This window comes from Dromaius novaehollandiae, chromosome 23 (assembly GCF_036370855.1).
Source record: "Dromaius novaehollandiae isolate bDroNov1 chromosome 23, bDroNov1.hap1, whole genome shotgun sequence".
In the NCBI taxonomy this organism is placed as follows: domain Eukaryota; kingdom Metazoa; phylum Chordata; class Aves; order Casuariiformes; family Dromaiidae; genus Dromaius; species Dromaius novaehollandiae.
In genome coordinates this window covers 4,088,587-4,230,471 of record NC_088120.1, presented here as the reverse complement: position 1 = coordinate 4,230,471, position 141,885 = coordinate 4,088,587, and the positions used below count along the sequence as shown (strand labels likewise).

The window sequence follows — 141,885 nt, the reverse complement described above, 5'->3', positions numbered from 1 at the left end:
CCACCCCAGCACTGCTGCGATGCCTTCTCCCCCTGCTCAGACCGTATGGCTGTCCAGGCCGTTTGCAGCGACCAGCACTTACAGCCCAAGTTCCTGCTGCAGCAAAGGGCAGGGTCGTGCACCCTCTCCGGGCAGGACAGCTTGCAATGTCCATGTATCATGCCCTGCTAACACAGAGGGCAATCAAGCTCTGAGACTGACCGGGAGCTGTGCCAAGCCCCATCCCCAAGGGCCAGACATGTTCACTGGACCCTGCTTCCCTGCTTTGCGAACCTGCTTTGGCTTCTCTCTCCAGGAGACCTGTAGCGTGGTGCAACCTACCTCTTCTGCCCCCCACCACAGTGCCCAAGCACAGGTTTCCTTCCTGAACTTACAGTGGATGTGGCCGTACTTTGTCCCGTAGTGACTCTCTGCAGGCATGCATGGCCCCAGCCTCTCCCACCCATGGGATTCCCCAGCTCCTGCAAACTTCCAAAGATTAACTAGCTCTTGCTCCAACCTTGGCTAAGATCCTCTGCAGCCTCCCAGGACCAGAAATCACACCCTGGACCAGAGAAAACCTCCTGACAATGGTTTAATCACATCTGAAACATTTTTGCAGGAAGTTTGGGTTTGGGGAAATTGCTGCTCAACTTTTGTCCTGGTGTAACTTGGTGTTCCTGAGTCGTCTCAAAAAGCCTCTTGTTCTTTCATCACTTCTCTCCTCACTCTGGAGAATAATATTTTCACTCACACACTGAAATTAGATCCTGATGTTTCTGCCAGCAAGACTTTTCAATAACTTGCTTATATTTCTGGATGTAATTGCCTGGCAGACTTTCGACCCCTGTGCATTTGGGGGCGAGGGTGTGAGTGAAGAGAGACCCATTAATCTGTTACAGTAACCCCGCAGACCTGAGACTGTTACGGTCGTGTTGTCAGAGCCCGGATGAATGAAGGGCGGAGGAGGAAGGGGCTCTCTCAGCATGCAGTCAGAGAGAGAGCGTGGAGACAGGGCTATACTCCCCATCTGGCACCCTGAGGATGGACAAGCTCTGAAGGAGCCAAGACCCCTGAGCTTAGAGACACACAGCTCCCTAAAACATGTCAGTAGGTTGGTGCAGTGCCCAGACCCTCTGCAGAAGCTCGCTGTGAGATCATTGTGGGTGTCCGTGCTCCCAGCCTGGAGGGCTCTGGCAGTGGAAGATGGGTGCTGGCAAGCTGGGACGTCAGTGTCCCTGACTTGGTGGCAGCCTGTGAGACAGGCAGCAGAGGAAGAGCCCAGGAGCCTGAGCTCTGACAAACAGACTCACCAAGGTGCCAGAGAAAGGACTTAGGCTGTGGGGTTCCCAGGATACATTGCCTTCCTGCTCTATGGAAGCTCGCCAGGCAGGGACCTGGAAGGCCTGATGGTCCCAGCTGCTGAGCATCCTTCCAGATTACTGCAGAGTTGGACCAAGGCGCCCTGGGGAGCGGGCCAGCCCGGGGAGGCTGACAGCCTGCCAAACAGGCAGCTGAGGAGCAGACAATTCCTGAGAGCCTGGTAGTCCATCTGGTGAGCTGCGGAGCAGTTTGGCAGTCCTTGCTCTGCAGCAACCCATGTGGCAAACTGCTGAGGACTCAGTGAGCCTGGAAGCCATGGGTGCCCATCTGCCAGCCTGGCAAGTTCTGGGCAGCGAAGGAGCCCAGGTTCCCCCGTGCCTGTGGGATGAAGCTGGGAGGCAGGCAGAGCATCCCGCAGGTCTCTGCCAGGAGTTTCAGCAAACTTGGCAGGGGCTGGTGAGCACCAAACACTGCCTGAGCCACTCTCATATTTCAGGAAATCAATCTAGAGAGGAACCTCTTTTGCTTCAATATATGGGGAAAGAACAGGGGGAGAAGGTAAGGCAAGCATTTCCTCTGAAGGAAAAGCATTTGGTGAATTTTGCCTCTTTCTGTTTCTTAACTGCCCATCAGCAAATCAAAGTTCTGCAGGCTGTAATTGCAAATTTATCCTTGAACCGCATCTCCAGAGAAGTATTGACTGGATTGCAGCCCTGCAACCTTCCGGCCGACGCATCTTGCGGGCTCATGGCCATACGCCATCTCCTGAGGCCCAACTTCCTAAACACACTGGTCTCCAACACCCCTCTCCAAGACTAAGCTCTGCACAGCTCCTGCTGCACCCACAGCTGGGGTTGCACCTTCCTCGCACCTTCCCGGCCTGCTCATCGCCCATGTTGCCTGCTTGGCCTGGGCACTCAAGACCATAGCTGCCCACAAATTTTCATTTCAAAACTTTGTCACCCATCCAAACTGTGAACTGAAATACCAGGGCTTAGTTCTGGAGTCACTGGGTATATCTACTCCCTGCACGTGCTCAGCCCATCAGCACAGAACACAAAACACCCTAACACCCAGAGATGCATCTCCACGGTAGGGGCTATTTCTGTGCCAAACTCCAGCATCTCCCTGCGGGCTCTTCCAGCTGTAAGAGCTGATTTTTTTAAAGCACAAGAACTTGTTTATAAACAATGGGGAAATAATATCTCTTCCCTCATATACTCCGAAGTATCATGGTAATTTTGCTTCGGTTTTTCCAAAACAGCTCATCTTCTGGCACAAACAGCATGTGGGAATCTCAGCTGAATGTTTCAGACAATTACAAACATCTGAAAAAATGGATGTAAGTGGTCTCTGGCATTAGTTTCAGCAGTTTCTTGAACTACTGATGGTTTACTAACATGCATCAGTATGGTAACAGTTATAGTCCAGATCCTGCAGACTTTCTGCACACAATTAAGCTGGAGTGAGCTCCCTGCGAATGGAAGTGCTCAGGGCTAGCACGGTACAATATTACCCCTGAGTAAGTCCTTACAGACAAGGCTAGAGCCCAACCCAGCATGTCCAAGACATGCTGCTGTTCTCACTTCTGACCTAGCAAAACTCCCCACAGCGTGAAGCTTTTAGAGACACCTAACATCTGCACATGCAGCTGTGCCAGCGACAGGCCGAGTCACACCTGGAGCCAGGAGTTAGCTTCCTAATCTAGTTTCAAACCAGGTCCGGTTCTGCTACTCTTAGTCAGAGAAAGCTTTTAGTGATTTCAAATGATGTTTGCAGAACCGGAGCTGATAACTTCTGGCTCAAGCACTTCCCATTAACATACGATCCAGCTGCCCTGCACAGTCTGCATCTCCAGCCAAGTCACAAAACCACAGTCTAGCAAGCAGTCAGAGCATCACAGGGCACGAAGCAGCAGATGTGTGTCCTGGCCAGATGCTGGGGAAGAGTCAGGCCCTGCTAATCTGAGTTCCCCTGCAGCATCTGTCAGAGATGTCTTTTGCCTGCCCTGTCCCCTCTGCTCAAGACACTGCTCTCCACCGGGCAGTGTGACTGGGAGGTGAAGCCTCACCAGGGCTTGGGGCTGGGGAGAAGAAGGATGAAGATATGCCGCAGTGGCATGGAAGATGCTGCTCTGTCTGGTGTGTGATAAAAGACAAAGCTGGCATGGCGGCTAGTCTTTCTTTTGCTTGGTTTTGAAAGAACAGACATTGCAAGCTATTTTTTTATCAGCTCTTGGAAACTGTTTCTTTCTATCTCCAACAGCCTGAATTCCTGCCCATGTTTCTTGTGGTTTCAGCTGGCTGTAAAAATGCCTGTAGTGGGGAGAAGAAAGACTGTTCGCTCTTCTCGCATGAACCACACTTTCCAACAACAGTTGCTAATAATTTATGCCATGATCAAGTGTGTGTAACTTGGAGATATTTCACCTTGCAAGTGCTCTGCCATATGGAGAGGAGGCTCTCATTCCCAGCCTGATGGCAGGAGCGCTCACGTCTCTTCTTACTACGAGCAAGAGCCTCCTTGAAAGGGGTTGGCAGGATTTATTCCAGACTGTCACTGCAGAGAAGCTCTCTCAGACCGTGGTCCAAAACAGGCTAACACATCCAGTAATCTGAAAAGCCCTTGTGTAAACACCCAGGAGGGACAGCCTCTCCACGAAGGGGCAGTAGGCTGATGCTTACTAATATTATGGGCTGTTTTTCTTTTCTAAGAAACCTGTAGGTTTTCCCCCCAGGAGGTTACTGCTCCCATCTCTTGCTAGAGCACACTGTGGTAAAGAGAGCTCAGCCGGGGCTCACATAGCTCCAGCTTCAGCCACCTCCCACAGCAGGAGCAGCTCCCATCCGCTCGGACACAGGGACCTGCTGTACCGAAACCAGGTAGCACCGTGGAGCTGCCCTGCCGGCCCTGGCGGAAAACTCCCTGCAGCCTGGCAGGTGCTGGAGACAGGGTGGCTGGCCGTATCGAGTCCTCCTGCGTGTCCCTTCGTGACCGGCAATTGCTGTCCTCCCTGGGACCACTCCTGCAACAAGGCCAAGGAGAAACGCTCTGGCACAGAGATTTTCACTGGGACCGCCCCAGCTGGTGTCCTCTGTCTCCTGCTCCAGACCTGCCAGTCCCTTTAGAGGGGCAGAAGCACATCAAAGAGGAACACACTGTGGTCCCAGCACTAAGACACGGGTAGAGCTGTGGTGACACCCTGACACAGCCCAGCCCCAGAGCCCTTTTCCAACTGTCACATGGGGGATTACAATAAATGAACCAACCATTCTTAAAGTAACACTGTCCATGCCATATTTTGGGCTATTCTAGGTTTAGAACAAGCAACTCTAAGCTTTTCTCAAGTTGAACAGTAGCAACTTCAGGCTTTGCAATTGGCTTTTACGTAGAGGAGCATCACTGGTGTCCAGTCTGGATGTTCCCAACAGGCCCTTCTGCAATAAAATGCATAATGCAAGAAGAAAATGACAGGACTGTGCAGAGCCTGAAGTGGACCTGGAGATGCTGGTCACTGGATGTAAATCATGGTACCTGTAGCAGAGAACAACCCAAATCCTTGTGCTGCTTCAGTTTCCCTCTCTTGGGCACTGCAAAAATAGCAGCACCAAAGACTTAAATAAACCACTTGCTCTCCTAAAGAGAATCTCCATCCTCACCTCAGAATAAGCTTTCCAACTCCTTTTCTATTTTCTTTTCCCTTGGTGGGTTTTTAATAAGATTTGGTCCTAGGCTCTTCACTCAAAACCAGCCTTAGCTGAATCCACCGCTTATGGCCAGCTCAGATCTTTTTCTATGCCACTGCACCCGGTGGCGGGTGAAATCAATGGTCTTTGGCAGTGAAAGAAAGGAGAGGAGGTAGCTGGGAGCCGTTTGGGCCAGGGACTGGTTTCTCAGGATCTTGAACTCTGTCGATGGCAGCATTGTACCTGTCCAGCTTCAGAGCATCATGGTCCCAAGGCCTGCAGAGAACCCTCCGCTTGCTGACAGCACAGTAACCGCATATCTGGTTATCACTGCATGATTCAGTACGTCTAGAAAGGAAGAGAGTACAGGCAACAAGGAGCTGAAGAGGCTAATATGAAGTAGACCCATTGGCTAAAGGAAAATGCAGTTGTTAAGGGAAGTTAACAAGCACATAAAAAGGCTGGAATGTACCTTGAAAAATACAGGGAAATAGCATTTTTCTTTTTTTTTTCAAGATTGGAAGAAAGAGTCTGCTGAAAAGCTGCCGTAAGCGTCAGTGAGTTTGACTCTCCTTTAACTGAAAGAGCCTGTGTAGCTCATCAAAACACAGTGATAACGCTGAAGCTTGCACTGAGCACAAGAGAACTTTGATCAAACACAGAACACAGTTTATACAACACGAGGCTCTGCCGAGGCACATACTGTACAAAAGCAACTCAAAGTTTCAGAGGGACTTAAGAAATCTGCAGCTGATGTCACTACTGTCATGAGCTCACTGTAAATCCGGCTGGGTCTAATTAATAATGGAGAGCTGGAGCCTCACAAAAACGCACTAAAGCAATGATTCAGAGCAGCTAGGAAGTCTTTCCATTACCTAACCAACGTGGTTGGCCCAGAAAGCAAAGGAACAGCCTGGGCCCAGAAGAGGCAAGAAGAAAGGCAGAGGATGGGGTCCCTCACTGCCTTGTCAGCAGCACCCACATCTCTGTCCTGCTCCCCCCGGGAAAGGGGCTGTGCCACCAGCTTTGTATCAAAGCGGGAACTTGGGCACTGAAACCTTTACAGGAAGGAAAGAAATGAATTCACTGTGGCTCATTTTTAAAACTCGTGGCCCTGCAGAGTCAGGATTGAACCAAGTTTTAGCACTTTGGACTGGGTTAGTCCCAGCTCAGCGTGTTAGCACCCTCTCTGCTGGAGATGGGGTTGGTAGTGATGCTCATGAGACTGGTAGTGATGCTCACAGGACTTTTGCTGCTTTTAAAAGAGCTTTGAAACTGCCATTCTCTGTGCTTAAGCTGAAAAACGCACTTGAATAGAGCGATGCTTTAACTTCTTGTTCCAGCCCCAAGAAGCAAAGACCTTTCTCTTCTTCTCCCAAAGAATCACCTTTCTGCTGTCCTGGGAGCCAGGTAAGCTTGTGAAGGAGCAGCCTCAGCTTCTACCTTATGAACTCGCCCGGTGCAGGGGAGCAGGACAGATCTACGAGGAGCATAAGCCTCCCATGACCCAAATGTGGCAGCATGGGCAGAGCTATCTGGTTTCACAAGGGAGGCTTGTGGCCGACCACAGCACCCGGACACCTCTCCTCCACTCTGGACGTCCATGCACAGGCCCAGCTGGTCCCACCGTTGGGACGCGCCTCCCTAAGGAGAGCCGGTCCCCCGGGGCACGGCCTCGTGGCCTCTCCCGGCATGAGACCCGGGTGCCTCCCACTGAGAGACCCCGCACCCAGCGCACTCCCCGCTGCACAGCCCAGCCCATGGCTTATCCCGCACACTGGGATAAAGCGGGTCAAGAGGTCTGTGTGCAAGGACCCTGCTGTTGTAGGTACGCATGCAGGGGAGATCTGCAACGTGGAAGAACTGATGCCGAAAGGGGATTTGTGTTACCTCCTTTCCCTCCAAAAACGGTTTCCCCAGTCATCTCGAGTGGACTCACGCAGGCGGTGATACCCCACGCCAGCAGACACAGGGGAGCTGCCAGAGAACCAGACTGCACAACTCGCGGTGCAACTTCCACTCCGCGCTTGCTAGAACTGGATTTGCTTAAAGCGTTTACAACTGACAGGCCTCAGGGATGAGGATGGGGGGTTTAACAAGGGCCCATTCTCAACTCAAAGCCGGTCTCTCGCGGGACCCTCTCCTTTCCCACGCCATTCAGACTAGCTCCTGACCTGCCTTGTGCTAAGTTGCAGAAGACAATGTAACCGCGCGTCTCAGAAGCCGGCTCTGCACAAAGACGTTGTGTCAGGTCTGGACAGAGATGTAAAGCTTTCAAGATGTGCCTGTGACACTGTGTGGGCAGTAAAACTGAGCGCTGGCTTGAATCTTCTCCTAAATACCCCCGGCAGGCCCCGCACAAAACAGAGGTCACGGCCGACTGTAAGGGGCGCTGCCCAAATCCGAGAATAGCACTTATTTTTTTACTGTACGCTGGTCTCCCTTGCTTCCCTTGGAGTACTTTGCAGTCTGTCTTTCACTGCTCTAACTTCATCTGCTTCAGGCTTTGTTTCCTTCTGTGAGACTAAAAACAGTGTCAAGCCCAAAGAATTTGAAGAATGTCTTAACTGAAAGGGAAAATATTAATTTTTCAAACACTATTGAGATTGATAATTTCACAGGTTTCAAAAGATAATTTTTTCCTATCTGGAATGTTTCAGACTTTGTTTTCCCTTTTTCTTCAAACCACATTCTTCCTCTTTTTCCCCATTCCATGTTTTGCCACCGAAACACTGTAAACTAAACAGAAAGAAAGTGATACCCCAAAACTATTCTGTTTTCATCTCCAACATTGTCAAAATGAATAAATAGAAAACAAATTTTCCAGGCTTCTTTTTATTTAACAAAAGGCACCCTTCTAACAGAAACCTAATTTTGAGCAGCTGTGCTTCCAAGCTGCTCAGTCACACCAGTGTTTCTCTCACCTATGAAAGCAGATGGAAAACCATGATACCTGTGAGGCTTTCACCTTGTAGCTGTATTTCTTTCTCTTTCTAATGAGTATCATGCATTTCTTTCATCTCTGAGACTCGTATGTCCCACTGGAATTGTCCCATGCATTGCTGTATTGCAGCTATTCCTCTATTTTTCCCACATAAAATCAGTATCCTGGTATGAACTTACACGTCTGCAAATCACTTTATCTGGTATTTCTTTATGGGCTCCCTTACTAAAATTCCTCCAGGTTATTTCCTCCTCAGCGCTAAGACACTCTCTTGTATCTCTTTCCATGCTTAATTTGCTGCTGCTCCTTACAGACACGGTCTCTCAGAAAATGTTTACTCTTCTCCTTACTTCTTGCGCTCCGTCTCGCGATGCCGCACGCCGTCACTGCCGCTCAGGCACATCCCGCTCTGCGGCCTCAGCAGCAGCAAATCAGCGGCGAGTGCTGCTCAGCCGCGCCGGGCAGAGCCGGGCAATGCCCCCGGCAGCCGCTTGGCCCCCGCCAGCGCCGCAGGTCTGCGGGGAGGTCGCTCCCCTGGGCAGCTGGGCACGGACCGGGGGGGCTGCAGCAGCGTGCTCAAACGCTGCAGGCAGTGCCATGGCACTGGGGCCAGCCCCACAGGCAGCCCCCACAGCATCCCTATCCAGATGTCCCATCTCCGTTCCCACCCCGCCACGGCTCGCCAGGCAGCCAGAGAGCAGACACGAGCTGAGAGAGGCACTAAGGGGTGCTGCGATGGCTCTGCCCCACAAAATAGGGGGTGGCCCCTAAGGGGGAGGGAAATGTCTTAGAAAAGAGCACTTCTCTAATTTCCAGCAATTGCATGGCTGCTACTACAGAGTCTTCTCCACTATAAGACTTTGGTCAGGAAGGGATCTACCCTTTCCACCCTAATCTGCTGAGGATGGATAGAGTTTTTGCCTGCCTTCACATCGGGGGCACTCCCCACTTCCTAGTCATTTCGCTCATTTTACCTAATAATTTGAAAGCAAGGGCAGGAACTCAAGGCACTGGCAATGCCCATCCTCTTTTTTCCTGTAGGTCACCATAGATTGGTGGCTTTGTATGTAATATCCTGCAGATCTCATGCTTTTTGAATGGTTGATGACACAATGACCAGTAAAACTAATAGCAGGTATTTATGACCCATATGTTGTTCTCTACAAAATGTTAATAAAGCAAAAAATCTTCAGGGCAATGCCAGGAAATCTTTTTCTATCTGATTTCCAGAATACTCTAATATCAGTTTATATCTGCAATTCAATTAATGTTCTGTGAGACAAATTAGCATGCCCAGGTGCCTCTGTTCCCAGTGAAGTCAGCTCCCACTAAGCCAGAAAATATTCCACTAGCTTTCGCATAGGCTCAGAGCAGCTAAAGGCAAGACCATGCACACAAAGAGACCCCCTAATTAAGCACAGAACCAAGGGAAGGCTTCAGCTATCCCTTGAAATGCTCTTTGCATTGTATGACAGTTAATTCTCCCTGAAACTGGTCGTGGGGTGCAGCTTGACACTTTCTTCGTAAATCTGTTTGCTACTAAATGCATCATGTTTAGGCACTATGGATTTTAGAGTACAAATCAAATGAGATGATGTTACCTGGTTGTGCACGTGACCTTTGGATTTTATGCTCACAGTAGTAGTAAGGTACCGTAATCAAACAAAACAACAAGGGAGCTGATCTTAAAAAAGCAACCAGGGCCCAATGGCAAAGCAGATGCCTTCTGCTCCATTTTTGCTTAGCTGAAGCTTGCCAGCACCAGAATGCTCCTGTTTGTCAGCACTCAGGAAACATCCAGCCTTGGAATGAGTGCAGGGAGATTGGAAAGAGCCTTTTGTGAATTTTATGGACCACTTCCCTCGCTGGAGTCCTTGTCTCCCCCCATCTGCAAACCAGGGAGTGCAGCCAGAGCTTGTGCTCTCGTCCAGGCAGAAGCAGCCCCGGCGGGATGCTGAGCTGACCTGGGGCAGGGGCCCATCGGCTCCAGAGCCCTGCAGAGCATCGTGCGAACAGGACCCACCTCCGCTGACGTGGCTGGAGGGACTCTGGGAAACAGCCCACGTAAAACCTGTCCGCTGTACCGTTCCCACCTTCAGGCAGCATGAACAAAGCATCTACCTGTTTGATAAACTCTGCAATTCATGCATGACCTCTGGTCTGCAAGAACCAAGTAGCTTATTCACTCGTAACTTTGGCTGGCTGGAAGCAGGATTTCCAGGTAAAGCTGGCTCATTCCAGGGCAGCAAACAGCTCTTTGGTAGAGGGCTTGCTCCGAAATTACCTGTCAGCCCAGAACGAGACAGGGCTCGCTAGAGTCAAAGTGCATGTTACCATTCCTCAAGCAAGCGGTGCTGGAGTAAAACAGCTTGTAAATCCTCAGATCACCCGTATCTTGCCACACCCCAAAATCCTTGCCAACAACCAAAATCCTCCGGGTGTAAATAGGAGAGGAAACCCAATGCGAGCATCATGCTCTGAGCACAGGGACCTATGCCAAGTGGGATAATTTGCTTTCCCATCCAGTTACAGCACTGAGCATCTCTGTGCAGGTCTGACAGGCCCAGGTGCCACGTGGGATGGGGTGGGAACCATGCGGGGCTGGAGGAGGGAGACAGCAGCTTCTTGGTAGCCAGCTGTGAGGTTGGCTCAGCCCTGGAAGCGCAGTCCCTGAGCGGGATTGACGTCAGTCACAGCCAACCTGACGCGTTATTCTTACGTTTCCCCAAACTGCGTCCAATTTTGTAATCAAGAATTTAACCCGTTGCCCTATTAGCCTAAAACTTATTTTCATTTTAACCATCCTGCTGTTTATGATGTTCTCATAACACCTTGTCTGGGAACGTGTTTTTATTCTTATCTGCAGCTAGAGTTTACCTTGTCTGGGAACGTGTTTTTATTCTTATCTGCAGCTAGAGTTTATCTGAAAATAATTTGGAAATAGTCTCACTTGGATATCACCTAAATCCAACCTATTCCACATAGAAGCTGTGAAGTGCTTGATTAAATTGAATGCAACCTTTGCTGCAGGGCATCTCTTGATGGAAGAGGAGAGAGTGGAATTGAATCAAAAAGACTCGGCCCAGCCGATCTGCTTCCTCTCGCCTGCGGCTGGGTGCATCTCACCTCACAAGGACCGTAGTCCTGCCCCCAGGGGAGGATATGGCTCTGCACGGGCAAAGAGGCCACCACGTGCAGCCCGGCAGGAAGGAAATGCTCAGCAAAGAGAGCAGCTCTGCTCGCAGCGTGTAGCTTCTGCCAGAAGACTGACGCTAAGACCGTGTAACGGAAGAAACATGCAGCTCCTCGCCTACAAAAAGCCAAGAAGTTCTTACCCAGGTGGGTTCGGTGCTTATTTCAGCGGAGAAGAGCTTTCCAGGTGTCCACATGAGGGTCTGATGATGATGAGAGGGACTCAGGGAACAGAGAGACTGCTGGATCTAATGGGGAAGGAAAGGGGAAGCAGCGCTGTGATAAACCCCTGCTGTGCACCAGCAAGGTCTGTGGGCTGGGACAGGAGCATAAACTCCCAAATCTATCCACGATTGCCCAAAAAGCCCCGCGGTGAGCCAGGCTTCAGAGCTCCACATGGTCAGGCCCAGAGGAAAGGGGAAACACAGTGAGGGGACAGCATTTTCCTCAGCTCGGAGTATCACCATCCAGCTTAGGTTTGAGGTTACTGAATAACACTCTCAGCCTGGCCGGTCACAGAGCGGAGCCCTGCTACCCTCCCCGCATCCGTGTTTCCAGCATCCTCACCTACCCAGCCACAAGGAAACTCACTTCCACAAAATTAGCTTTGTTGCTGGAACATCCTTCTCTCTTTATCCCCCAAATGGATTTGGCTCTCTGATGCCCACCCCTAAGGTCTCATCTACGAACCCCCAGGCAGTTTTAGACATCCGAATTAAAACCAGCCACTTAATTAACACAATGGCTCCAAGCTGAGCCCGGGTCATTACCAACATTTACTCCAGTGTGGAGTATAATAGGAAAAGACTGTGCTATCAAACATTTCCTTTAGCTTTGTGAAACACAGATACCAGCAGTTCAGGAGAAAGTCAAATCTCTTCACTTCTAATGTGTGAAATTAGCATTTGAAAAATCAAGAAACAGAGAAAGCTTTTTCTTTCCAGAAATGTCTATGTTGATTCCAAAATGCCCATGCAGGAAAAGGGCTGAGGTCTCTCCCAAAGGCAGGGTCAGGCCAGCACGGTCGAGTCGGCATGGTGATCTGGAGGTCCATTTCCATGAGATACAGCACAGCGCAATGGAAATAGTTTCCCAGTTATATTAGAGGAAATTCTACTTCTGTTTCAGCAGTTTTTAAGCAAAAAATGGGCTTTTCAAATTTGCAGTTGGGTTCTGACAGCACTGTGACAGCAGTCAGTCTTCACTTGCACACGGCGATGGACTGCAAACACCTCCAGTGGGCCAAGTCCAGACTGCCCAACCTGCCATCAGGCAGCAGAGCAAAAACAGCAGTGCAGCGTGTGAAGCAATTCTTCCAGCAGTGCTAAAGACCAGCCTGGACCTGGCTTAAACTTCTTCGGTATTTTCAATGCCTCCCTCCATAATCTGTGCTGGTCGGCATCATGGCATTGTGCCAGTGATATCTTTTATATACTGGTTTTCCGCTGAGAGTTTTGCATTGTATCCTATTCCCCTGATGTTTTGGGTTGACGAAGGCAGTCATGTACCGTGCCTCTCCCTCCCATACAGCACTGCAGCAGGTGACTTCCCTGCACACAGGATTTCACTTGGGTTTCCCAGACCCACCTTCTTGATGTGCTAGCCAGCAAATCTCTCTCTACTGAAGTTTTCATTTTCTCTCCTTCGAGGCAGCTCACTGACAATCTTCAGTATGCGCAGTCTGGCTGAAGGTCAAAGATGTCAAATGTTAAGTTGAGCTGCGATCCGTGAGTATTGATTCACTCAGGTGGAAAACAGGGCAGAGAAGTGGTTCGGCAGCAGGTCTCACTTGTGATGTATTCAGGCATTTACTGCCAAAAATGACCCAACTGATAGTTTAGTGACGTTCAAGCTGGCCACGATCGAATGGACCCCCCGCGTCAGTCACAAGCACATCCCTCAGGGAGCACCATCACAGGAAGGGGCTCCACGTCGCTGCTGTCACGTCACGCAGCCGGCAACGGGATGGGATCTCGGAGCAGCTTCAGCTCGAGCATCCAGCCCCGCTCCGTGACTGCCTGCGCACAGGCTGCGTTGCTCCAGCAGTCCCCGGTGTCTCTATGAGAGAGCGCTGTGTGTTTTCCCAGAACTTGTTCTACCTTCTGCCTCGCTGGGCTGCCCGCACCCAGGACTACCCGCGCTCCTGTGCGCCGGAGCCATTTGACTGTCTGAGATGCCAAAGGGCTCCAAGCTGTAAGAGCCAGAGTTTGCAGCTCCGATAACATTTGCCACAGGCTGTGCACAACCCATCATTTCCTTCTCCACAGCGAATATCTCCTCCTCGCTTCCCCAAGCGTGGCAGCCTGGAACAGCGGGGCTCTTTTGAGATTGTACTTATGCGTCTGACTACATCCAGCCTAAAGTCACAGCTAGCTGGATTTGCAAACCAGCTATGCAGCCTCTGGCCACAGCGCACTTTCGTGAAGTGGTGCTCTCTGAGCAACGCAGTCTGCGCAGCACGTGGCAGGAATTCACTGCTTTCAGTTTTAGCTGGCATGGATCTGTACTGCAACTCTGCTACATAGGTCAGGCCTCACTCAGCCTGTTGGAGGATTGACATGACTCAGAAAAGACAACCGTCAGCCCAAAGTGGCATGGTGCAAAATTCATTTTGGTCCTACAGAGCTGCCAGGTTGTGATACGGCCCGTACACTTTTTTCATGTTCTCCAGAAGCGTTTCTGAACATAGTCACATCATTCAGGTGACAAAGAGAGCACAGCTTCTCATGGAGAACCAGCAACAGTGTTGAGAAGGCTGAGCACGCCGACACAAATTCAAGTGACACACATTGCAAACACCACTGCTCCATGCAGGGCTGCAGGGTGCAACATGCACTGCAGTTGTAAATTGGTTATAAACAGTCACAGCAACGAGACACTCTGTCTACATTGTGGGTGGACACGGATGGCCAAACGCTCCTTAATGCACAGTGCAAAACCAATTAGCTCTCTCCAAACAATCCTTTGCCCATTATTCTAAGCTTGCACGCTGCTCCTAGCCGTCTGCACACGGCAGTGCACTGCTCACACACTTTCTATCCACCTTGCCGCAGCTCTCTGTGCACAGCTGCAGAGCCAGAGCATCCCTTGAGCTCTGCGAACCCGGGTAACGTGGCAGCTCATTGACCAGCCCCGCTGTGGCCCAACGCTCCAGTGGAGCAAAGCAACAGGGCCCAGGCTCTGTGCGCTGACAGCGGTGCACAGCGGTGCGGGGCAGGGCAGGGCGCTGCAGGGCGCTGCACGGTGCGCAGTGCAGGCAGGGTGCACGGTGCTGCAGCCAGTGCACGGCACAGGCAGCGCTCAGCGCAATCCAGCGAGCGCTGCTGCAAAGCGGCCCACGGCGCGGAGCACCGCACGATGCTGCGGGCAGCGCGCGGCGCCGGTGGTACCCGATGCAGCGCAGCACACGGTGCTGCCGGCGGTGCACGGCGCTGCAGGCAGAGCACCACGCGGCGGCGCACGGCCCCGCAGGCGGCGCGGGCTCCGCAGGCGGCGCGGGGCCCCGGCGGCCGCGCACAGCGCGGGCTGCGCGGGCGGCGCAGGCTGCGCGGGCGGGCGGGCGCGGCGCGGCGGCGCCCCCTGCCGTCCGTGCGGGGAGCAGCGCTGCGGGACGCGGGGCAGCGCGGGCAAGCGGCGCTTGCTTTTTTTCAGCAGAAAGTGCAGCAAGCCCAGCTTTCCGCACCCTTCCTCCTCTCTCCAACGGGATCGAGCTGGCGCTCGGCTCTTGGGTTCACCCAAACCCGACGGTTCTGTGCAGAGCTGTTTTCCGCACGCCGAGCCGCTGTTGCCCCAATACGATCTCCGCACGCCCAGAGGAGCCGACGGCGAGGGCTGTTCGATGAGGAAACCCCGGCAAACAGGGACCGATGAGGAAGGCCACCTGCCCCTGTGTTCATTGCCTGCAGCCCCCTGCATGCTGCAGGAGCCCACACCTCGCCACCCTCCCGCAGTAGCACCGAGCAGGCCCCCGGGAAGACTGCGGGCCCTTAGGTGCTCATAGAACAGGGGAAAAATCACCCTGCACGCACCCCACACGCAGCTTCACAGACGTAACTCCCTGTTGCTCCCCTGCCAAGCACCTGCCTACGACAGTACAGCGTGAAAGCAAGGTAAGAAAAAACTCCCTACGTGGTATCCATCATTAGTGGGCCAGATTGTCTCCTGTCGTGTCCATTGCCCACGTATAAATGACCACACATTTAATATCCACATAAAGCACAGCCCTTTGTGTCCGGTTTAGGAATTTGCAGTGTGTACATAGTACAAATGTGAATCCTGCAGAAACCCTGGAAAATAAACACTGCGGTGCACAAATCTCATATGCATTCTAGCATAGGTTGAAAGCAATGTCCAGAAGAGAGCTAAGACTTTACCTAGGAAAAATATTTTTAAAAACAAGCAAGACAGCTACGTTTCCATATTAAACAGTCAAATTTCAAAGTGTTCAGTTCATGCCCTGAAATATTCTTATAAATCATTTGTGGGCAGGAATGCAGACAGTAACACCGTACTTTCTTTAACCTAAGCTCTGTATTCTAATAAATATATACATGCAATAAATAAGCAAGCAGAATATTTATAGAAAAACAAAGTGATGTCCTGGAAAATGCTTTTAGAAACCTGACTGCAGGAAATCCCTGCACCCTTGGGCAATAAGCAACAAGAGAGCTGTGTCCCCACAGAGTCCAACCATCCGTCAATAATCAGAGTCAGAACAACTCACACAAATTAATTCATGGAAATGATTTTTCCAACCAGCTATGAGCAGAGCACACATTTGAGAAAATACAGCAAATGGTGATGAGAAAAAAGTCAAATTTGGCATAGAAATGGATGTGATTATTGATCCAGCTCACCCCTTCCCAGCACCTTGGTGGGGTCCCAACGTAACGCTCTCCATTTGCCATCATGGCTCTCATTTCCTGAGATGTACTGTTGCATTTAACGTCTGGTAAAACACGTCGACTCCAAGTCGGAAACACTGTAAACCATCATCAAAATGTCACGTTGATGAGTTTTGAAGGATTACTGGACAATGTCTCACCATTAATCACTCGGTGTTTTTATTTCCGCTCCAGATTACAATGGGGCAGACAGAGGAGCCTTGAACAGCAACACTCAGCACTCAGCACCCTCAGAGGACTTCTCCCGGACCCGACACCGGCTCTCCCGCCGCGAGCAGGCGAGCTCAGCGGGGCGTATGGCCTCCGGCGACCACGCCGGGCGGCTGCGCAGCAAAGGGGTCAATGCTGCGCTGCGGGAGCCAGGCCCCCGCTTGCGGCGAAGGGCTTTCCCAAGGCACAGGAACTCAAAGTGCTGCCGCCCCGGGGGCAGGACTAAGGGCCGACCCCTGGTTTCCCATGGTCACTAATTACAGGGCTTACCAGATTCGCAGGGGAAAGTCTGAAGCTGCCTGATGAAGCACTGCCGTAGAAGACCTGCTCAGCAAGAGAAAAGGCCAGGGGTAAGCCCTTTCGGTCCCAGTAAATCCCAGTCGGAGAGGTTAGAGTGCTGTCCGGGGGACAGCTCCTGTGCCAGGCCACCTTCCTGCTGGACCACAGCGCAGGACAGCCGAACACGGGGTGAGCAGAGCGGAGAGCGGCTGAGATCTGTTGGCCTGGGGAAGGCTCTTCACATGCAAACCACAAATGATTTTATTTACTTGTGAGGAGCAGATATGAATGCACACAGCAGCTATTTCTACTCACAGAGTGGTTGCAAAAATCAGTTTTACAAAAATCAAAGGCAAAAGTAACCATTAGAGACCACCTAATACAACTTTTATCTATTACAGGTCACAGTCTCACTTGAGTACTCTCTCCTGAGCCCAAAGACTGTAGCGAGGCAAATATTTCAAACCTATAAAACCCAGCAGGCAGGAGAAAGGGAAACACCAGCAGGCCCAAAGGATTATGTGAGATAACGCCCCAGATGAACATGGTAAACCACACGCTTAGGGTGAGACAGAAGCCCCTCTGCCTTCAGCCAGCCTGGGAAGCAAACTGCTCCCTGAGTTCATATTTGACTAAAAGGCATCATTCAGGACCAGCAGAGACTCTCTGTCAGAGCTCAGGGCAGGGTCCACCACACTCCATCTCCAGGTGTGACTAGCCTGCGATAAGTTAGAGAACAAAAAAAAAACCAACAATGCATGACAATTCTTTTTTCAGATAAAAACAGAAGCTCAGAGAGAGATATTTAAATATAATCAGTGTTTTAGTGCAGGGCAGCAAGTGCTATGAAGCACTGAGGCCAAAGTAAATTCCCCTGTTTTGCCAGGGTCAGCCAAGGAAGGGGTAAACGTAGGGAGCAGAGGGCAAAAAAGTCCTCCAAAAATGTGAATCAAAGCATGGCTTTTAGGGAGATGTCCAGTTTCCCCTCAGCCGTGGTAAGGGCAAGCCTGCCACCCCCAGAAACAAGAAGCTCTTCCAGCTCTGCATCCCCCCAGTTTCCATTTCCAGCCCCTGCATTTCGTCGCACCACCGCCAGCAAAGCAGATCCTCTCCACCCCAGCGAGCTGCTTCCCCACCAGAGGTGAACATCGTGAAGATCTTTCAGCTTTCTGTGCTGAGCATGAAGAGCTCCTTGACCTCAAGTCATAAGGATGTTTTCTAGCCCCCAGAACACTTTTGTAGCCTTTCTTCTAACCTTCTTTTGTGCTCCTACATTCTTCATCAGAGGCTGACAGCAGAGCTGCTGCAGTATTCCTGTAATAGCTTTTCCAATGCTGTGTGAAGGATCTAGGTCATTCCTGACTTCTTGCTATTCCTCTTTTATACATCCAACATCACATGAATAGACAGAATGACTCTCAAGCCACTCTGAAGGATGCTTAGTGAGACAGAATCTCTTGTCTTGAAGAACTTATTTTTCTGGCTCTCAGTTATAGTCTTATATATGACTGTCTTAAAACACAGCTAGCTGGACTGTGATTATTGAAACTAATGATCCTGATCATTTTACAGCAGTGACCTGTCACGGTCAGTCCTTGTGTCATTTGCAAATGTTACCACAGATTTTATGATTGTCACCTAGATCTTTAATAAAATCATTCTGTAGCCCTGTATTTCTAGTCTAGGTCTAATGTCTAGACCCCCTGGGAACAGTATCTCTGCCAGGTTGCTAGAGACACCTAACATGGCCTGTTAACCTCCCGCACAGCAAGCATTTTAATGAAGATGGCCCATGGCAGCAAACCTGGTGCTTTGGAAAAAAAACAAGTGCACTGTGGTTGCATCTACACCGTCATACTGTGTTTTGTGTCATCATGCTGGTTGTTAGATGATCCCTGTGGCAGCATGCCCCCAGGCTCCACCAAGCCCCTCTCCAGGGACACTGGACACTATGGGCTTTGGTAGCACTGGGCTGCTGAACAAAGCCTGGTGAGGAGGACGATGAGGAGCTCAAGGGGATCAGGCTCAAGTCGATTTGGAGAGCTTTGGGAGCATCTGTCCTAGCAGCAGCACCCATGCCCTGATGAGACATCTCCCTCTTGGAGGAGCACTGAAGAAAAAGGGACGAAGTGGTAGGCCGTGAGAGAGCTGTCTGAGCGCAGGCTCTGTGCTCCGGCCTGGACAGATGCACCTACAGACCAAACCCTGTGAGGACAAGGGAGCTGAACCAGAAAATGCCAAGAGGTCAGATCCCTCAGCCCTCATTTACATTGCATTTAGTGATTTCTCTGGTGGGACTGTTTCCACCTTGACCTGTCTCCTCAGTATGCACATTTGCACAGGGCTGCCTGGGTGCTGCCTGAAACCGTACGTACCAGTGTGGAAGCTTTTACCAGCCTGAGTCTCTCACAGCAAAAATAGTGCATTTATCTAGCAAGACCTAATTTCCATGCCAAAAGCCATTAATTACATTGTTTAGCCAACTCTTAGCTGGAGAAACTCAAATTATCCTTCCCATCCTTTGATCTGGGTTCATGGATTCCTTTTTAAAACCACCACAACAATTTTGTAATCCTCCAGTCCCTTGAGATTTTCCAAGTTTTCAAGACTTGCTAAATCTCACCATTCATGACTCAGACAGCTTACCAGTTAATTCCCCTGTGAGTCCTCAGTTTAAGCTTTCCAGAGTGTCAATTTGAAAATATTCAGTGTTATCAGAAATTGCGCTTGCACCCTACTTGGTTCAAAATGACACATTTTCCAAGGACAACAGCTGGAGCAACACTTAGATGAACTCATACCAGATTTGCAAAGAAAAGATTTCCAGAAAGGCAGATACAGCCTACAGTCACTGGGGACTCTACTTTCTGCTTTGTTGTTTATGTATTCTTTAAATTAATGTAACATAATTAATAAACTTTTCTATTCTAAAGAGAATGGAAACGCCAATAAAAATGACATACTATTTCACTCAGAACAGGAAAGGACTGTTATTTAATCAACTCAAATGACCCTCATTAATTCACCTGGGAGTTAAAGACACTGAGGAAAGCTTCCCTTGATCCTGCATTTGAGCAGATAAAATGGTCAGAGCAGAAAACACAGAATTATTCCCTGCAACTGCTTCTGGAAGTGTGGAGAGAAAACAGGAGGAAAAGAATCAGTAAATTAATTATTTTAATTTGATAGGTATATGTCAAATTGTAAGAGGAAACAAATAGCAAGAAATACGAACAACAATCATTTTATGAATCCAAGTTAAATGAGTCCAAAATGACCCTGAATCTAAGATATACCATAAATGTTAGGGATGATTTAAGAAAAATGAATCAAACTGAATCAACAATTTGAGTAGTTTTCTTATTTGTTTAGTTTATTGTGATTCTGAAAAAAAAATCTTTCGCTGGAAATTTTCTACAATGATTTGAAAAGCAAGCATTTTGTTGGGAAAAATGACAAGAAGAAAGAAGGGAGAAAGCTCAATAGGAGGATGAAAAATGAGGCCTTTCCCCACTGAATTAAATAATTCAATTGTTTTTCAAGTTTGGGGAGAAAAAAGAACAAGGATCCCTAAAAATAAAAAAGTCTTGATTTCTTTTTTTCATGCAAGAGAAAACTGATGAAAATTTTCAGCCAGTTCTGATCTGTTTCGGACTACTCGTGTGTGCCGGGCTTTGGAGGACAGAACCTACAGACTTGACTTATTTTCTGTCTCACGTTCAGATGCATCTGTGAGCGTCTGTAGGATCCCTTTACTCTCTTGGCAAGAGCGAAAGTGTGGACACAGGCCACTGAGCAGCAAGCGACCGTGCCGTAGCTCTTTTATGGTAGCTGCCTATACATGCTGTTCACATCCACGCGGCGCGAGGCCGCTTACCCCCTGCCCCTTTCATTGCAGACTAAGTGATTGACTCACCCTACGTTATTGGCAGAAAAGTGTGCAAGCCGGCAGTTGCCACACTAATGACTGGTACACGGTAGCTTGTTATGTCCTGGGGAACTGCGTTTTTTTTCCAATTGGTGGATCAAAGACAGCTCCTGAGGTCTGAATCCCGATGGGAGGGTAAGGGTTGTCTTGGATTAAGATATACAGCAATTTGTGAAGGGTACAAATAAAAAAGAAACAAAGAAACAAGCTACTAAGGAAAATATTCATGGCTGGTAGCATTTAAGAATAACAGCAAGAAATGTTTAAAATATGCTAGGAATGGAGGAAATTCAAAGTCATATGAGTCTATTTATAGATATGAGAAATGTATTAACAGTGATAATAAATCAGAAGTGTTCAACAACTTTTTTAGTTCTGTATTTTTGCAAAGAACCTGGGTCATTTTTCTTGTAATATGTAAGGGTGATGAAGTACCTGCAAACCTGCTACTAGCTGAGAAGTGTAAACAAATACACTCAATACAAACTTTTAATAACTAGGCCTGGGTAACCCAAACAGAAGAGTCCTGAAAGAGTTGGTGGAGGTATCTAGCTGGCTTTTGAAATGCCAGGCACTTGCTGAAGACTGTATGTCTAGTATTGATTTGGTATCTATGTTTTTTAAGGGAATGGGACAAGAGAAATGCTTCACAGTGAGAAAATCTGCTACAGTCCGTTTTGTCTAACAAGGAGATTAAAAGGAGACCAGTTTGCAATGTATAGCTTTCTTTTGTAGAGAAGGCTCTTTCTTATTTAATCACTCTGAAACCTAGCAGAGAAGTGCTGAGCTGCTGTACATGTTTGGGAGATGAAGCCAGAGAATTTCACACTACCAAAAGAGCACATTTGTAATCACGAAGATCATTCTCCACCTCGTGAAGCCTTCAAAACAAAACTGGACCCTTTGGGGAAGACACATCCCAGTTAAACCCAACGAGTGGTCTCAATGAGAGTCTTTTGGAAAAGTAATATACAGGAGGTCCTTCGAGGTGATCTGGTGTTCTTTGGGGCTTTAAACTCTATAAATAACCTTTCCTCCTGCCCTTTTGAGGTATTTTCCCCAAGGGAAATGTCAGGTCAAACAACAAATTGATGAGAGAGCCAGGATTATTCTGTACACAAGTTCATTTAGATCACTCTTCTCTGTATCCATCCCTGTGCCCTGTTATTCATTTTTTATTAAATATCACAATCAGAATCAGAAGATCATGGACCAGGACACATTAGGCTTTTCTCCTAGCAGACTATGATCTATATTTATATCTCATCCATGGCAGATTCAGGATCAATTTTTCACGGAAGGCAAAACTGATTATATAATGGGAATATCGCAGATAGTAGGAACCAGCCTAGTAGGAAATTTGGTCCCAGAGATCTGAGAGGCACCAGTGAGGGAGGAAGAGAGCAGGGATAAGAACAGACAGCAGTAGAATTTCCTCCCAGTCACATTGCATTACACTAACATACCTCCTCCCTTTCCGAAGGTCCTGCCATCAGCGTGTCCAACATCACTTGCATCAAGATATCGGTGCCCTTTCGCAGTTACTAACTTTCAGTCATTCCTTGTGCTGGCACTCTCCAAGAGCCGGCCCAAACCAGACTGCAAATGTGCTTGAGCGCTTTTGGCAACGCTTCATAATAAATGCCGAACCATTTCTGTGGTCCGTTTCTATTGTAATATTAATCAAACTGAATTCCTGTGATGCTCATATGGATGACATATGTAAATCCTTCAGAACTGCACTGCCTCTAACTGCAAGTTAAAGTCAATTGGGAAATTTCTCTTCTGTCTCCATCTTGCAACTCTTAACTATTGCGCATTTATTCCATTCATGAAATCCTGATTATTGTGGAAATGAGGAAATACCAGAGTTGATGAAACCCGTGAGGAACACTAATATAGATATCAGACACCATGTGGATAGGTAGCACCATGAAACTCTGACACAGACATGAACATATGTATGTTTTATATCATCATAACTGTGTACTCCACATAATGATTAAAACAAACACACCCACCAGCATTTCCAAGTGTCCATCCCCTCCATGGGAATATTTGAAGAACAATAGGTTTTCCAGACCAGTGCTTCTCCTCAGCAGTGGCTAGTCCCACTCAGTTTAGAAAAAGGCATGAGAAACCTCCTAAGAGCAGTTCTGAAACAATTTCCCCTTGAAGAGTTTTCTCCCCAGACTTCATAAACTACACCGGAGTTTGCAGAATTGCATGTCTTTATCATTTTTACTGTGGAGAGAGAGAGTGATAAATATAGTTTGCATTTTGCTCTGAGAGTACTAATTCCTTTTTTTTTCTGAGAAGGGGGTCCATGAGCGGTGGCTACTTGCTAGACCCATGCATTAGCTACTGGCCAGCCAGAAGCTCATTTGGCTTTAGCCGGGATCTTAAACCTTGCAGAGGCTGGACTGAGCCTAGGGTCTGAAACAGGAACAGCATTAGTACCTCTATTGTGTTACCTCTTGCATTTAGTAGATGGAGGTCAGCCATCCACTTCTGCTCTCTGGGAGTCCGCCTGCAGCCTTCACCACAACGCAGGAGGTGGCATTGCCCTCCTGGAAGGAAAAAAGAACACACAAATGGGCTCAGATGGTTTCAGTCCTTCCTGGAAGGCTGCCCTCCAGGCGCAGCAGCGGGAAGCTCACCTCTCTCATGACACCAGAGGCCTTGAGGTATACGTCTCTGCCCAATATCAGTGCGAGTCCCTGGGGAGGACTGGGAAGCATCTCAGATTTGACAGCTAGCAGTACATGGATGAATCATAGCTTTACCTTTCTTTCATTGCACATGACAAACCTATTATCAGGAAACCCTTTGGTGCTGCGCACGGGTCAGGGGCAGCTTGCTGAGGTGGAACCAAAGCAGAGTGGAGGATACGTTGCCTGGCTGAGAGAAGCTCTGACTGAATCCCTTAGCTGAAAACACACACTGACAATTGGGGCAGATTCCCATGAGCACTAGCATCCCTACAGCCAAGGTGACTGCATCTCATCCGAGTGGGCTGCAGAGCCCCTTGATGTGGCTCTAGCTTTGGTGAACACACCTATCCTGCCCTCTGCTCTGCATTTCCATGTTATCCCCTAGCATAATAAAGGGTTCAGGGAGAGACTCAAACATTAGTCATGTCAGCGTGCACTTTGGAAAGCATTCAGGTGCTTTCTCACCAGGAACGCTTGTGAGGTATGTCCATGAGTGTCATTCTAAAGTGATGTCTCCATTGTCCAAGTGAAATACCTCTCTCAAGAGAAGTCACAATTACCCAGCAGCAGTCCTTTAGATCCACTGACCATTCACATGATTAGCCCGGAAGATAAGAACTGAATCTCCAGAACCCAATAAATCTTTTTTCCTGGAAAGCTAGCAACTAGACAGAGGACAGAGTCTTGTGCTCTGTATTCAGCTGCAGCATGACCTAATTGCTATTTTAGATGAATAGCTTTCTTCTTTGCTTGCAGTATCTTGCAGTGGGACTAATATCTTCTGCACGGCAAATCCAGCAGCCAGAATATTTGAATAGAGCAGCTGGGCAGTTGCCTCCACAAACAGGCAATTACCTCCATGAACACCGTGAGCCCCTGAATTCTGCTCCCGGCTCTTCCTCCCAGTGAGGGTGGGAGACAGTTACACCAAGAGCTGGCGATAGGATGGAGGGTGGAGGTGTGGGGTGAGCGATGTTGGGCTCTGTGCTACGGATAGACACGTTGACCATCGGAGAGGGATTTCATGCTAAGATGCGGTGTTATGAGGACAGACTGAGACTTTGCAGGGGTGTTCCCTGGAGAGAACCGACTGTAGCCAGGGGAAGCCTAGTTAGGACTAGGGCAGTCTGTTAGCCGGCAGAGGTGCCCGAGTGTTGCGGACAGTCTGTACTGGCACCTTTTGCTGGGGAAAGGGGTTTTGAACTAAGAGAGGCAGCTGTGGAAGTGTTTGAGCAAAAGAAAGACTGGGCACAAAGGGAAAGGGGGAGGACAACACCGATGGGGGTAGAGGTGCCCCTGAAGTGGCCAGGTGTCAGAGAGGGGTTTTCTCTAGCTAGGGGAGTTGTCAGGAGATTTTTCTGGGGTACCGTGTGTAGGCTCTGGCCACTCTGTAGGACACAGGCGATCCACATGGGGGTCCTTCTCCGGTCAGGGGAGGTCACCAAGGTACGTGGGGTTGCCCTGTGGGAATGGCGTGCACAGGGATCGCTCTCCATGCAAGTTGGGAATGCTGCCAGCGAAAGTCACGAGGTACATGCGCGGCACGAGGTCTCCTTCCAGCTGGGAGTCAAAGGGGATCTCAGTCTCTGGCCGGGGGAGGATTTGGGGCGCGCTGAGATACATCCGCGTTGCCTCTAGCTGGTGGTTGCTGCCAGGCTGCGTGCAGGGCAGGGCCCTGCTCTGGGTGTGTGGGGGCAGAGGGGGAGCAAGATGCCCCTCCATCTAGCAGCGTCACCAGCCGAGGGTGAGGTCCCGGCGGGTCTCGCAGGAGCGCCGCGCGCCTGCAGTGGGACCCCACCTGCCCGGCGTCTCCGCCGCGGGGTCCCACGGGAGCCCACGCAGGTCCCACCAGCGTGAGGGGCCCCGCACGGTGCAGGCGGCCTCCGGGGGTCGGGGCCTCCGCGCGGGGGCCTGCGGGGGGCCGGGGCCGGGCCGCCCCCGCTCCAGCGCCCACCCGGGCCCGCAGCGCGCAGGCCGGGACGAGCGGGGCCGCGGCAGCGGCGGGGAGGCGGCGCGGCCCGCGGGCGGCAGGGGGCGGCGCCGGGCCGGGCTGGGCGGCTCGGCGGGGCTCGGCTCGGCGCGGCTCGGCGCGGCGCGCTGCCTCCCTCCCCCGCTCCCCCGCCTCCACTGCGCATCGGAAACATGGCGGCGGCGAGGGACTGAGCAGCCCCAGCGCTCGGCGGCCGCGCAGGTGAGGGGGCGGCGGGGCGCCGGCCCGGCCCGCCCGGGGCGGCGCGGCGCGGCGAGGCCCCGGCCGCCGCCCGCCCGGCGCCGGGCCCGGCGCTGCCCCGGGGGGCCGGGCGGGGAGCCGGGCGCGCAGGCAGCGCCGCCGTGGCGGCAGCGCGGCAGGCCCGGCGCGCAGCCCGCCTGTCAGCCCGGCCGCGCCCGCGGCGCCGCAGCCCTTCGCCGCGCCAGGCCCCGCCGCCGCTCGGCCGGGCCGGGCAGCGCTCCCGCCTGCGCGCCGCGCGGAGCCCGGCAGCCCGGGGGCGGCCGCCAGCGGCGGCGGGGCCTGCGCGGCGGCGGGAGGCCGGGCCGGGCCGGGCCGCGGCGCGCAGCGGAGCGCCCTGCCCGCGCCGACACCTGTTGGTGCCCGTCAGGCGGCGCCGGCCGCGGCCTCCGCGCGGGCCCCGCGGCTCCGCGCCGCTACCTGGCGGCCGCGGGCTGCGAGCGGCTCGCGCGTTCGCCCCGTGCGGGGCGGCGGCGCGGAGCGGAGCGGAGCGGCCGGAGGCGGGAGCTGGCCGCCGTGTGCCCTGGGCCGGGGCGCTCCTTGCTCCCCGGGAGGCTTCGTGCTGGCGAAAGGCGCTTGGGGGAGAAGTTTGGAGAGGGTCTTTGTTCTCCCGGGACAGCGCTCGACCCAGACTGGGATGGGAACCCTGAAAACGCGGAGAGGGACACAGGCAGGGAAGCCGTGTCCGTAGTGCTTCGCAGCACTTAACGATTTTCATCCCAAGGCCTCGAAGTTCTTTCCGCAGCACACAGGAGCCTTTTTACCCTGCTGCGGCTGTTTATTTTCTTTTGGACATCCCTCGTCTAGAAAGAGAGCGGGCGCCGAGAGGTGCGTGAGCTGCCGGGCCGTTGCAGCAGGCCGCTCGCCCCGGCTGGCAGGCCGTACGGCCCCCATCCGCGCTGAGGCGGGCTAAGGGGATTCCCGGGCAGTTCGGGCCTTTCTTTCCGTGTGAACCGTTTAGGACGGCACTGAAGTGCCATAACCGTAGCGTGTTAGGAAGACAGACAGCTACAGAGCTCTGAGCTGGAACAGTCATCGCTTAGTAATGCGGTCCCTCGCCCTGAGGCGCTGCCGCGGCGATGTAAAGGGCAGTCCTGGTGACTGGACAGAGAAATCCCATAATTACCGTCCCTGAGGACTAGCAGGAAACATCTGATTTTCCTTCACAGCCCCTCTGAATCCAGCACTTGAACAGAACTGGAAGTAAAACGAGATTTGCACTTTTTATGCATAGTAAGATGTTTAAAAATAAACACAGTGTCAAACTGGCTTCTGCTGCGTGTCACTCAGGTTTAATCTGCACCCTCTTTGAAGCTGCTCTGTGTAATCATGACAGCGTTCTCAAGTCTTGATGGTTTAAAGTAGAGATAGCAAGTCTCGAGAAGTGGCCTAAGTTTTGGATGTGTCAGAGAAATTGGATCCCTCTGGCTTTTGGGCATTTTTCGTTCAGCAGCTCTAATACCAAACTGATTATTTATGTGGGTAAAATAAGGACATAAAGACCCAGCTCTGTGGTACCCAGCTTTGATTCCTGGCTTTGTTTCTGTTTACTGTTGTTGTTTATAGTAAACACCATGCTTCTGAGTGGCTGGGAACAGCCATGTGGTAGTTTCTCTTCAGCAGCCAGTGGGGAGCCACTGGGAGAAATATTCTTCCATATCAATTCAGTTGCCACAATAACTGTGCACTGTTGGTTAAACTGAGACAGCTCATAGAGGGACGGCTGCCTTTTCTCTTCATCTGTAGCTTCCTCTTTTTCTTTTGAATGTTAGTTTCATGGTTTTGCTGGCCGGGAGATGTGCTGATATGCTTCCTGGAAATATTTGGGATATAAGATTATAATTTCATGCATCTCTGACACTTCAGAGTTGTCACCAACACCATCGTATGACCTGACACTAGTGCAAGGAATAAAGCTCAGCTCGTTGTCCTAAGCATGGGTACTCGCTGCTGAAGCTCAGGACAAACCACCAGGGCTGCAGGCGTACGGGGCCTCCGATCGGCAGTCGGGTAGTTCAGACTCTGCCCAGCAGATGGTATGAAAATGCAGACAGAGGTAGGGGGGTCTGTGACAGCAGATAAGATGCAAATGTACGTATTTCTATGCTATATAAAAATTTCCATTTAGTAAAGGTTAAAATGTGCTTTTATTTGAGGGAGAGAGCTTGGGCCTCAGTGCTCCTGATTCAGTATTTACATCTTAGGAAATTATAAATCTACATCTTGATTATCAATTTTTTAGTCAAATGGTTGGTGTTAAATAAACCAGGTGATTAACTATTTAAAAGAAAATTAATCTAGAGTTTAGAACAAGACTGTGAATTTCCTTTCCAGGTCACTTCAGATCATCTACCTTGTTTTTCTCTATATAAAATTTTACTGATGTTCATTTCGGAGTTACTTGCCTGGAAACTTAGTGAATTTTGTATTCATCATCTGGCATCTTTAAGTGAAAGGTGGTGTTAGGGTATAAAATGTGAGTGTTAGGTGGGCTTTGTCCTTGCTTTAAATGTAACTTAAAGGAATCTGTGAAACTTTGTTTCATAGCCTCAGGCAAAATATGTCTAGAAAGGACCTCAAGAGGTCTGTTTCCCTTCGCAGGGTAAGATCAGGTGCATATCTAAACCACCCCTGCGTAATGTTCATTCCGTTAAGGCTCTTCCTGATGGCAATTCCATATCCCACCTGTATAGGTGATATACTCTAATTCATGGGTATTCTTACCATTAGGAAGATTTTCATGGTGTTTGAGCTAAATCTCTGTTTCACAGTTTAAACCTGTTTCTTCTTTTCTTATCTTTGGGGAACATGGAGAGCACTGTATTCCTTGCATCTCTGCACCTACATTTTACATATTTTAAGAGGTTTTTCTTTCCTAAACTGAACAAGCTCTGTTTCTGTGCCTTGTTTTCTGTACTACAAAGTATTCCCTCTGCCCTTCTGTTGACTTTCTGCTGTTGATCTATGCTTTTCTTAAAATGCTGTGATCATGCTGGGCTAAGGCTAAGGATGGTGTTAGTTGAGCTTTTTGGAACAGTAATAAGGATTGGGCTGAAATTGCCTCATTTTAGGTATGTCTAAGTACTGTTATGTAAAAAAATAATACGGATCTGGCTTTTGCATATTTGTATGTTGAACTGTGTGCTTGTGACAAAGGACTTGGCTTGCTACATAAGCTGCTCTTACATGCTGAATCTGGAGCAGTGTGCTAGTGCTGTGGCCTTCGGTGCTGTCAGAAGTTAAAACTTGGCCTACTTGGTTCTCTGAAATCATTAATGTTTGCATCTAGCTCCCATCCTTTTTCTTTCTCGGCTGCAAATAAAATTCACTTTGGGATGAGACTAGCAGGTTTTGAGTCGTTGACTTATCCACTTATGTTTTAGAAGTCTCCTAATAAGAGGGCTGGAAGGATTATATGAGAAATGAAGCAAGATGCGTTGAGGACAGAGCGGTAGCTCCAACTTCCAGTTTCTTTTGCTAAGTTGTTAATCTCCTGTGTATATTTACAGTTTATATATGTCAGAAGTATATCAAGGTAAAAAAGCATCCCCATGATAAAACCTTCAGAGTAATTGGAGCTCCTGATCTCCCTCCTTTCCCCAGAAGTATGCCTTGGTGTAGCATGGGCACTACAAGCCGTGTGGCATGAGTAACTTTTCATTTCCACTTTGCAGAACAGCAGGATTCAGTCCTAAAGGCAGATGCTTTGTAGTATTAAAGAACTTCTTTCTTACCAAGCTTAAGAAATATCTAACAGTGAAGACTTTCATATAGCCTTGCTCTATGTTTAAAGTGATAAGACAAGTATTAAAGTAGCAGTAAGCGCATGAGATCTTCCATCTCTGTGTCACTAATTCTAGCTCAGGTTGTTCTTGGAGTGGGTGAGACTCATTTGTGTCTAATGGCCTGAGCTGATAGTGTCGAATAAGTATCTGGTGTGGGTTTCTGAGCACCAGAATTAGTGGATTGCCTCCTGTTTGTGAAACCATGCTCTTACTGATTGTCTGTATAGACAGTAGTGTTCTTTAATAGTAAATTTTTGGAGTAGCTTCAATCATGAGCTGTCACTGAGTTGAAGGGCAGTCCAGTACAGAGGCATTGCTGTAGACTGGCTGGTACTGAAAACTTTAATTCCAGGAGAACTCAGTCTGAGCTATATTTTCTTAAGGGTATGGAATAATACTTACCTCTTCTACAAAGGTTTCTGACAGACAACCTCTGGTAGGTTTAAGCACTATGATATATGGTATTACTGTCTTTGGGGTTTGTTCAGGCACCTACCAAATATTTCTGTAAAAGGGGTTTCAAAAGAATTTGAGGCAGTGCCTCCGCTCTCCTGGTTCATAGTCTAGCGGTTTTATGCAGACTCATCCTGATCAGAAGTTTAAGCTAAGATGTTGGGCAGTGAATTGAAGGAGAAGGTGAATGTCCTGGTCAGCTGCCCCTGCTGTTCGGATAGCAGCCTCTGTCAGAGAGGCAAGGTAGACAAGAGGAATGTCTTAAAAGACTATAGACGAATGAAACGGCACTTGTCTTTCTGAGATCTGACTTTATCATGAATTTTAAGTTATTCTTGTAGCTCCACTGTGTGGTTGGTAACTAGTCATTAAAGATAAGGAAACTAGAGCAGAGATTAGTTGATATGGCCATTACCGGTGTGAGGGAGTTGACATTGAGAATTCAGTGCAGAGCGGAAGGGTTGTTTTTTTCCTATGCTTATGCCTCAAAATACCCTACCCCTCTCTCCATTTCTCTCTCAAAAGTTTTCTGTATTAAATAGTATTAATACCAGTCAGAATCCTACATGCTTTTTAGGGTACACCCTCCCCCCCCCCCCCCCAAGTTACCTAGCTTTAATTAGCTCTTATGTTTTCCAGGCTGACATAACGTGAACAGTCCTGGAATCTCCTAGTGGCTTGGTTTTGTTTTTAACAACGGAAACTGTAGGCGTAAGTGCCAGTGGAAATTTGTGAAACTCAGCTTTTGCCCATTGAGGAAAAACGCAGCTTTTCTCCTCCCCTGGCACTTGCAGCATTGTGCGAGAATCTGCGTAGGGTTCCCTCGTCCCGATGCAGTGTCAAGGGAGCTGTTTCGATTTGTGCGTTGCTGGAGCCAATTTTTCTGCCGTTCGGTTGGGCAGGCTGCGGGGCAGGCACAGAGCAGTGCTGTGTCAGTAGCGTGCTTCTGAATTCCCCCAATGTATCGCTGATATTTGGCTCCAGAAGAGATCCTGCTACGAAAAGTAGTTGCTTTTCAGCAAGGAATTCATCCGTTTGTGGGAGCCAACGGAAACTTCTGCTGTTTTTTTTTCAGTCGAGTATCAGCAGTGCTGCACAGGGTGAAAAAGCAGCATTGTTTTGACCCAAAGCCATTTTGCACAGCATAATGACGGTCTTTTAGGACGCAGTTTGCAATCATTTTAAGCGTGCACTGCCTGAAAAAAGGCAGTCCTGCAGTGCCTGCGCAAGACAGAGCGCTGCTCCGGCTTTTGTCCTCCTGGACCTCTCCTTGTACGACAGCCGCACCTTATCCCTTACGTTCACGGGCCTCTCTTTTCCTTCCCTGGTTCAAGTGAGCCTCTGCCTCCTCCCACCACGCTAAGCTCTCTCAGGCTGTGTTTTAAACAGTGGGACGTGCATCCAGCTGCGTCTTTAGCAGGCGGGGGGCCTTATGTTCTCCATCCGCTACCTCCTGGCTGTTGGCAGTCGCGTTAGCGGAGAGCCTCCCTGGGCTGTCTGCCAGAGATTCCCTGCCCTCCCCGTGTCCCCCGCTGCTTCGCAGCCCGAGGGGGAGGCCAGGAGCCAGCAAGCAGAGGGAGAGGGAGTCCTTTGGAGGCTTGGCTGGGACACGTGCACTGCGGGAGGATGGGGACTAGCAGGAAGTTCTAGGCACGAATCCTGGCGTGGCTCCGTCTCGTGCTGGTATGAAACATATTCTTTGCTCTGCGGCGTCCCATCCCTGCCATGCTGCTTTGTGTCAATTAATCGAAACCCTCTGAAACTGGCCAGTCCTCAGGGATAAATGCGTTGGAGGAAAGTTGCATCAGAGAACGTGCCTCAAACTGAGTGCATTGAGTGGCCTCTTCAGATTGCTCTGAAGAACAGCATCTCCTAGCTTGCACTCTGCTCTTCCCTGTCACTGCTGTAAGGAGGCCCTCACCTCTGTGTCCCTCCTTTCAATGCAGCATGACCTTTCTTGCCCAAGTCGCTTATGTAAGGTATGAGAAATTTCCCCTTTACACACAAGGAGCATTATTTAAGTAAAGGCATAGTGAACAGGCAGAAAAGATGATGAAGTCTGATGTGGGAAAATGAGGAAGTTAAACCAATTCCATTTTCTAAAAATAAGTAGAGTGAATGTTCCTGCTGCCTGGAGGCTGCTGCTCATTATAAGCCGAGTATTTTTTGTCTTGCTCTGGCGAATTTAAAAAAGATGTTACAGTCCATCAAAATACTGCAATACTTGTGCGATCAAATTTACATGCTTATGAAGAAGGTCTTGGTTATTTCCCTATTTCTAGAAGTGACCTTGAAGGATTAGTTACACCTAATGTTTCCTGATAGAGGTTTGTCTAAGCCGTTCTTAAAGATTTTCAATGATGGTGATTCATGCTTTCCTCGGCAGTCTATTCCAGTGCTTGACTATTCATGTGATTAAGAAGCTTTGCTTAATATCTGGCTGGTATTGCTATATTTTAACCTCATCATTTTGACAGTCAATCTTCTCTTTGCCAAGGTACCACATAGAAGAAAATATCCATAAATATGAGAGCGATCATTTGCGTGGGATTTGACCTTCGTTGCCACCTTTGCTTCAGTGTTTAGAGAGTATCCTGCTGGCTCTCGTGCGCTGCGATTTATTTAATTACATGTGTGACTGTCTGGAAGCCCTAGCCATGACTTCTGGCTGTGTTGTATTGGTCATAACTACAATCCTTAATCTGTGTTGATGTCAGTGAAAATGTGGTGCTTGAGGTGAAATGTGTTTTATTAAAATTGTAGATCATGAATTCCCCAGTTGCCTGTTATATTTATACTAAAATGCAAGTCTATAACATCTTATAAAGTTTTTTGTTAGGAATGCATTTCATAAAAATCAAGAAGATGCCATTAAAAGTTACATTACTTCAAAATATGACATAGAGATGCTGTTGATAAAAAAAATATTGCTGAGCAGGGAAGAGCAGTATATTGTTCTCTGTCACAGGATAGGGTTTTTGTCTCCTTTGGCTGTAGTTGAACATTTTGAGATAGGCATTTGCTATGGAACTAATTTATGGAGCTAATTTCCTATCCTTTCCTATGATAAGAAGGGTGTTTGTAATATCTTTAAAGCATTATCATAACATTTTTTCATTTCACTCATGGTAAAATTGCTATGATGCGTTTCAGTGAGAGATCTAAAATTGAAGTAGGCTGTGATTTATCCTGCAAGGGAAGGGAAGTGGTGATGCCCTCTTGAACTGTTTCCCCAGATGAGAACTCTTGACTTAAGAGTCAAAACGGGGTGGGGGTGAAATCCCAGCCACTTGGTATGAACAGACATGCACTCCTTGTATAAAGCAGTGAAGATATCGGAGTGCTCGGTGGTCCACAAAGATTTCTGTAGTGTGGTTATCCTGCTTCCTTTCTGTGTTTTCTGTGCATTAGGATCTGCTAATTGTTATCTGTGCGGCTCACACATTTTCCTGGACTGCGTTTTTGAACTGAAAGCGTGTGAACGTTACTACAGCTTTGTAAGGAGAGGTTGGAGAATAAATGTGCATGACTCTTTCCTTTACGATACTCCTGCTCTCATAGCTGTCCAGCTCTTGGAAATTGTAGCCATTGCAGATTTATTCTTATATGTACTGAAACTCAAATTCTACTTCTATTTTGCTCCTGGAGAATTTCTTGGGAAAACTTTTCCCTGTAACATGTGCCTAGAACATGTTCATGTTGTCACATGGTTGCACTGAACGCTGCTTGTGTTTGGATGCCTCTGGAGTCTGATAAGCAATGCCCTTGTACTTGTGCATGTGTTAGCTCTCCAGACGTGGAAGACTGGTAAGGGGTGTGTGCGTGTGGTCTTTCTCTGGAAAGAAATACTCTCTGCTTTTTCTGGTAGCAAGCCAGATGTGAACCAGCTCTGGACTGGAAGCCACGTAGCAGTGTGATGCTGAAGCTACGCTTGAACTAGGAAGCGGTGTACTAATTGCAGTTGCAGTTTCAGTTCTGAGTTTCTTGTGTGTGGTGAGCTTGGAATACAGCTAAATTTGTGTCTGCCTGCAAAAAGACCATGCAGGCATACTTGTCATCAGCCTGCTTTCTGAGTTGCTAGTCAAACTCAAGGAAAAAATAACTCTCGAGATAGTATAGCATCATTTCAGAGTGTCATCAGAGGGGCGTCTCTAGTAGGATATCAGCTGCTGACGGAAAATTGAGAACTCTACTAATGCCATAGTATGCTATCTACTTGTTAAGACTGTTGTGAATTTATTTCTGCCTTAGTGGTTTTTACCAGTTCAGTAATAGTGTAGTGCGTGGTTCCTGTCTACCACAGATGACTGAAGTTTTTTCAGGTTCAGTGCACTTGATGCTATACTCTGTATTTCTGTCATTGCATGCAGACTAGTCACTAAAATGCTTTCGCAGCAAAATATCTTCTGTATGTGACTTCATGGACGGCTTACAACATCACGCAGAAGGTAACCGTGACCGGTAGTTGGTCTCCACTTTAATTGGACAGGTCACCTCTTCAGTGCACGTGTGGAGCCACTGATTCTTCTTACAAGGGATGTAAAACTTGGCAGCTGACTGATTCGCCTGGTTTGTCATGTGTGTCCGGCAGCGAGTTCCACTTTGTCATTGCAGCAGGGCCAGAATGAAGGTCGTAGGGTGCCGCATGCGTCCCCAAGCATGGCGAGAGGTTCATCAGTAAAGCAAGGGTCGTAGCTCGCTGGGCCTCGACAGCGAATTGACGGTGCCTCAGACAGCGCAGAAGGGATTGACTCTGTTCTGGCCTTATCCAGGCCTCTGAACTGCAAATCTAGGCAGTCCCACTATTGTTCCGGGATTACAGTAAGGCTGAGAGACGGCTTTGTTATCTTGACGCGTTTTCCATCGCTGTGAGCTTTGCTCTCATCTGTGTGTTGCTGAGACAATTTCTATTTGTGTATGTGGCAATATATAGTCAGTGCTGTTCACTCACTACGCCTGACTGGAGGCCTTGTTTTGTTATGAATCTCCTCAGTTATTTCATATTGATGTCAGCTGGGAAATCTGGAAATGCCCTGTGATATTTTACGTCTTTATAAGCTGTACAAAATGTCCAGCAGGTAGTTTAATGTCTAGCAGATACACTCTGTAACGATGTATTTTTTTCATAGTTGTTTGGCAGACTGTGAACATACTTTCATAGCTGCAGGATGGACTTTTGGTGGCTTGTGGTCGTATTTCTTTTTCACTGGCATCTACTGTACCTACATGTTATTACCAAAAGAAGAGATTCCATAGTGACAGTTGACAGTCTCACTTTTTGTTATTTTTTCTTTTTTTCCTCTCTTGATTTCCAAACTCTTGACCCTTCAGGAATGTAAAACAGCCTAACAACTTTTTCTTTACATAACCAAAAGTAGACTGTTCAGACTTCCTTGCAGGAATTGGCTCGTGATTTTCCTCTCTGGTAGTAATTCTCCTGAGATAACGTTTCTGTGTACTGCTAGATTGCTATTTCTTTTCTTATTAAAATTTACGGAAGTTTTGATGGGCACTTGTTAGAATTTCTTTATATCCAGACTTTGCAGCTTGTAGAGGATATTTTACCTCTTTCAGTAGATTTACAGTTTTGACTCCTGGGACTCCAGCTCCTTAAGTCACAGATGAGACCACAGTTATATGCAGGATAAATATAGAAAGCGGTAATTAATACACATCCTCAGTGCATCTGGCTCTTCTAGTCTCTCTAGACACGTTGCCCTGCTGCAATTTCCTTTCCTTTTTCGACGGAATAGATGAATTAATATAGCTCGACATGAGTGAGAGAAGAAAACAGAGATGCTTGCTTCCTGCCTTGGCAGGACGCTCTCCCTGGATTACAGGGAGTTTCTCTGAACTCTTTTCCTCCAGTGAGGCCCTGCTGCCTTGGCAGGACGCTGCTCTGGGATGATCCAGCGTGCTGCTCTGAGGCAGGCTCTCGGGCAGGAGAAATAACGGCGTAGCCTCTCCCTTCGCCCTGCTGGGAGTCACTCTCGCTTTCAGGGACTGGGTTATCTGGGTCTCCATGCTAAAAGTAGCAGCAGGGACTGACTCATCTGCAGCCCTAGCAGTAGTAAGTCTGTTGTTGTGTGGCTCTGCTCCGTGCAGTGAGGATTCCGATTTTTTTTTTGATATATTTATTCTTCCTTTGCAGACATGGCAGCTCAGTTGGAGCTTTTTCACTAATATCCCTCATTTAAACAAGAAGAATCTGCTACTGGAATTGTTAAAAGCAAGAACTGGACTCTGAATCTCAGCCTGCTACTTGGCAAGGGAGACCTTGAGCTTTTTCACTCTAAGGATATGTATACTAAAGGGAACATTTTGCTCTGTCTTTTCTGAGAGAAAAGCTTCGATCAGATCCAGGAAGATGGAGATAATGACATCTATCAGGTCTGAGAAGGTTGTTTGTATAGATGTTGAGTCAGTGACAGTTTTTGTTATAAGAATCTAGGAAGAATTCGCCTCTGAGTGAGGTGTGACTTCTGAGTCACAGGCCATTTCATTCTCCTTAATGCTCCTCGCCAGCCGGAGACTGAAAATGAGTTTCTGAGGATGTGACTGTGTCAGTACTGGACCCCAGACTTGCCACTGCGGCAGGGTATAAAGCACATTTCTTAAGTCTAGAGAACTTTATTACTTTGTGCTGGTTGAAAGAAACTTTGAGATTTTGCCATAGGAATGGAGCATGTCTTGCAAGTTAAGTAACATGCTTAAGAGATTGCTTTGATACCAAATGAGGCTTAAAGATGCAAGTTTTCATCTTGTTTATTTTCCCACGGGTTGTTAATAAACATTCAATTTAACTATTAGAATCACTTACAGAACTGAAGCATAAGGCTGGAAAATGCTGTTCTAAGTATATTTATTCATCATCTTCCTCCACTTCTCTAGTATCTCTGCTCATTAGAGAGAGAGGTGCTTTTGCCCCTTACCTTTCCTTCACGGCTGGCTTGCCCTTACGTACCCCTCGGCTGTCACTTCCCTTTCTGTGGTTTCGGTGGAAACACCTCGCCCTGTACATCTGTCCCTGGGGAGCTTCCTCCTGCTCTGTCTTGGGAGACCTGGAAGCTGCATGGTAATGTAACGGATTGGATCATTTCCTTCCTTTCTTTCTCCAAGGTTTTCCTCATTTATTTCTGTTGTGTCTCCTAATTACCTCTCCTTTTTTTTTTTTCTTCTTTCCTCCTCCAAACTGCCTTTTCCTGCTTGCTATCTCCAGAGGACGTTATGCTAAAACTTTGTAAAACTTGCAAGAAATAGTTAATGCAAAATCTTCCTCGAATTTTGACATTGTTTGCGGTGTCGTTGCACAGTCCGTTGTGACAGTCTCAGTAGAGACACAGCAGGAATTCAGACATTTCCTTCTGGATTGTCTCATTTCCTATTGCTAGGGACAGGGTATATATTACTTTCCTGGAATTACAATACATTTTATTAATTAGTACTACAAGTCATGTATGTATTTATCCACGTGATACTTCCAAATCTCCCATTCCATAAAGAGCTTAGTTTTTAAGTAAGGTAGAGCCTGGCTGAGAGTAAGTATAGGGTTAATTCTGCTTTTTTTTTGTAGAAAACACATGTTGGGTGATAAAAACACAGACCTATGAGGAGTTTACGCTGTGGGGCACATTTCTGGTGCCATGTATATAGTGTGCATAACTACCATTAGGAGGGAGGGATGTTTTGTTTGCCTGTCATGTAGTGGGGAGAGGAAGGTTGTACCTCTGTGTTACAGCCTGATGATGATATGGAAACCACACTTTTTTTTATGTACTCCTGTTTAAATTCTTATTTAAGCATGTTGTTCAAGCGTCCTGTTGTATGCTTTTGTAAGGGGTGAGTCCATAGTGATCATGGGCAGAATCCTGTTTAAAGGTCTCCTGTAAGCCATCTGCTTTCATTAATAGGTTTTGGATTTGGCACGTGGCTCAGTACAGATTAAAATAACCACAGTGCTGCAAAACTTCCTTTATTGCCTTTACGAGTTTGGCCTCCTCATTGAGTCTCCATGGGTTGAGTGAACGCTTGCAGGAGAGGGGGGCTCTGCTCGGTGCTTTGGTTTCAGCTTGCACACGCCAGCCCTGCGTGGACAGTGGGGAAGGTGTGCGGCATGCTTGACCCAGTGCAGAGATTTGTTGGGGTGCACTGCATCTCTGCACCTACCTGTGCTCCTGGGACTCCTTGGAAGGGCAAGCCAGTTATGCACAAAACTGGCATGCCACACCTGGAGTCCAGGACTAAGCACTGAAGTGCACCTTCTGCCACATACGTAATAAATTTCCTCCTCTGCTTAGAGGTAGCCCCTGTGGATTAGATGCTGGGTGTTCTGGCATGCCGCACTGAATTGCTTTAACTGCTGTAGCCCAAGCCCTTCCTCTTCTAAAGACAGAAAACTAACTTTCAATTATGAGCATCATACTGACACCAAATGATTATAACGCAGATGGTTCAGTGGCAGGAGCATCAGCCTAGAGCATACGGATTCAATTCCTTGCTTTGGCATGTTCTTCCTATACAGCACTTACTGTGTCATTTAGTCCTTCAGTCCCTCAGTTTGCTACATGTAAAAGGCTGCCTTGTAAGGAATGCCATGGAGATGAATATATTACTGAAGTATTTAAGCATTCTTCTCATTTTTGCTAATTAAGTGCCTCACCCATCCAAAAATATCTACCTTCCGTGCTGGTTTCTCTTACAATGCATCTGAACTGGCAGAGCTCCACTGGAGTTATAATTGTGACATAGGTCAGAAATGCCTCTGCTTAACACTAAGAAATAGAGACCTGCTGCTTATGAAGACTTATGGTGAGCTACAGTTTTGATGAGCTCATTCACATCTGGATGCGGCACATGAGCATTCCTCACCCAAGGAGAAGAAATAGCTATTCGAAAGATGAAAGTCAGTTCAACCGCAAGACAGACAGTAAAGGAATCCGCCTAGAATAACTCAGAAACATAATGAATCTTATTAACTCTAACTATTATGACAGGGGAATTTGTTTTCTATGATCAGCTTAAGTCTGCTCAGTGTCACAGGGGGATGTTCCCTGCCTTCCTGGCAGTTGGAGGCAGCCCAGGTCTTTGCTCCAAACCTTGGACACGGTACTGCCCCCGGGAAGAACAGTTCAGAATTCTCTGTTTCCCTTTGGCCTGCGTGGTGGGCTGTAGATTTTGCATAGTTTTTAAGAAGCAAAACAAAACCGGTCTGAAAACAAAGAAGGTTCTGGTTTTTCATTGATTTCATGTATGTATTTCTTACAGTGGTCAAACTTGCTCTTTCTAAGGAGGATTTGAAGAGCCAGAAACTAATTCCCATCTCTGTAGAAATGATAGATATGGAGCAGGCAAGTTTTAACTACCAGCTCATCAACAACAGTCTCAAGCCAGAATATCTAACCTGGCTTTTTTATTTCTGTTTCTTTTTTTAAGCTGTCCTCTGTCTCCATTTCTCTCAACCAGAGGATCCCATTCCTGGAGCATGCTGAACATGTATTTTTTTTAGTGGAAAATCCTGAATCTTCAAGAAGAGCAAGGACTGTTCACAGTGATATATAGGAGGATGTTTCTATTTTCAGTCAAGGACCATGCTGAGACTTTCTGAGAGAGAAGCAAAATTTTATTGGACTCCTACAAGGTTTTATTTCATTTCCCCAGCAGTCATGGAAAGTGGTAACTCCTGCTAAATACCTCATGGTGGTGAGTGATTCCTTCCAGTGGTGTCTGGTTCTCCCCCTCATTCTGAGCAGTTGGCTTTCCCTTGAACTCAACTGAGCAGTGTGTCTGATGATACAGCTCTCATTTTCTAGCAGATTGATTCATCTCCTCTCCCCTCCAACCTGAAGGTGTTCAGAGGAAGTCATAAAGTTGATATTTTCATTACAGACATGGTCTATCCAAGTTCTTTGCATGTTTTTTTTCCTCCCTTAAAATATGGTCTCCCCTGAGATTTGGCCCAGGGTTTAGAGAAATGTATTGTTTGTGATCAGATCTTAAAGACACCTCAGCATCTTAACATCTTTCACAAGAATGTGTTTCTGAAGAGCCAGCCATGAAATCTGGAGTTTATCAGTCCACTTCTTACATGGTAGAAAGATAAAATTAGTTCCAGAGAAAGCAATGTTGGAAAGGACACAAAATCTTTCTGCTACAAAGAGAAGTAATGGCTTGCAGCCATTAGAGATTTCAGATCACACAAGCCTACAAAGGGATAACTACTCCAAATGGAAATACTGACATTCGTTGTTACAGGATTTCCTTGAAAAATCTGCTAGTATGAATATGAGGATCTTCAAGACCTAATGAAGGTGTGGTAAGAGAGATACTTCCAGAGATGCTGTAGCTTCGTCTACCTTTGTTCAGAGCTGCCAAAAGATGGCTTTGCACCAACAAGAAGAAACCAAACTCCAGTGTTGTCCAGAAGGCCAACAGCAAAGAGGAGAAAGGAAATAATTTCTGACACATCTCTTAAATTTGTAGCTAATCATGCCAGATCCAGTACAAGCTTTGTCTGTCATTTCATTTTAATACTACTTATTTGATTGTAGCTGGCTCTGAAGACACTGATATTCAGGATGCATGCTGGAAGCTCTGTCCTGTTTGTTGGGGTCCTAACCGGAGGAGAAGGGTCACTCAGCTGGTTAAGCAAAGCACACTTAAAGGAAAAAGAACATGATTTTAGACCATCAAGACTTTCATTGTCTGCAGGTCAGGCAAGAATCTGAGGAACTAAGTCCAGTGGGAAAATCAAAAGATAAAAAAGTGCTCCTCACTCCTCTTATTTTGCAAGTAGGCTGAAAGTACCTTTTTTGCTCCGCTGCTGAAAGTAAAAGTGGCAAGAAAGATGGTAAAGGAGCAGGCTGATGTAGTGGTATACGTCATCTCATCAGGTCTCCGTTCTTGGTTTTCTAACCTGGTTTACATGTAACTAGACCCTTCTTTGTGACTTCCCATGCACACACAGGCATGCAAAACACCCTGTGCCTGGGATCTGTGCTGAAACAGTATCCAGAACTGCCTAACCCACCAGCTGGAGTGACTACAGTCACCCTCTCCAAGAAGGTAACAGACAATGCTGTCCTGGCATTTCCTGAGGGATTTGTAAATGATAGGTCTTTATGATTGGAAATGTTGATGATGTTTGATGGAAAGATACCCATGAAGAAAAACTCATTTGAAGCAAAGGTTATATGGAACGGATTTGTACCAGCAGATCTGAGCAGGGTACTCGAGAACCCATGTTTTTGAGGGGGAAAAAAAATCGATGGCTGCAGACATTTTGCGTTATGAAAAGCCATCAAGATTCTCTTGTCACTGTCCCATGAGATTTCTACAAAGCGTCATTCTCACAGTCCTCTGGCAATACCCAGAGTTTTCTTTTTTTTTCATGATCTTAGTCTGTGGGATATGTATCCAACCCAATAAAACCATTTTTTCAGCTTCACTGTTGGTAGTTTTCTGCCTCTTCTTTCTGAAAACATCTTGCCTGCTGGCAGCTGTATTGTCCTGAGAGGTCTGAAGCTTGGCATGCTGTCAATAAAACTTCAGCTACTCATTCAATCAAACATGGTAGCTCTGTGAACTAACTTGGCCTCCATCCCAAGGTTCACCATGATCTTCCTCATATAATAGGAAGTCCAAACAACCCCAGGAAATAATTCAGATGTGAGTGGTGTGTTTAGTAGAAGAAAGAAGGGTATAGAAGAGACGTTCAGAATCTCAGCTCTAACTCTTTTCATAATTATGCACTCTGAAAAAGCAGTGGCTTCGTAGATAAAGAGATTACATGCATCTTATGAGGTCTGTATAGCTGTGACAGTGCCTTCCATCCACGTTTTTTCACTTTTTGTTGCACTGGCATTACAGCCAAGCTGCTGCAGCGTTCAGTGGAAGAATATTACAGAACGGGCTACCCCATAACCCTTAAGGTTCCTTCCAATCTGGCACAGGTAAATTGAATCATTCTCCCTGTGGGGGTGATGAGGATGAGCTCTTGGAACAGCTTGGTGGTAAGATCAGTGGGGGTGAGAACTTAATTAGATTAAGATGCAATTTGACAATGTTTTTGCTGAGAATTATATAGCATGCTTGCCTGAGAGAATGAGAGTCTGAACTGGAAGCCCTAAGACATTCCTTCCAGCCCTGGCTTCCTGTGTGCTGCCTTTATTTTAAACATCTTTCTACAAAACTGACATAGAGTAGAACAAGAAAAAGCAAAATATATCCAACGGGTGGATCTTCACTGTACGACTTTCTCTGTCCAATGGTCTGGCCCTCTTTGGAGTATTGTATTAAATCCAAGGATTCTTCCAGCTATTGCTTTTTTTTGTTAATGGAATTCCCTGTGTTTCATGACAAGGCTTTGCTGCAGCTGGCTTGAATTAAGTAGCATTTTGAAACTGGTGTAGTGAGTATTTCTTAGCTTTGCAAGATGTTGCTTTGGAGAGCTTCATGAGGGAGTAGGTAACTCAGGCTTGCTGTGTTAGGGAGATCAGGAATGCCCTCTGTGAAGGCTGTCTGGCATAGAGAGGATTAAGAATGAGAAATCATGGGTTAGATAGCATTTGATTTCTGGAGATCACCGAGGAGCTAACCAAATTGGGTCGTAAGCTCGTGTCCTGCCTCTGGCAGAGACCTGGTGCCAGCAGCTTGGCTGGAAGGTAAGTGTTCGGCTTTCCTTGCCAAAATGCAGCAGCTCATGTAACAATATACCAGTAGGCAAGATTTTGCTGTTCATCTCACCTTTCAGCCAGCCTTTTGCCTGAAGTGAGAATACTGGTGGCCTGTGAGATTCATGCTTCATTTGATATAAATGCATTTGATATAAATGCAGTTTTGCATTTGAGTGTGTTCGTCCTTTTTTAGTATTATTGATTTACTTGTTTTGATAACGTCCTTCATGAGGAAGTTGCGTGTTTGTTAGTTTTGAATAAACAAAATTTCCTTCTGTCTCGTATATACTTGGGTTTTTGGGTTTTTGGGGTTTTTTTTGTTTTTTGGTTTTTTTTTTTTTTAGTATTACAGATTTGCCCTGCTGCACTTTGGAAAGGATAATTTGGAGTCTGCTCACTCCTTTCATGCTATTCATTATTTTATATGCCTCTCCTGTGATCCTTCTCCTTTTTATACTAATCAGTCAAGTCTTTTAAATCCTTCTTTGTGCAATAGTTTCATTTTACAAAAGCTGAACTAGTTTATAATCAACTCAGTTGATGTGATCTTATTCATATCAAAAGTGCTTAACAGCTACGGTCCCGTGTACTCATTCGCAAGCTGAACTTAAATTGTGTCAAGTTCTGTGCTGCTTTGCTGTGGCAAGTGGGAATGTTTGTTGCAGCTGTCTTTAAATTTAAATTTGGATGTTTTAAATGAATTAAATATGAACATGAATAATGCAACCAGTAACCTAGCCTTTCTGCAATTAAATGCAAACTTTTTCATTTTGTCTCTATGTTTTTAGGTTTTGATATGCCACAGTACTTGTACTGACTTTTCTGCCTTGTAGAAATGGTGAGGAATTATAACTTGTGACAGTTCAGTGAAGCCTTTGGCACTTTTGATATCTAGGTGAGTGGAAGTTAGCTTGGAACTGTGGGAAAGGCACTTAATCTCTTAAAAAAGAGGCAGCAAATCAGTTGGCCTTTTTAGGTTCGAAGTTAACATCCCATTGAAATGAATTTGCACCTTGATCTGTCCTTTCATGATGTAAATTCAGGAAACCAACACCGTAGGAGACTGTTTCTGTGCTCCATACTTTCAAGAGTAAATTGATAGCCATAAGCATGAGAAATATATCTTTAGAAAAAGATGGGAGTTTTAATTCTGGCACCCACTTTTGTACAAGTGGCAGGTTGGGCAGCCAGAGAGTTACAGAATGCGCTAGCCTGTGGTCTGTAATTCTTAACTGCTTAATTTGATGCAAAAGTAAAATTACTTCCTAAATATGTCATTGACCCAGCCAGCAAGTTCTTCTTTGGGACATATTATGTTTAGTGCTTTTAAGCAAATTCTTATCTGTGAATAGTTTTTCCTCCGTAGATACCAAGCTGTAACTTCTGCTGTTTCTTCTTCTAAGATTTTTTTAGTGTTCAATCCCTGAACAGTGTAATAGAGCAAATACATCTGTGCAGCATTATCTCCTATCCTGCCTTGCCTATTCACTTATCTCTTTGCCGTTTACTTTCTTCTGTCTAGACTGAAGTTCACCATCTTCCCTAGGGTATTTCAAGTTTGTTAAAGCCCATAGGGTGATTACACTTCCCTTCCAAATAGTTATTAGTGAAACAAAATCATAGAGTAGTTTATGTTGGAACGAACTTCTGGAGGTCGTCTGGACCAACACCCACCACTCAAAGCACGGCTGACTTTGAAGTCAGGTTCAGCTTTGAAGTTAGATCACGTTGCTGAGGGTTATAGCTGCTTCCACTTGGAATATCTCCAAGGATGGAGATTGTCTATAGTTGCCCATAGAAGTTGTACAGAGCTCAGCCTTTTTGTTTGTTTGTTTTGTGGTCATTTTGGGGGGGGGGGGGGGGGGAAGGGAGGAACAGATACAAGACACACTGGATTTTTTTTGCCATGTTGTCAGAGCCTGGTTAAACTGCTGGTGTTCTGTATCTGCAGCTCTCATTAACGGTGTTTACTAATGAAATTATAACCACTGGGAATTATGATCCCTGAAGCCTTTGTATTTGTAAAGCCTACGTTATACCAGTTTAAGAACGGCTGAGGCTATGTTTTTATGGCTAAATAAGGGAGGGCAGGGACTGATCCCTGTCCACGAAGCCTAGCGATGCTGACTGGCTCACATCCGTTCTGCTGGGGGTTGGCTGCCTCTAGAGCAGACAGGCTGAAGCCACGCTCCGTAGCGTTTGGTCCTGGTTCTTGGTGTCATGTGGCCCTAAAACGTGCAAATTATTTTGCATATTTGTTTCATTTTCGAGTGTCTGAGGTAATGTGAGGGCTGTGTTGATCTTTCAGGGTGAAACTATGTGTTGCTGTCCTGTGGTGTGGTGTTAGGACACGTTGGGGAGTTTGATAGTGCAAAGCCGTGGATGATATTGGAGGACTGCGAAGAATGGAAGGAGCCAGTCTGGTGCCATGTCATTCATACTGTTTTTTAGAAGTGGATTTTGGAGTGAGCTGCCTCAGGCTCATACCCGTGTAGTTTTTAGCAGAGTGGCAGTCCTCGTGTGGACCATCTAAGTCTTCTCATTTGGGGAAGAGCCTCTCTCTTGTCTTAGAAAATATTTACAATGTCTTATTCTCTTCCATGGGAGACTGCATGTGGTATAGGCTGTGGGGCTTTAGCAGTTATTCATGTGCTTTAAAGTTAGTTAGGATTATCCTACTTACTATGTGGGCGAGGACTGAGGGTAGAGTTATTTTACTTTTTCTGCTAAACTGTAGTCGTCCAAGCATAGTGTCTGAACATCTCTTTCACATTCATGAACTTTTCCTCCCAAAATTTTTGCAGAGAAGAGTTACATATGCTTCCCATGCATGGCTCTGAAGTGCTTAAACTGAAGCAGCTTTTCAAAAGCCATCTGAGTGGCACAGGACCACAAATTGCATGCCAAGCGAGTGAGATTTATGATTAGCAGTCACTTAGGTACTTTAGAAAATCTCATGTCCAGGCACTTTACGCAGGGGGAGCCAAGCAGACAGCAGAGATCAGAGCCAGAGATTGTGAATACTAGTCTGGGGCCTTTTATATAACACCTTTCACCCGGAGTTTTATGGCCAGAGGACTTTTCCTACCATGACTGTTAGCTTTTAATAAAAATGACTAAAGAAAATTATGAAAGGAAGCATTAAAAGTTGTAAATAAGCTTTCACATGTTGATTACCTGAAGTTATTAAAAGGAAAAGAAACTTTACTCTTTTCACAAGTATGCACAGACAAGCACATACTATTTATGAGAGGCAGTAAGAGACTACTTTGTACCTTTTAGCTTGGATTGAAAAAAACAACTTTTTTCTTTCTTTAGTCTTATTTCAGAGATTGCTTAATATTAAAAAGCACTGTATAGAAGAGCTTTATTTTTTAACATTTTTTCCAGAGGATTAAATTCTTCATTTTTCTTAGCTTTGGAAAAAGGCTGCTTTTCAAAATCAAAACTTCTAGCCAAGTTGGATCTGTAAATATCTCTCTAAGCAGAAATTCAGCACTGTATTCTGTATGGCTTCCTTTTACAGCGATATTCCAGCTTGACTGCCCCACTGTGAACAAAATGGAATTGTATTGACACAATTAATCTTTCATTAGTTAGTGTAGTGTCAAAACATGCTTTTACTAGCTTTCCTAAGGGCTTGTTTGCGACTTAGCCATTCATTTAGATATTTTCTGTCAGGGTTTGGCAACGTTCAGCGTATCGCTTGCTGCCTGTGGAAGGCACTGCTGCCCTGCCCTGCGAGACGGAGGGAGCAGTGGGCTCTGGCATACGTATCTAGAGCGTTATTTTCCGAGAGTTTTGATTTTCTAAAACGTTTGCTTATAACAAGAATACAAATCCTTCTTCTTTTTGGGGGGACGACAGTCTAGCCAGTTTTTGTCCGACCAGCAGAAAATATAACGCAACTTGGACACTCGTTGCAGTAGTAATAGCAAAAATATTTCCTGGGTCATCGTCCAATTTCTCATCCTTATTCCCCAGAACTGCTGTGAGCTGCTTGAATCGCAAGTGCCGGGCTGGGGACTGTGGTGCTGCTTTGCCAGAGTTAATGTTATGTTTCCATGTGTTTCCTTACATAAATTTCAGCTCGGCCTCTCTTTGTTAGCGAGCAGGAACGACACAGGCGCGCAGGACCTGCCGTACAGTTAGCACGGAGATTGGCACATGCCTCTCTCGCTTATTTATGCTGCTCCCGCTGCTGTAAATACGAAGTCGTCCACATGCTGGAGAAAGACACCTGGTTTCAAGGGATTTGAAATGAATAGTCTGTCTTTAATAGGAGGTTTTCTACGTACCCCGTGATGAAAGAGCTTGTATTTTCTCCCCGCTGTGTAATTAGTTAATGTTGCAGCTGATCGTATGCTTCAGAACTGGGGAATTTTCTCATGTTTATTTCTTTTGTCCTAGACACCTTCAGTTATCTAAGATCAAGCCAGTTCCAGGATAAGGACAGCGGCGAGTGGTATAATGCGGAAACCAGGCCCTCAGAAAGGTGAGCGGTAATGCTTGGTACGGACAAGGCCCTTCAGTTAGCTGCTCTAGGCCCAAGAGCATTAGGAGGCCAAGGCGGGGGGGGAGTGATGGGGGGCATCCTGGTTGTATCCCGGTTTGAAACAGAGCCCTAAGAAGGGAGTTGTTTCTCTGGCAGATTACAAAGGAGTCCTTCATAGTGTTACCACTAAAATCAATAGAAGAAGAGTCCCCGCCGGTCACCTAGCCCGTTCCCCTGCCAGAGCAGGCTTCTGACGAGAGAGAGCAAGCGAGCTTGCCTGCGACACACGGCATGCTCCCGGGGACACCCTGGCTGGGTTGCTGGGGTGGTTTCTCCACAGCTGCTGGGACCATACCTGGTTCCCCGTTACTGGGGGAGTCCTTTTTACCTTCCTATGCACACGCGACTGCCCCGCGTGCTTTTGCTTACATTTTTAAGGGAGCACTTAGCCAGAAGTGCTCATTCTGGTGCGGGAGGCAGGGCTGGCTGGTGGGAGCTCGTGCAAGCCTCGTGGCACCCCTGCAGCGTTTGGGGCACGAGGTCAGGCGGTGATATTGCTCTGTGGAGCCCGCTGCATGCACCATATGCTAGTGCTCCCAGCATGAGGCATCCTGGCTCTCTGCTGGCACAAGCCTCCCCCTTCTAATGAGGCATGAAACCAAAGACCAGCCTACCTCGTGGAGATGAAACACATTACAGGCACCTACCTCTCGTGGCCCGAATCTTTCGTCTCATTACACGCAGTTGCAACGGCAGCATGTGGAGTGCTCAGGACAGCTACGAGCATGTTACCTGTGTCCTGTTCGCCTAAACAAAAGGGTAAACTCAAGCAGGCTGTCTGCAGCTGGGCTGCTTGGACTTTTTGTCCTTAAAAAAAAAAAAATTTTTATATATATATATATATATATATATAGATTTCCTTTAGCGTTGTTCCATGCATGTGCATTTGACTGGAGTGATCTCATCACATTCGCTTCAGAGGAGGGGGGAAGGGAAAACAGTAGAGGATGAAGCATCCTCTGCAGTTCTTTGTTCACATCTGCTACATGCACACAGGGTTTATTGCGGGAGATTTCTATGCTCGATTTCTCTCTCTCTCTCTCTCTCCCCCTTTCCCCTTCCTTTATTTTTTTTAAATGTCCCCTTTGCTTCTCTGGTGGTTCATCTTGCAGAAGCATTATCGTCTTTCTAACACGGCTTGTCCTTTAATGAAGTGAAAATAAATGAAGGAAAACAGGGAATGGGGAGAGCATGCTGCGAGGCAGCTGGAGGGCTTGGTAATAAAAGAGGCAGGTTGATTAGTCAGCAGTGCAGCCTCAGACCTGGCTGCCTGGATCCAGCCTCACACACAGCTTGTCATCTTTTTGCCTCATGGAGCAGGGTGCCTCCAGCCAGCGCTGCTGTTGTGACCTGTGTGTTGTGAATGCTGTGCCATATGTTCCCGGATCAACACCTGTATTGTACGCAGATGGGTTTCTGTCCTACTTCCCTGCTTTTTTTTTTTTTTTTTAATAATGCATTTGACTTTTGCTTTTTCGTTAGCTAATGTAATTTGCCTCCAGGAATTCTTGCGTTTCTTCAGTGTCTCGTCCCCTTTGCTGCTTTTTGCAGCCTGTTTAATGAGGGTTTTGACATCCGTAAGATTAACGATAAAATGCAACTTATCACCATATTCTGCAGCTTATGTTACCTAAAGTAAACGTCCGTTTGAATGCATGAACGCTTTATTACAGAGCAACATCGAGAAGAGCGTTACACGTCCTAAGAGTCTTTTTTGTTTCTGACTTTGATACTTTGTGTCCTTTATTCTTGCTTTCTTAAGGAGATGGCAGCGTACCATCCTTCACTGGAATACAGTTATACTAAGGGTGTCCTTCCAGCTTTTTCATTCTTTTGTGTCTCTCTGAGGAGGCTTTTTAGCTGGTCTACTTCTAATGGTGCCATGGTTATACTTTATATGCCCTTCTACGTTTAAGAGATAAAACATACATGCAGTCCTCTTGGCCATTGTATTGAAAAAGAGGTGTCAGGAGGAGAAGATTGCAACAATAATGTTTCAGAAGCCATTTTAAACAGCTCAAGATTATCCACCAGGCCACTTAGTGGCACCTTGCGACCTGCCTTTTTCAGCTACTTGTCAAGAGAACTTAAAACTTTTCTTGCAATTTCTCTTTTTTCGTTTTTGTTCCTGTCGCAAGGAACTACTTTTCATGGTAGCAAGGTACGTTTCGTAGAGCATTACAAAATTGCTTTTTATAATAGCCTTAAAAATGCTGTGTAAAATAAATGAGCCTAGTCTGTAATAGCTAAAAGGTATTTCTAGGTGTGCATTAGTCAGCTATCAGTGCATGGAATAGCCCCCTTTGATGAGTAGCTCACTCAGGGAAGGCAATTCTAGCTGACTAATGCAAGCTCGGTTATGGCGTACCACTCTATTACACTTCCATTTGGCTGAAGGCTGGTGGAGGTGGGGATGGGAGCTCCTCTTTTGTGCTGTTTCAGTCTTTGGGGAACAGACTTGAGGGGTTTTGTTTGTTTAGGTTTTTTTGCCAGTTCCCATCCTCTGAGGCCCAGAGCAGTTGTCACCACAAATAGCTTTGATGAGATGTTCTCTAGAGCCAGTTGGCACCTTCCACTGCACAACTTGTGGGGTGCTAGTTTGTGCTCTTACAAGTCGCATAGGACACACAGCAATCAGCCTGTTTGTAATTCTAAAACTCTAGTGTTGTATGTCGAATGGGCCTGGCATTTGTGTGGACTTTGAGAGGAAAACTGATTAACCAGATCAGCAGAGAAGGTCTAGATTCTGTGTGTGGTTTTTTTTCTGTGTAAGAATAGCTGCAGTAACTTTTAGCTGATAAGAGATGCAATTCAGGTTCCCCTTCTAGGTGTACAACATGCATGTGCGTAGTTCTTGGTGCCTTCAGCTTTTGTTCCCACTGAGCCTTGCCAGCTCTTAACGTAATTAAAAGGATGAAAATATATCAGTTTGCTGGTTTTTACATTATTGCATGCCATTGTGGAAGAACACTGGTTGGTGAGATTAGGTAGAGACTAAGATGTGCAGGCCTGTTGAGGCTGGGTATCAAGTCTTCTCTTGACCTATGCGAAAGAAGGGAATGTGCCCCATAGATTAAAAAAAAAAAATGTAGAATTGGCTGTAGATACCATCCATGTTACCTGAGTCTGTGAGAGGGAGGACAGGGAGGTCATCTCTCTCGTCTGAGGTAGCACACACGTGTAAAGCGGGTGACATGAGCGGTTAATGTTGAAGAGAGCATCATCTGACTTCTTTCACTGACTCAGATGCTTTATTTCTTGTCTCAGCCATAGACTGGAAGGATGGTAAAAAGCACAAGTACAGCCGCCCCTCAGAGTCTCCTTCCCAGTACCAAGGTAAGAAGGCATGTTTCACCTTTCTTCCCTTCTGTTCCCCCCCGCTTTTTTTTTCCCCCCTCAGAGCTTACTGAGTTGCTTAGGACTTACAAATTGTTGCATGCCAAGTTAGTTTACAGATACAAACTGCTTTAAACAGTCCTCATATGTTTAACTCTGACCACAGTAAAAAAAATTGCAGAGAAGACAATTGGGGTAAACATACAGCTAAAGCTAACTCATTTTTCATTTGAGCAAGATAGAGTGTATCTGTTCCTTACTGTCCAATCTTGACTGCCAAATGGGTGATTCTGCCCATATTTTTACATGCGTCCTAAACGTAAGGGACTTCCTAACTCCTACATGAGCTGTTCTTGCACATTCAGGAAAGTGGTTAACACAGCCCTAGTTCTGTAGGGTGGATGTGGTGCGACTGTAGCAGACCACTGAATACTACACATTCCCTCTTTCCCAGCAGCAGGAAGTTGGCTCCTACCCCAGCAGACAGGAGCCCCTTGTGAGTCAGCCCAGCTGGCGGTCTCTCCAGAGCTAGGGGCAAGCGATGGAGGTGGTAGCACAAGAGTTAATCACTTCCCTCTTCCTTTGGAGATCATGGTTTATCCAGTTCATTGTCAGGGCACGTTGTGGTCCTGTGCAAAGCGTCTGCAGATTAAGTTTACAGAACTGACAGTTCCTGCTGTCTCTCATGGGGGATACGCAGGCAACTTCCAACTGTATGGAGGCTTGTATAATTTAGTAAAGATTTTAGGGCCCATATTTTACTTGCAAACATAGATTAGAAAGTTCATGTCCAGATTTCCCAAACTGCAGAGCCATAAGAAACTAAAGCATTACCTGAGATTAATCATTTCTAATGGCAAACATGTATTTGCCTTCGTGAAAGGCACTCTTGTGTTTCTTAGAGCCCCTGTGAGAGCGGAAATGGCTGTTGTGCCTTGGAGGCTCTGTTAGCGTGGGCCTTGAGGTGGGATTCAGGACTGTGGTTCTCAAATGTTTTGGACTGCGGCCACCATCGGTCTTCAGCATTCTTTTCTGTGGCTTATCATCTGTCTTTACCTACCTTTGTATTGAAGTCCTGCAGATCACAGTTTGGTTAGCACCTTCTCCAAGAGGAGGAAGCTCTTTAGCACCTTGGAGAAAGTCCTGGGTCCTCTGTCAGCACATGCTGAGCTCTAGATGCTGTCATAGGGCACCATCACAGTTCAATGCCCTGTGTATCGTCTACTTTCAAGGCTTTGACGGTTCCACCGCAGTTTCTTCTTTGCTGCTCGCTATACCATTTCCATGTGTCAGAGGACTGGGTTTTGTTCAGTGATGAGGCTGATTTGAAATGGAGCTCTCTATGAAATTCATATGGAGGCATGCTTCACTGTTATCATTCGAGATAATCCCGTGCACCAATCCCAGCACCTCAGTAAATCTCGGAGCCTACGGACCCAGGAGTGGAAGGCTGTAGATGTGCTTTTTTATGTGTTAATTGTGTTCTCAGCGAGTGCATGGTGTAACAGTGGGGATCGCCTCCCTGTGAGAGACACTAAACAACACGTCACAGTCCATAAAGCTTGGTTACATAGCAATGAGTGTGCAACGACAGCAGCTCTCTGGCAAACAGCACTCCGTAGTACAGTATGAAAGGATTCTTTTTCTCAAAGTTAAAATTGAATTGGGACACCTTTGAAGAGAAGCAAAGCAGACAGCATGCTGGTAGCTGAAATGTATTATTTTTGGTTCACAAATTCTTGTATTTTTTCTGAGCAAGACAGCGGAGTAAGCAGTATCATGTTATCAGTTCTAGCGATTATTGATGGCGAATGCGCAACTAGATTGATAGCTCGAAAAAGTGCCTTGAAACTAAAACAAAATAGGAAGTGCAGGAACTGTGCCATCACAGTGAGAGCTTGGCTCTTTGGAAGGTTGTGCCGTGTTGTCAGGAAGGCCACTGTTGCATTTGGATCTGCGAGCAGAGATGATGCACTGCTAATTTTCGTACTGAGTTTGATCATACTGTGCTGCTTTCATGTGCTGCCTTGATAGTAGTTAGCAGACACACATGTGGGATGCAGACTTTAATGGGATGCCTTGATCTGGGTAGGGCACGTTCTCCTTCACAGATGTGACCTGAAATGCACATGTATCATTTCAATTGGATTGATGACCCCTTGGGGGTTGAAATGCCAATGAAACCCAAACCAGACTTCAGTTAAAGACAGAAGCTCCATTTAAATTCTGGGCAGAAGATAAGCAGTAAATGCAACATCATGAGAATACAAACACAAGGATGCAGAGTTGTATTGTTCATAACTACTGTAGTTTGACTGCTTGGGTATGTGGAGTGTTTTGTCTGTAGTAAATATTTTTGAAGGTTAAGAGGTGAGAGCCCAGTTCTGATGCTCTGCCTGCAAGCAGTATCTTCAGTTGGATTAAGCACACAGTAAGGTACTTACCGAGCAAGCAAAAGTGACAAACAGTCGCCTTAAATAGGCACTTTCACAGCTGAGTTATGGGGAGTCATATAGGTTTACAGTCTTTGGCTTTTGTTTAGATCACAGCTGTAATTACATCAATGTAGTGTTTCTCGTTAAATGTCTTCTCTCATTTCTTACTGTAAAGAAGAATTGATGTATGTGAAACTGAGGAACAAGATCCAGTCGAATGAATGATCATTCTGGTTTGTGAGAGTATGGTGTACCCTGCAAGAGGAGCTGGAGGAGCAAAAGAGAAGTCAGAGACCAGGGAAAATAGAGGGTGAATTTAGGACTGACAGGATGTTTAGTATACCGTACTGGAAGCCAACAAACAGCTGCAGGCCATGCGTTCCCCTTTACTTTTCATAGCGAGAGAAGATTTCAGTCTCTAAAGGCAGTTTTGTCCTTGGCATTCCTGCTTCATCACCAGTAAAAGGGATATTTTAGCACTGGCTGAAGTGCTGGTTTTGCATGAAGCAGAGCAGTTCACTAGGAATTGGATCAAAGCCACCAGCCTTTTTTGATAGACACTCAGAAAACATTCTCCAGTTGCTATCCACCTGGGCCAAACACGAAACAAGCGTCTCATAGACAAAAATATCCTGTCCCACCACAGTAAGACATGTGATTTATTAATTTGAATACGAATATTGAGGGAATATAAAATACAAGATAGTTAGCCTTTGCTGACTAGAAGGCCAAACAAGATATTCCCAATGTTTCCCTTTGGCCTTATAATCTCTGTGTGCAGCGTGCCTGTAAAATGGCGTCAGCAGGCACCCAGCAGCTTTGGCGTTCAGTATCCCAGCCTCTTATTACATAGCACATCTGGTGCATTAGGCTTTAAAACAGATATGTTTGGAATTGAACATTGTTTGGAATTGAGTTTGGATCAATATAGCAAGCAGGATTTGGGTGCAGTCCAGAGGACCTAAGGTTAAGGCAACCAAGCCTCTTGTATCTGTCTTCAACAGTATGCGCTGTTTTTCAAGTACAGAGCTCTGGACTTGTTCTTTGCTCCCTGGTTAAAATAGTCTCAAGTATCTGCTCCTTTTTTTTTCCTATTTTATTGGCCACTTTCCCTTTGTTGTAAAAAGCCCAGCTTTTGTGTTGTGCCATTTTCTTCTTTCTGTGCCTTAGTTTTGCGGTTTTTAAAATGAAGCTGATCATATTTCGTTATGTTTAAGAGTAGTTTGAAATTCCTGGATAAAAAACATTGTCTTATGAGCTAAATATTATTAATGTTTTCATTTAAAACTGTTCCCTACGTTTCGTACTGCGCTCTCTCTCGTGTTAAGGCAAAGGTGAGAGTGTCACAGTTCAGTATGCATTTTCTGTCCTATTTTGTGAGTAATTCTGAAAAAGGAACAGTCTTTTATTATGCTTGTCATTCCGTATTTGTGTAAAGAAATTACCAATGCCAAACAGAGAAGGAAGGAAGACTTAACTCTGCTATATTGTTTCTATTTTTTGTTAGAATTTAGAGAAGTCTTTCTGCTGCTCCTGCTTTTCTTTGCAAAATAAGTCATCAAAAATGTGAGTCGTAAGTAGTTGCAGTTTTAGTGTTGTGTATGTCTTCATATGATGGTTGGATCCCAACAGACTTTAGAATTAATTTCAAATAAGTTCCACGTCCAAACACTATTTTTTGAGGCGCACAGCTGCCTCAGAAATTTACTGCTCCCAACGGAATTTTATAGTGTTGATCTCTACTACAATGTGAACTGCTATAGAAAGGCAGAATGGCTTCAGTCAGTTGAAGTAAGTGAAAAGTGGAAGGATTAAAACCATAACTAGCTTTAATATTGAGGGATTGAAACCAGCTAAAGGTGGTGAGGGTGAATTTTTCAGAAAATAAAATCATCAAAGGCAGCTGATCCTTTTTAAGAAGTTTGTTCAGGCCTGCACTCCTCACCGTGGAGATCGTCACCATAGGCATCCTCTGCGCTCCAGGGAAAAGTGCCTCTGCAGGGCCATGGACCTCCTAGCTGTGAGTCCAGTCTTGGATGAGGCCAGAACTGGAACCAAAGCTAATGGGTGGGATGTCTCCAGGTATTTTCACGTCAAGAGTGCAAGGCTTTCTATAGACTCATGTGTTCAATATGGGTTGTACTTCGGCTGTATATTTATTACAGAGTATTCATACAAAGAGTTTCATTGATGTATATGAGTGTAAAATTATGTTCAATTAACCCAAAAGAATTTTTTTTTTTGTGAGAACATTCTTGAAGTCAAATACTTAATTTCTTCATTCATCCCAGTGTAAGACTGCAGGCCAAAAAGAAAATCTGTGGCAACTAATGGAAATGTGTACTCTGAAGAAAGGAGAGCTGCTGTCAGCATCTGTAAACAGAGATATATTAAATCAATATGGCAGTGAAACTAGTTTATTTTTTCTGTTCTTTTCCACTGTGTTTAAAGTGTGCTAGTGATCTGCATGGGAGGCGGCAGGAAAGCTGTGTTTGTTATTTATTTGGAGCTCATAGATTATCAAGCCCTTAAGGGTTGATATGAGACAGAACAAAAATAATGTGTGTCGATCTTAATGTCTGAATTTTTAGAGGTGTGGTGGGCACTGCAGTAGCTAAAATGGCTCTTAACATAGCTTTTGTTTTGAAAATAAACTGATTAAAAGCTTGACATGAAAAAGGGAAGCAGTAACTGACTGTTTAATTGTGCTGCCTCCAATGCTCTTGAAATGACTTGAAAGCAATGGTCTCTTGGGAGCTATTCAGATGAATTCAAGCTAATGTCATGCTGGAAGGATCCCTTCCCAGCTGCTCAGTCTAAATGGCAAAAGTCATGATTTGCTTGGATCACGGGAGCTTTTAATTCCTCATTTAATAACAGGTTCCCCTTGATGGCATAGTGCTTCTACTGTTCCTGGATATACATGGAAGAGCGGTGCAGTCAGTGATAAAATGTGCTTCCCCTAACAGCAGTACTCAGCTGAAGGGGCTCCGGTGGTAAATATGACCTGCTCTGTTCAGTAAATTGCTGCCTAGAGGATCCTCTGCCTTCAGTCCTGCCTAAGCTCTGGGCTTTGTGTCTGCTTCAGGAAATTAATTAGTGGCCTGTCCACTAATCAGCTACTGGAGACTGGGTGATACCTGCCCGCATTTGGCCATTTCTTACGGCAGGCTGTGTGCCTGTCAGTGTTAAGGTGTAAACTGCAATGTTAGCAGGATGTAAAGTTTTCTGTTGATTTGGGCTGCTTTTAGCTCTTATCCCTCAGTGGCTGTTCATAATCCCCAGACTGAGCATGTGTTCAGTGTACGATTTTTAAAGGGCAGTTGTCTAGAAGACACCATGGATTCCAGTCTTTGCTGGATATTCTGTATTAAGATACAGGCTGTGATGTTCGCTTTTTGCAGATCTACATCATCAGCACAGAACCAGTGACATGCTTTAGGCAACATCATTCTCGGTTCCGCCTGTCAGCCACAGTTGTAAATCTTTGGTAGTCACAAACATCAGAGGATCTTGATGAAAACATGTTGCCTGTGAGCACCTCCTCTGTGAGAAGTGGAGAACTGCTAGCCTGGAGTCGTGCTGTCCATTTTCTGAGCTCGTAAGCTCCTATTTGAATCCTTTTTTTCCTCTTCTCAGGTCACTTCACCTGGGAGAAATACCTGAAGGAGACATGTGCCATCCCAGCTCCTGCCCATTGCTTCAAGCAGGTAAGAGGGTGAACAGAAACAAGAAAGGCCGGGAGAATGGTCTGTTTGTGACCCAAACAGTTCTGCGCCTTACTTAGGAGAGGCCCCCTTTTTTGGCAAGGGAATGCTTAAGGATATTAGAGACTTAATAGAAATCCAAATGTATTGGAGCAAAGATATAACAGATAGGTTTAGACACTGCCAATGCTACAGAACAGCACAGAAGATTTAACTCTCAGATGTATGTGGATGGGAATGTTGGAACACCTTATTCTCTGCTAAACACAGGCTCTTGAAGTTTTGAGTAGGCTATGATACAAGTTCTGCTGGATTCTGTCCAAAAATGGAGATTTCCTACAGAATTCATTAGATCTTTGTGAGTGGAATAGTGACCTCTTGGGCATCAGGTACTTGACTGTGTAGATTACTGGGTTGGAAGGGGATCCAGGACTGAACTGGCATGTCGTGTGGGTCAGAATGGAGGGCAGCAGCACAGTGTAATATGTGTTTGGGTCTTGGGGCTTTATGCCAGGTGGATGATTTTCCTGAAAAGAGGCTCAAGAGAAAAAGATAGGTCTAGTTATCTTAGATGATGCTGTGCCACATGATAGTAGTCTGAGTGGCAGATGGGCCAGGGCTCACTGAACTTTTTTGGCTGCCCTATGGTGCCTGCCTACATGCTGTGCTTGGAGGGCACTGTCAGTCTTTGGCAGAAGCACTTTGGATGCACCCAGGGCCTAAGCTCTGTGACTGGGATGGTGCATATATTAGAAATCCTGGCTCTTACTGGGTCCCTGTTCTGTTCTTTGCAGTCATACACTCCACCTACCAATGAATTCAAGATCAGTATGAAGCTAGAAGCCCAGGACCCCAGGAATACCACCTCCACTTGTATTGCTACTGTGGTGGGTCTGACAGGTGCACGCCTCCGCTTGCGTCTCGATGGCAGTGATAACAAGAATGACTTCTGGAGGTTGGTGGACTCAGCCGAAATCCAGCCTATAGGAAACTGTGAGAAGAACGGAGGGATGCTGCAGCCTCCACTGGGTGAGCAGAAGCTGTTCTGTCCAGCCAGTGTCAAGCACCTGTATCATCTGTGGGGAAAACAGTGGCCAGCTTATATTTCTGTACTTGGGACAGACATATGGACTGCTCCCACCTGCTCCTGTGATGTAGACCAGCCCCGTTAGCTTGGGCTGTTAATCGGATGTACGCCATACCAGGTCCTTATTTCCATGTTCACATCATGGCATGGGAAGGGAGGTGTTTTGGAGTGTAGATGAAAGCTCTTTACACTCAGATTAGTTACTTGCGCTCTTTGCAGCTCAAGCACAGGCTTAACATATGCTGACAATGCTCTCGTGCCTTCTGAAATTCTCTGTACGTGCTTTAAAGGAAAAACACATTTTCCAGCCATTCATACGGAAAAAATCCCAGAGCTGCTCTTTGCTAGGATACAAAGAAGCAAAGGAAGGACAACCAGAAGTCCTAGTGACCCATGGGTATGGGCAGTAAAACTGAAGGCAGAGTGACTGTGATGGCTTTTTCACAGAATCACAGAATGGTCCAGGTTGAAAGGGACCCCTCTGCTCAAGCAGGGTCACCTAGAGCACGTTGCCCAGGTCCCTGTCCAGACAGCTTTTGAATATCTGCAAGGATGGAGACTCCACAACCTCTCTGGGTAACCTGTTCCAATGCTCTGTTACTCTCACAGTAAAGAAGTTTTTCCTTATCTTTAGACAGAATTTCCTGTGTTTCAGTTTGTGCCCGTTGTCTCTCGTCCTGTCACTGGGCACCTCCGAAAAGAGTCTGGCCCCATCCTCTTTACATCCTCCCTTCGGATATTTATACACGTTGATAAGATCCCTGCTCAGTCTTCTCTTCTGCAGGCTGAAGAGTCCCAGCTCTCTCAGCCTTTCCTCATAAGAAAGTGATCCTGAGTGCTTGCCTATATATGAATACGACAAATCCAAGGTTTTTTTTCTGAGAAGAGACATGCAGTCGCAGAGGCAGTATGGCCCTAGCAGTGGCCTGATCACAGGCCATTGCCCATTGCTTTAGTATAACCCAAGAAAGCAATTAGGGCTGAGGCATCTACTATATCACTGCTAGTTCTGATACTGTAAGCATTTATATTTTCATTCTTGCTCTCTAGGTGTATTTGTGCCCAGGTGTCTTTGGGGCAACAGAAGGTTAGTTTGAGACCATTTAATGGGGAAAGATCATGTCTGAAAAGGCTCCCAGTGATTTAAGTTCTGTCTTGAATGAAGAGACACTTGTGGCCTTTCATCTGTTTGTTTAACTTTACTTAGCTACAGCTTTATAAATAACCTGCGTAGCTGAACATGACTTCCAGTCTTATCTCCAGATAATCACACATCTTTTCTTGATGATGTTGATTTGCTGATTCTTTCCTGCCTAAGCAGCAAAATTAACTTTATTTTGCATTCTACTGCCCATTATTTTTGCAGTGTCCTCATAAATCACTCTCTGAATTAGCACATCCCCAAATAATATCCAACTGATCTATAGCAATGGAAGCAACCTTGCATTAGAAATACTTTTATTTACAATTTTTTCCTGAAAAACCATTTGTGACCTTTGGTGGAAGTACAGGCTAAATTGCAGTGGGGCTTTTGGAAATGACCTTTCTGAAGAAAGAAGAAACATAAGCAAGTACGTGTTATGGCACATCATGCCGCACGAAGCAGTGTGTATGTAAATCTAATTATACCCCTTCCGTTCATATTTGCTACAGACAGAACCTGCCGCAGCTATTAATATTAGAGATGCATTTTTTGTGTCATGTTAATGCATGCTACTGCCCATTTTCAGACGTTTCTTTGAAACTCTGGTCCAAGGGTACAGCTCACATCTCCTGTGCAGCCTGCCCAGGAAGCATAGGTCACCTTTCTCAGTCTGGCAGAACAGTGAAGAGGTTCCTCTTGTGCTTTTCTGAGTTTTGCCAGCAGATGGCAATAAATGTAATTGAGTTGCAGAGCAAAACTCGCTTGCGACTGTGCCAGAAGAGTAGGTTAGTACTCTGCGGAAGAAGTCTGCATGCCCACCTCCGATGAGGCTAACTGTATCACCTACTTAACCTAGAGCTAAACAAGAGCAATTCTGTTGTGCCCAGCATAAATATGGGTAACAAATTGCTAGCTGTGCAGCCTCTACCTTTGTCCCTTCTCCCTGCAGAGTGCAAGAGCCCAGAAGGGCTGTGCGGTAAGGGTTGTCAGTGGTCCTTGTGCCGTTTTCCATGTGTACACATCTTATGCTGCTCCTCTTTTGCTCCTCTGGGGGCTTAGCTCTCTCCTCCCCTGAGTTATGTGACCAGCTTGTTCAGTTTCCAGGCTGATTTGACAGAGTCACAAGGCTGGTGAAGTGGCCTTTACTGAATTGGTCGTGTCCTGGCATTTAGGTCCTGGCAAAACTTTTCAATATTATTCGCCACCGCAGTTCCATGGGATGCTCTCCATGTAGATTCAGTCCCAGGGTTTAACTTCAAAATACTGCAAATAGAGAAAGTGCAATGCCATGTTCAGCTGAGCAACAGAAATGGCCTATTTTAGACCAAGTTCTGTACAGGAAGCTGCACTTCTAGCAAAGATGATGTTTTGTGATATCTGAATCCTTTTGTGGTTATGCTTTCCAGATCTGCATTTTGTGTACTGTCAGGTATCTCCTTGTGATCTTACTTCAGTGGGACACTCAATGCCCTCCATGCCATATTCTGCCATGGTTTTCACCATTTGTTGTTTTCTCTTTCTGCTTTCTCTTTGATCTTACATTTTTTTTCTTGTTTGTTGTGCTCTTTCAAACAGAACAGAGTGCTGGGCTCTGGTACCAGCTGGGTTAATAACACAAACCTTTCTGGAGAACAGCCCTATAACCAAAAAGAGTGGGGAAGGAACAGGGCTGCCCAGTGGACACAGATCTGTTATATCATCATATTCAGTGCCATAGATTCAGAGCATGGGGATTTGCTTTTTCCCTCCCATAAACCCCTTCCTGTTACTTTTCTGCAGTTCTTCACAGAAGGTGTCCAGACAAAAACTGCCATCCTTTCCTGTGATCATTAAATCTGCTTTCCAGCCTCTTTTTAACTTCTTCAGGTTAGCTGCTTGCCTGTGACTTCTGAAAGGTGGAGGAGGCCACCCAGATGCTGAGGTTCCCTAGTGGGGAAGAAATTTCATAGTCTGAATGTGCACTTGCTGATTCATGTCTGTCCCATACTAGTGTCACTGAAGTTGCCAGTATTAGTTCCACATAAAGTGTTCTGCCTGTATGGTCAACATACAGGTTTGTGTTAAGATAAGCAAAAATTGCTGTCACACATCCATTTCCAGATGTTTCTGTTCAACAACATCATGTTTTGTGTTCAGAGCATCAGGAAGAAGTGAAACCTGACCCTTCAGTGTTCAGAGGAGAATGTGTGGAATCATAGTGCATGCCCACTGCAAAGGGGGAGGCTGCAAAGGCCACTTTAGAACAGGTGTGTGCTGCCTGATTCAGTGATCCCCACAGCATTAAAGTCTCCATTTCTTCTTTCTTTTCTACAGGCTTTCGGCTGAATGCCTCCTCTTGGCCCATGTTTCTTCTGAAGACTCTGAATGGAGCAGAGATGGCTCCTGTCCGGATTTTTCACAAGGTATCTTACTTACTGTTTGTGAAGACATCCATATGGCATGTCCCCTTTATTGCAGAACACCAAAATCACACCTGATTTCCTTTGTGGAAACTGATGATCTCTGAGAAGAGAGATTGCCCAGCTTTGTTACAGTGCTGCTTTTCTAGGACAGAGCTGTATCTTTTGCAGCTGTGTTTTGTAGCAGGTGTCAGGATGCAGATTGTGGTGTACAAAGAAAGGGTTTCAAAGCTTAGGCTTGAGAAGTTTGCTTTTTTTTCACCTAGGCTGCAAGTGCTACTCCAAGTCAGGAGAAGCAATATGTAAAAGTCAGCAGCTCTCTCTGAAATATTTTATTGTACCAGAGATTGTAAGGGGTGCAAGCACATTCTGTTGCTTATGAGATAGCCCCGCAAGTATGACTTCTTAGTTTGTATTCTCATCCCATAATGAATTCAGAGAGATAGAGAGGCCAGTCTTAGAGTCACGTGCTGTGGTACAGAATGCTTGGGGTGGCATCACTATATCTGAATCTAAAAGACTAGAAAGAACAAGCCCCAGATAAGGCTGGCTGGTGGAGATCCCACACATCTAGCAAAGCTGAAGGTGGGGGAAGAATGATGGAGAAAGATTGTCACATCTCAATTTTTCTTGCCCTGTCAGGAGACATAAGGTGAGAGTATCTCATAAGGACCACTTGGAGCTTTATTCTCTGTTGCGTGACAGAGTTGTCACAGGATGGCAATGTTGAATTACCACTGCCTGGATTTGATCCAGCAGCCTGGGGAACCCAGAGCAGCCAGTGGTGGACTTTGCTATCTCTTGACTTAAAAGAGATGTGGTTATATAGCTGGGCTAATTTGTGCGCTTCTAAATTGGGAATCAAATGTAGCCCAGTAGCTCCCTTCACCCACTCATGAAGGTGAGTTTGCTGATGGGGGGGGGGCAGCCCTGATCTGGGTAAGCGCTGGCATATCCTCTTTGAGCATCTTTTCAACTTCTCCTTGTAGGAACCACCATCTCCATCCCAAAACTTCTTCAAGACAGGTATGAAGCTGGAGGCAGTGGACAGGAAGAACCCTCACTTCATCTGCCCGGCCACCATTGGGGAGGTGAGAGGTTCTGAGGTCCTCATAACATTTGATGGCTGGAGAGGTGCCTTCGATTACTGGTGCCGATATGATTCCCGGGACATCTTTCCCGTAGGCTGGTGCTCGCTGACTGGAGATAATCTGCAGCCCCCTGGAACAAAAGGTAAGGTCCACATTATTGCTTAGCTCTCTTCTTCCTCCTCTCAAACTATCAAAGGACAGCAGTGCAGGCAGAGACTAGCAGGAAGCACATCTGGGTGCTCTTTCTTGCTTTGTTACTGCTACTTCACATGCAGTGGGGTACTCCCTTCCCCATCCCTGTACCGCAGTTGTCAACTTCCTGAAAACCTTGCAGAAAGGTACAGATCATCATATCTATTAGCAGTGAAACAGAGGACCTAGAAGCAAAAGCATTAAGTAAAAGCTGTTCTTAAAGGGCAGGATGATGTCTTCTTTTCTGGAGGGATGATAATAGTGTGTAACATTGCTAAGCTCTATTCCCTTTTAGGAATTTCCTGACAGTCTTTTCTGTGTTGCCAGGACACACACATTCCTAGGGATGTTCTACCCAGTGGGGCTGAGCTATTTGGGGATATAAGAAGGGAATAGTTAGAACCGTCTATCTTTAAAGTATCTCTGTTTCTTGTGGAGAAAAAAAGAAGTGAGAGTGATGGGGATGAGGTCAGTTCTAGAATAGCAAGACTGCAGCTCTTTGTACTTCTGACAGTTACCTTGCTCTATCTTACGTTGTAATCTCTGCTGGAAACTTGGAAAAAGCAGGTCTGAAACAGATAGTATCTACCTTGTTCGCAGAGCCATGACTATTGGTTAGGAATGGTATTGGGAAGCTTCCTGTCCTGCGAATGTCTGAGCATTGGCTGCTGAGAATTTCAGATGTCTATAACTTTCTATGATTGCAGTTGTGTTTGAGGACACAGGAGCTGTCGTCCCCATTCACTGGTTTCTGGCGTGAATGCACTAGCTGGCAAGTCCAGTGCATGCTTGTAAATGAAATTGCAAGCAAGAGAGCAACCTGTCCGCCTGACCTAAAGGATTACTTAGGAAAGGCTCTTCTCTAATCGGACTGTTCCTCTTGAAAAATCTAGGGTCAGTTTGTGTTAACTGATCAGACTAGCGCTTTCCTGCTGTCCTTTGATGTGAGCCAGTTCTGTTCTCAGTGTTGCCAGCTCGTGTCAGGGTAGATTGCCTGAGGTAGTCTTGCATGGTCAATGTACAAGCCAAGCTGTGAGCTGTCCTTGGGTTGAGATGGTTTGTGTTATGATTGGGAATTGAAAGGCACTGTCTCTGTTTATCTTGGATTTCTGCATTCAGCCTTGATCTTCCCAGCCTCTCCCTCACTTCCTGCTGTTTGTTTGCATCTTGCCTGCTGCCACTCTGTAGGCTCCACAGAGCTGCTGTATAATCCTCACAGCCGGTGTCTGAACTCTCCAGCAGCAGTACTCTGGAGTCAGGGGTTGTTGCCCAGCTTCTTTGAGGTGCTTCTCGGGTGCTACACAAATGGCTAAGACGTGTTTGTGTTGGGTAGGAGCTTTTGTCCAAGCAAACTGAGGGAGTTCTGGGGATGGAAGATTTCAAGTGCAATGTAGAAGTCACGTTTGCTGGAGAAATGGAAATCTCCTTTCTGTTCTGCAGTGTATCTGCCTTGTGCATGCAGCTGTGTGTTCCCTTCAGACCTTTCTCTGCTATGGACTGAAGCTATAAGCAGGCTGAGCATCCAGAAATAATGCCCATTCATGAGAACACCACTATGATAACTTGGACCCTTCTTAGGAAGTATTTACTCACCCTAGCTGGCAGGTAGCAGTGATAGACCTTCCCTCTTGCATTAGCTAAGCCAGCAATGACTGTGCAATTCCTAAGTGCATAAAATAATAGTGAGCTTCTAAAGTAGCATCTCTCCACTCCCACCCAGAGGCAGCCTTTGCTTTCGGAGAGGTTTCTGCTCTCTTTGACATATTTTTCAACTGCTGGAGCTGGAGCAGGGATTTGAAGAGGTTATGCGAGTCACTCAGAAATGCCACAGAGTCAGGATCAGAGTTGTCTTTGTGGTATTTTACTTTCCTCTCTGTGGCAAGATTTTTCCTTCACTCCCTCCTTTTCCTGTCCCAGACTTTCCAATTTCCACTTTGTGGGATTAAACCAAAAGAAGGGAGCACTGAGAATTTTTCCCTTCTGTAATTAAATTCCTGCCTTGTTCCTTTACTTCTCAACCGTGCTTTGTGAGAGAGCTGAACACACTTCTCCTAGAGCCAGTGAGTGCTGCTTCTGGGAGGGCTGAAGAAGGCTTTGCCGGAAAGGGATCCCTATTTCCTGTAGTTCCAGGAACTTTTTCAATAAAGGTTTCTTCTGTGCCAACCCAGAGACTGAAGGACCACAGTGAGATTTGGGAGATTCCCTTTCCTAGAGGGAATGGCCCTTAAAGCAGTCCTTTCCTAAAGCACAGCGAGGGGAACTTGCTGTGCAGAACCATCGCTACTAACTGCACTTATACTGAGCTCTGCTAATGTTATACCAGGTTGACCACACGGTACAAGGAGGGTGAGATACAGCACTTGGGAGAGCCGATAAGTCCTGCAAAGAGTTAACTCTTTGGAACTGATGGCCTCACAGGGCTGAACGAAAAGAGGCCTCATGGAGTGAGCTCATGTTAAGGGGAAGCAGAACTTCAAAGAGGCCAGGCATGTTTGTTTAATACTGGTAACTTAATTCAACTCTAATCTGTCCCTTCTGGTTGTTGCCAGCAGAGGTGGAGGAGAGCAGGGCTTCTCCTAGGCACATCCCCTCATTGGCTCCAGCAAGCCTCAGGGCCTCCCACCCTCAGCAGTGTTTGCTTAGCTGGAGCTGCTGGACGAGGGTGGTGGTGGAGCTGGGAACTGGCCAGCCATCCTGAGGGGAGCTTTCTGCAGGGTACATGTGTGTGAAGGGAGGAAAGGGAGGTCAAACAGCAAGGAGGAACAGCTCTCAGCTCGCCGGGTTGGTAATTATATCGCTGTCAGGATGTGCTGTCTGTGTGATGGCCTGCTGGGAAAGCTCAGCTGTGCCGTGCAGCCAGATGGCTGTGGGTACCCGGGCTTCTCCTGAAGCTCCTGTCTTGGTGTAGCACAGCTTGGAGCTGGGGAGGATTTCAAATAAATACAAGCTGCAGGTGAAATGTAGCTTTGGGAGGATTTACACACAAGAGCTTGAGCTGCAGAGGAAGTCAGGAGTGATCCTGAGTGATTCTGCTCCATGCCCTCTGTATATATGCCTGTGGGACGGGGAGTTTGGAGGTAGGCTTTTCTGGGATTACGGGACCAGCTGAAATGAGGCAAACCCTGTCTTGTACCTTCTTCAGCTTCTGCACACTATCCTAGCAGCAATCAGAAAAGCCAGGCCACTACAGCTTTCCCAAAGCAAGGAGAGCTGTTTTATGGGTGTTCATCAAGCTTCCTCCTACTTCCCACCCAAACCAATGATGCAGAAGCAATGGGGCACTCCTAGTTTTGTCTCTTAACAAGCAATCTCCCAGTGTCTATCCCCACCACTCCACTCTCCACACATAGTGTACAGTATCTTATATGAATTTTCATGCCTGTTGCCCCCATGCTCATATAAATGTATCTTGGCTCTGAGGAATCTAAGGTAGAAGTGGACTACTTAAACAAAGTGCCTGTGTTGGATGGCAGTTTTGACCTCTGCTCTAAGAGTAGACTATGTTAATGATAGTTTCTGAAGTTATCTTGCATAGGAGACATTAGTGACTTACAGGTTCACTTCAGACTTTTAGAAATTAGCTCTTTCTGATTGTTTCTGGAAGAGCTGTTTGCACTTCGGTTCTGACTGAATCAAGCAGTCATCTCAGAGAAAGTCTACCACAGTGCATATACATACAATAGCTGAATTAAGGTGGCATGGGGAATCTAAACCAAACTTACCACAAGGGCTTTTAGACTTTCCTATTGCATGGTGTAGTCAGAGCTTCAGACTTAAGACAAAGGCGCATGGTCATTTCCTGTCTTCTTTAGATATTGCAGCACTTTAAAGCATGGCCAAAGTGCACTGTATGCACATTGCTAGGGATCCCCAATTTTTTCAGTAGATGATGCTGAAGATACATTGAGTAGGGAAGGAATTATTCCCCTCTGCCAGGCCCGGGTGCTTTTCCATTTGAGTCATATAGCTGAGTCAGTATGTGATTCAGCAAATACTGTAGCAGGTAAGAGGGAGAAGATACCATGTTTCTCAAGGTTTAGATAAAGTTGTGCCTCACACGATCATTGCAGTAGTCTGTTAGGTAGAAATGTAAATTGGGGAGAAGGTAGAGATTGAAGGAGTAAAATACATAGGTCACATAATACTTTTAAAATTTGTTTTCCATGCTTCTTAGTTTTTCTAGACTTCATACTCCTTGGGGAATCCATGAGTAACTTAAGCTTTCATTGCTCTTAAACAGGAAAAAGTAACAATAGTGTTTTCAGCTCACTGGAAAAGTCAAGCGGAGATTTGGAAAGCTGTTTTGGAGTCCTTTTCCATTATAAAGAGTAGAGAAAGTTCAGTGCTGCCAGAATATTATTAGAATAGACCTAAAGATGAGGATTGTCACTTAGTTACTTTAAATCACATCTGGGGAGAAAGTGAGCAAGAGACATACTGAGGTGCAACTGTTTAAGGTTCAGGGCTAAAAAGATTGAAGAGGGAAATGTGAGACTCTGATAAAAATTACTGAGAAGAGATAAGAGACTGGTTAATGATTGTAGTTTCCGGGGGCACCTACCCTTAGCAGGGAGGGGAGTATAAGGGAAATCTCCTATCAACTGAGGCGTGGTCTTGCAGACGAGATGCATCTGGTTCTTTTATCCATGGGAAAAATGAAATTTCACAGACTGGAGGAAAGTTCAGTCCTTTGGAAATGCACATCAGAAGTTATTTTCCCTTCTGAAGTGGTTCATGGCACATAGAGCTGTGAACCCCCTGGGAGAAAAGAAACCAAACAGGGGACGTGTTGGGTACCTCTGCAAGGTATCTTCTGGCCCTGAGCTCTTCCACTCAGGGAGGTGATGGCTAGCTCTGGAGAAGCAGGCATCAAGCACAGTTTCTGGCAGTGGAATGTGAATGTTAAGGAGTCTTTACACCTTGTTTCTGAGAGGGATGACTAGGTAAAGGGATAAAGGCTGGCAAAAAGAAACTGAACAAAGAGAAGATCAGGGCTTTCTTTTTAAAACTGTTGATTTTGAGAGCAGGCACCTATGAGATTTTTTGCAAGATTGGAGTGTTTGCACAAAACATGCAGAACTCTATTTCTATTGAACACCAGCTTTTAATTTCAAAGACATGTATGCGTTTCTCTGGGTTTTATACTACAGTATCAGGAACTTTAACTGTGGCTGACTTTACACAATATGAGGAGTTTACAGGAACTCCCCAGGAGCTCTGTTTGTAGCTGAGCGTTGGTGGCTCTGTGCATTATTCCAAACAGTACCGCTGTTTGGAAGATGCTGTGCCAGGGATAGTCTTTCCTTGCCTCTCAAAAAACAGCTCAGTTTCCAGGTCCTGAAAAATCCATCACCATAGATTCACTCCATACTGGATTAGGACTTCCCGCCTCCACACACAAACACGCGTGCACACACACATCTACTCCACTGTAGTAGCATTGCTTAAGTCTGTTCGTCCGTGTTCAGTACTTCACTGCTGGAGGACAGGGAAATATAACTCCCTTTAAAAACAAGGAATCTCTGACACACACAGACTGCAGCAACTTGCCCGGTCACAAGTATTTCTGTCAAAATCTGTAATTTGGAAGCTCCTGGCCTGTTTTTTACACTTGGAATATCTCCGGCTGATGCCAAGCTCCTCTGGAGTTTCTTGGCCATATTTTGTAGAGGTGGATTCTTTACACCTTGTTAGACCGTTCTGGAGCATGAGTAATGGAGGGCCTCATGGTTTTGCGCTGGGTTAACGGGGTGTCTGAGGGAGGCAGCAGTGAAAGCGTTAACGTTGGGCAGGCTGGGGCTGGAAGCAGTTCTGGGCTGTATCGAGTGAGCTGGAATCTGGAGGAGTGAAGTTTCTGCCTTGGCACAAGCCCAGCTGGCAGGGAGGCTCTGAGCCCAGCCAGGTCAGAGAGAGCTAATGAAGAACACATCCTCTTGGTTGCTGTGCCAAGGCCAATGAAAAGTTACAGGGAGTGCACTGAAGACCCTGGTACTCAGCACAGTGAAACAGCAGGCATTTGCCTTGACTCCCTTCTTTCCACGTCTGCTGTTAGCTGTCAGCATGCTGCTCCCTCTCCATAGGGTTGGCTGGCTTGAGAGAGTTTCCCTCTGCTTGCAAATCAAGCAAAAGTTAACAGTTTTAAATAGATACCATGGGAATATTTTGAAGTGGAGTTCACATCCACTCCTGGACTTACCATCTGTTGCATGCTTTATACAATCAGCCGGAACCACCAAAAAAACTGAGCCCTGCCTGCAGGGCCTGGCCTGTCGTTGTGTGGGTGTTGCACTGGGAGGCAATGACTCCAGGAAGTGACAGAAAGTCAGAAAATGCTGACCCTGAATGCAAAGTTCATGAAGTTCTTCATCTCTTGCCACTGTTGCTGCCATGTGATTTATTTATTATCTGCTTGGTGTCTTCATATGAAGATGATGATCAGACGCTAGATTTTCCTCTCAGAGGCAAAGGTAACAAGTATTTTATGACTTTTCTTCGTTCTTAACGTTGCTTGGTTTCTCTTACTCCTCTGAGGTTAGAGCACATAGGTGGGTGGAGGTGCCTCCTCAGAAGTAGCTGGCAGGGTAACATTCAGCTAAGCTCCTGTGTTTTAGTGTTTAGAGGACATGGGAAAATATTCATTACTGTCACTTTAGGACTCTGCAGTTAAAAACAAATTGTGATTCAGAGCTCATACAGCAAGCTGGCTGACACAAAGGCAGGTTTGGGAAGCTGGTGAGAAGAGTGACACAGCTGGGTGATGTCTTTTTGTATTGGGATGGTTGGTTGCTGTATGGGTTTAGGACCATGTAGGTAGAGCTTACACATCTACAGCAAGAGAAGCCAGAAAGCTGCAGAGAAAAGTTCTTCATTTTCTCTTTTATCCATGGAGTCTAGTGTGTCCACAGCTGTAGTACCTGAGTAGTGCTGCCTTTGGGATTACTATCGGAAACTTTCAAGCAAAACTCTTAAGTCATTTGAAGCACAGAATCATGATATTTAGCATTAATCCCTGCTCAGCTCTTCAGAGTTAAGAGAGTGAAATCATTTTAAACTCTTAGTTGTAAGCACCTTCTCAAGGATAAGGTGTTCACCAGTGGATTGTTGGGGGTGGCAGGAGCTCTGGGACAATAAAAAATCAAAAGCAAAGAAATTAAATTGGTGAGGGACCAAGAAGAGGGGATTACTTTGAAGACCACAAGTCTAGAAGACCACAAGAGTGAGGGTGTTGTTGCGGCTCATTTCTGAACCCATAGCATAGGCACAAAGGCATGACTGGATAAGAAAACTGGATTTTCTTTGTGTACTGGAATAGTACATTGATTTTGGAGATCTGGGTGCTTGTGGAGTCTGCACAAAGCAGTCCAACCCTGCAGGAAGGTGTGTTGCTCCCCTTCATCCCTGTTTGGGTGCTGACAGCGCATATGGCTTACGTTGGGAACAGCATATCTGGCATGTCAGAGGCCTGATATTATTGTGTGATGTCTTGGGGACTAGCAAGAGCCTCTGAAGAGAGAGGAACTGACTTGGGAAAAGCACAGTGGAGGACTAGTTCTGTAGAGCTTAGGGTTGCGGCTATTTCCACCATACCGCAGTCTGTCCTTAATACCAGTGTCATAGTCATCCTCCCAACTTGAATTTTCCTCATGCATTTTATTCTAAAGTTTTTCACAACCCAGAGAATCTGGATTTTATTCAGGATGTTTCTTTCCCTTTTCCATTCTGCCTCCTGAGCAAGACAACTTTTTGAAATCTTAGAGCGTTACTGAATCATCATAGGACATTTCTGTAGGAGCATCACTGTTGGAAAGCTTCCACACTTCTCTTTGGGTGAATAAAACTAGGATTGTTATTCTATTACTGCAGGGACTTTTGTCTAGTAAAAACACTTCTCTGTGCTTGGTTTCTCCTGCTACTGAGCTCCCCAGCTGACAGTCTGCTTGCTCAGTGCTTGGCTGTGTGTGTATGTGTTGATTCTTGGTATATGATGTTTAATGCCTAAGTCAGGCCTGTGCTGATGGGATGTGATGCAGAATTGTTTTTTCCTAGTGCTCACTGGTGATCATTTATGTGGAAGAGGGAAAACATTATTACAAGAAATTGTGAGGCCAAAGGTATAAATGCGTTTTAGAGGGAATTAGACAAAGGTAAGGAAGGAGAGTAACCCATTGCTTTTATGTCTGATGGTGTAAATGCAGCATCTGGCTCAGGAAGTGCTGAACTGCTGTTTATATACATGACTTTCTTCTCTTTTCCTAACCATCCTGTACTGCCACTTTTGGAAACACAGTTAAAAGGGCCTAAAGTGTGCAGAGTAAAACAGTGTTTATGCTTTTAGGAGAGCCACTGAGAGAACATTGTTTCCCATGCTCGGCATCTAGTTCTTTTTATTACCACTCAGATTTTACACAGGCTGTGCTGACCTAGGAAAGGCTAAACTTTCTCATGTGACAGAGATCTATATTCACTGTTAGGTGAGAATGTCCTGGCCCAACCTGCCTCTAAAGTGAACTACTGCGGTATTTCAGCCAGATTGAGAAAGCTTCAGGCAAAATGTTTGAGGTAGTAAGTTTGTTGCCTGTTCTTGAAGTTGGTCAACAGAGCTGAAACTGGAATTGAAATATATTGTTCTGTACCATAGTATTTTGCAGCAGGGGATTGTGGTCTTAAAATAGGAGTAGCTGATCTATCACATGGTCTAGTTTCGGCCAGGGTCTTCAAAAGCTTATACGGTGGCAAGGAGCAGGGAGTGGGAATAGGATAGAGGCATTTTGCTGCTTGGTTATCTATTCAAGTTCAGATTTCAGGTGTTAAATCCCACAGACTGAATGCCCAGTTGTGTTTGGAGTGTGTCAAGCTTACCTTTATGCTTTCATTTCATCCCAAGAGAATCCAATTCACATGTTCTGAGATTGTTCCACAATGTGAAGCAGTCACTGTGAACAGCTGGGACATAGACGCCAAAAGTGCACGCCTGCTCCAGGGGAAAAAGTTTAGATGCACCCTAAGCTGCTTAGCTTTCCCTCATCAAGAAAAAGCATGCTGGGCATTGCCATATGCAGTGGTTGGGGGAGAGAATTTGAGTTTGGTTTGACGACAGTACTGGGAATTTGACAATGCTAAGCTCCGAAACCCTCCAAGGCTGGTTCATCATATAACCTTCAGGGAAGAAATTAACCCCTCAGGATCAGCTGCTCTGTCTGTGTATGCAGAAGTGATGTTTTCCTGCTCCAGAGAGGTATAGCAAGAAAAAATCAGCAGATCTCCAAGTGTTTTAAACATTGAGTTAGTAGAATCCCACATCAAGGATTTAAGGCTCTCAGTCTAGTTTCTGCCTTTTGCCAGCACATAGATGCCAGGTTATCAGTGACAGTAGCGTGGTCCCTCATAGGGGTGCTGTTTCGGTTGGGCACAAGTGTAGGAGGAACCAGAATGGTGACCAGAGTCTCTTTTCACAAAAGTTTATAAAAGGCTGTATACGATTAGCGGGACAGTTACTGAGCTAAGCAGCCTATGCACAGATGGAAGAAATGGGGTTGTTCCAAATGTGTGTATCCTAAACTGATTTTTACAGTGACACCATGGGATCAGGATCATTACCTCATCTTCTAATGACATACTAACTAACTTCTTTTTTTTTTCCTCCACATTATTTTGGAGAGGAAAGAGAAAAGCTGTTGAACTCAGATCGAGTTCTGACCCTGGCTTTGGTCAACAGAGAGAGATGCTGCTAGGGCATGCACTTTTTTTTTGAAACTAGGCACTTGGTATTGAATGCAGAACCCAACATGTTATAAAGATAGGACCTTTTCCAGCTCTTCACAGTTCTCCTCTTGATCTCAGGTATTTTTATAACTTTTGAACAGTTTTTATAAAGAACAAAAGCTGGAATAAACCACACCCACCTACTAATCTCCTTGTTCTTTGTGCACTGATGGGTTCAAGGTGTTCTGCTAATATTTAACCAGGAAGCCAAAGCTAAAAAAAAAGAGCTTCAGAGATTATCAGAACAAGCAGAAACCGTAAGAACAGTACTGAATAGCCAGAATACTGCAAGAGCGTAGAAACGTTTCAATTCTCAACAGGGGGTTTTGGAAACCAGCTGATAATCAGCTCCCTAAGATAGAGGAAGAGAAGAGGGCCAGAAGGCATGATCAGTCACTATGTTGACTGCAATGGCCTGTCTGGCCACATATGTTAGCTTAAGGTATGTCCTTGAGCTAGTTGGATGTTGATAGCAGTATAGCCATGGCATTGCAAACTTTCTGCAGGCTGTAAATATGTGAAGAAACTAGTGAACCCTGTGCTGCCACAGCTATAGTTCAGGTTAGCTTGGTTATGCTTGCACAAGCTGAAGTCTCACCTTGTCTGCATGTTAGTTATATCCTAAGACTGTGGCACTGTGACTTTCTGGAGGACTGCTATATGGAACTGACATGCGTCTGTCATACCTGATGCTTTTGGCAGCCCTTTCTGGATACAAACTCAGAAAGCTGCTGCCTTCTCCCAAAGTATAAAGGCTGGAAATAGGTGCAGTACTATTATTTCTCCGAATTCTAGAAATGAGCTTATTTGGATTGTGGGTATCTGTGACAGGACCAGCTCTGCTTATATACCATCCACTGAATAACTCTGGGGGTTCACAGCTGCTGGAGTATTCACAACATGCCCATGGGCACTTTAAGCACAGGAGAAGATCTCAGCCTGCCTGAACTGTCTTTGCAGGAGCAGCACGGTAATCAAATCCAACTTGAATATTGAAGTTCACAGATTTTGACTTGATTTTGTTCTGATTTAGCTAATAGATATTGGCTTTGCCAATTCTCTTGGAGCTCCCTGATTGCCCGCATGTGTCTTCCATCACCCACTAGTGCATACCTTCAGGAAGAAGCTTGAGATTCAAATCTGCTGAGCCTTTTCTTACAATAGAAATGGCTGCCTTTTGCATAGTTCGCTTTCTCTGATTTTATTCTATAGTTTTGCTTCCCAGCTAATTAAAAAAACCACCCTGTTGCAAGAACTTTATTTTTGCAGAAGGCTGGAGAAGATATGACTAATAAGGGATTCAACAAACAAGAGTCCAGTTTGCGATGGAGCCAGTTATATATGACATAAGGGGTATTGGGGTCTACACTGTAGGTCAGCTGCTGATCTGAAATGTGAAGAGGGTGATTGTAGGCAAATTTGGCATTTTCTTGTCCTTTGCGTTTGAACTGTATGCCCCAGTAGGCTCACTGCAGCTTCTTGTGCTCTGACCTGGTGGTTGGACTGGGAAGATGAATTGTGTTCCAGACTGGCTGAGAGGAGCTGATAGCCGCTATGCTTTGAGCTATGCCTTGCCAAAGAGCATCTAATTGACCTTGCAGAACTGAACCCAGAATTAAGTTGTCTGAGCACTGGAGAAAGAAAAGAACAACAACAACAGCAGCCCAAAGAGTGCAAGCCCAGGCTGCCAGCTTTGTAGGGAACGGGCCGCAGAGATTTCAGGACACTGGCTTGCGCATGAGTATTTCTCAAAGGGAGGTGAGGGTACTATCTGTAGAAGAAATAAAAGGCTGTCCCATTGTGGGCTATAATTCCACCGAGGGCTTCCCATGCAGTCCAGATCTGCAAGCTAGAATCCCTTGAGCCCAGAGGCAAATTTAGCCCCACTGTCCAGAACTGCCATTTTTCTCTGCAGTATAAATCCATGTTCCAGGTCCATTCCCAACATACTCTTTTTGTTCCTTTGCTTTGCCTTCTGTGAGTAGGAAGAGGGGATGGCAGGGAGGAAAGGGGCTAAAGAAGCAGTGTACTGCTCCTCCAAGCTCCCACCAATTGCCACTATGAGACATTTACGGTTGATTGTACAGATGTTCCACAGCAAGTGTGCTGAGAGCGGAGGGGTTTATGAGCTGCTATTTGAGGAGAAGTTTCCTTGACTCTTTAAATGGTTACGGTCATGAGGCCACTTTCCCTTATCCAAATGCTAATGTTTGCAGTATTTTTATAAAAAAGATGCATGACTCAGTTTACATGCTCATTTTATAATGCTACCCAGTGGATATAAAGCAGTTAATTTCTTCGCTGTGCTGGAGAGAAATTAAGATGCGATTTTCGAGGCGTAAGTAAATCTGTATGTTCAGCATTAAACTGAAAATGACTTTTGCTGAGGACATTGATTTGGACATCCTCGTTCTTCACAGTGCTGTCACTGTCTTTGTCTCTGATCATGAGCCAATCACTTATCTTTGTTTATTTTGCCATCAGCAGAATGGGGATTATGCTGACCCCCAGGGCATTTTAATGAATAACTCCTTTATGTTGCACATCCATAACACTTGTCACACTTGGTCTCAATGTAGTTTCCCCCCTTAAAGAATATCATCACATATATGTTTATATTCTAAAAAGCATCAAGAACTACTAAATAACTCACTGCTACCAAGGGATCAAGGAAAACCTGAAGATAGCAGAGCATCTCCAACCAGTGTCCCTGCCTGAGACGGTCTTTCTGTAGCTTTTCTGTCTAAGGCAGCAGTCCTGGAGCACATATCTCTGCCCACAGAATAAATAACAGAAAGCTATGGCTGGCAATGCAGACAACTCTGTATAAACTGCTCCCTCCTGGCTTTGCCACAGTTAGTTTGTACGTCACACTGTTGTCCGGGAGCTCCTTCATCCACAAGGTTTTTCCTTTTTCTAATGTAGCATGTCTCCCTGCTCCTGTTGAACTGTTATGTCTCTGACAGCTTCCTCCAGCTTAGGGAAGAGCTTGCCTTGCAGACTCAGTATTCCAGGGAGACTTCTGCTACGGAAGAGACTTCAGAAGGGGATTTTATTTTACCCAGAGCTCACCTAAAGGTGTAGACGTAAGGTATAAGTCACCTTTCGTTGTTCTGTTATTGGACAGATCAGGGTCCTGGGCAGAATATAAAAAAAAAAAATTTGGAATTGCATAGTTGCATTGCTGAAAAGGAAATGGATTGTGCATTAAGGGTTACTGCGAATCCTGTTGTGCCTGAACTAACGCTGGAAACTGGTTAAACCCATTAAAAGATGTTTTACGTTTTATGCTAAGTAGAAGAGCCAAAGTGGTGTGAAGGGACTCTTAAAAATACTCAATTCGATCAAAGAGTTTTCTTAACGGGATCAGTGAGGGATGGACTCAGGGTAGCTCCTCTGGCACAGGCCAGACAGCTCAGAACACAGCAGCGGCAAGGCATAACTCTCAGCCTTGCTGATATCACTGGAGAAACTGTAACTTTGTCGAAACCAGAATTCAGGGAGAACTTATATTCAGTTGGTTTCTACTATGATATCCAACTTTTCTCAACTCTGATTTTCCAAAGTTGGATCTCTTACCCTAGGTTTTTTTGTCCACTGCTATGCTTTGAGCTGGTGTTTTTGTGAAAGGAGTATTACAAACCCAAGTTCTTACTCCTGAGGTGGGCACCAGTCAGCTCAGAGCCCATCATTTTATATCTGAAGTTAGGAGTGGTTTTCTCCATACTCACTGCTTTGTATTTATCAACGCCATTTTCATTTGTTTCAAATGAGCAATGCATGTTCATCTACCATTTTATTGCCCTGTCACTCAGTCTTGTAAGTCCTCTGTGGAGTTCCTCACAGGTTGCCGTTGTCCTGTCTACCCTCGAGAGCTCTAGTCATTAGAAAACTTTTTTGCCTTACTGATCTTTTCAGATGACTCAGGAGTATGTTGAGCAGTGCACATCCCAGGGCAGATTCCACGGGTGACCTCCCTCCTTTGCAAGAATTGACTCTTTGCCCCTACCTCTTCTAACCAGTCATTAATCCTTGTAGAAACCCTCTGTCTTATCCCATGGCTGTTTAGTTTATTTAAAAGCCTTTGGTGAGGAACTTAAAAGCTTTTTGGAAAGGGAAATAGGTTGTGCCACATTTGTCCATGTGTTCATCGACCCTTTCAGACTCCTCCATGTCTGTAAGGCTGGATTTCCAATACAGAAGCCGTACTGACCCTTCCCAAGTAGGTCACGTTCATCTTGGGGGCCATGTTGTTGGATAAAGCTTTCGGAAAATGTTTTAGCAGATACACATTGTGCTTCAGTAAAATCAGCTCCTTGGTTTCATAAATGAGTGGGTGAATGCAGTAGACTGTGGTACATAGAAGGGCAGTCTTGTGGATGCAGTGGTCTCTTTGGGTTATAAGTTCTGGGAATTCAATTTCAGCCCCTTTGTAAGCAGACCCTGCAGTTCCGGAGTAGTCTTTTTCTGGTGTTTAACTCCAGCAGAGCTCACAGCTATCATCAGTTGTTATTGTTCATGTATCACTGTATATGCTGTCTAGTGGTTATAATTAGAGGTAGGACACCTGGGACATTTTGCAACACTATTATTGGTCTGGCACTTCAGGCAAGTCACTAAACCTCTAGCTTTCAGTATGGTGCCCAGCATCTTTCAGAGATGTATTGCAAAGTGTAATGAATGCCTGAGAAGATTTTTAAGATCCCTGGCTGAACAGTCTTCCAAAAGTGCTGAGTGTAATTACCGATATGGTTTAGGGCACGCAGGAATGCTGCCTTGAGAGCTGTAAATGTAAGACTTGTATGAAAAGCAAATAACAGTTGCTGGTATGACTGTGACTCTTGAAGCTCTTCTTTTTTAGCTGTTTTATTTTTGTAAATAAAACAACCACAAAAAAGCCAGAGCTTGCACCAGTGTGTTGTACAGTGGCATCTGCAGGGCACAGAGCTCATCCAAATGTATGCAAAGAGTTAAAATAAGAAAACGGCTATTCTAACAGACCTTGCAATGTTATAAACCTTTAAGAAATGGGACACTATCTTGATAAATATTCATAGCCTTTCTCAGGTTGAACAAATACATAAGGCCTTGCTTTAGTTCTTAGTAACTGTTTACCAAGTTAGTTATATAGTCTATGCTATATCCATACACATAGTATATGGATGTTCTGCCCCAAAATGGATGTTAAAATGCAACCCTGATCTTCAGGGCAGTAGCTGACAAGTAGGATAGAGGCAGCTTTGGACACCGTGGTTTTGCATTTCTGTGAGTGCTGCTATGTGATCACTGGCCAGTGAGATCGGAGAGGGGAACGTTCCACAAAGCGTCTCATGGCTTCCAGTAAAGGCAATAGCAAGTTTCCGTAGTTGAAACTAGACAAAGTTTCAATAAAAAGAAGATGCATCTTTGAGAGTTAAGATAACTGCTTGTGATGAGAACATCTAGAACATGATGAATCATTCAGCGCTTGGGTCCTCTTGCTATATTATCGTATTAGATATATCTTGTCATCTCTCAGTCTTAGCTCACACAGAAGTTCTGGCTGGAGAGTAGGAATCCCAACAGGAAATAACAGATTATTAGAACAATTGCATTCTGACTTATAAATTCCAGAATTTGGACAATTCCTTGCAGAGAGTCTGTTTCTCCCATCCACACTCTGGCCTTTTGCCCTGTGCTTTCCTGCTTAATCTACTAAGAGCCTAGGACTTACTAAAGCTCTCTCTATTCTTGAGCCTTATTGGGCCCTGTATTTATTTCTCACATGTGCTTGTGCTAGACAATAATGGTCTCCTTTGCTTTATGAAGATTCTCAGAGCTTTTAAGCTTTCCCGTCTTTCTCAGACAGAAACTGAGCACTGATTCTTGTGCCATTCCAGTGTTTAGGAGGTCTAGGTTTGAACTACAGCATCTGAACAAGGGTTCAGCCAGTTCTGAACAGAATTTTCTGTTCTCTGGCAAATTTGCTTATTTTAAATGACTGTGCCCCTCTAACCCATCTCTTGTGGGTCACATTCTTGACCATGCAGAGCTGACGACAAGAGGGGCAATTGGAGCACAACAGAACCACTGGCCAGCTTGCCTACAGGCAGTTCTTCAAAGCTGTTTTAAAATAGAGATGAGTGGAGTTTTCAGTCTTCTCAGAAACCAGCCCTTTTGTTTTGGGACACTACAGCAGGCATTATTACTGTACTTGTGGGCTATAGCCACATCAGAGACTACAGTAATGCTTAGCGCTTAAAATGGAGATTTCAGGTTTTGTGGTGCAGTGGCTGTTCATAAATGCGAACTGTTAAATAGCAGGTGTATCTGAAAGAAATGTAGAAACCTTTCTCCATCTTAAATTATTCTGCTCTGTATTTTCTTATGTGTGTTGGCTTTTGTATTGTGATTCCAAAGGCTTAAAATTGTCGTCTTCAGGTTCAGACAAGCCCGAGAGAAGCATATGAATGACAAATACTGCTTTCTAGTATTGGCTAAAGCTCAAAGTGTGGACAACAACTTCTATCTTACAAATTCTCATACAGATAATAGTTTGACTTACAGTACTGCGTGCAGCTTCAGGGACTGCTTGTGCTGTAAGTCAGCTGACAAAGGTTATTACATGGGCATTAGAAGATAGTGTCCAAGTCCTGAATTCTCTGTTAAGTCATTTTGTTTCTGCAGGAATTTCATGACTTTTTTTTAAAAACTAATCCTTCAGAGACTAATAACCCAGTCAGTGATGTCCATCTTTTCTTTGGTTGTAAATTCAACAGGTTTTGATCCTACATCTTTAGGGTGGTGTCTCTCACTGCAGCTAAACTGATCTAATACCAACGAGTGAGAAGAAGAGCAGTCCCCTTCTTTCATACTCTGCCGTATGTCCTCACCTATTCCCATGTCCTGACCCTGATGTCTTTCTGACCCACAGCAAGACAGTTCAGCAAGCTGAACCAGCATAAAATTACTTTGATTAGTCTTCTGTTTCATTAATGAGCTGAAATAATTAACCGTGAGTTCAGGTCATAGACTTTCAAAATAATTTAGGTTGGAAGGGACCCCGGGAGGTCATAATGGCCCAAATCCTCTCCTTAAGCAAGGCCAAATTTGGAATTGTGCTAGGTTGCTCCGATCTCATAGGAGCACAAGAGCCCTGGGGCAGGGATTTTTCTCAGTGGCAGCAAACTGTTGATTTTTGGAAGTGAGGTGGCCCAACGTAGTTTTCTGAAAAGTTGGCTCCTCTTTGTGGCTCTCTGTGGGGTCGAGACAAGCCGCAGTGGTGGTACAATGGAGAAGGAAGGGGGATGCTCCCTGGCAGCGGCTTATTGTTAGGCTGGCTTAGCTGTAATGGTTGCTCAGGAAAACTGGCGCTATAAACGGCTGAAAAAAGACCCAATAAATTGAAGCTTTGAGCAGTTAACAATATGTGGGAAATGGTTTACAGCTGTGAGATAAGCACAGTTGCCGGGCATCGTGAGCAAAGATTCAGCGCAGCAGTGCACGTTGCTGCTGCTTAACGGACGTCAGTGCCGGTGGGTGCTCTGGTAGTGCAGGTAGGACTGAGCACGCTGCGTCGCTCCCTCCTGGCATTTGGTTTGGAGCGTTTCCTTTGCTGCTGTGTCAACCGCAGTGTTTCGGGGAACTTTTATGCTTTCCCTTAGGAGTTTTGCAACCCAGGAGTTTCCCACTGGTGAGCGGTGGGGCAGAGGTGGTCTTGCTTTACGTCGAAGTGGGTAGCACGTTGTGTGCGGTTCTTGACCAGGTGCGAAGATCCCTATAGCACCAGGCACTGAACTCCTGAAGGAAAATTAACAGACATCTGAAGGAAACTTCAGGATCCGTTAGCAAGCATCCAGTCACTGGAAGAGGTTATAAATACCTCAGTAACAAGAGAACAGTTTGATCAGTCAGAAACTCTGTGTTTTTGTGACTGCGTAGTTACAGTTCAGACACAGCTGGCAGGATTGCTCCATTTTGAAGTGGCTGATGTCTCCTTCTTGTAAAACTGATTGCATGCAGCCCGGTACATCTGGTAGAAACAAGAGAAATGAATTAGCACAGGCTGGTGTTTTCTCAGATTCTAGTTAAAATAAAACAGAGAGCCAGACAAGGCTGCTGAATATTATCAGATCATGGGATTATAAGACCCGGCTTTGTTAAATCGCTCCGGGTCACAAAAATGAGTGTGTGCATTATGTAAGCCTCACTGGAGCAGTCAAAGAGAGAATATTTGTGTATATTCAGCAATGCTCTTAAGTAGTATATTCAACAATGCTATTGGGTATAAAACAGCAATCTGGGTTTTTTTAAATTTATGCTCTGAGTTGACTGCACATTTAAATGTAACTTAGCCCATTTCATTTAACAGTCTTCTCACCTATAACAGCACTTCCATCCCTGAGGGAGCCACAGCCAAATGTGCTAATGTGAGAGTACAGAAAATTATTCACTGCTTCTGGTGCTGGGGCCTCAAACTGCTTGTCCCTCCAGAGAGGGTTTGGGTAGTGTTTGCCAGGAGAGGCTGGCTGCTTTGTAGCAAGTCTCCAAACCGACCCAGGGAACTTCATGAGAAAGTCCTCTGAAATTTCTGAATGAAATGAGTTTTCTTAATGTCTTGTCTGCTTGTACATTGTGCTTGCTTTTATTTCCCTACAAGTAAAGCAGTGATTCCTTGAGCTTGGCAAATTAACATTACCCTGAGTATCTTTACCATTGAAGTGGGAAATAGATTTTTCTAGCATTTATTCTTACAAAAGAAGAAATAATTCTTACTACAAAATTATAAAAGAGAAACATAGTGAAAGCTTGCAAATTCTGAGTTCACCCTGACGTCAGTCATATCTTGACTGGCATTAGGATTTCTCTGAGACATTTTGTAAGCCTGGAAGCCAAGGATGCCGTTCAGCACCTTTCTGTCCACTGTGTCCTAATTTGGCCATTTCTTTATTTTTTGCCAATAACACTCAGAGACTTTCTGGTTGCTTCACAGCTTGTCTTCAGAATCCTCAATTTCCCTTCAAAGTTAGAGAAACCCTGTTGTCCTACACCTTTGTTTAGACTCTTAGTGTTTGTAAGAATTGCAAATGAAATGCCACCAGCTTTGTTTTACACGTCCCTTTGATGTTTATAAGTTTCTTTGAAGCACTGACTCTTCTACCTGTGTTTATCCTTGTTCTGTCAACTCGTGGGATTTTTGCAAATCCTTTATAATAAATATTTCTCCACTGAGATCACCCATGCACATGTACGGTTGCAAGGCACAGTGATTCAGCGATCATTAACTATCCCCTCCCTGTTGTTACCCTCTACCAGCACAGCCATGGTCACACAGAGATCTTGTGTTACACTGTCGCCTGTAGCAGGTGACACAGTGTCCTGGAAAATATTCGGCTGTAAGAAGCACTAAACTTAAATCACATTGGTGCTATTGTACTTCTTTTTTTGCCAGCAAAGTTAATGTTTCCGATAATATTATAATCTCAAACATATGCTAATAAAACCTTATGACTACTTCCATAGTCATTCTCTATATCTCCCTGGCACAAAAAGACTTTACTTTAGAAGTTGGGTAACATTACTGAATGACTCTGTACTTACCTCTTGTACCCTTTACAGAACCCTAGTTGCACAAAAGCAAGAAAATTAAAAGTTATGGGTATCATAAGTCTTACCTTGCTCATATAACAAATATAATGGAGCTAGTTCGTGGATGCACTGTGCATTGTGTTATTTACCTCACTGCAAAGTGAGTGCAGAGTGCGTGTAAACCACCTGCAAGACAACAACAGAACATTTCGCACTTCAGTTTTTGTGCAAGTTATTCATGTAAGTGCCCAAGTGCTCACTGAGGGTAGAGTACTGACAGCAAGTTTCATCATTTCATAGCAGTGAACTAAAGTGCATACAAGATTTACTAAAGATAGCAGTACATTTTGGCAGAGGGCGGATTGCAGCCTGGATCTTTTCTGCTGCAGCTCTTGACCTGCGTGTCCTAAACATACCGCTGCTGGAAGACCTTGCTGTGGCACTTAGTTCGCGACTAGGAGTTAGACTCCCTTTGCTGCCTGGATCCGCTGGCTTCTCTGAACATCCCCTCCAGCAGTGGAGCTGTCCCCTGGCACTGCATACGAAACAGAAATGCCAAAGTGGCGGAAAGCTGAGTTTCCCGGAGAGAACCTGGACCTGGATGAATGCCTCGTCTGAGTTTCCATATTCTTGAAGTGTTTTAGTCCTGCATTGCAATATACAGATTTGTCCTATTTTAGAGCTACCTGAGTGAACTAATTTCTCAGGCTTTCTTGGACCTGAAAGCCAGGTTCCTATCTAGCCTCAATGGAGAGGGCACAGTGAGACTCCAGAGTCAAAGCTGGTGAATGAAATGGAGTCAAATCAGAAGACCAAAGTGGGGTCCCCCCTCCCCAGTGGCTTGTTCATGTAAGGCCAAAATAAGATGCCACTGATGGAACATTATACAGATTTTCACATAATAACCATGGCATTTGCTTAGTCTGTGCTTTGGTCAGCAGTGAAGTAGTTAACAGTGCCGTCAGCTAAGTGCCTTATGTCTGGAATATCTCCTGACTTGTGTCTTGCTGCTGTCACCTCACAGCCCACTGATCTTCTCCAGACCTCTAAAAAGTTGGACTCGGCTCAACTTGCTTCTTCTGAGCTATAGGCAGGAAACAGCTTTTCTGTGCCAGGGGAATGAGTCCTTGCTCAGAATAACTGCTCATAAAACTCTCTTTAGAAAAACCTTAAAACATTGCTTATATACCCGCAGTTGTGCCACCATCAGTGTGTTTCATCCTATCCTGGTATCATTCTTTCATTCCATTCTGTTTCCTTTGCCAAGATTTTCTTCTTAACTATAGCATGCTTCACTTCAAAAGACTTTTTTTTAATTCAGACCCCCATTTTCAAATACACATTGAGGTTTCAAGGTCTGGCAAACAAGACATCCAAAAGGTCACTGTGCATTTTTCAAAATCTAGGAGGGTTTGGGTTTTTTTCTTTTTAACAGAAGTTTAAATCTGAAGGAAACATTCATCTGGTGAGCTGGGCCAGCCCATCTCCAGCCTGAGGCAGAACTTGACAAAGGCAAATAACCAAATTTAGTGGGATTGTGGGTAAATACACTAGAGACCTGGTTTTGTCATGGAAGGCTTGAGAAGATAAGGAAAGGACCACGTGCTGTCTGCCAGCAGATGCTGTCACTTCACTTACCTCTGGCAGTACCTGAGAGGAGCAGGTCAACTTATGTAACTAAGATGAGCTGTTACTTTAGACCATGAGTAGTGGTCTTTGCAGACATCGGGGATGGAGCCAGTGTCTTCCATTGCAGTTTACTGGAAAATTAGGGACAGCAAATTTGGCATCTGCCTTGAGAGAGGGGATTTCCAACACAGCACTGACTCTGTGACTGTCAGGCAGGTCTTGACTGATCCTTCTCCTAGGAATGCTTTCAGTGCATTTTACAGGATCTCTGACAGGTCACCACTTGCATAACTAAAAGATGTAGGTGGCAGTTATTTTCAGGAAGAAGATACGGCCGGAAGCATGATCCTTCTGGAGCTCAGTCCATCCAGGCTAGTCCACAGTATCCCATGGTTCAAGCGCTGAACCAGGAATTAGTGCTTTTGGTTTTTATTCTGGCATGGAGAGCAACAGCCTGTGTATTCAGGGGACTGTGAATACTGCAGGGTTTTCCATGACACTGTTTAAAGATGGAGGCTGCTCTTGTTTTGATTCTCACCTGATTTAATTATATTTGCTTTTTCTCTTTTTATTTCAGTTGTGATTCCAAAGAGCCCTTTACCTGCCTCCGAAGTAAACTCGGAGAAACCTAGCATGCACAGTAGCACAAAGACTGTTTTGGGGCATCAACAAGGGCAAAGGCGTCGCAAAACAGGGAAGAAGCGTGGTCGAACGACCAAAGCACTAATCCATCACCCCATGCCTACACCCTCCAAGTCAGTGGAGCCTTTGAAATTCCCCAGAAAGAGAGGCCCAAAGCCTGGCAGTAAGGTAAAAGCTGATGCTGATACAGGCGGGTGAAAAGCAAGTGCTGCAAGTTCTGCCATGGGATGGTGCATGCGTGTGTTTGTGCACGTTTGTCTCAGCCTTTGGCTATCTGACTGCAGCAACTAGGAGCCCAAAGGGGTGTAGGGGGATGGGAATATCCCTTAGAGTCCAGCCTCAGAGTCTTAGAGAAAGTTTGTGTCTAAAAGATCATTTCCATCAAGAAGCTTTGTCTTTGGAGCTGCATTAGCTGTGGAGTAGCATGGCAGATGCGGTGGTCATGACAGGATGGCCAAGCAGTGGAATAACCTTCTCTGTCCATCATATGTACCTAATCTAAGTGAAGCAGAGGTGCAGGTCTCAGCCTTGTTATTTTTTCAGGATCATGGTTTATAAAATATACACATACTGATTATGTAGGTTCCCAAGGCTCCCCATCATCACCATCAGAAATGTGTCATGTTCCACAGTGCCTTGTCTGTTGGATACAGAGAAGAGAGTGTAGTGATCATGAGCGGTAAAGGAGAACAGGGGTAAAAGGAGAAATTTCCTCGTCTTTTTCTGCAGAGGAAACCTAGGACATTGCTGAATCCAGCACCCACATCTCCAACAACCAGTACCCCAGAACCAGATACAAGCACTGTGCCCCAAGACGCTGCTACAATCCCCAGCTCTGCTATGCAGGCTCCCACAGGTAAGGGTCTTGAATCACATTCTTGAAAAGATGATACAGCTAGAAGCTACATCATTCAGAAAGTGACACATCAAGATACGCCCTTTTCTTCATAAACCAGCAAGCATTACAACTCCAGAAGCAAAAGAGTGACTTAATACAGAGTGTGGCTAGAGGAAAAGAGAGACATACAAGTTCTGATCGCCTGCCCTTTTATCTCTTTTTCTGTATCAGAAATATGGAATCATAGGAAGGTAGCAAGTCCATTCTGTCAGTACAGAGACCCCTTTCCCTGAGTTACCACACACACATTAGTGACTCAAAAGCTCTGGAAGGGGAGTTCTTGTGACCCATCATGCCTAGAGACAGTGTTGTGTGCAGCACCTATCTCGTGAGATCAGAGTACTGGATCTCTCAAATCTTTCCAGAAACAGTTGCTGAAGCTACAGCAAGATTCAGAGTGACTCCTGCTGAATGACAGTGGCAAATGGTCTGTTCAACTTCAGCCAGGATATCAAGGGAACCGGAATAACTGGGCAAGAGGGAACAGGAAAGGTGTAGCAGCAGCCAGCGCAGATTGTATGCTCTGCTACAGCTTTGGGATATAGCTGAAGATGAATCTGGAAAGGAAAGTCTAATGCAAACCTGCATTTTATATGTTCTGTCAAGCAGTGAATATGGGCTGAGCTCTCTGTTTCCCCAAAACATAATTGGCTAATTTTCAGAGGAACCTAAAGAACCCAGTTTCCCCAAACTCTAGGAGAGTCTGTGAAAAGTGGGGGCTGCTTCAGCACCTTTAAACATTTCAGCCATGCTTTCTGGCTGGCATGGGAACCACATTGCAACCTGCCTTTGGGAGCCTGAGCACTGGGGAAAGAACAGGAAAAATAGTAGCAGCTTGGAAGGTGAGTGTGAGCCAGGCAGTTTTTAGGGATAATTCCCTTCTAAATGGGACTCTGCTGTTAGGTTGCAGACTGGCAGTCATGATGAATCCCCCATGTGAGTGGTCGGACAGTCTTAAAACTTGGGCATCTCTCAGGTTGGCTTTTAGGCATCCGTTTCTTGCTTTCTTGAGTGGGTTAATGGCAAACATATCTCTCATCTTGGCAGTTTGCATTTACTTGAACAAGAACGGCAGCACTGGGCCCCATCTAGACAAGAAGAAAGTTCAGCAGCTGCCTGACCATTTTGGACCAGCTCGGGCTTCTGTTGTCCTGCAACAGGCAGTGCAGGCCTGCATTGATTGCGCTTATCATCAGAAAACCGTCTTTTCCTTCTTAAAACAAGGCCACGGGGGAGAGGTCATCTCAGGTGAGAACTGGCCTACAGTACTGTGCCTTCAGAGGTATCCTAGCAAGAAATTTCTTGTTGGAAGCTGTGTCTTCTGAAGCTTTATGTAGTCAAGGGCCACAAGCAGACAGAAGATTTCTGTCTTCTCTTTCTTGCCAAACATTTGTGTCAGTGAAGCAACAACTAACGGGTGACTCAGAGCAAAGTGTTCCTAGTAGTATGTCCTCCAGGCGCAGCTGCTGGAGAAGGCAATACGCAACCTTTGTCTTAGCCTGGGGAGCATCATACTTCACCTGTCATCCCCTCAGGATTGCCTGAACCCCCAGGAGGAAGCGGAAAGGGTGGGATTTTCAGAACTTCCAATGAAAAGAAATGCCTTAAAGCTTCTCCTCCCCTTTCCCTGAATTCTAATTGTATTTTTAAGCCCATGTTTACCCAGATGTTGGGAGTGCAGGCCCCTCCTTGAATGCCTTTCCATTGCCTTTAACACAGCTTCTCAGACACTGCAAACTCATACTTAATATTGGGTGCAGCAGACTGGTTTTAGCCTGTCCCAGGGAAGTGAGCTCGCCAGCGTTCAGCCAGCGGAAGGCAGTGGCTTTTGTTTGCTCTAGTCTAGACCAGTGATGCTGAGATACAGAAGCTGGCTGTGCAGCCCTGGGCGTAGTCTCCTGCCTTTGCTGGGGGTTTACGTGTTGGGCTCTGTTTGTTTCTGTCTCCAGCTGTGTTTGATCGGGAACAGCACACTCTGAACCTGCCAGCAGTAAACAGTATCACCTACGTCCTCCGCTTCCTGGAGAAACTCTGCCACAATCTTCGCAGTGACAACCTCTTTGGGAACCAGCCTTTCACTCAGAACAGCCACATGCAGCGCTCACACGAGTACGACCACGACAGGTATCTACCAGGTAGGAGCTGGGGCGGGGGTGGTATCGTAGGGACCCCAGACGCTCCATGTCTTAACCCAGATTTTATCCTTTATCTCAGGGGGCAAGAGCGTGTTTTCCAGAGCCCTCTCTGCAGAGTTCATTGCACAACACCTAGTGTCATGCACATGCCCTCAGGGATCTTTTTGCTCAGAATTCAAGTTGCTGTATTTTTTGCCTGTCGGTCTGATTTCCGTCTGTGCCTGTAGGTTTCCGCTCATCCGTGCTGTCTCACTGTCTTTCCTTCTCTCCTTGTCCCTCAGTCCTTCCCGCTTCCTGTAATCTGATTATAGTGACTTCATCCAGTTAGGAATTAAGGTGGAAATCTCTGCGTAAGAAACAGAAGAGTGATAACTTGCAGCAGGTAAAATGTAATTAGAAATTTAATTAACTCCTACCAGAGCAATTTCCATCATGGCTGTGAATGTGATACCAGCAGACAGCACACCTAGCCCTCAATGAAAGCAAGGAAGCTCAGCCTTTTTAGGGATGGAAACACGCTGCAGGTATCTAAGGCATAGGTGCCTTTTTTTTTCTTGGCATGGTTGATGCTCCACAGTGTTGAAGCAACACGCCCCCGGCAAGATAGCTCATGCCACGATGCAAATCATCGGGTTGCAAAATCTCTAGTAAGCAAAGGCACTAGAAACCAAGACAAACAATTTCTCCTCAGGACTAGCTAGTGGCAGCAAACTCTGGGGCAATACCTGCCTACTGGAAGCTGGCTGTGTGGCTGTGGGGATACTGCTCCTACAGGAATTCCAGTCATGGAGGGGACAAAAATCTGCACCCTCTTTACATAGTTGACTTGCTGATCTGCTGTCCTGTCTTACTTCCTCCACTACCTTTCTGCCTCTAGAGTCAGAAAATAGCTCTGTTGTGCTGTTTGAGGTCTTTCCAAATTAATCCTCTGGATAATTGTGGCTCTTATCTTCAAAGCAAGAATTTCTAGTGTGAAAGGATAAGCCCTTAGAAAGAACCATTTAAGGAAAAGTTGCTAAGCATGAGGCTGGGGAGCAACAGTGTAATGCTACTTTGCCTCACTTGCATCTTTCTGTGCTCTGCTTCTCTGCTCCCCCTATCCACCCTCTCATCCCCATGCTTGTCAGGAACCATCGGGAAGGATGCTGATGCCAACAGTGTGTCAGGGCCAGGCTGGACTTCCAAGCAACCTTGTTTAGGGGAAGGGTTTAGCAGCAATGTAAAGAGCATGTGAATCTCTGACTGTCTTGTGCTTCCTCCGTGGCTGATCAGCTGCCTGCAAGCTGAGACTAAGCAGAGCCGTGCTAGAACCAGCATGTGGCTCAACTGGGAGTGAGCAATGCCAGGAGCAGGAAGCTTTGCTTTGGGGTAAGAAGAGGGGCTGTAGGAAGCAGTTTGGCTGCTGTGGCAGGTACAAGAGTGGCATGACTAGAAATTGCTGAGACTAGAGGTTACCACTTTAGGTAATCCCCAGTTAGAAGGAATCCTCAAGTTCCTGTGTGGAACTGTCATGGGGAGAAGGAGCAAAACTGGAATGTGTGAAAGAGGACCTGAGGTCTGGGCATGGTAGCAGCCTCGGGTGGAGAGGGGCCTGTAGCCCACATTAGCCACTGTGGAACACTTACTGTGTCTGCTCCAAGGGCTGGGCTGCATGGCAGGGTGGAGGACTAGAAAGAGCAAGGCCAGAGTTACAGAGAAGCTTATGCAGGGCACCAAATAAGACATGATGCCAAGATCTGACTATCCTGAATTGCTTGTTTGAGTGTTTACAGGAGTTAAAGAAAGATTAACCACAGTCCAGAGAAATAGTAACACCTAGTCACATAGCTCACAGTGATGCCTCAGAGATTACTGGGGATCCAGTCATTCTAACATCTTTCTCAAGCACCTGAAAGAAGATGATAAAGATTGTTATCTACACATTACAGTGACATCTGATGAGGGCAAAGAAATAGTACCAGTAAGTTTGAGGGGCTCGAGCTGGTCATGGAAGAATGAGGATGCAGTTTTACCTCAGCTTAAATCAAACCAAGTCAGGGCTGCCGTGATCTCGCCTTCAACGCCATGTTTCCTGCTTTGTATCCTGTATGACACAGGTGCTTGTGTGCTTGAATAGGGCTGATTCTTCCAGAATCGTTTATTCATTAGAATTGGGAACTGGTCTCAGTTCCCAGAACAAGCTCACTTAACTATTATAGAAGCACCGCCGTAGATGCAATGGAGAAGTCATGGATATGCTTGGGGCAGGAGAAGGTAGGTCTGCAGCAGCTCTTACACCAGATAATGCTGCTGTAGAACTGCATCATGATACTCAGTCTTGATAAAGCATATTCATGCAAATAAAGGGATATAAACTGAACTATACATCAGGAAACAGTAGATTTGCAAGAAAATGAGGTGATTGCTGTGAATAGGAAAGGAGCTGGGCTACGGAGTGTTTTGAAAGGGTAGATCCAATCTGGAGCCGTCTGAAAAAATAGGAATGGAAGGACCTTCTGAGTCACTGAGTCCAGCATCCTGTTATTACAGGCACCATGGCATACAATATTACTTTAATAAACTCTGAGTCCTATGTGGAATCAGTTGCGGTTTTTGCTCTTCCACTAGAGGCTCTTCCAAGGTTTTTTGTTCTAATAGAAGGAGCTATTTTGCAATTTCTATCCCAAATTTATTGTTGGGCAACTTGATATCCATTTCTCCCTGTCTTAATGCATTGTCTTTTAGCTTAATATGGTTCCCTTCCTTCTGGAAGTAGTTAGATATCCTTCAGGGGAGCTGCCTTTTCATCTGCTCTGGTAAGACAGGCTGTCTGCTCTCCTGATCATCTCAATTGTCATTCCTGCAACAAGCTATTTTGAATTAAACTTTGGTGAAGTGAGCAGAGTGCTGCATAGCACTCTGGGGAAGAGCTCACGAGGACCTTGTGCCAAGCACTAGCATCTCTGTCTTCTAAAGAAATCTCCCTGGAAGACCCTTTTTTTACCTGTATCATAGTAGTAGCTGATAATCATCCTGTCTTGGCAGCGTATCCTGTTCTTCTCATCTGTTATTTTCAGCCACAAGTTCCCAGCTCATAGGACAATGCTGCTGCTAATTTCAAGTGCAAATCTGCAATTTGCTCTGCTGAATTTACCTCCTTTCTGATACTCCATTCTTTGTGTTCTTTCCCTGTTTATCAAATCCTGCAGTGTCTGGCTGAACTTTGGAAGGCATCAGCAGATTTTGTCAGTGAATCTCTAAAATTTATGGCAAAGTCATTAATAAAAATATTAAATGACATCAGGCTCAAGAATGATCCTCAGGAAAATTTGTTGATGATCGGTCTCCAGTCTTGTATTCTTCCTCAATGATCTATTGATTGCCTTTCCTCTCAAACCAGATGTCTGTTCACACAAGAGTTCTGCTAATCCTCATGCTCTCTATCTCAGCTGGTGGTTTTCCATATCAAATGCTTTGCTGAATTCCAGGTGAATGAGATCACCACGCTTCCTTTGTCTGGTAAATCAGTTATTTTTCCTTGATAAGGAAGTTATTGGATTAGTCACCTTTGAATACATACTGCAGTATATGCCATGTGCTCTTAACTGCCATATTTTACTTATCCTGTCATTCAAAATCTCTTCTAAACCTTACATACTGCTGAGGTCAGACTTGGACATTTAGTTGCCTAGACCACTTTTTTTTTCCCCTCTCTTTTTTAAACGTTAGCAGTGTGTTTCCAATCATACTGAGCAGTGTTTCACTTAGATTTGTTAGAATTTGATTTCATGTATGCTTTCTAAGTTATGTGTCTGTTTCGTCCTGTACCCTTAGGTCCCGAGTTTGAATACATTCAGTTATTTGATTTTTACTTCTTACTCAAAGGTGTCTATTTTTATTCCTTTTCCCCTGTTCCCGTTATCCTTTTGGCCTTGTCCCTGTGTTCAGCATCACTGCGACTGAAAGCAAAGCGAAGGGTGGGATTTGTTTGAATATAGGTGGATGTTATGGAGGCATATACGTCTGAGCTAGTCACCCTAACCTGCCTCTGCATTTGAGGAGATGATACCGGTGCAGTTAGTGCAAGTTATAACATCCTAGAGTAGGTACCTTTATTTGATGAGATGAGCAAGCTTCCATAAACCCAGACATGGGCAGATGTACAGCTCTTCCTCCCTGCTAACCTCCTGAGTTAGGTGAGGTGAAATATGTGCCAAAACTATCTCATAATTTTCAGACAAGCTTTTTTTCTTATTTATTCTTTTTTTATTTATTCTTTTTACCATGTCATTACTGCACAGTATCCTTTACTTCTTTTCTCATTCACATGTTACTTCTGTAGCTGAGGATACAGTACTGTCTTTTCCTTTGCACTGTCAAAAGACAAACTGAGTTAAAAGTTCACTGTATCGCTCTACTTTTGCTCTGAGGTGTAAGTCTCCTTGCTGTGCATTCCTTTTCTTTTCCAGTAAATGATCTGCTTGTTCTTCATATCTTTCTTGAAGTGAGTATTTATCCAATTAGACATGGAGTCTTTGCTTCAAGATCTTCCCCTCATGGTTTTTATGGTATCTTTTGAACTGAAGATGCTCTTTTTTTTTTTTTTTTTTTTTTTTTTTTTTTTTTTTTATATATTTTACATCCTGACCACTGAGTTCAGCTCTGGCTATTAATCTGTTTCCTTATTTTCTTAAAATTAGGCCTTTAAAGTCAAAAACCTTCATTACAAACCCACTTTTGGTTTAACTTTTCATTAATTTGCAATGACCTAACTTACAATTCCCTGAATTATTTTCTACAACCTGACCTTCTGTGTTTGCATTACTTACAAAAGCAAATAATTTAAAAAAAACAACCCAGAACAAAACCACAATGAACCTTTAAAACGCATCACATTTTGTTGTGATTCAGTAACTGTTTGGTGAAGGAATTCATTCTCTTTTATGTGTAGAGATATCCAGGGACGTTTCTAACAGCATTTGTTTCTCATCGCTATCTGGGCAATAAATATTTCTTAGTGAGTTGTCCTGAGCGATATTTACCTTTCTAATGATATTACAGTGATTTCTTTTCATACCTTTATGGAGTCATGGGGCCTGGAGACAAGTCCCAGCTTTCTCTTGGTAAAAGCAGCTTTCCTTTCCTTTCCCAAAGTCAGTTTTGATCAAAATGGATACTGCTTTCTACCTTTTTATTTCTCTTTAGTCAACTAAATTGTGACTGTCTGGTGCTTCCCAACCATTTTTACCTTTGTTTCTTTGTTTGGCGTAATGCGTCTCCTTTGGTGTCCGGTTGTAATTGTTCTTCACCATATTTCTGTTATCCCTCCAGTACCCATTCCTGCCCTGCACCAATAGTTCAGCTTCCTCTGCGCTGCTGTCAGGCTCCTGGCATTTGTCTATAAGCATTTCAGTTCTTTTTCCAAGCAATGTCCACAGACACGTTCACACTGTGGGCTGGCATGCTCCTCTTGTGCTTGGGGCAGCTGAAAGGGACCAGCCAGGAGCGCTCGTGGCCCGTGTGCACCCGCAGCTGCATATGGGCTGCAGGGCTCAGGAAGCACTGGTTACTGATAAATAACCTCTTCATTGCTTCTTATTGACCATACCTTATATTGCATCCAGATAAGACATGGTCCTACTGCCAACTGTATCGCTTTGCTGGCTTCCGTTCCCATCCGTGTTAGCACTTTCATTCTCTGTGTTCATCCATCCACTGATATTTTGTGTTCAGTGTTTATCCATCTGTAAAGAGGCACGTCACAGCCCAGCCTGGTGCATACAGTGCTGGAATAACTGTGCCTTGACTGTTGCATACAATACAGAGAACCTCATCATTGGAAAGCATTTGGAAAAGAGCAGCAGTGACAGCTGGGAGGCTTGAGGGATCCATTTGGGGGAAGATTAAAAATTCAAGTACAGTTTAACCAAGCAATGTGTATGTCATAGAGTATTTGCAAATCGTCTAAAGGTTATGAATATTCGAAAGGTGAAGAGAGTGGGGAGGAGCAGGAATTGTGTGGGATGAGCCAAGGGGTAGAACTAGGAGAAATGAGATTAAGTTAATCAAGGGAGATGTTTGGGGTGAAGTATGGCAAACAGCAGCTAAGATTCTTTGCTGGGTTTATTCCCACTCCTTTATCTCTAATAAAAATTCCAAAGCAAAATATAAAATGTTAAGCACTGACAGATGTAGTTGGGTTGTAGTTTTAACAGGCCGTTAACAGGCTGGGCATGGATGCAAGTCTGAAATGACTGGCAGGACTGAATTTCCCAGAAGGTCTCCACTCCTAAATAGGGCTTGTTCTCTTTTCCTAGACAGAAGCAGTTCGTTAGACGGCACTCTGCAGGGACCAGGCCGGGGTACAAAGCGATATTCCCAAGATTCCCCTCCATACAGTGCTCCTCTCTCCCCCAAGTTACCAAAGAATGACCATCACCCTTTGGAAGGTGAGCACAGCATCTCTTCCCAAAGCTGGCTGTTTATAGTGACTTGTAATGGATATAGCAGAATTAGATTTGTTGTGCCAAATTAAGCCATGGGTTTAGGAAGTCTGCTTTTCTTTGTCTCTGGCATGAGTTGGTGCTTGACGTTTCAGAAGGAATTGGAGAAAATGTTGTACACCAAGGCAGGTACACAAACCAGTTGTGGAAGGCATGTGGAAGGCAGGGAGAATTCTTTCTAATCCTGATAGTGATCATCTAATACCATAAAACATAACACACAAATCTGCATTTTAGCTTCCATTGATTTACATGGGATTAATGGTCATAAAAGGATTCAGTTGCTTCAGTCAGTCTCCCCCTGAATTTTCCCATGATCGTTTGCTGCAGTGTATTCTACAGATGCTAATCTGCAGGGAACCTGCTGCCTTTTTCCATCTTGTTCCCTGCAGTCATTGCTGAATAGCACCGCGTTTTACTAGTATACGCTTCACCAGCTAAACCAAATTACATCTTGGGTCCTAGAGCACTACTGCTTTCTGCAACACCAGGCAAGTAACACTAGGGCAGATGTGCTGTGCCGTGTTCTCAAAAGTAATTGCGGAAATGTGCTCTTTGGTGTGTGGTCCGTAGGTTTCACATGCATATGTGTATAAGCAAGTGGGAGATTTCCAGGGTGTCCAGGTAGTTAAAGGACTTTTTGAGCCTGAGGAGGAGCCTTCAGTAAATATTCTTCTGCCTTCCCTTTTGTTTTGAATTGTAAGCACTCTGTAAGGTAGGACTGGAGTTTCAGCCTTACTAAAATTCTTTTCATGGATTGTGAAAACTGCCAAGCTATTAGTCTCAATTCTTTGTAATATATTGCTGAAAAAATTGCTGGAGACTTAGTTGATGAGCATTCAGTGGCTTTATGGTCTATTAGTATCTTGTTAGATCCACTGTTTCATCATTCTTACTGAGTTTGCTGGGCTTGGTTTGTTGATCCCAGATTTGAGATTAGACAGCCTCCCATGTACCGAGATGTCATTTCAGTCTCCATCGCTCACCATTGCCCAGTGTTCTTCAGTATTACTTACCCAGTATCTAGTCATAGGGAGATAGTGAATTTGCACCCTGTGACAGAACCCTTTGGACTTAGAATCTAAGCTGATTTAAGTTGTAAGTTTGACACCTAGCTGATCTAAAGAACAAGGTGAACTGCTGAACTGTCTCACCTATTCCAGTGTATTGACAAGTCAAGCATTGTTCCCTAACGCCCACTCCATTTCTAACCTGTAGATACACTTCCTTTCTGATCTCCTTGACATCCTCCTCTAATAGATCAACCACTGTACTTGGGTAACCATTAGAAAAACATGTTTTCTCCCACTCCATCAGCAGGTAGATATGCAGTATTTTGCCTGTTCTTGAAGTTCGGTGGTATGGTCTAAAGACTAAGGTACGTGGTTTAGGTGGTGGATATGTTGGCCTCTTTGTATTGTTAATGAAAGGAGAAAGGCTCCTATAATAGGTAACTCTGAGTGGGAATCTCTGTTAGCTTGTATACAAGATTGATTCTTGGTCTACTTTAAAGTCTGTTCATTTATCTTTTGCCCTTTGAATTGAACATGCCGTTCAGATGCCCAGATTTCTCCAGCCTTTTTTGTGAAAGTAGAGACAAGGGGGCAGAAGGTGAGCCTTCATATGAGGGTGATGATCCTGTTGCATTCTGAACGTCCTACAGCACTTTGGTTGGTCCTGGTCTGTTCTTGGACCTGGCAGGAAGTGTACAGGGAAGGGAGAAACGAGGTGCAGTTCCAAAGAGCTTCTAAAAATTCATTTTTATCTCACAAGCCATCAGCTAAGTCCTTCACTGTAAAATTTAAGTACAGGCAGAAACATTTGTATTTGAGTGGATATATTTTAACAATGTGAGCATGAAATACTCAGATGTTCAATATTTCTTGAGCGAGGAATGACTTCTTACGGTGATTAACTCCCTCAGCAGAGCATATACTGGTTTCAGAGGTGTGACAGACTGCAGTACCTGAACAGTTTCCAGTGGGCCAAATGGAAGGCAGTGAGTAGTCGTAAGTGCCCTTGGCGAGAAGTCGGAAAGATGACGAGGGGATTTCACTTCTTGCATTGTTTTTCCTCTTACAGCTAGTGTCACTTATGTAGCTTTTTGCTAAAGAGCTGCACTTCCAGCACAGTGGGGACCTGATTTTCAAAGACTATAATTTGTTGGAAACAGTGGGTGTTTAGTAGTTGTGTAAATCAGATTTATGCTTGTGGCCAAACTCCATGTTTTAGCAGTAAAACTGCACTGTTGAATCTTTAGGACTATTTATTTAATTAAACTTTGTTTAATTATCTCTTCTTTGCCTCTCCACCACTAATCTTGGCATGCTTTCCTGCAATGCTCCTGTATTTAAAACTAGCAGTTTGTATAGGAAAATGTGCCTAAGAATTAACCATGTCCTTACTCCAAAGCTGATTATCAAGAGTGGGAGGATTGTGAATAAAGCCCTGAAAGCAGTCTGTGTGCTGCTGCAGCCAGAAGCATGATGTCTTTTGACACAGATCATTCACAGACCTAGTCATCGTTCTCTTTCTGCCTTACTCTTCTCTCCCCTCTCTGCCAAGGTCATTCACTCAAACAGTTCTCTGTGTGTTTGTATTTTTAAGAAAATCTTAGAGCTCTCTTGCACTGGCTTTGCTGAAAAGCCCCCAGCTCTTCTATAATACTTACTGCAAAGTAGTAGTAATACTTACAGCCAAGCACTTACCAGTCCAAAGACAGGTAACCTGAGGATGAACATGCAGCTTTAGTTCTGCCCCTTAAGCAAAAAAAGAGAAGCAGTCCCTGGTTGCGTGGCCTCATACTGTTCTTTGGATGTACAGTCATAAGCACATGTAAGAACACAATCACATTTTTAAAGAATGCATCATAGTGCATTCAAATCAGAAAGATGAGAATGTGTTGACTGTGAAGTTAAGTATGTTCTGAGGGTGATCTCTGGGCCCTTAGTGTTGTACTGACATGAACCTATGTATTGTTTTACCTGAGGTTTCCCAGCCTGCCAGGCTGTAGTCTTTGCTAGCTCAGCTCAGAAATTCACAGAATCACAGAATAGTTGAGGCTGTGACTAGCAGTAGGTGCCCTTGGCAAGAAGTCGGAAAGATGACGAGGGGATTTCACTTCTTGCATTGTTTTTCCTCTTACAGCTAGTGTCACTTATGTAGCTTTTTGCTAAAAAACTGCACTTCCAGCACAGTGGGGACCTGATTGTCAAAGACTGTAATTTGTTGAAAACAGTGGGTGTTCAGTAGTTGTGCAGATATACTTGTGTCCAAACTCCATGTTTTAGCAGTAAAACTGCACTCTTGAATCCCTTTCCAGTTTGAATTCTAGATGAGCTTTAGGTCTCCTAACCCCATCTATGCATGCTCAGACTGCGTATCTATATTCCTCGTGGGTCACTTGTCCCTGCTTTCTCTTCTTGTACGCTTCCTTTTCATGTCTGAGTTTAGTCAGGAGCTCTTTGTTCATCCACGTGAGCCTCCTGCCACCTTTGCTTGATTTCCTGCTTGTTGGGCTGGACCTTTCTTGAGCTTGGAGGAGGTGATCTTTGAATATCAACCAGCTCTCTTGAACCCCTATTCCCTCCAGGGCCATATCCCATGGGATTCTTCCAGGCTGATTCCTGAACAGGCCAGAGTCTGTTCTTCTGAAGTTCAGGGTTGTGATCCTGCTTTTAGCCCTGCTCAATCCTCTCAGGATCCTGAATTCCACAATCTCATGGCTGCTGCAGCCAAGGCTGCTCTGACCTTCACGTCTGACCAGTTCTTCCTTCTTTGTAAGTATGAGGTCCAGCACCTCTTCTCATCAGCTCCTCAATCACCCATATCAGGAAATTGTCACCAATGCAGTCTAGAAACCTCCTGGATTGCTTGTGCCCTGCTGTGTTGTCCTTCTAGCAGATACCAGGGTGCTTGAAGTCCCCCATGAGGACCAGGACCTGCAAACATGGAGCTTCTTCCAATTGTCTGAAGAAGGCCTCACCTACTTCTCCTTCCGGATCAGATGGTCTATAGCAGACACCCACCACAATGTCACCCATGCTGATCTGCCAGCTAATCCTGACCCCTAAGCTCTCAGCTGGGCCCTCACCTGTCCCCAGGCAGAGCTCCGTGCACTCTTACTGCTCTCTCACATAAAGGGCAACTCTCCCTCCTTGCCTTCCTGGCCTCTCCTTCCTAGAAAGCCTGTATCCACCCATCACGTTACCCCAGTTGTGTGTGCTGTGCCACCATGCCTCCATGATTCCTTTTGCTGACACGCATCCCCTTATGAAGCTTTGGTGTGTTTTGTTATCAGTTGGACATGCATATTTGCCTGACGTAGCAAATCTGGGTCAGGTGTCCTGGACCTTCTTGGTGAATTGAGATGATTTTACCTCACAGAGGGTGCTTGAATCCCCTGGAGGATGGAGCCCTGCAGCACAGACCTGTTTCTATACCCATGTCTCTGCTGTGTCAGCCATGGTTTCCTTTTCCTTTTATAAATATGTCTAGATCAGTGCACTGGGCTGTGACCTGCTAACTCTTCTCATGCCACCGCACTTTCCCATGAGTCTGACATCACCCTTTTGCATGGATGTTCCAAAAAGCTTATATTTAATGGAATGTGATTCATGTTTTAACAAAGACTTTGCTGCTGTTGGAGAGGTTATCAAATGTAGTTCCTACGAAGAAGTTCCCAGTGCCGCTGGTGTAAATCACATCCACTGTGTGGGTCTGTCCAGACTTGGGCAACGAAGTGCTATCTGAGCCTGGGCCAGAGCAGCCCAGTTAAATGTGGGGTTTTTTTGCCCAGTCTTCTTGTGCTGAGAGTGGATGGTGGTGAGGGTGCCGAACTGGCATCACAGCGTGCGGTCCAAAAGGTGTTGAGTTCTTCCCAAACTTTCTTGCAAAGTTGATGCTGCCGTGCTCCAGTTAAGGAAGATGCAGGTTGCCAGCATCCAGAGTAATATGTGGATACTGCAGAGGTTGAGCGCTTCTTGGGCTATTTCCTTTGGAAGCATCTTGGGCTATTTTCCTTTCCTTTCTGCCTTTTTCATCCTCTAGTTTCAATGCTATTGCTCTCTGCATTTGAGTAGAGATCCTGGGGGCAAGTTCACGCTGAGGCAGTCAGCTCATAGCTTCCCAAACTTCACCTCATAAGGCCATTTTATACCATTTTATAAATGGTAATGCTCCTCTTTTCCAGCTTTCTGGCAATTCAGTCAAGCAATGCAAGGCTATCATCTCCGTCATTGCAACCCTCCTTCCTTTGGGTTTTGTTACCCTGGCTGCATTTGAGGCATTTCTACTGTTCTTTGCTTTTTTGGCCTCTGACACTCTTAGAAACCAGCTGGACATGCTTAAAAAGCTTGAGTAAAAACAATGCTGATCTAACAAGTCTGTTACTTGGTCACCTGTGCCGTAGGCTGGCCCACATGTCAGTAGTTTTCCATGTGGATAGACGTTTTCACTTGCTCTCTATGTATCAGACAAGGATTTCTGATTCAAGACTTGCAGAATACCTTCCAAAGCTTCCTTCACTCCTATCCGGCACCGGTTTCCCTGCCATGCTGGATTTTCTCCTGCTGTTCCTGTGGTCTGTGAAGTCCAGGGAAGAAGTCCAGGCCTGGCAGATACAATTTCTCTGGTTTCATTTCTCCATCCATGTAGCTTGCTGCAGTGTTTGAATGGCAGCAGCTCAAAAGTGTGAACTGTTTTAAGAGTCTCTTTGCAGGCACTAGTAAAGGTGCTCCGAATCCCAACCAGGTGCAGTGGCGTAGCCCAGGGTGTAGTACACGGGCAGTACACCTCATTCTAGGAACTGTTTTCGTCTTCCACTGTACAATTTGCCAGGTATTTCATAATAAAGAACCCAGGTATCTGAGTATGACTCCTGCAGCATCAGGTCCACCTGGATTGAGACTAGGTTGTGCTGTGCCATAGTAAAATCTACTAACATGTGGTCCTAGGATGAAGTTTTCATAGTATAACCGCAAAGGGAAATATTTCGTAGATACAACATTCGCTTGCTAATCTGCAGATCAGGCTTAGCCAGTACAATATAATATCCAGGATAGTTTCCTCAGTCTCTCAGTCCTAACATTGTCATTGACAGCTGCAAATTAAATGTATCTCTGGAAGAGGAGGTGAGGAAGCCAGTCTCACAGTGAGACCCCTGCACAGATAGAGCCTTCTGCGCTGTCCCTCCTGTGTACATCCTAGCAGTGGAGTCCTCTTGCAACTGGAGAGAATGGATGAGCAGTTGCAGTAGGACCTGCAGTAGGTTGTGTCCAGGCTGAGGACTCAGCTGTCCTTACCTCCATGTATGCCGTATTCAAAGGAAGGAGAACAGTAGCCTGGATGCAGAGGTTGTTGGTCACCAATTTTTCTGGCAATTAAAAAGAGCCCAGCACAAAGTTGAAACGGGTCAGCATCTGATTACCAGCACCTTGCTGTTGGGGCCAGAGGATCAGCCTGTGTGAGAGAGTTGGCTGACTGTGGCAGCGTGGCTGAGGCTCAGAGGAGGCTCTCAAGCTCGCTCTGTGTATGCTGATATCCAGTCCAAGGCATGAGGCGCTTGCTAAAAATCCTCCACAGTCCCAACGACTTGGGCCGTTTCCTTGCATGCTAATGCCTGTAGTTAACAAATAAGCGTGTCGAGTTTGACTGGATCTTTGGGAACCTCCTTGCCCAGCTAAGAGCTGATGAGTTCTGTATCTGTTGACATCAAGAAGTGTTGTCATTACTGAGAACAGGCAACCCTCCACCGTGCCTGCCACTGGTCTGCTGTACTATCGAAGAAAGGTCCTGTGAAATCAGTAAGAGGATGTGGGAATGCAGGCAGAAGCTGGTGTTGGCATTAACAGAGTAGCCATTGCTCAAATCTGGGTATCCAACATGATCATTGTCGGCTGGTTGGACTGTAGCTTGCCAGGTAAACACCAAGCTGCAGCACTTCAGCAGTGCATCTTTCTTTATTTTTGTGCTTTAGAGAAGACTAGTCCAGTTGTTTGAACCCGGTTCTCACTGCTGCATGCGAGCGCTGTGCACCCAGAGTGGCCTTTGCTGTAGTTCAGTTCTGCTTTCTGCTGTTAGATCGTAACTTTGGGCAGCACGTGTACTAATTGCAGCTTGGTGCCATTCCAGGTGAAACCTTTGTCCTGGGAGATGGCCTCCCAGGTCCCCTGGAACCTCGCCTGGACCCCATGGACTCTGCCTTGAACTCTGTCAATTCATCAAGCCACAGCAGGAGCTCCAGAGACTATCGCCTGCAGGGATACAGGCACCTGCACCAACCCTCTAGCCTCACTCAGGGCAGTACCTCTGCCTTGCGTAGGCTTAGCTCTGGGGGTAAGAGAGTTAAGAAGCCAGCCCTCCGATTGTAAATTTGGCAATAAAGGGCTTTTCTAACTCCAGTTACATCTTTCTAACTTCAGCAAGTACCAGAGACTGGCCTCTACACTGTTAAACAGGTAGTCTGTTAGGTTTAACAGTAGTTCTAGAGACATGGCAGATGGGTGGGTGGAAATATGGATAAGATGATGCTCGCAGGGTCAGTTATTTGCTTTAGTGACTAGATGGGGTCTTGGAGGTCAGTAGATAGGAACGGGTAGGTAAGAGTTGAATTTGCAGGTGTGGTTAGGGGGTATATCCACTGGGGCTGTCAAAGTGGTAAATTGGTGTCTGAATCAGGGAGGATGGATTGGGAGTAGCCAGGGAGTTGAGAACTGTCTGAGTAGGGTGGGAGCTGGGATGGGTGTCCAGGAGGATGTGTGGATGCATGAATGATACTCGCATATAGAAGAGTGTATCGAGGAATAGAGGCAGGAGAGCTGATAATTGCAGTAAATCAGCACCTGTCAAATTTAAGTGTTTGCAAAGCAATGGTATAATTTATGTATGTGACATCAGTAAAGGCTTCTTACAAAGCCAGGTCACTGATACCTTGGTTTATCTGCCTCCCCCCGCATCTGTGTGTACAAGTAATGCTGCACAGAAGAGCTGAAGCAATAGGCTGTGCCGATTCCAGCAATTTGGGAAAGGGACTTTCATTAACTCCCGTAGTGTTTAAAGACAACAGGATTTTGTATGTGGACTCGGTCCAACAGAAAATGCAGCCTATGAGAACATAAAATGACTTTGCCATGTTAAAGTTGCTAAAGACGGTGTTCTGAGTGGGGAAGGGAAGGGAAGGAAGGGGAGAGATGGTATTTGGGGAAACAAATGGGAACAGAGGATTGCTTTCTACAAAGATGGGAAATGTTAGCAGATGAGCAAGGAAGTCAGAGAGTAGGAACGGTGGGGCAAACGTGAGCTGAAAGAGGTTGAGGGAAAATTGGATTTTAGGGGAAATAAAGGGGCTGGCTGTAGAAGGCTGCTCTGAAAGTAAGGCCTGAAGAGAGACAATAAGGCTTAGGTGCTAGACTTGTGCAACAGGGTTCTCTTGGACATGGTTGGGATGTGCCCTCGCATTGTCTCTGCCACTGCTTCAAGAAAGGAGACTGAGTGGTAGATTAAATGTGAATAACTGCTGGAATGATGCTGCAGCTATGCTTTAAATAACTGCTGCTGTCTTGCAATTATACTCTCCAGGTTCAGATAGATATCTTGGATCTCGAGATGTCTCGCGGCTGAACAGCCGAGACCCCTCGTCCTGGACAGTGGAGGAAGTGATGCAGTTCATACGAGAAGCTGATCCACAACTGGGACCCCACGCTGACCTCTTTCGAAAACATGTAAATATGTCTGTATATATGTATATGGATGTAGGACAGGTCATCACGTGAGGAAAATCTAGGAAAGTCTTAAGAACAGCAGCACCCTGTACCAGCCAAAGTTTTGTCCTATGAAAAACATTTTCATAAATCTTGCCAGTATCATCTTCAGGCTTGGGATTCCTCTTCTTCAGGTCACAGAAGTGAAGACATGGTAGCCCACTTAAACCTTCTACTGCTGCTGCCTCTGTGCATATAAACAATTCAGCCCTTAGCTGGATTTAAATCTGGTATCCTTAGCACCAAAAACACAAAAAAATGTTCACCTTGGAATCTTAAAATTCACCTTCTAGTGAGAAGACAAATGTCCCAGGTGAAATTCATTGACTGAGTTGCTATTCCACCATTTCCTATAAAAGGAGATCCTCTAATGTTCTGGTCTGTGTGCATGTCCTTAAGTGTAAAACAGCTACAGACACAACATGGAATTTGTACAGTTGAAGTTATAAAAATATTGGCAGTTCTGCATCCCGATTCCTACCAGGTAGTTCATCTTTCCTCTGCCTTTTGATTCATTTCATGTTATATCTGGTAATGCTTTTAAAGTCAGAAGAAACATAGAAGAAAGTACTTTGCACAAGCGGGAAGTGGCGAAGAGCTGTGTGGTTAGGTTGTATTCCAGCCAAGCAGTTAAGCATGTTTTCAGCTTGGTGTGTCGGGTCTTGAGAAGTGAGTTGCCCTGCTTGCACATGTGAAGTGGAACCCACACTCAGTGTTTTCCTGGGACAGTACTGGAGTGACTTTGCTCTGTGTGCTGAGTGTCATTGTTTGTGTTGCTGCTGGAACTGTGAATCTTGTGTGTCCTGCAGGTCTGTAATAATTTTGTAAGTGGAGACCTACAGACTCCTTCCCCGGGCAGGAGAAGAGGGAGGTAGTGCAGTTCTTTCTGCTGATGGGGCTGAGACATTATCTCTTTTTTTAATTAGTTTCCATTTTAGAACAACCAGTAATTGAAAAATATTCTGTTTAATTATGCAAGAGAGCGTTCAGCCCTCTGCTGAGAGGTTAAAGTCCCCTGTGTTGGCAATTCTGAGAAAAACTTACCTTTCATTTTAAGAAGGGAAAAGCAGAACAAACTTGATACCAGAAAATATTGGAGATCTTACTAAGTTTGAGACCTAATTGAGCATCACTGTAGGATAGGGTTTTCTGTTTTGGAAGAGGTTGAGGGGGTTCTTACTTTCCTTTATAATTCAATTAATATTTTCTTCATGAAAACTGGGCTATCAACAACAACTTGTCCAACTTGTCCTTCTCATTATCTTGTTCTGGACAAGCCAAAACAAGATATTGAGAAGGAATGCTGCAAGGGATGTGAGGTCTGAAAATCATCTGTTAGCAGATGCTAAGTAGAAAGCTGTTCTGCAGATATTTCAAGCTTCATATCCCTCCTTTCCTGAGCCCCAGTGAGGGGCATGTTTGTCTCAGCTGTAAAGCATCAGACACTTGGAATCATCCCTGCTGGAGATGAGATGCTGTTTCCCTGTTCCTCTGCCAACTGTAGGGACTTTTAGAAACTCCAGAAATCCACTTTATGCCGTGGCCTTTTCTTTAAGAGTTTTTTGTCTTTTGCCTCCATCTGTGATCTTGATTTTCAGCATGGTAATTTTTCCTCTTTTCCTATGATAAAGGTCAGTGTGCACATGCTGTATGTGTCACAATAGGACTGGTCTGAGGGTCAGTGTATCTTCTTCCAGAATGGTTCCCCTGTATTGCCTTGGGGTGAGGATGCCTTTGAGTGACAGACTTTTCCTGTGCACTGCTCTTGCCTCAAGAAGGCTTGAGTGCAAGTGTGCAAGGTCAGAAAGGTTCATGGTTGGAGATCTGTAAGTGCCAAAGTCCTTTGCAGCCCTGAGGTACAGCTAAAGCAGTTTGCTCCATTTATCAGCACCCAGGAGATTCCTCTACTTTGGAGCAGCTCGTTCTCCTGATCCCTTTTTTTTTCCTTGCTTCCTGTTTCCATTTAGGATTTGCTAATCCCCAGCTTGACATAGCACCTGGTTGTTTATTACTAGATCATCCAACAGAAGGTTTTCAATAGATATCCTGGCGCCAAACACTTGTTGAAGGTCTGAACCCCCAGTGCTGCAGACGGGGCAGGATGCAGAGGACTGTTCGCACTGGGGATGCTGTGGTTATGTGGAACCCACCTCCTTTGCTTCTGAGCTGTGCTCTCGTGCCCAGCAGTGCTGCTTTAGCCATCACCTTTTGGGGCATGACCTGGCTAAGCAGGAGGGATTTGGGCTTACAAGTGTGAATGGCAGGGGCCTGCCCCATAGGCACTGTTTGGTGGGCTGCTTTGAGCAGCATTTCATGCTGGGCAAATAGAAACCAGAATGAGCTGTGAGGACAAGACTCTGCCTTGACCCTAAGGTGTCAGCAGGCAGCCAGAGCCAAAAGGCGCTCGGTTGTCCAGCAGTTCTCTTGTGACAGCTGAGCGTCGCCCTGGGCAGTTTTGGCAATGACAGGCTGGGAGGAGAGACAGGCTCATGGTTGGTGGTGTTGTTTCTCCTTCTTGCAGGAGATTGACGGGAAAGCCCTGCTCTTGCTGCGGAGTGACATGATGATGAAGTACATGGGGCTGAAGCTGGGGCCAGCCCTGAAGCTCACCTACCATATCGACAAGCTAAAGCAAGGCAAGTTCTGAGAGGACGCTTGGCAGGATGGATCCTGGAAACACTGCTCCTGTCCATACATACGCGCACTCACCTGCAGACAGGTACGCATGCACACACACCCATTTATGCCGCAGATGGACACCTCTCAGAAACACCCCGGACTGGTGCAAGGATCCAGTCAGCCAGCCGCCCACTCCTTCCTCTGGCAGCCAGGCCCCTGAGGCCTTTTGGAAGGAGACCGACAACCTGTTGGCCCCGGGGCTTCACACCAAACTCGAGTCGTGGATGTCCTGTTGGAAGCAGGGAGACTGTGCTCCTGAGCCGGTGTTTCTCTGTGATTTCCTGGTCCCTCTGCCTTGGGACTGAGGAGCTGCTCTGGATGGGAGCTTTGGCAGAGCCTGTCAGGGACTGGGCGGTTGTGCTGGATCCTCTTTTGCTCTGCTGCAGGAGTGCGTTGCTCTCACATTTCCTACCAGCCCTGCTCTCCTGGCCTTGCCTGCTCCAGGTGGTCCTCGATTCCTGTCTCCTCAGCTCACGTCAGACGGGCAGTGGACCCCAGGATGCTGGACACTTTGCGCTTCACTGTGCCATTCTGGTCAGCCAGGCTGAGAGAGAGACGGCGCCTGGGATTCACCCTCAACTCTCGTGATACTATGGCTAGCTTAGAACAACCACCATCCTATACCCAGTCTTCCACAAACAGGTGGGAGCCGCGGCACGTGCTGAGGTCCCGCCAGCCTGCTTGCCCATCCCTGGGCACGCTCACCTCCCTTCGGAGGCAGAGCTGTGCCTGCCCTTAACTTCTGGCCTTCCTTGTGCTGGTGACACTGGGCTGGGGATGGAGGCCTTCGTATTTATTTCTGACTGGGGAGGCCAGGGAGGAAGCGCAGCTGGGATGATGCCACGCGGCCAGCACGCAGCACTGCTGGGGAGCGTGGCGTGAGCCGTGGGGAAACTCGGTGAGGTGCGTGGCTGGGGTCCGGCGTACCCGTGCCAAGGACGGGCCCTCCGTGCTAGCGTTTGGGTTGGCAGTGGAGACTGGATGGATGCTGCAGGACTCGACTGATCTTTCTCTCCTTTTTTTTTTTTGTTTGTTTTTTTGTTTGTTTTTGTTTTTTTTATAAGGAGTTGTCTGTTTAAAATGATGAAATGTTTTTTGTACCTGTTGTTGAACTCGCAACCCTTGGAGATTTTTAGCCAGAACTGTAAAAGTTTGTCTTGCCAGTGGGCCCTCCTGGTCCTCTGGTGTTTGAGTCCGTCCCAGCTCAGCATGTGCAAGAGAGTGTTGGGTCTGGGAGTCCGAGGAGCCCAGCCTGGTGACCAGGCCTTGCATTGCTCTTCCTGCAAGGTCTTGCCCTACCCAGGGGCACCTGTTTGTTTCAGACAGTCTAATGTATTTATTTTTGATGGCACTTGAGCAGTAATCTGCTGTCCCAATTGCGTTGTCCCCAGCTGCAGCTGCAATATAAGTATCTAAGTGGAGGCCACCCAGCCCTTCCCGAAGCCAGGCCCCCGGCTCGCGGCAGCCTGGAGCTTGCTAACCCTGGATCGCTCTGAGTCTGGCCGGGGACTCCGCTGGCAACGGACTTCCTGTCCCCCTCTGCAACCTTTCTGTAGAAACAAGGGCTGCACAAGCCCCTGGAGCATCTTGTGCCCCCACTTGGGACAAGCCAGGGAAGAGCTGACCTTGTCTTTACTGTTGGGAGAGTCATGGTGGAGGTCCAGAGCTGTGGGCTGTCTCAGCACACGTGCACACGCATGCACATACAGCGCACTTACGTATGCACACACACTTCTTTTCTGCATTGACCGAAGGGTTGGGACGGGGAATCTACTTTGCAAGCACTTCTTTCTTTTCCTGCCCTTAGCTCACCCTCTTCTACATACAAAGAAACATCTCGCACCCTCTTCCCTTCAAGCCTCGAGGGCCCAAGCCAGCAGCGGAAAGGGCTCCTGTGGTGAACAAGCCCACCAGCCTCTTGCACTGGGTCAGGTTTACCCCTAAGGGGAAAGTTGAAACAAACAAAAAAAACCCAAAGTAATAATAAGGCTTTTTGTTGTACAGCAAAGTCTCAGTTGCAATCCCTGCTGGACCAGTGTGGTCTGAGGGAGGTGGGTCTCTGGCCACCTCGCAGAGCCCTGTTGCTCACAGCGCTGGCCCAGAGACACCCTCTCATTTTTACCCAATGCTGATCTCGCTGGCCCGTTGCAGACAGGTCCCCGTGCGGGGTCAGCCAGTGCTTTCCTCTGCACTTATTTTATGTTGATTTGTTTATAAATAAAAGAATAACTAAGTTCCTCGTTGCTGGTTGTGTGCACTGATTGGAGCGCTTGGCCGGCCTTCCCAGTGGTGTGTGTCCCCGCTAGGCTGGGCGGCCGGAGGATCGACCAAGGTTAGGGCATGAGGCCTTGCTTCAGGACGGGCAAATGACCCCCTTGCTGCTCCGTGCCTGCTCCTCTGGCACTGCTTGGAGCAGAGCTTAGGGCACCCCTTGGCTGAGAAAAAATCAGCATAAACCGTCTGTTGATCACATGAATATGAGTGTTTTGGCCAAGGTAGTCAGCTGCTTAACATCAGGGCGTGTTCTGCCTGTGCGATAGACTTCAGCTCTGCTCAGCCCTTCTGACATAGCCCAGCAAGGCTCCTGCTCTTCGCACATCTGCCTCTACTACTCAGCGTGGCTGGGTGCACTGGTGAGCCTGGGCACAGAGCAAGGCAGAGGCCTCCCAGGGTCTCGCTGAGCCAGCAGGGCCGGTGAGGCCCAAGTGCCTGCTCCCGGCTCAGAGGTTGTGTGTGGGAGCACACGGCAGTGGATGCAGAGCTGCGTATTGCATCTTGCAGGATTTCCCCAGTTCTCAGGGTGGCCTCGGTCTGCAGGGTGCTGGGCTGCTTGCAGGACTTCCCCGAGGGCCCTGGCACCCGGGCAGCCCACAGCTTCCTCTCTCCTCCCAGTCCTCCCCAGCACTGCCGCTCCCGCAGCGCTCCTGCTCTCCACCCTCTCTCCTTGCTTGCATTCGCTCTCTTTCCTGCGGTTGTCCCCAGTCCCTGCACGCTGCAGCACTGCCTTCCTGCTGCCATCCTCCAAGCAGGAGCAGACCTTCTCCACGCGGCAACGCTTCTCCCTGCTGTCCCGGGGCTGTGACCTGTGCAGGGACTGTGTTGGTGCTGGGATCCCTTCCTACCTGGGCACAAGCCCTGGCATGGAATCAGTCCGACGCCTCTGGTGACATTGGTGACTTCACAATATGGCACTGTTGAAGGCCACTGCTGGCAGCCGACCCAGGAGATCGCCTCCAGGAGAACAACGTGCCTGGCCCAGGAGCTGCCGGCCCTTTGCGGTAAACAGGGCGAGGGTGCCTTTCTGTCTGAGCCACTTGGCCTGAAGAAGTGGCTGGGGTTTGTTCTGAGAAGGGCCAAAGGGCCTGGGCCACGGACTGATCCCACCAACCCCAGCTGTGCTGCAGTATGCTCTGCGTGCAGCTAGGACCAGGCATGGAGCCGGGCTCCTGCACCTGCTGCAACCCCGGCTCTGCTGAGGGTTAGGGAGGTCTCAGTGTGATTAATGAGGTGGGCAAACATGGAGGAGGAAGCAGGCCACAGCCTGGTGCTTGCCAGGACTGTTAGGAGCCCCCCAACATGGTCTCTGCTCCCTGCATATGCAGGAAAGGGCTTTGGGAGCACATCAGTACTTGTGTCCCACACACCCTGTAGTCCCGTTGGCTTGTCCCAGGGTGACAAAAGACACCCAGCTCCATCCTGCAGGATCCCGGCCTCCTCCACGCTGGAGCAGGGCTGGGGCCAAGGTGCCCAGGGCTGTTGGCAAGCGATGCCCGCTGGGCAGGGACTTCAGTGCCCAGCCAGGCCCTGTGACGCAGCACCACGTCCTATGTCCTTGGTGCCAGCCCTCCGAGGGGGATTCTGTAAAATGGGCATAGAAGTGTCCTGGTGGGAGCATGGCTTCTGCGGGGCTGCTGGCACGCAGAGCTGGTGGCACCCAGCACACACCATGGAGGCCACAGGGATGGTGGCACAGAGCCTGGCTGGGCAGAGCAGGGCGAGGGCTGCTCCGGGCTCGTCCTGTGCTGAGAGCACCAGAGCGATGGTGAGGGAAGCCACAGAGTAGGCAAGCATGGCCCAGAGCCTGGCCCAGCCCAGACAGCCTTTGCCAGGTGGTTTTGTGTCCTGGCTTCCTCCCAAGGGCTGTGTGAAGAGCAGAGAGATGCCTGCTCAGGGCTGCATGGCTGCTGGCAGGGTGCAACACCTGCATCTCCTGCCCTGAGGTGCCCTGAGGTGGGATGAAACCCAAGGAGGGGTATGGCAGGGCATTGGCTGGTCAGCACCACTCTGCAGCTTGGGCGTTCCCCTGAATCCTTCCTCGTGCACCTCTATCTTCATGCCTGGGAAGCAGCTTGTCCCCAAGCCAGGCATCCCCTGACACATGCCTGGGAAGGCTCCGTGCTCAGGCTGTAACATGGGGCAAGGGCTGGGGGCCAGCACAGGGCTGCCTTGCTCGTGTCCAGGGTCTCAAGTCATCTCTGGGAGGTGTCCAAGGACTTTGCGGTTTCCTGGTGGGAGATGTGAGGAGTGGAGGCACTGGACAGGGCAGCAGTGAGGGCAGAGGGAGCAGGGAAGGACCAGCCGATGGGGCCATCTCTGGCCTCCAGGCTGGGCCTCGTCTCTGATGGGCTCCTGTTTTGCAGGTTGGGACCCTCCTGCTGCAGGAGACTGCGGGGGGGGGGGGGGGGTCCCCACTCACCTGGGCAGGGTGGTGGGTGAAGCGCAGCCCCCGGTGGGGTCCCTGAGCTGCACGTCTGCCCCCCTCTCCGGATGCGGCCCTGTGACATGTGACAGCGGAGGGGGCAGATGTCACTGGCAGACAGACTGGGGGCACTGGGGGCATCTGAGCCCTGAGCTCCGTCCCCCCCCCCCCCAGTTTCTCCTCAACACGGAGCAGTGCCATGACAGCGTGTACCCCAGTGCGCCCTGTATCCAGGCAGCCGCGGGACGGCAGCGAGCCCCTGTGAGCCAGCAGCCAGCAGCGTGGCAGGGGCAGATACAGCCCTCCCGGCCCCGGGCGAGGAGGGGGCTGGAGGCATGGACAGCTCAACGGCATCGCCGGAGGAGGGACCCTCTGTGCCAGAGCCCTCAGAGGGACTGGTGACAGAGCACCAAGGGGCCCCTGGCCAGCCCCACACGCTGTACCTGGGGAACCTGAACCCACGGTACTCGCCAGAGGTGCTCTGCAGCATGCTCAAGGACATCCTGGGCACAGCCGGCCTGGTCCTCCAGCGGCACCACATTGAGGTGGTGAAGAAGCCGAGGCGGGCCTGTGCCTTCGTGCAGCTGGGCAGTGAGATGAACCTCCAGCACATTGCAAAGCAGCTCCTGGATGCTGCAGACATGGAGCAGCGCCTCATGAGGGAGCTGGTGGTCAAGGGGAAGACACTGGTGGTCTCGGAAGGCAAGCAAAGGGCACCCAGCTCCCAGGAGGACAGGGAGGTGGGTGCTGCTGGGGTAAAGGGGCTCTGGGTGGCCCTGGAGGGCCCAGCATAGATGGGGTGGGAGCAAGGACTGTCTCAGGTACCTCCTGCAGCCTTGGCTTTGCCACTTCTGCTGCCTTTGGCTGGCACCCTTGGGGCTTGCTGGGCACCACTGGGACCTCAGTTCAGATGCTTCCTCATCTCCAGGGCCAAATGCTCCTTGCTTTGAGCACTTGCTAGTCTCTGCAGTGCTCACAGCTGTGCTCACTGCCACCGCCTTGATTTTTTCCCCCATCTCCAGGACCCAAAATCTCTGCTGGGGTGTTGGGCAGTTAGGGCTCCAACATGCCAACACAGAGCTGCAGTGCCCCCCACATCCCCTTCTCCCCAGGGCTGTTGCTTTGCCATAGGTCCAGCCCAGCAGTCCCATGCTAGAGCCATTCGTGCCCTCCCCCAGCCGGCACTGAGGTCTGGGCCTGCATTGCCAAGGGAGGTTGGGGAGGGTGCATGGGTGCCACAGGGCTGCACATCTGGGATGGGGATGAGTGAGCATCTTCCCCGAGCCCAGCATGGCCCCATCACCCTCGGCCAAATGAAGGGAGTCTCTGGGCAAGGCAGAGAATGTTTGGTGGTGGGAGGGCTGCAGGATGGGGCAGTTGTGCTTGGCACTGGAGGGCTTGGCTGCAGCTTGAGTGTCACATCCAGGAGATCTGCCCAGGAGATCTGGCTGGCAGCCCTATGGTTTGGGCCTCCTGGGACAGCACCAGGAGCGAGGCCATGCTCTGCAGTCCCAGCCCCAGTGCTTGGCGCAAAGGTCTCTGCAGCCTGCCCCGGTGGGGAGCCCTCAAATCTGTTCCCCAGGTCTATAAAGGTGCTTGATAATCATAAAGCAAGGGGGTTTATGCAAAGGTTTAGCTCCCAGCTCTAATGCATGTCCCTACCTGGGCACAGAAGCTTGGGCTGTTGTCCTGCCCCACCCCAACCCGGTGACTCCCCTTCCCCGTCCCCTTGACCATGTCCCTTTTCCTGAATCCGCACAGAGCGACTTGGAGGTGATCGTGAGCAGCCCCCCGGCACATCGAAGCCCGGGATCTCGCAAGCCCGGCAAGAGCAGGGCACGAGGCGTTGAGGCCACCCAGCTCAACCCCAAGCCCTGGGGCTCCCCGGCAGCCCAGCCATCACTGTTTCGGAGAGGGACCCGCTCTGACAGTGCTATAGTGAAGCAGGAAATCGTGGGCCAAGAGCGCCTCTTCTACGGGGCCTTCATGGGCAGCGAGACCAGGAACGTGGAGTTCAAGCGGGGCAGTGGGGAGTACCTGATGGGCACCCTCAAACACCACATCCGCAAGTACGTGTGCGCCTTCCTCAACAGCGAAGGTGGCAGCCTCTTCGTGGGAGTGGAGGACACAGGCTTCGTGCACGGCGTCCACTGTGGGCACAGGGAGGAGGATCGCATCCGCTTGCTCGTTGACTCCATCCTCAAAGGCTTTAAGCCCCAGGTGTTCCCCAACACATACGCCCTGACCTTCATCCCCGTGGTAAAGGCAGGGGACCCGGGGACATGCCTCAAGGTGATCCGGCTGAGCGTCCAGGCACCGGGGCCGCAGGGCGAGCTGCTGCTCTATGAGACGGACCAGGGTGAAGTGTACCTGCGCCGGGACGGCAGCATCCAGGGCCCGCTCTCTGGAAGCGCCATTCAGGAGTGGTGCCGGCAGGTAACGGCCCGAGTGCTGGCACATCCGTAGCCCCAGGAGCTATGTAGTGGGGAGGCTGGAGGTGACAGTGCTGGCCTGGCGGTCCCCAAGGCAGGGCCTGGGGTGGGGACTGGATCCGGTCACCTTTTCAAGTGAAAGATGCTGAGCTGCTGGTGCTGTGGCTGGTCATTCCCTGCACTGTCATGCCCTGGCCAGAGCCCATGGTGACTTAGCTCTCACCCTGCCGAAGGACAAGGGCACAGCAGGGCTTGGCTTGTGCTGGTAACTAGCTGTGACACACGGCCCACCTCCACGTGCTCCCTGCAGCCCTGGGGGCCCTGGCAAGCTCTGAGCTCAGCAGGGGAGGACAGGAGCATGCACACACGCTGTGTGAAAGTGCTCCTGTCCTTATCCCTGGTGACAGCCTCACTGAGGGGGCTGATGGATGGATCAGCCCAGGACAGGCACCAGGTCATAGCTCCTTGGCACTGTCCCACTGCTGTGTCCTGGGACAGGGCAGGCTCTGGGGACATGAAAGCACCACTCAGCAGGACTGCTCCAAGCCACATGGAGGCTCATTTTATCTGTAAATTTAACTGTATCATCCAGTCTTTACCTCTAAATAGTCACTACTGTTGCATCCTGAGCTGGTAAGATAAAACACAGTTTCTAAGGAATATTTTAGGATAGGCAGCACAGTAAGAAATGCCCGACCTGCTCAGAGCAAGTGGGAGAGGGTACTGTAAACCCCATGGCCTTAGCCACACAGCAAGGGCTGTGCTGGGTGTGAAGGCTCTGGGCTGAGACCGTGTGTTTGCTGGAGAAGCAGGTCAGCACATCAAAGCACTGTCCTGTGATCCACGCAGCATGTGCTGAACTGATTCAGAAAGCAGCTACGAACTGCATTTTGCCTGTCCCACAGCAATGGTTCAGCCCAAGTGATTTCAGGGAAGATGTTTTGGGGAGAGTTTTCTCTGACATGCACATGAGAGGCTGCAGTGGCAGGGCTCATGTGGTGAAACAGCGGCTGAGTGGTGCCAGCATCTAGACCTGGCTGCCTGCTTCTGCCAGTCCTGGGCCATCCCCAAAGTCTCTGAACTCATAGCAGAAGAGACAGCCAGGTTCTCCCTTCAAGAAGAGACAACTGGGCTAGCACTTGCATCCAAGATAGTCTGCAGGGTTTGTGTCCTGGTGGGGAGCTGAGCCATCCTACACAGCCAGCAGACCCCAGCTCTCCTCTCCCAGGGAGCAGTCTCAGCTCAGGGCACTTGTCTTTCTCTTGATAGCTATTTTATTAACAGCTACTGAAGAAAACACAGGGACAGCCATTTTGCAAGGCTGAAAACAGCTGTTCCCCTAGCAGCAGACACCCAGTTCCCAGCAGGCTCAGCCACCTTGGCCCCCTTTTCTGCACCAGTTCTGCCACACAGGCTGGACCCCACAGAGGGAGGGAGGAAGGAGCCTGGCCGAGGCTCTTCAGGATATAAAGTCCAGCCCCGTCTCCATCAGGATGCTCCCGGCATTTGTTCTTTCCTCATGACACTTGCAAGTGCTGGTACTGCCGTAGCATCACTGCTCTTGGCTGGCTCTGCTCAAGGGCAGGCAGCGCCCAGCTCAAATTTTCTATGGCTGTTTAACAACCTCACAGCAAACAAGTGAGAGACTGAGCTGGGTCCATAAACACGCTCCCTCCTTAAGTCAGGGCAAGAAAAGCAACGTCTTACTAAGCTGTGAAGCCTATTTCAGACTGTTCTGGTGCCTCCCTGCTGCCAAACACCCAGCTTGCATGCAGATAGAGCTAAGCTAGCTCAGGTACCCTTGGACACATGCTTTCACAGCTCATCAAGAGGGGAAGTGCTGGGCCAGTATGTTTCTGTAAGGATCATTTACCAGGCTGTTCTGCATCCACAGAAATGGTCAGGAGAATTGAAGAAGCTAGAGGAGAAGACAGAGGTGCTGCTGAAGGAGAAGGAAAACCTGCTGCAACAACTCAACCAGCTACAGAGCCCACAGCCCAGGTCCAAAGTCTGCACCATTGCATGAGCAAGGCTGGAGACGGAGAAACAAGGAAACCCGGAGTGTAAGGAAGAAAGTGCTTCCCTGTGCATCACTGGAGCCCGACTTTGCTCCAGTAAGGGCAGCGGTTGGCAACGGCAGGGTGACCTGGGCCTCACTGACAGGCAACCATTGCCCTCGGACACTTGTGCCCAGAGTGGCTTTGGGCACCAGGGAGCTGGTTACTTATCCAATAGCTCAGGCGCTGCTCACGCTACCGCAGCTTGCAGTAGATGCTGACAGCAGCAGTGATGCTGCTTTCTGCCCTACAGAAACACACATCCCAAAGAGACTGCACTGCTCTGAGCATCTGAGTGGACCTACCACCCCTCAATGGACACCAGGAAAGCAGCTCTGCAAGAGCTGGAGGAACAGGGAGGCACTTGGGCTTTGCAAGCAGTCCCCCAAGGGAACCCCAAGGCCGCTCGGGGTGTAATTCAATACAAAACTCTCATTTTTTTCCCCTGCACTGATCTCATTTCTCAGTAAGCTGTAGGCTTAGCCCAGCTTCACGTAAGTGGCAGAAATCTAGTGCCTACGACTTCCTTTCTGCTGGCACAGCGGGGGCAGATCAGACACACTGACCCAGGAGTACCTTAAACATTCATCTTAGACTGAGGGAAGGTTTTTTGACCCACCCTGAGCTCCTTCTCAGAACTGGTTTTCTCCACTAGACTACAAACATGGAGACAAATAAACAAAGGTTACTGATACCCTTCCTTCTTGCACATCCTTGACTAGCAGGTTTCCCCAGGGCTGGGATGCTGAAGCCCAGTAATTTCAGCAGGACTTCAGAAACACCTGTCTAAAAACCACTGCAAACATAGCTAATTAACATCTTCTAGTTTATACTGGATTAACTAAAAATGAGACAAGAGTATACTTAGTTCTTTTTCTCCCTCTGAAATATGGAAGTAATATAGCAAGCTCTTGGCTAGTTATTTATTTTATTACAAATAAGCATTTCATGACAAAGTCAGTTACAGTTTTGGCCAAAATAAAGACACTTCATGAGAAAGAAAACAAAGACGTGCTACAGATTACAAACGATCTCACACTGCTAAAGAACCAGCCATTTTATGGCTGGTGTTTCGTTCAGTATAGAGAGCATCTCAACTTGGTCAATAATTTTTGCAAGACTGTTATAATTGGCACACACGAAGAATGGTTAAAGCTGCCCTGGCTAAAAGCAGCTTTACAATGTATACTTAAAATAATTAAGAAATAAAGCAAGAGGGACTGTGAAAAAGACCACTTAAGAGAAGACAGGACAGCGTTTAATGAAGTTTGGCATCAGACAATGTGGGAGTTAGTACTCAGCCAGGCTTGAGACATACAGCTTTCTCCAAACCCTGATGAGCCAAAGAGTTCTGAACACATGACACTTCAGACAATAGAGAAACTTTCTTTCTTTCTTTCTTTTAAATTACCAAAGACCAAAAATCATATTGCTTACGCTGCAGCAAAAGGCAGGAAAAAAAGAAACAAGAGTGCATTTTCCACCCCAGGACTGCAAAGCTGAGCAAATCATCGTAGGACAGCACACATCTACAAACTAAACCAAGTAACACTGTAGGCAAATTGCTAGGCCCCTTTATCAGGAAACAGCACTTTTGTATTGCATTCTGAGTGCGGGAACACACACACGTTTCCGCAGTGTAGAAAAGGCAAAGGAAGGCTCCACTTCAAATTAAAGAAAAAGCACCATGAACTGTTCAGTCCAAGGTAAATTACAACGGGAGCTTTTAAAGGCAGCATCTGAAAGTAGTTCACTTTCTTTTCTATACCTCCCCCTTGATGCAAGGAGTTGAAATTTCCCAGCCTAAGAAGCAGCACCAGCAAACACTGGCATATAAAGGGCTAACAGTTAGTTACGCCTCATTTCAGGCAATGATGGGGTTTCCTGACAGTTTTGCTTTTTTCACATGATCTAAGCTAATTGCATCCCTGCAGAGTGACATATCACAGTTAGAGTTGATCAGGTTCAAGATTAACTCTTCTATTCCAGGAATCAGATTTTCCTGGTCAAAAGTTCATTGCCGGCAATGAATGCACCAAGACCACCAGTGCCAAACATTTTTAAATATTATTGAAAAAAAAAACAACCCACCCCCCAAATAAAGACTGCATAAAGCTTAACAGGCCCATCCTCTGCAGCACAGCACAGCTCAAGAACTGAATGAAGACAGCCCCCAAATCTAGTATCATCCAACTAATTTCACCAGTAAGTAATAACGACTGCTCAGGGAGCAGAGAAGTTGGAGAAAGCAACTCAAACGCCAGAGTGTCCAAGACATAAACTTATGCTAGCATGACCATGCATCAGGAAGGAAGTGTGCAATTGGATTCTTCCCAACACATTAACATATTAAATCTCATACCGAAATTTGCTTTTTATCTCCAAGATGGTGCTAATTGAAGAAAGTCTAGAGATGCATGTGCTGTCATAAGCTCTTCTCCAGAAATAATCAGAATCCATACAGGAAATAAACAAGAGACAGAAGATTTGAGGAAATAAAGGGACAAGATTTCATAACAAAATTATAAAACCATAACTTAAGAAAGCCCAAAGCTGACAGTGTTCAAGCTATTGCTGTAAGAATGCCTGGAAAATCTAACGAAGGCTCTTCTCTTCCAGTGAAGATCCACCTGGAGAAAGAGAGAACGAAAAGGAGCAGGAATTACTGATAGTCGAGAGCAACAGACTGGAACCACAGAGCACAGTGAAGTCTCTGAGTCTTACATACATCATCCCAGATGAACATAATGTTTGGGACCTGACCAGACTCCTCTTCCCCAGAAAAAAGACATCTATTCACATTGTGGCAATTTTAAGAGTAACATAACACATCCCCAAGGAAAGCATGCTCATTCTAGAAGTCAGCATTAAAATAAAATTTAAGAAGTGAGCACTGCAAAGCTGAGGAATGAACTTCGTACCTTTCCTAGCCCTGGATGAGTAGCATTGCCTGTACCAAAAGGAAAATCCTGATTCTTCTAGAGTTCTTAACAGTGAGTTGAGCTGAGACTTGTACCAGTACCCCAGTCAACCGGATAGGAGACACAGCACACCTGCCAATATGACTTTTCCCTGCAACTTCATTCTGGGGATTGCCTGCAGGCACAGCAGCCATCAGGATCAGTGCAGCACCCGCTACTTGTCATGTCAGGGAGGCATTCTAGATACTGCCGGTGAGCCTAAGTTTCAGGGTATCTTCAGGAGGAGGAAGTTTTACAGAGCACAGTTCTTCAGCTTTTAGTTTGCTGCTGCACCACATCTGGAACGATGCAACACCCAGTGAGCCCAGCTATGTTCAGCCTGGCAAACGAAGGCCCAGTCCCATGACCAAGGATGGGTAAGTATTTCTGTGCTGACATCTTCAGATATGGTGATGTACAGAAGTCTACATCTGGGCTAACCCTCAGTTTCACTCTGCAGTTCATATAACAGTCACTTGAAAGAAGGAAAGGCAAGAGGGAGGAAGAGTTGGCCATCCTGACCATTGGCATTCAACAATAAAATTCTGCTCTCTCTGGACATGCACGTACACAAATGGTGCTTAACTTATCAGAAAACACTACGCAAAAACACATAGTTGGAGCAGTGGGAAAAAGTGCTATGTCCAAGGACACCTATTCCATGAAGGGAGAACTAATTTCAAAATCACCAGCAAAAAAATGGTCTTTAAAGTTTGAATGCTAGGGCTTAGTGTCTCCCCTCCAAGACTGGACTGTATACGCCCAATTTTCACAGCCACATAACACCTACAGGCCTTATTACAATTCAGAACTCAAACCCCTGGTTTGAGGCAGAAGCTTGCTGTCTCAAGAGATAGGGGGGAAAGGGACTATTTCAACAATGTACTTGGACAAAACTCAGATTGTTCCCAAAATACTAAACTTCCTAAGTACAATAACCCCTTGCTCAGCTTTGCCTCCAGTTCTAAGAATATATGGTATATTTGTATTTTGTTTCTTTATTTTAAGTCAATCCCAACCTCCCACATATATTTTTATGCTTTTTTATGTGTCGATCTGCGAAGGAACTACCCACCCACAGCTGTTACAGAGACATGAGGTATCATGCATCCCTTGACACAGCTGGACCACGTGTGTGAGCACCAGGACTTTTCAAGGTGTGGAAGTTTTCTACCAGCTGATTTGAAACATTCGGATGTTAGGAGGAAAGACTGAGCAAGGAGTTCTTCCATAAGGAAATAGGCTGAGGTCATTAAAAGTTACCAGGAATCAGTCATGATTTACTGATGGAAACTTCAGTTCTGTTATCTCTGAGTCGGGTGAGCTGCTGCCACTTCTATCGCTGTAGGTGTCCCTGCAGAATTCAGAAAGCTTTTGTTTTATGGAGCACAAGTGCTTTATAGACCTATCTTTGCATCAGGAATTAGTGGGCTCTGGTAGTAACCACTGCTTGTTGAGGTTCTGGATGACATTGTTATGTTCCCCTCTTTCTTTAGAGCTACCAGGTACTTAAGAAATTCCTAGGAAAGTCAATATATGTTTTTACCAAACATCAGAGAGCTTGGAAACAGTCCTTGAACACGATCTCTGTAACCATCTTAAGGATTTCTGGAGCAAATAGCTAGTAAGAGAATACGGAAACACAAAGCGTGCAAAACTCCTATAGCTGTCTCTTTGGAAATGGGGCTCAGTCACAGTTACTTCCAAGGTTTCTGCATTTAAATTAGTGTATGTACAACAAGTATTAAGTTAATCCAAATGAAATTCAATAAAGAGGAAATAGGCCACTGGTTAACCATCCACAAGCCATTCTATTTCAGCTTCCCAGAAATAGCTGATTGCCAGTAAACATCTTTTTCAGAATCACAGAATAATTCAGATTGGAAGGGACATCAGGACACCCAAAAAGCAGGTTCAGCTTTCAGATCAGACCTGGCTGCTCAGGGCTTTATCTGGTCCCATTTTAAAAACCTCCAAGGACAGAGATTGCACAGCCTCTCTGGGCAACATGCTCCAAAACTTGACTGACCTAATGGTGAAAAAGATTTTCCTTATATCCAGTCGGAACCTCTCTTATTTCAGTTTATGCCCATTATGTCTGATCCTCCTGCCATACACTTCTATAAAGAGCCTGTCTTCATCATCTTCATAACCTTCTTGTAGGTACTGGCGCGCTGCTATTAGCCCCCCACCCCCACCAAAGCCTTCCCTTCTGGCTGAACAAGCCCAACTCCCTCAGCCTCCCCTCACAGGGCAAGTGCTCCAGCCCCCTGACTTTCTTGGTGGCCCTTCACTGAACTCCCTCCAGTTTATTCATGTCTTGCTTGTATTGAAGAGCCCTAAACTGGACAGAGTATTCTAGATGTGGTCTAACAAATGCCAACGACAAGTAAAGACAGAGAATCACTTCCTGCAAGTGATATTATCAACAACAGCTGTGTTCCTGTCCATATATCCCAAGATGTTGTTGGCCTTCTTTGTTGCCAGGGCAGATTGCCGGTTCACGTTCAGCAAGCGCCAAAGGCCTTTTCAGCAGAGCTGGTCCCTAGCTGCCCAGATCCTAGCCTGTGTTCTTGCAAGGGGCTCCTCCTCCTCAAGTGCAGGACTTCGCATTTTCCCTTGCTAAATTTCATAAGGTTTCTGTCAGCCCATTTCTCCAGCCTACGTCCCTCTGAATGGTGGCTCTATCCTCAAATGTATTGACTGTTCCTCCCAATTTGGTGTCATCTGCAAACGTTACGGAAGTGCGATGATGAGACTTACCCAAAAAATGAATAAGAGTTACAGTAGCACAGGAATAAATGCCAGTACAGGCTGGCCTATAACTGCCATAGATATTTTTAGACTATATGCTAAACATGAAACATATTGTTATCACAATGGCAAAAGACTCCCACAGCAGATTACATTAACCTAGGATGCTACAGTAGGGAGAAAAATTAAACTCCTCTGCTAAGAGAAGCTATTCCAAACTCCAAGTGCAAAAGCAGGAAGTTAAAATATCCTTCAACCCTTAGAGAATTGAAATGAGGCATCTCCACACAGAAACGCTTTTCAGAGCTTATCAATCAGAGCACAACTGCCAGCCATTCTCCAGACACTGACATGGGAACTCCTGTGGTGCAGCAGCATTGCAGCTCGATGTAGAAATGCCAATGCTTTCCTTTTTGCATTGCTTTAGTATCTATTTCTCTTTTATATGGTTTAGTTTCTTTGTTGTTCAGTGCATTTTAGTGTTCCTGCTACAAACTCAAAGTCCCTGCATTGTCCTTGATAAGGAGAAGAGTGTGTCACCACCAAAGGAGTATTTATTTGTTGCCTATTCCCATGTTTACTGAGCAGAACTGCAGGGCATTAAAGAGCAGTAGAAGGAAGTAAATATGTCGTTAAATCTATCCAAAACATTAGTCGCTTTGCAAACTGAGCCAACAGAAAGCTTGAGTCAGCAGAAAAAAAATGAAGCCACAACAACCAGGGCACGTGCTTTACAGCAACAAGTTTCTGAAAGATCAACCCGTACCTAAGACTTGTATAAGGAACATGGGGAAAACACCATAATGTCTCCAACCACCATTCCCAGTGGGCACTGCAAAGACTTAGTCTCCCTGAAGTCAAGACCTTACCACGGTGCAGTGCAGCTCTATGGCACTACAGTCAATATTAAAACGCACGACAGTAGGTTTCAATGAAAGAGTGGAAAGAAGAGGTGCGGCAAGCACAGACTAGTTACTTATGAGTCCAGCAAGCTCCACTCTGTACCAAGAGGATTCTCTAGTTTACATCATAGGAAGAAGCACTGTTCTGTGCAAGGTCAGATTGGTGTCCTCATTCAACCTACCTGGGTGAGAGCCTGCAGCCCTTTTGTAGATAATGCATGAGCCTTCCAGCAGATGCCAAGAGGAGGCCGAAGTATGGTGGAGATGGCTTAATTGGTCTAGAAAGGAATTCAGGGTGATACTGTACACCAACAAAGAATGGATGCTCTAAAGGGAAAAAGAGAACACACAAACACATCATGTCAAGTCTCTCCTTAAGTCTGTCCTTGCTTGCAAGACCCTTCTGATGGCCTCCTAAATGCCAGTTCACTGTAGTCATGTTTAGTGTGGCTGAACTGCCCACTCATTCCTGCAGTTGAAAGAGCTGATCAAGTTTAAACCCTGGTGATGGGGAGGAATTGTCATTCGTATTCCATCTCTTGTTTCTGAACGGACAGACTCATGGGATTTTTTTAAGTTTAATTCAGGATGTCACTTCATGGATAGAATGGTCCTGGGAGAGAACCTGGACTGGTCCTTGCTTGATTAACCTTAGAATAGCTTCCCTTGTAAATACCTCACAATCCAACTGCCTAAGTACTCACCATCCAACTCAACCACTTCCATTCGCTCTCCCTCCTCATCCTGGCCTACAAATTTCAAACCTTGCTCTTCAAAACAGCTCTTCAATTCCGGATTGACCTAAAAGACCAGAAACAGGAAAACCCATCATCTCTTGTGCTTGTCCTTGTCTTGTGCTTCTGTCCACAGAAGAGTGGACTCAGAACAGCATTTTTACCTCAAATCTGTGTCTATGTCTCTCTTCCAAGAAATCATGATCCCCATATAGCTTTCCTACACCAAAAGAAAAGTTACCGTCTTAAAGCAAATACCAAGCACAGTTTATATGATGCCAAGTTTTAACAAGTTAATATGACTAGCGTGCATCAGAATCTGCCATTCCTAGAGGGGACCAGACTGATTGATCTCCATTTCATTACCAGAACAAATCCACCAACACCTACCATTCAAGGATGCTTTAACACATGCTCAGTTCCTAGGTATCACTTCCCCATACCCACCATACAGGCACCTTATTCCCAGGAACCACTTCCAACAGAGGTAAGAAATGTCATACTCATGATCGAATTCTTGGTTTGGAAGAGTGTTCTTCTCTTGCCAAGCCTCATGGTCCCACCCATTTGCCCAGGATTATGTTCTGGCATGTCTATGACCTGGGAAAAGCATTCAGAAAGGGAGGTGTAACTGAGAGAGGAATAACAGTCTCAGGCAGACTCTAAAACATTAACAGGGGGAAAAAAAAAAAAGTCAAAATCCATACAGAAAACTAGCAAATCAAGCCCAGGAACACTGTCTTGACAAGGAAAACCAACAGAACTAGATTAGCAGCTGAGGCTTATTCTAATAAAAGCTGTACAGAACATACAGAAGGTTTGCAGGTATTTGGGAAGCTTTAGCATAAAAAATGGTCTGTGTCAAACCCTACACAGAGGTCCCACTGTACTAATGGTGTACTGTTTATTAAACTAAAGGTTTAAAAAAACCCAAACATTTTCAAAGAAACAAAATGCCAAAATCAGAGTCACTCAAATACAATAAATAGCTTCACAAACTTGTTTTTTGGAAACCTTTTCCTTTTGAAGTAGCAGTTTAATTTATAGCTGAAGCGAGCCAATATGATGGGACCCTAGCCGAGGCATATACAGCCTGCAGTCTGGGAACTGTGGGTATAAAAATCTGGCCACATACAAATTTTTCAAAGAATTCATGTTTGTCTACGTTAATTTCTGAGTTTATAATTAAACACAGTTATGCAGTGAAATTTGGATATCACCAAATCTGTACTGTTTACCCTGTGAACCTTTTACCTCTTAGAAAACCTTCGGTTTTATGAAAAAGCTTAAGTAAAAAAAAAAAGTGCTTTATCTAATGTAAGCACAGCAATCTTAAGATGCAGCAACTGCCATAGGGCTAATTAAACAAAGACATTTTCTCTTCAGATTAATAAGTGATGAAAGACAGACTTAAAACCCACAAAACATGCTATTCCAAGCTCCTCTCTGTACCAGCAGGTACACAGAGAGAAGTCTAGTGAAGTCAGGATATTACGAACAAGTCACCATATACTCACCACTGGATGTGTAGTTTTGGGGTCGAATTCTGTTGAGTTAGCATCTGCAATGTTACATTCATAGATTAGGAACACAAAGTCCCTCACAATCTGACATACGCATAGGGCACCTCCCCAGATACAGCTGTGTCTCATATCCACACTTCTGGCAAGCAGCAGCCTTAACTTTGCTGAGCCATTCACCTGCACAGAGCTGTCAGCCCCAGACAGCAGGAACACAGGACTCTCTGTCAGCAGCGTTTGATGTGAATTTCTGAGGCTGCCCAGAGGTTGCAATACTGGGGAAACCAGTGCTAGTGATAACAGTGAGGTTCACGAAGAATCAGTGAGGGAGTGCACATACAACAGCTTACGGTATTTGAAACAAAGCTAGGGAGGGAGAAGGGAAGAGAAGTACTCTGAGACATTTTCCCTCACCTTCACTACTAATGAGATTCAGAACCAGGTCGAGAGACTAAATACAGAAGACTCTAAAGGGACTTTGGCAACAGGAACTTAGTGGAGCCCAGAAAACAATTCAGCTCTCTGGAGTACGTGCAAATGCCTGGTCAGCTGAACTGCTTTTTGATCTTCACTCCTGCTGGCTATCATGGCACCATATGCCACCTAACACACATGGGCATTTACATGTCAATTTTACCAGTTTAAAAAAAATTAAATCTCCCTAACCATAAAAAATTACAGATATTACCCAATCAGTTAAAAAACTACATAAACCCACAAAGGTTTTTGTGCAATTACCTTGCCAACCAAGAACACTGCGTGCAAATTCCACAACGGCTAATTGCATTCCCAAACAAACCCCTGCAGAAGGAAAGGCAGGACAAAGATCAAGTCAGGACAAGGACCACAGTACCTGTACTACAAAGCACACACACCTTCACAGAACAGTCCTGATGCAGAGGAAATCTTGTGGTGAGGGCTTTGACTGGAACTTGGATTTAGGGGGTTGTTCACTCTGTTCCAGGTAGTTCTGACAAGTTTTACCTCCACGTCTCACTTCCACATCCACTCTGCTCACAAGACATTTCCAGTCTACCACAGTGCCCATTTGATTTACATGCTGTCACACATTTTGTTTCTAGGAGCCCAGATCACCACAGCCGCCTCTGAAACTCTCTGTGAGACTCCTATCCCCCCACTGTAGAGATTCCGTGTTATCACATCCCAGCCAACACTGACCATTTCAGAGCTAACTAAAGATGATGGCTGTATTACCCAATTAAGCTGAGCATAGGCCATTGCTTTCTTCAGCCAATTATCTTCAAAACTACACATTTTAGCTCCTAATGAAAGTCAGTAGGGCTCTTGCTGCAGACCAGTTAGGTTATTATTCAAAATGCTTCTTTTTTTTTTTTCTTATGGATTAAACATGTTTCTCACCTAAGAAGGGTTTTTTCTGTTTTCTTGCCCAGGAAATAGCTTGAATTTTGCCTTCTGTTCCTCGAACACCAAATCCACCAGGAACCAGAACTCCACTGCAGAAGGATGAAAGGAGTGTATTCACATGGGACCCACCAGCATATCACCCTCTATGTATCACATCCCTTCTATAAAACCTTGGATTTACAGGCCTCAGTGATTCACTACTGAAAAGAGCCTTAAAGCGTCCTAAGTGACGAGACCCGTCTGCAGCACAGTTTCTATATGATCTCACATAAGCTGCCACAAAAACCCACAGAATCTTCAGGGAAACACTTTACAAGTACACATTTAATCCTCTCAAGAAAGCAGGCTGTAACAGAATGGTTTGTGTTGCACGACTCACACCCTCTGCACCAAACATCTATTCGCAAACCTATCACCCAGCCTGGCACATGCCTGGAGTGGCATGTTGTCCGAACCACAGGCACAAGGTCACTACATTCTGCAAGGCATTCTTTGTTCTACTACTGTCACCCAAAGCCTGCTTCCTTGAGATCTAAAAAACCCCACTCATTCTCATTTTCTGGTCAAACTCCTGTCCCTTCTCTATATCCTAATTTTTTCCCCACCTCACATTTCCTTTCTGAAAAACTTATGCTGCACTGACAACTTCCTTTTCTTCCTTTTAGCTTTAACAGGCTTTGCCAGTACCTATCTTTTTCCCTTATTTCCTCTTGCTCTCTGTTTCTCCACTAAGACTGTACATATCCTCATGTACATAATCATCTCCCCTACTGCTGCCTTTCACAACCTCCCTCACTTCTTTGATACTTCTCCTAAATTTTATAACTTATCCTAAATTTTACCGTGAGCTCTCTGAGGCAGTGTCAGAATGTGTTGGTACAGTGCCTAATAGAAGGGTCTCTAGCAAGGCTCATAACAATTCAGTAACTGTCAATACTAGCAAGTTTATCAGACATTGTTGGAGGAAATGCCCAGATTATGAAAGTCTTACTCAGCACCACACAGCTTCTGCCACGCTTCGTGGTATCGGACAGGTTCTTCCTGTAGAGTAGCTGGCTCCAAGTCAGCAGAATCAATATACTGGGAAGAAATAAAATTAAAAAAGAAAAGGATGATGAGATACTGCCACAAGCGCGCAAACACTGAGTTCTCCCTAATTCTTATTAAATTAAGATATCATAATTCCCCCTAGATAGTTCTGGACTGTTTCCTAGTAGATATTTGCTTTTATGTTTTTTCTAGTCTGATTTCCTGTATGCTCGTCAACAAAACTGCTTTCTCACCACTGTCACACACTCTACTGATGCATAAACATATGCCATGTTTTTCAGTATCTCCCCCTCTCTGGACCTCTGCTGTGACATACATGAAGCTGAAGCTTCATTAAATGCAAAGTCTTAATGGAGCACAATGAACATGACAGGAACATACAGCAATGCAGACAAACAAGCACACAACAAAAAAATAACTGAATCACAATCTCATCAAATATACATCAACGAATCTTCAAGAGGGACTGAAGAACAAACAGGATATTGTGAAACACACTGTTTTAATTAAAGAATGCTATGATCAATGTTATGCATAAAGAAAACCACAGATTTTCAAGTTTCTCATCTCCAGTATCTCTGAACTTCTGGATGTTTCGCCAATCTGTTAACCTTTTAAACAATTGTTTTTCTCTTTTTTTTAAGCTTGGAATTCTACTAAGCAGTTCTTTAGCCTGACATAAGAGCTTCACACACAGGACATGAAGAATCCATTCCCCTTCTAAACCATAGGAATACAATTTCATCAGGAACTATCCATAGAAACATCCACATACCCTTAACTAAAGTCTAATAAAATCAGCAAAAGAGAAAAGAAGAAAAAAATAAGGCAGGCTGAAACGTAACTTAGACTTAAAACAGTGCTGTTATAAACCAAGCACCTATTTCCATGACTCACTGGCATCATGAATCTGGTTGGCATTTGAAAAAGTTCATTTAAATGAAAGTAAAGTTTCTGGCAACAGATATGCATTTCACCTCTTCAGAACATCTAGCTATGACCAAGACAAAGCATCTGTGCAGCCAGCCAGCGTTAAAACCTTAATCAAGTATGAGGTAGAAGCATGATGAAATCTGAAAGTACCACAAAGTTAACATCAACAACCCTAGAAAAAGATTACTTTCAACAACTATCAGAAATTAAAGCAACAGTGCCCTCTTCAAATATATTCACTGCTGTATCACAGTTCAACACGTAACACTGAGCATTGAAGAGCTCTGATCAATTCTATAGACAATTTGTATATGTCACCAGATGAAAGGCTGGTTTGCTTTGAAACTGTTTTATGCCTGAAAACAGATGTTTCCATGCTGTAAACCAAGGACAATTTTAAAGTTCAATGGCTGAATCAACTTTCTCTTACTGCCTACGGTTAGCACTGTAGGTGGAAAAAGTGGGGAAAAAAAAACCCATATATGTATATAAATATACGCCCACCTTGATGTCAAGTTTGTGGTTGATAGCCAGTGCAGAGTGTTCTAGCGCTTTAATGACAGATGCATAGGAATCTGAAAACTTGGTGTATTTGCCAACAAGCGCAATGGAACATGTTTCAAGGAGACGGTCATACCTAAACAAAAACAAAACATGGGTTATTTCATCATTAACAGGAAATGGTGGTAAGAATCACTTAAAATCTATTCAGATTTTCAAGTAGCATAAACATCTGGGCTCTTGAAAGGCTGCTCAACTAGAGACACAACCACTTTGGAAGAACTGACCTATTATTAGAATTATGACTTAAACACATGAACAGGAATGGAAGAAATAAAAATCAAAGATAGAGGAAAAAAAGTTGCAGAAAGTTACATATAAATTAACTTGTCCCTCACTACACTGAGAAACAATTTGGAACAAAAGCAAACCCAGTCTTTTCAAGAAGCTGTATCAGATCCAAAGTCAGCAGTAAACTATTGAGAGAGAGGATCAAAGCACAACTCTGCACATGTTTATACTGAAAAGCCTCTTCCCACACTGTTGAGTTCACTTCAGCAGCTAGAAATATAGAAAGGATTTCTGGATTCCTACAGTTGTGCTGCCTACATATATGAATCCTCAGCATCCAGCAGCACAGGATTTGTGCAGCATTCTTGTTTACAGCTGTGTCTGAAGTTTGTTTCTGGGTTGCTGGGTACATACAAAGCAGCCATTTACTAAGGGCATTTACAAGATTCTCTAGAGTTGTGGCCTGTATTGGTGCTACTGCATATAAATAAAGGGTAGCACCTTGGTCTAGAAAATGAATTTCTTATAAAGAAGAATATATTTAAGGCTTCAGACAAGGCGGGGATGCTGATTAAAAAGACTCAACTCACTACTTCTCCAGAAACAAGCAGCCTTTTCCCCAAAGGAAGAGAGCACTGTCCTAAGAGTCTCGGAGAGAACAGTTACAAAACAGTTTTTCTCTTGCCTGGAAGCATACTCAAAAATTACATTTTTGTTGATGCTTCCAATGACTCCTAAGTAGGCCTATAAAGGGATTTCAACATGTCATCATAACACGGGTTTTTCCGTATAAAAACAGGAGACAGAGCTGTCCACTTTTTAGTTATTTCAAACTCGTATTGACATAGACAGTACACTACCAACACATAACAAGGAACACAATAAAATGTCTAATAGTTATGCTGACAGCTTCCTCCCCCCCCAAGAGAGTTAAGCATCTAGGAAGCAAATGGATTTTGTAGTAAAAAACAAAGAAGAACAAAATAGAGTATATAAGAGCACTGGAGGAACATGAAATAACACTAGCCTCCCAATAATCAATGACTGAGTAGAGAAACTAATCTGGAGTTTTAACTCAAACGACACCCCGTCGCGCAGCTCACCTGTCAGCCATTTCCTTCCATTTCATGAGCATCCTCCTGGGCTGCCTCTCAATGGGAAGGTCAAGTCTGTGCCTGAAGTAGTCAACAACTCCCTGCTCCTCTAACAACAGAGGAACTCGGTATATAGAAGAGACATCATGAACACAGATGACCTGTTTGTAAAATATGAATGTCATTAAAATAGATCTAAGTGCCTAAGCAATTATTTTTAGACAGATATTCAGAGACCTTCTATCTTTAGAGGACAACGATGTGACCACTTCCCATACCTCCTCTAGGAAACAACATCTGTTTAATTGTCTGAATAGCTTAACGCTAGTTTCCATTTACTTGAAAAGGTCATCCATTACTGCTTCCCAAGCTGTATGATTTCTCAGAAGTCACTACTGCTCACTGGAGCTCCTTGGGAAGGGCTACGACAGGTTGATACAGCAATAAAAAAGTCAGCTGCTATGCAAGTGCACAGCCAAGTTCAAAGAACACTTCTCGGAAACTTCTCTCGTGATACGTTCTTCTTGATAACCCTAACTGCAATCACAATTAAATTGGCCACAAGCCTGGTCATACCTGCTCTTTGTCTCTCCGCCTGAACAGACATCATCAGCTTTCGGGAATGAAGGCCTTCATACTTCTAGAATTGCACCTCCAGGATAACAGGGTCCTTTACCCACCATTGTTGCTCTGTCTTGGCCAGGGCTCCCAGTTTGATTACAGTCCCAGGGAAATGCATGATCTCAATTCAGCAATTAATTTTCCAGGTTGTCATTCATCAAACTTGGGTTTAAACATGTCATTTTAGTGTAAATAATTCTTAGGCAAAATGAGGAATATTTACTTCAACAGCTCTAGTTGACTGAAATGGATTTCAGCAGAAAAGGAAAGATGTCTCTGGACAACCGCCACGTGTTCATCAAGAATTCAACTGTACTTTAAGAATCAAAAATATACTGGCACAACTATTTTTAAATTCCCCTGACTCAAATGAAAGCAGAATTCAACTCTCCACCGCTAAAACCTCCTAAAATGCCAATTTTCCTACATTGTAGTCAATACCATTTAATTCTCAATTCAAGTACAACGACAGTTAGATAAATAACTATATAAAATTGTATTAAACTTCCTGGAAAGGGACTGACCAGAGCCAATTTACTTATAACTGCTGGCCAAGAGCAGGTAGTATAGGTGGATATTGTGCTGCTGATATATCAATATAATTGCAAACTAATTCTGAATGTAATATATGGAACTACGAGACCCATTTTATTTTATAGGAAATTAATGAAAATGGCTAACCAGAGCCTAGAATTGTGAAGTGGTATTTCATGTTTCACAGAAAGACATAATTTTACAAGCTATAGCTGGACTTCCAAGGCCTAATTCAGTCTATACTATACAGGTTGCTTTTGGTATAAAAAGAATGATACCAACATAAAATTTTCGCATATCACATAACGTTCAAGGGAACTAATACTCCTCTTAAATAGCATTTAAACTTTCCTGTGCAATTTCTTCTTGGGCAATCTTGGGCAGAAGAATAATATTGTGAGAGAAGCAGTATACAAAATACATTCACATATCCTTTTAACCCAATTTTGGGCAAATAGTCTTTGGACTTTAAATACTGAAAAAATCTTTTTTCTGTATTCACAGAAGGAATTTGCAAAGATAAGCAAGGTCAAAATCAGCTACTGGGAAGATATCTTGATTTCTATAAATTTTTCTAAGCCTCTTAGAGTACGTCTACCTATTCAGAGAAACTGGATGCTGGCATAAAAAGGAGTCTTTCTATAATGTTTACATATTTAAGGAATGCAGTAAGACAAACAGGCAAATGAATTATGTAGTTAACAAAAGACAGAGTTAGAACATAAGAACATTAGGCTTCAGATAAAACTCTACTGCCAGCATCTGACAAACAGCTAGAATATTTATTATAAGGAAGTGGATAGACAGCAGTCTTTACCTGTTCTGGTTCAACATGACAGAACATGGAAATCTTTTCTTTTACTGAGGTATCCAAAGGAGTGGAGCACCTGCAAACAATCTAACAGAACAGCAACATCAAGCAAAACAGAAGTACTCAAACATTCACATAACAGACCTCTAAAATGAGCTGTCTTTATGCAAAGTCTCCATGACTTGGGGGAGCGGGGGGGAAACCAGTTACTTTTATTTATTACCAGTATGCAAGAGCCCTCAACCAAAGCACTGTTCAGACTAGAACGTTGTTGCAACATGCCAATACTGCATTTTCGAATTCAAAAACCATGTAGTAAACCTTACCAGATCTGGCGAGAGACCAAGACCCCTGAGTTCACGAACACTGTTCTGGGTGGGTTTAGTCTTCTGCTCTCCTGTAGAGCTTGGCTAGAAAGAAAAGAGCAGAATTTTTTATATTAATTCCTGATGACATGTAGCAAAGATTCACCAGGTTACTCTCTACCCTATTCATCATGTAAAGCTTTGACTCACTTTTTAGATGTTTCACATAAGCGTTAAATACCCCTGCATACCATCATTTTAATCTCAAGGACTGAAAGCAACAAGCAGAAACCAGTATTCAAGTCTGCACAGTAAACAGGTATGCATTATACTCAAGGTAGAAGACATCAGAGACCCTAAGGTTTCTACCCACTGCTCCCTCCAAATACCTAATGTTTTAAATTTCTAATTTTCTCTCCCTAAATCACCTGACCTAGACAGAACGGGAAGGAAAGAGGGAGAAGAGAAAAAAGATTGATCTCCACCCCAGTAACTCCATCGAGTTGCTGTGTTGAACCTATCACATCACAGCTTCATAATACCTATTGTTAGTTAAATTTATGAACCAAGGGCAACTGCTACTCAGATTGCTATGGCTTACATAGCAGTCAGATTTGAGAGTCTATTAAACTGCTGTTAAAGATCAAAACAAGCAGAAAATATATTGTATACAAAAAAACCCAAATCAGATTATGTTCCAAAACAGTGTTATGTGTTGAAATTAGAAAATTAACCTAATTTATTTCAACAATTACAGATGATGTAAATCTTGGGAAAAAAGAACAGAGTCTAACAGAAATATGAATGAGCCTACTAACAAGTTCAAATGGCTGTAAAATCCAGCTATTATCACCAAATTTTATATTAGCTTTACAGAAGCGAAAGACAGAAAGACAAATGAAGAGAAATTGAAACTTTCAGCACTAGAAAGCAAATTTAACTTCAAAAGCTAAGAGAAAATTGCATAAAGAGAAGAATAGTAGTTAAAGATGCAAAATTGTATTTACTGCACTCCCAACGATCTATTACACAGTAACATACTTTGAAAAGTTTCTGTTTACTTCTTGCAAACCTTTTTTCACACATAATTATTCTATATATATTCTATATATTCTCTGTTTCTTCCAGAAGCTTCTACATACAGAAATACGAATACAACTGTGTCTTTAGATATACCACTTCTGATATGAAAACATTTTAGGTCCTCACCTGGGGAACTAGACTGACATGAATATTACAAAAATTCTCTCTTTTGGCTTTGAACTGGAACTGGCGGAAAGCTTCAATGAAAGGCATGCTCTCAATATCGCCTACTGTTCCACCAAGCTAAAAAAGACAAAGACACTTAGAATTAAACTTAATACCAAAACTTCCTATACTGAACAAGTATATTAAAACATGCAAAAACATACATAAAAGGATACTAAAACATCTCCCCAGCACATCCCTCTGTTTCCCTAAAGGAGCATCAATACCACTATGAAAAGCACCACGATTTGCCAGTTGTATGCAGAACTTCCATGGTCTCCATTCTACCCCAACTACTATTTTATCTTTATGACTTTCCTGAAATCAAAAAGCCACAAGAAAAACAGCTTCTTATATGGGCAGCACTTCTTTAGGGACAGATATAAACAGACATTAACGTTGCCTCTGTTCTCTCTTCAGAGAAAAGACCTAGGCACTGAAATGCTGAACTATCACAAATCCTCACAATTATCATTTACGAACATTAGGTGGCACTGAGAGGCAAAAGTTTCTGCTAGTTTAAGTAACTAGCGAACCTTTGCTTGTATTTTGGACACGTGCAGGAACAGTCACACAGGCATTCATTGGAGCAGTGACAAGCTCGTGTATGTTTTTAGAAAGAATTTAAGGTTCCAGGGTTATGAATCCTGGAACAGAAATGGAGGGAGAGCTCCATGTCACCATGACATGGGCACTCTGACAGCCTCCCTCCCTCCCACACTAGTCAACTCAGCAGCACGAGCTTAGAGCATTAGCCCTGTATTTCCTCTGGCAGCAAGGTGCCCCACTCAGTGCACAGGAAAGAGAACAGGAGTTTTTACTGCTAACCTGTGTGATTCACTTTTACAGGTCTGTGTCTGAGCTAGTCACTCCAAGGCTCTCTTTACTGCCAAGGTGAAAAGAGGAATGCTTCCAGAGGGCAATTTACCTGACACACCTCTCTCCACTGATTAAGAAGAGGGCAGAGCATGATTAACTCAGACTCAGATGTATAAAGTTAGAGAAAATGAAATTAATTCTATAGGCTTAACTCAGATTACACTAAAAAATAAAGCATCTCAAAAATGTAAGTGTCCAAGACCCAAGTCCTTCTATCTATGGTTTCAGACACAAAGCATCTAAAAGACTACAGAAAATATGTCAGGCTAACAAGGGGGATTTTTAACTAGCTCAACAACACACAAAGCTGAACATTACTGGAAAATATTTTTAGTAAGCGAAACCTGCCTACATTTCAGTTTACTCCACACAAGAAGCAAAACTATATTTTTAAGAGCTACAAACCTCAATCACACACACTTGGGGTTCAATGCCATCTTCATCTACAGGAATTCGTGCCTGCCTCATTACCCATTCTTGTATAGCATCTGTGATGTGGGGAACAACTGAAAAAGAATGCATGGCAAAGGTTAAAGCCACAACCCATGCACCTTTCTCTCTTTAAATCATTATAAGGCAAGTAACTGAATATAACTAGGCAGTGCTTCCCAAATTACTTCACTACTGATTTGTGTCTTTAAAAGAGAATGCATTTTTAAAGTGGTTATTTTTGGCTGTGATTTTCAAGAGATGGGCCTTGGCAGGAAATGTAATCCTACTTCAATTTAAACACATGTAAGCAACGTTTCCTTTAAGCTGGAAGATTCCAGTACAAACAGTTCCGTGCACTAAGCAGAGAGAATTACTCTATTTTAAAACTGTCTATAAAAATCTTTATCCAAACCAACCACGGAGAATGCTTAAAAAGGGAAGGGACAGACCTAATCCTCAAGGATCCTTTAGGTTTTTTAATTAAATGACAGCACTATTTAAATGAGTTATAAAAAGCAATAACCATCTTAACCAGCTAACAAATAATCCAAAGGTGTATTAGTGAGAAGTCTGTCCATGTTTAGTATTTACTATGTTAGAAAGTTGGATCTAAGAACAGCGTACAGGTCAAAATACACAGTATGTTGCTGAGCACTGGTAGGTTTTGAGGACATTACAGATAACTTGATTCATTAGGGTGCACACCACTATTACTGCACTGGTGTGCCTCCCTCCTTCCCTTTAAAAGAAAAAAGAAAAAACAGACAATGCCATGAGGACAGTTTAGATCAGACAAAAGACCGGAAATTAAGATGAAATAGAAAAGCATCCAAGCCAGATAAAAATATGTAATATATTTCTAAGCATCAGAAATGAAGCTTCACATCACCTTGGACAGTTTTGCCAAGATAGTCCCCCTTCCTCTCCTTGTTGATGACATACTGATAAATTTTCCCAGTAGTCAGATTGTTGTCTTTGGTGAGTCGGATATCAAGAAAGCGCTCATAGTTACCAAGATCCAGGTCTACTTCCCCTCCATCATCTAGCACGAACACCTCTCCTGTAGCACACAGAAAAAAGGCAAATGCACATTAAGGAGATATGGTCCACACCAGCATCTTGTTTTTGCCTGCAACAGTTATAAGAATAAGCAAAGAGCTTCTTTGATTGCTACAGCAAGTTTAGGAGTGGCTACTGAAACTAAAAGCCTTGGCTAACAAAGAGGACTGATACACTGAAAACTAAATCCCTGGACACAGGCAGCAGTTTCAGACTGCAATGATTTAAGACCACAGCAAAAGCCCCGGAGAGCACATCTCTGCTATTCGGCGCCTGGTGGCATGATCACTCCCATCCGTCACTCCGGGGATGCTGACAGGCTCAGCTTGTGGTACAGCCACATCTGCAGGACCAGATGCCGACACTTCTGCCGTGAAAAGGAGTTGGCTCCTTCCCAGGCCAGCACAGCCCCCAGCACCCACCCGGAGGACCCCAGGGAACAGCTCAGGGCCGGCTGCCAGCCCGGCCGGCCAGTCTTAGCCCTGCTGTCCCCACGGGGCCACTCACCGTGCTCGTAGGGGGAGAAGGTGCCAGCATCGATGTTGATGTAGGGATCGATCTTGATGGAGGTGACATGCAGCCCGCAGGACTTGAGGATGGTGCCGATGCTGCTGGCGATGATGCCCTTGCCGATGCCCGAGATCACCCCGCCCGTGACCAGGATGTACTTCATCTGCCTCGCTGCCTGCAACCACCGAGACTCAGGGCTCCGGCCCCGCTCGCCGTCCCCAGGACGGCAGCAGGAGCCCTGGTGCCCGAGGGAGCCCCCAGCCCTCCCTTCCCCAAGGCGGCGGGAGCCGGCCTGGCCTGGCCGGCAGGAACCCCCGTCCGCCCCCACCCCTCAGGGAGCGTCGCCTCCCCCCCGCGCCATTCCCACCTGTCAGCGACAGACTCCCGTGCCTTCCCGCCTCTCAGCGGGGCTGGTCCCCCCGCGCCATTCCCGCCTCTCAGAGGTTTCCCCTCCCCCGCGAGGTTCCCGCCGGGCGGGGCCTGCCCGCCCCGGCCCCTCCCTCCCGCCGGCCCGCCGAGCTGTCAGTGCCCGCTACCCGGCCACCGGCCCCGCCATCTGCCCCCTCCCCCCCCCCACCGCGGGGGTCCGCATGGTCCCGCCCGCTCTTCTCTCTCTCTCTCCCCCCGCGCCTGCCCACATGGTCCCGTCCGCCCGCGCCCTCCCGCTCTCCCCCTCCCGCTCCGGCGCGCGCGCGGTCCCGTCTCCCCCCTCCTCCCCCCGCCCCTCACCTGTGCCCGCCGGGCCCCGTGGCGGCGCGAGGAGGGTGCGGGGCGAGCGGGCGGGGGGCGCGAGGGAGCAGCGGGGCGCGCGCGCGCGCCAGCGGCAGCAGCAAGCCGGCTCGGCTGTAAAGCGCATGAGGCCGGCGCGCCGGGGAGCGCACGCGCCGGGGAGGGCTGCGCCTGCGCAGTGGGCGGGGAGCCGCGTACGACGCTTCCCCGCTCGCGGGCGGGGCGGGGCTGCGCGCGCCCCTGTAACGGCGGCGCCGGTGCTGCGGCCCGCGCGCGTCAGGCGGCGGCCTGAGGGCCTCCGCGGCCGGCGGGGTGGGCGAGCGGTCGGAGCCGCGGCCTCCGTGGCGCTGCGCCCTCCTTCCCTCCTGCCCCAGAGCTCCGTGCTTGGGCCTGCTCGGTGGGAGGAACCGGGTGCCCGCGGGTCTCGGCGCTGGCAGGTGTCAGTCATCCCCTGCAGGGACAGGGGCTCGCGGTGCTGTCGCTGTCGGGCGCGGGGAAGCCTGCTGCGTGGGTTACCTGCGGTCCTGCGGGGGGTTTAGCCTCCGTCTTGCAGTGGCTGCTGAGGCCAATGCGAGAGGAAAGCAGAGAAACCGGGGAGGTTTAGTCCTTTCAGGAGGAGGAGGCATCTGCCTCCCTTCACACTGGCTGTTAACAGCTGCTCTTTGTTTGCTAGAGAAACAGAGCTGAAAGGAGCTGATGAGGCTCAAAATATCAGACAAGGGTTTCTTTACTTTTTTTTTTTTCCACCCCTACTAGCTGGCCAGTGGGATCCAGGCAGCTGATTTCTGTAGGAAGAGGAATAAGCCTAAGGAAATGTAGGGGAGGATAGAGGGGGAACCCGCCTGTGTTAGGTGCAGAAGATGTTTTTGCCTCAGTCTACAGTGGGCCACCATTTCACCCTCAGCGTGCTGTTAGAGTGGTGTATCTCAAACGAGGGGATTTCCCATGGCTATTGGACAGGCAGATCCATGTTGTTGTCAGGATACCGCTCTGAATGCTCCACGCACGTTTTCCTCTTTCTGCTTGCTCAGCGTGACCTGGTCTTAAACGATCCTAAATGTTTTCATGGATTTTTAGTTATGGATTAATAAATGGATCATTCTGTGTATTCCTTAAGCATCTAGCTTTTCTGTGGCAAATGCAATTGCTTACATGGAAATACAGTTTTCAATAAATCACTAGATCTCTTGGTTTCATATTACTTAATGCTACTTTGAGCTGGTTTTGTCCTTTTACTTTCTCCTACTTCCTTTTCTCTGTCATATGTCTTCCTTGCTATTAGTTTGCTGCAGTTGAAGAACATTGCTTTTCATCTTGGTGACTCAGCGTGTGCTCCTCTTACTCAGCGCTGTGCTGCATCAGCTTCATTCTTATGATTCATTCTCATTTTCTGTTTTTTTCTGGCATGGTTCAAGTTCTTTAATCTGTGTTAAATGTATTACCCCTTCTGTGATATTACAACCTTGGCTCTCTTCAGTGAGAGGAGTTGTCTGCTTACACAAAAGACATATTTTGATGATTTAAAGAAATTAAAAATGCCGTTCCCGTACCTGAATATTCAGAGGCTTTTGCAAAGAACTTCTTGACATTTTGGTGTTGTGCACATCAAAGAAGAAGCCTTGATGTGAATGGGTTAACACTGAGCTGCCTTGCTACTGGTTGTAGCTAACATGCCCCAGTTGTACGCTCTCCCCGCAAAATAGCCCAATAGCCCCGGATACAAATGGTAGAAAAGAAAGGAACAGTGAAGGGAAGCCAGTCAGTTCCTTCTACTAGAATCGTCATTGCTGCTACAGCTTTTACTGTAAAAGAAAACTCAGTTGTAGTCCTGCTATTACTCTGTCATGCCAGGCAAGTCACTTAACCCAAAACTTCCGCAATGTATTTCTTTCTGGCATGCAATTCAGCTGACTGAATATAGAGTTCTAGTGCTGTTTTGATGCCCCAGCAGCTGACAGTGTCATCCCATTTCTTCCCATGCTTGCAGATGAGATGACTATACCTGCTTGGTGGCCATGCCTAAGGGAATGTCGAAACAGTGTAGGGACCCTCATAGTGTGTAATTAGCTAGAGAAGGTATGGGTAGGAATAAACAGCATCAGTAATGCACTGGTGATGTTCCCTTTTTGGGCAAGCAAATTCACGCTCTCCATGCTAGATGAGATCCTCCAGATACTGCTGGAGAGTTTGGAGATCCCACAGCCCACCAGCTGGATTCGTGCAGTAACCTTCTCCAGTCTGGGAACAGAGCTCAGACTGCCTACTCCAGCAGTTGAGCTTTTTACCTGTCATAGCAAGTATCTGGAGGATCTCATCTAGCATGGAGAGTGTGAATTTCCCCGTCTCATGTGGAGGGAGCGGATGCAATATTTGGTGTAGGTGAGACACAAATGTACATTGTACAGTCTGGGAACAGAGGTGTGCCTAGGCTGGGATTTCTGGCATTTGTGGTGGTTGGCACAAAGCTGCCTGTGTCAGCCTGTGAGGTGGGTTGAATCGCTGTTCCGTGTCTCCACATGGCCATGCCAGGGATTTTGGGGTGGTTGTGGGGATGTTGTTCCAGGCTGTTCTTGCTGGCAGTGAAGTGTGCGCTTGTTGTCTGTGCTGTGTAAATGTGTTTGTCAGTGGATTCTGTCACTGTTGATCTTACCCTCTTCTAGTGTTCATCTGGTCTGCCAGCATATTTCTCCATGGGCGTGTTCTCCCGTATGTTGATCGGCTAGCTCTGTGGGCAGCACTGCCTCTTGCCTTCCCCAGAAGCAGGATGTTTCCCTTGGCTGCTGGTGAGCAGAGTGATAGTGCACAAAGTAGTGCACGGTGTTTGGTACCCTTGACAGGACCTCCTCTGAGAAAGCATCTGCTTTCAGGATTGTCTAGTAGTGCTATTTTGTCTCTGTGAAGTGCTTGTGTTTTCTTCCATTACATAGGTAGCTTGTAAGTGAGGAGAACATTTGCTTCCAAGGTCTTTTTAAGAAGGGAGTAGTCATAGTTCTGATGAAGGGATGAAAGTGTACAGAAATGCAGGAAAGCATGTCTGTGTGTGAACATATGTACACAGCCTGTGCGCACTGACGGTGCAGTGACTGTCTTGTGGCACATTCTGATAAGGGAAAGGGCGGCTGAGTTGCTCTGGGGCTGGGTCAGGACATCCCAGCATCTCCTTTTGCATGAATAGGGCATATGCTATCTGTCTGTGCAAATGCTTTGTGACTGACCGAAGGCAGACCCTTAACTTTCGGAGATGCATGTAACCTAAAGGTGGGCATCTACTTTTAGAGATATGAGTCATTTCCTCAGTGCCTAATTAAGGCCTCAGGGGTCAGATAGCCAGTGGTGTTTAAGTGATAACTGAACTCAGTGGGAGCTGATTGTGAATATTAAATGGTGTGGAATAACAACGACCTAGAAAAGTCAAATCATAGATATCTCAAATTGGGCAAAATTATATGGACTTTTCTGGGGGGAAGTAGAAAGACAGTGGTGGTGCTATTGGTTTACGGTTTTGCCCTTATGATGTCTGGCTTTTGGATCTCCCCCAAGAAAATACAGGTTGTGACTATCTACTTTTTGTATACATAAAATGAGTTGAATTAGACCCACTCTGTTTATTTAATAGGCTTTGTTGCACAGCAGAACAAATGAATTGGAAAACATTGGCTCAGATAAGTGCCATAGTTCTAGTGATGTTTATTATGGTGATTTTGTGAAGAAAGAATGTGTTGGAACCTTCAAATATTTGTTCAAAGTTTCTTTGGTCAGGTGTGTAGGAGTGCAGGATTTGTGAAAATATAGATTGTAGGAATCTGGATTTGTGTTTCCACTGAAAGGCACATTTTCTTTTTTTAGCTAACGGCTTTTCTTAGCAAGTTCACTGTCTTCATCTTGGTTTTGCATTTGCTTTTTTCTTTCTATGCTTTAAAATAATTTCCACAGAAAAGTTGATTTTTCCCTGATTATAACGTCTGCAAGATGGGAGCCCTGGTTTACAAGCAGAAGGAGGCTTATCAAACCAGTGCTGTGCTTCTGCAGGGCCCTCATAAATCCACCTGAAGAGTATGTGGGAAAGTTAGGAGGTGAGGAAGAGAAATGAATACAAAGATTTTTAAGCAGGTGATAGTCTTCCCCTATACCTGGACTCGGCATAACTACATTCCCCTCTATCCCTCCTCACCAATAATCTCCTTCACACAGCTGCTTTGAGCTCTTTTCAGGCCTTGCCAATCTCTCATCATGTTTGTTGGACCTTTATCTTTCTTCGACAGAGCTTTCTAATTCTTAGGCCAGTCCCTTACTCCCCGGTCATGTAGCTTTTAGGTGTTTTTCCCCTTATCTTCTGTCCCAGGCACCCCTACCTCCATCGTCGTTCTTTTACCTAAGCCCTGTGGCCCACCTTGAATTAATTCCCTACTGCTGTGGCATCCCAGTCAAGTCACAAAAGAGTATATAACAGCAAACACTCACAAATACATATTCCTCCTCCCATCACTGCTTTGGAATCAGCTGAATGTATTTGGGAGAAAAGGGTCTTAACACAGTTACATTTTGCCCAATGAGTCTCTTGTCTTGCATCTTCCTTGGCCATGCCAAAGCAGCAAAGGACCTTCTTGACAGAGTAACCACAGAACAAACTGGCTTCTGTGGGCAACATTATTGTAGAGAGATCATCGGAAAAGATGAATCAAAATCTGCAGTGAACATGGCATTAAAATCCCAAGTTTTCTCAGATGTGTCCCCAGCAAATTTTTACTAACCCAAGAAATGTTATGTGAGACTTGACAGCGTTCATTTTCTCCAGGGGGGAGATAGTTGGTAAAAATCAGGTGTGATAATAAGAAATAAGTTTCAGTGGAGCAACTAATAACCAAGTGATGTTACGGTAAAGGTGTTAGAGCTGTAGTAGCCTTTTCTTTGCCATGTTAGTGCAAAATACTGTACATCGGAGATGTGTGCACGTCTTTGCTATGTGGACAGTGAAGTTGGATTTGTCATGAAGGAGAGGGTATCGTACAAACACATACCTTGGCAGATACGTTGAAGGGATTGATGTAAGAGGGTGATGTCTGTAGGTAACCTTTTTGCTCCTACTTAATCGTGCTCTAACTGCCATTTCGAGTGCCTGTCTCCACAGTGCTGAAGTGATGGGTAAGTGTGCTCTGCTCTTTGATTGCAGCTGTGCCTTCACACTCTCTATTTCTGCATTCAGTAATAATGATCATTATTTAAGGCCCATGCAGAACCAGTTGCCTTCAGGTATGAGTCAATTGTCCACTAGTCTGAATCCCACTGTTGCCCCATATTCTGAGATCTTGCTGCCAAAGTGAAGTGTTTCAGCTATGTCTTTTGGCTCTAGTTCCATTTAAAAAGAAGGAAGCCCTCACTGCCAAGGCAGTGCCATGCAGTGGCTCCTGGGCTGTGTGCAATGAGCAGGAGCTTTTTGGAGGTGAGTATTGAAGAAAACCTGAGTTCAGAAGAACAGCTCTACTTATACTATCATTCGCTGAGGAAACTGCTAAGTGCTTGAAGCCAATTACTGCAAAATGGAGTCAAAAAATGAAAGACTCTTCTGGTAGAATAGCCAGAACACTGTAAACTGTTGGGTGGTCAGTGGGGTAACGGATGGCCAGGAAAGCAGTACAAACAAACACAGATTAAATCACACGTGCTTGACATGCTATTCAAAGCCTACAGTGTAGACGTTTTCCCCCGATGTAGTAGTTTATTCTTCTGCTAAAGGTAGTGGAAAGGTGTGCACCTCTCAGATACTGACTTGTGTTGCATGTCTGCCCTGGGAAGGCATGGCTGACATCCAAGAAGTGCCTGCTTCTCTGATGAGGATAGAGGTGGTTGGTGTATTTGGGACCTTTGCAGCCTGTTCTTAGTATGGTCAAGCCATGAAGATGAAAATGTGACCTGTCACAAGATCAAATCACAAGATTTTGACAATCAGATACTAGTTCGGGCTAGTAACTCTTCCTCACTTTAACCAGTGAAAAGGACGGCTACAGTTGGCCCTGTGCTGACATGTTTCTGACCGTCAGCAGTGACGTGGTATCCAGGAGCTTGGCTGAGGCTCTGTGGAGAAGGATCCTGTAGGCTGGTGGACTCACTGCCAGCCCAACACTGGGCAGCACTGCAGAGACAACATTTTGTCTTTATTGTTACTGGTGTTCCATATCACCGCACATGCCTGGTGTTCACATTTATGACCCGTCTTAGATGTGTCGTATTGGGTGGGTTTGAGCTCCTACTGTTTTGAATGCTCCCTACCCTAAATGCCCTCCATGTGACCCAAATGGCAATGATGCGGATGAGAATACCTAATATAGCCTCCTGGGGGGGTCGGGGCAAGGGGGGTGATATGGAACAACCCATTCCACCCCCATCCTGCCCCCCCCTTCTCTGCTCCCACCATGATCCTCTGGGTACAGAGCAACTCCCTACCCTGTTCAGCCACCTGCCTCGACTGAGCAGACCCTGCCCCATGCCACTCGGCTCCCCGCTCGCACGCGGGAGTCGCCTCCCCTTCACCCGTAGCAGCCGTCCTGACTGCCTGCTCTCCGTACTGCTGATGCAGCAGTGAGGAGCTGGAGGGGGTAGGATTGAACCTGCTGCTGTCATAGGGAGGGGAAGGGACAAGACTGAGAGGAAGG

General features: G+C 46.1%; 3 protein-coding genes and 1 long non-coding RNA gene across 8 annotated transcripts; 2 read left to right on the top strand and 2 right to left on the bottom strand.

Moving 5' to 3' along the window:
* Nucleotides 1–22,367: 22,367 nt before the first annotated feature.
* LOC135330674 (uncharacterized) lies at nucleotides 22,368–25,163 on the bottom strand. The gene is made up of 3 exons (XR_010392641.1): nucleotides 23,106–25,163; nucleotides 22,920–23,015; nucleotides 22,368–22,689 (listed from the first exon to the last, which is right to left on the bottom strand). It is a non-coding gene; the product is annotated as an uncharacterized LOC135330674 (long non-coding RNA).
* A 28-nt stretch (nucleotides 25,164–25,191) lies between these two features.
* On the top strand, nucleotides 25,192–107,034 carry SCMH1 (Scm polycomb group protein homolog 1). Of its 4 annotated transcripts, XM_064524921.1 has the most exons (16): nucleotides 25,192–25,350; nucleotides 43,084–43,190; nucleotides 46,706–46,790; nucleotides 50,118–50,186; nucleotides 56,261–56,331; nucleotides 57,123–57,357; nucleotides 60,873–60,961; nucleotides 61,948–62,191; nucleotides 83,777–84,009; nucleotides 84,571–84,697; nucleotides 85,787–85,987; nucleotides 86,689–86,874; nucleotides 93,171–93,302; nucleotides 100,488–100,691; nucleotides 101,934–102,076; nucleotides 104,637–107,034. In XM_064524921.1, the coding sequence occupies exons 3-16, from the start codon at nucleotides 46,766–46,768 to the stop codon at nucleotides 104,760–104,762; spliced, it is 2,085 nt and encodes a 694-aa protein (XP_064380991.1). In that variant the 5' UTR covers nucleotides 25,192–25,350; nucleotides 43,084–43,190; nucleotides 46,706–46,765; the 3' UTR covers nucleotides 104,763–107,034. The 4 variants fall into 4 exon arrangements, with proteins under 4 accessions (XP_064380991.1, XP_064380990.1, XP_064380992.1 ...); XM_064524920.1 differs by lacking the exon at nucleotides 43,084–43,190; XM_064524922.1 differs by lacking the exons at nucleotides 43,084–43,190; nucleotides 93,171–93,302.
* A 2,635-nt stretch (nucleotides 107,035–109,669) lies between these two features.
* SLFNL1 (schlafen like 1) lies at nucleotides 109,670–115,051 on the top strand. The gene is made up of 3 exons (XM_026102484.2): nucleotides 109,670–110,233; nucleotides 111,255–111,929; nucleotides 113,820–115,051. Exons 1-3 carry the CDS (start codon nucleotides 109,829–109,831, stop codon nucleotides 113,949–113,951), a joined length of 1,212 nt encoding a protein of 403 aa, XP_025958269.2. The 5' UTR covers nucleotides 109,670–109,828; the 3' UTR covers nucleotides 113,952–115,051.
* On the bottom strand, nucleotides 114,892–135,427 carry CTPS1 (CTP synthase 1). 2 transcript variants are annotated; one of them, XM_064524919.1, is made up of 19 exons: nucleotides 135,236–135,427; nucleotides 134,504–134,681; nucleotides 133,827–133,997; nucleotides 132,911–133,011; nucleotides 131,588–131,704; nucleotides 130,400–130,483; nucleotides 130,080–130,160; nucleotides 128,117–128,268; nucleotides 126,726–126,858; nucleotides 125,230–125,318; nucleotides 124,233–124,327; nucleotides 123,591–123,653; nucleotides 122,850–122,893; nucleotides 121,836–121,932; nucleotides 121,497–121,552; nucleotides 121,303–121,399; nucleotides 120,781–120,925; nucleotides 118,206–118,296; nucleotides 114,892–116,612 (listed from the first exon to the last, which is right to left on the bottom strand). In XM_064524919.1, exons 2-18 carry the CDS (start codon nucleotides 134,667–134,669, stop codon nucleotides 118,212–118,214), a joined length of 1,776 nt encoding a protein of 591 aa, XP_064380989.1. In that variant the 5' UTR covers nucleotides 134,670–134,681; nucleotides 135,236–135,427; the 3' UTR covers nucleotides 114,892–116,612; nucleotides 118,206–118,211. The 2 variants fall into 2 exon arrangements, with proteins under 2 accessions (XP_064380989.1, XP_025958283.1); XM_026102498.2 differs by lacking the exon at nucleotides 135,236–135,427 and adding an exon at nucleotides 134,874–134,946.
* Nucleotides 135,428–141,885: the final 6,458 nt, after the last annotated feature.

Excerpts from the sequence above, each read along its gene's own strand:
- CTPS1 (XM_064524919.1), bottom strand. The coding sequence starts at position 134,669 with ATGAAGTACATCCTGGTCACGGGCGGGGTGATCTCGGGCATCGGCAAG. Across the intron at positions 130,161-130,399 it reads TTGGTCTCTCGCCAGATCTG|ATTGTTTGCAGGTGCTCCAC; the intron begins GTAAGGTTTACT and ends CTGTTCTGTTAG. Across the intron at positions 121,553-121,835 it reads AACCAAGAATTCGATCATGA|GAAAGCTATATGGGGATCAT; the intron begins GTATGACATTTC and ends CTTTTGGTGTAG.
- SCMH1 (XM_064524920.1), top strand. The coding sequence starts at position 46,766 with ATGCGGAAACCAGGCCCTCAGAAAG. Across the intron at positions 56,332-57,122 it reads CTGCCCATTGCTTCAAGCAG|TCATACACTCCACCTACCAA; the intron begins GTAAGAGGGTGA and ends TGTTCTTTGCAG. Across the intron at positions 60,962-61,947 it reads CTGTCCGGATTTTTCACAAG|GAACCACCATCTCCATCCCA; the intron begins GTATCTTACTTA and ends TTCTCCTTGTAG.
- SLFNL1 (XM_026102484.2), top strand. The coding sequence starts at position 109,829 with ATGGACAGCTCAACGGCATCGCCGGAGGAGGGACCCTCTGTGCCAGAG. Across the intron at positions 110,234-111,254 it reads GCTCCCAGGAGGACAGGGAG|AGCGACTTGGAGGTGATCGT; the intron begins GTGGGTGCTGCT and ends GAATCCGCACAG. Across the intron at positions 111,930-113,819 it reads TTCAGGAGTGGTGCCGGCAG|AAATGGTCAGGAGAATTGAA; the intron begins GTAACGGCCCGA and ends CTGCATCCACAG.